Here is a 144,179-nt window from a genome sequence, read left to right on the forward strand (position 1 = left end):
TGTCAAACAGAAGCGCGACGCACTCATGTCAAGCGCATATGCCAAAAGAGCTATTGTAAGGTACAGTCGATTCAGATCAAGCCACTGTCTTGTTACTACAGTGGGATGGTGTGACAGGGAGTGGTCTGCAGGGAAGGACAAAGACATTTGAATAATCTTATGGGAGAAGAATAATTGACAGGTAATCGTTCGTCTGCAGTTTGGATTTGCATGACAGAGAGATTGGAAGCTAGAGGAGGAGAGAGGCAGTGAGACATACATTCAGAGCCTACCTCAAAATAAATGTATAACAACTGCAGTTAAAGCCAATGCAGGTCCTCAAGAAGGAACCTCAGAACCAGCTGATCATATTTGTTATCCAGAGAACGATTTTGAATGATATTCTGCAATCCCTGAGCCTTTTCCAGCAGAATCTAGTAAAACTAACATTTATGTAAAATGTAATGAGCCTTTTCATGGTCCACTGAAGATGAATACAATAAATACCAGCTTTCTACTTCAAATACATCACTAATCTGGCTACATGGTAATTCTGTTTTAATAAGATGTCATGTTTTATTATTGGAGAATGGTGGTAGGTAAAATGCATGTGTTAGGGCTGAGAGGTATTATTTCAATGAAAACTGCTATGAATCGTCCAAAGGTGAAAAAAATCTTTGTAACTTTGCAATTTTCTTTATCAACGTTAACTTAATTTGCATTGACGATTGCCTTAAACACGCTCTCTGCTTTTGAGTATCACATTGGCGTTTTAATTAATGTTTAATTGTTAATGTCACTATTAAGTACATTGTTTGTTCTTTTCACCAATTTTCCACCAGTTGTGAGGCATGTTGAATACTTTTAGACCTCCTTTGAGGCCTAAAAACATTTAACCACATCCCCCTGTTTCAGCATCCTTGCTCTGGCTGCTCAGTAATTTTAGGATTGATTTGAAAACTCCTTGAATCCCATTCTGATCCAGGCATGGGCTGGCCCCTCCCTACATCCCAGACCATGTATCTTCCTACAAGCCAGGAGACAGAGCTTTTGGAACAATCTGCCAGAAGAGATTAGACTCTCAGAAAATTTGGTTTTCTATTTAATCTCACTTCTTAAGACACGTCTTTATACAAAAACTTCTCATATGATGTCCATTGCTTTTATTATCTGTATCTTTACTATTAATATTATCTTTACTCTGATTGTTTGTGAGTTTCATATTGTTTGTTGCAAAGCACCTTCTTATTCATATTGAAAAGTGTTATACAAATAGGGTGTTACTGTTATTATAATCATTATTATGACACCTTTTTTTTTGCTGCAACACACAACCATCCTTAATGTCTATGTATTGTTCTTTCAACAACAAATTGTTGCCACATTTTCTGTACACTCCGACAGTCTTATCTCACAGGACAGATAAGCCAAATTGATGTAGTCGTCAAGCTTCCCCTATTTAATTTCCATTGGTAATGAGATTTCATACCCAAACGATTTGTTGTGCAATTACAAATGGAAAAGGTCATGGGACCACAATCAAGGTGTTGAAAGGAAATGATACCAACGATTTTTCTTTATAATCAAAGGAGCAGACTATTCCATTTCCTTCAAGGCTGAGTGAATTATGTAGCTTGAGATACCTCTCAGAGAAGCACTGGTGTATAAAAGAGGCTGTGTGCATATTTGTGTTGATGATGCACTTTAGCTCTCTGGTTGCTCTCATCAAACCGCTGACACTGCCGAATGGCCTTTTTCTAAACTGCTGAAATGTGTCTGTCTGCCACCACTCATTCAATAATGAACTTACCCAATGAGTGTTGACTAAGGATTAAACATCTTTTCTGAGGAAGCATGAGGAATGAATGCCGATGGAGGGGAAACAGTGACAGTTAGGACAGAGAGAGATGGACAGGGATCCAGACAGATTAATGGCCCACGAAAGGCCCGACACAGAACACTGTCAGCATGAGGAACCCAAACACCTGTGACTGACTGTGTCTGACATCATTTGACAGCCCAACAGGGGACATTGTGACAGTAACAACACAAATGAACGATCAGCTATTCCATAGAGATGGGAGACTAATTCAAGCGTGTGCACACACACACACACACACACACACACACACACACACACACACACACACACACACACACACACACACACACACACACACACACAAACAGTGTGCAAAGCCTGGACATGGCAGTGTTATAATTGGCAATGATGCCTCAGTAATGTGACTATAATAATACTAATGCTGCCTCACTACCCACAAACACACAGAAGAGTGCAGAAGATATTAAACCGACGTGACACTTGCTAACTGTAGTTAGTCTGCTAAAGTTGCCAACAAGAGCTTATGTGTTTGTGTGTTTGTGTGTGTGTGAGTGTGTGTGTGTGTGTCTTTGTAAACATGACTGCCTGCATGTGTATCTTGGTGTGTGTGTGTGTGTGTGTGTGTGTGTGATGTGTAGGACAGTGTCTGAGCAATCGATGCCTCCTAGTTCACAAAACCAAGACTGTAAAAGTTGCCAGGAGGAAGGAAAACAAGATGTATAAAAGTTATTATACTTCAATTGGGCGTCCCTACTCCTCCATTCCTCCACCCCTCCCTCCTCTTATCTTTTGTTTTTTAGCCGTTAGATTATTCTCTCCATCTCCTCCCCCTCCATCTCCCCACTTCAGAAAATAAATGTGAGAAAACAAGCACATTTTGGACTGGCTTTTAGTGGTTCTCTCAAGTTGGAGCAATTCTATGGGCTACACACACACACACGCGCACACACACACACATAGATACCCACTTAAGCACATACATTTTCATACATACACAACCCCTTCATACACATCCACACAATCTGCAACTTGGACGGCGCTATACACACATTGATAAAACCATTTATATAATAAGCCGTGTTTATCAAAATGTCATCCCTGGGCCCTGAAGCCATTATCACTGCTTCAACATTTATAGAGGCAGTTTAAATAAACGGCCACAGCCTTCATAGCCTACAGTGATACTGAACGCCCACATACACACAGAGACACACATTCCATCTTCCCATTGCATCTGTGACCATTAAACTGAGACTCACGTCCGTGAAGATTCTCAGTCATCCCGGTCATTGTGTTTCTAAGTGCTATTTGAAGGCAACTGGACCCGCCTGAGGATTTTCTAAGACCCCTCATCCGAAAATGCTGGCTTCATTTCTAAATGACTTGTGGGGAGTCCAGGAATGGTTTCTAACACCCTGAGGGCTGCTGAGGTCCGACATGAGTCATTGATACTCATGACTGAGCTATATATCGAGATGGACCACATGGCAGCTGCCCAAAAATAAAGCCAAGGCGTCTTGATTGCCACCAGGTGGCTGGCTGCAGTACAGATCATGAATTGGGACTTGGACCAAACTAAAAAGTCAAATTACACGTCATGATTGTTCCTCTCAAAGATAGTCCCTATCATCATCAGGTAGTACTTATCACAGGTATGGATGTCCGGGTGTCTTAATAAGTTATTTGATTATACAAAACTGGGTTGAAATGTCTTGATCGATGATTGGTCAGTTGTACTAGAGGGACCTTGTTACTGCTGCTCCATCTATCACTACTGCCCTGACACTGCTCCAAATGAGAAAATGGCAGCCTTTGTATCCTTTGGCTAGCTACATTTCTGGATGGGGGAGAGAAGTGGAGACATGTTGTCCCTCTCTATGTAGAGTCTATGGTCATGAGTGTAATATGGGGGATCTTAAGACTGATATGTAGGAGGCTAATGGGAGGTGTTGTAGTTTAATGTAGATTGCGTCTATTTTACTCTCCATCTTTTCAACGCCCTTGATTGCTAGGTGGGAGAATGACTCACATGTGTGCTCAATGATTCTCAAGGTTCTAACACCCCCACAAGAGGTTAAATACCTGGGACTCCTCAGCAGATAGAACTGGAGAAGCCTTTCACTTAAGAAGAAACATCTTTCAGAACCGGGTCGGGTTGTCTTTACTTCTTCTCTGATCAGTCAATAATTGTGTCGACATCAGATCAAATGAATGTGTTATGAAAAAGGTGCTCATAGAGACCAACCAACAACGCTGTGTAAGTCAGTTCTAAGGAGCTTTTCAATGTTTTTCAGCTCATCGTTGTGGTGTTGTGATGCACAACATCACGTCATGACTTAATAGGCAACTGTTTGCTAACAGGTTCACCATATCTACTTTACAATGTGTATTCACAGCTTGGCTAGCCAAATATATTGAGGAAAATCTAAAAAATTTGAGAAATTGAAATCCACAAAAAATCAATCAGTGCCTTTTATATTTGTCATTTCAACTTTCATCTCTCAATATGGCATGAAGAAGGAAGTTGTCCCTGAGAAGACTGAGGTTAAAAGCTATGAAGGCAAAAATCTTAGCCGCCCAAGTATCCTATGTATAGTGCACCTCGCAGGAACAAGTTAGTTCACTAAGCCATCATCAAGTTCCCCTTGACGACACAGTCCACCATGAGAAACATTGAAGAGAAGAAAACACACTTGTATTCATAATGGACTTCGCACCAGATTACGCAGAATCGGAATGTTGCAAACAAGATTGGCATCATCTTAACCTGGGTTGACAAGACCCCTTTTGTACATACAAAACAAAAAATACACTTTCACTTACAGAGAGCCAAGTGTATGCTTCGCTCCAGTTCAGGAGAAGGTGGTAAAAGTCTCTTTGAGAACTACCAAAAACACAACCTGTAGGCCTAAACGTAAGCTGCGTAACCTGGCAACACCACGGCTTGATAATGTAGGGTACTGAAATAACAGCTCCTATAATTACTTCAACGTCAATCCACCCACACACGTGCAGTATCATCACAGCCACATATTGACAACACGAGTCATAATTGATTGTAGCTGTCAATTCGTAATTGAAAATACCGTGCAACCTGATCCACAAATGTCTTGCATAAATGTTCACATTTTGTACTGTGTCTGTAAAGATATGTAGTGTGTGTCTACACATGTCTACACAGTGTGTGTAGAGACCTTCCTGTTCAGAGCAGAGCATAACCACTGGAAGGAATCGTTCATCTTGTTTGAGGTCATTGGTCTTCATTCCACATGCAGACATAAACCAAGACAGCAAAAAACAGAAGTGGATAATGGATCAGCTTTATTGTTGAATAAACTCTGTCAAGTGCTAGCAACCATGAATTGCATTTACTGTAAATAGACCACTTTATTGCAATCAATGTTCCAGGGATTTAGAGTAATTAGCCTAAATCTCAGGCTCGGTATATGAAAACGAAAATGTACATGTAAACACGTTTTCTTGCAGTGTGTGCACGAATTGTGTGCACGACAGTTTAATTACTGGCCCTACTTTGCAACTTTTGTGTCATTATCGGGAGCTCTCAGTAAAAAATGAGATATTTTCAAAGGGCTGCCCTGAGGTCAAACCTGACGGGGTCCTCGGGATATTGACAAAGACAGACCGTGACCAGAGAGGCCACGGGGCTGGACGAGAGGTGAGGGAGTCCAAACAGAAGAGGGAAAAAAAATACTTTAGAAGAATAAGTGAGAGGAATAAAAACACTTAGAAATAGGAAGTCCATTATTACCAGAGTTCAGAGGTGGTGGCAGAGCAGGTTTGGCGGTGGTGTCGAATTGAATTCAGTGAAATGAAAATATGAAAAAAGAGAGATAGTAGCTAGAATGAAAACAGTGAATATTAATATTTATAAGAATATTTATGAAATTGATGAATGTTCACGGTTATCTAAAGTTAACTTGATAGCAGCTTCTAGCCATTTTAAAACCACTTTGAGCCAAAAGTCACTCGAGAGATGAAAAGTCGTGCCCACATAGATAATACTGTTTGTGTTTATTGGCAGAGCAGTTGAGTTAATTAGCAAAAGGATCGCAGAAAGCTAGAAATAATGTTTTTGCAGAAAAGGCTCTGAGAATGTTAATTTGTTATTTTTTATCAATAAATACATATTGACTGATTAGCTACATAAAATAATACGACAAAAAGTGATATATCATTTATTGCCTTAAGCATAAACAAGGTTACTATGCACTCATGGAAAACCCACAGATACAGTTGTAACTCCCTTCCTTAGGTGGAATAGTGAAATAAAACTCAGTGCACTCAGTAGAGCACATACCTCCGCCAAGGCCCAACAGTCGACTGAAATTCAATCAAGCTGCACCAAATTTCACAGTCATAGAAAGCAGTCTTCTTAATGTGCCATATCCCCCCCCCCCCCCCCCCCCCCCCCCCACACACACACACATCAAGATCCATGAGTTATTCTCTGGGGAAATGAAAGAAAGTGATAAAAACTTCCTGGATCCGCCCCCTGACCTGGATCACCATTTCATGGATTCTTCCCTGACACAAAACACGTCATTCCGCCAAGTTTCACTGTGATCTGTTTATTCTTCAAGTAATCTCCCGACAGGTGTGACTTCCATCATACAGTTTAAATACTGAACTGTACATGAGAGTTTCAGTCAAATCACAGACTCTTACAGCAGCGCGACAACCCGCCCAACCTGATTAAGACAGAAAATCCCATTACTCCTTTAAATACCAGACACCGTTGCCTGCTTCAGGCCTCTGAAGAGAAATTCAAAGAAATTCATCACAGCTTTAGAGGTTATTACAGGCCACAGATGAAAACTAAACAAAATGACACATTTCATTTAGGAAAACTTGGAACAGTGGCAATGACTTTTGGATAACATGGTTTGCAACCAAGTAAAATATTTTCAAATAACCCCAACGAGAAACCTTTTTTACATTACTTCTGTATACAACTGTAAACGGATACTGAATCTATGCTTATCTGACTCTCATGTATGATGGAAAATAGATAGATAGATGATAAATAGACAGACAGACAGACAGATGGATAGATAGATGATAAATGGACAGACAGACAGATAGATAGATAGATAGATACTGTGGTTAAGAGAAGGTATTTTTGGTCGGGCAGTTCGACCAAAAATGTTGTGGGCGGGGCTAAATTCGTCTGGCATCCAGGCTAAAGAGAAGGTGCAGAAATGAGTCGGTAGCTGAAAGAATGAATAATTGTAAAAAAAATGAATGACGAATAAATAGACAGACACAGACTAAATAACTCTAAAGTGTGACATTAAATACATAATTTAATTGAATAGATCTAAAATATGATTAATACCATGCATATTTTTACATGCTGCTGATTTGATCAGTTCCATGCACACAGCAATAGAACAGGCCAGCGACACGTTCCTTTAAGAACATGTCTGACTCCAGTCGTTGAATCACCTTTTGGGGCAGTCATCTCCCACTCCTCTTGAGGCCCCTTCACCCTTTACTTTCTATCCTCACTCCCACCTCCCTCTCATCTGACATTCACCTCCTTGCTCGCTCCTCCATTACCATTCTGTTCACTGAGCTGATATTTGAACTAATGAGGACGATATAGTCAGAAGATAAAGTCAGAAGATGAGGCCGTATTCACTCTGTAATGAGTTGGCATGAATGTATGCCAGTGTGTGTGTCTGTGTGTGTGTGTGTGTGTGTGTGTGTGCAAAGCTACAGAATGTTTTTTTTTATTACATTTTTAGCTGTTTTAGTGTGATGTTGTCAAACAGTATTTATTTTGTGTATGTGTTGGTGTGTAGTTGAACACTAAAATACAACCTTAATACTGAGACTTGAATGTGGTTTGTGGTCGTATATTGTGGTCGTTTGTGGTCGTACATTCATATAGCTTCAGTCTGTAGTAATTTACTTAGGTGAGATTGATAAGATATTAGGTCAGGCTGCATACGCAATCTGTTTTAAACGAGCAGACAACACACACACACACCACACACACACACACACACACACACACACACACACACACAAGCATCATTAGGGCAAGACTCGAACTGGAATCAGAAGACTCACAGTAAATACTGAATAACAAAACACTGTATAAAAAAAAGAATGCTGAATTCAAAGCTTTCTTTCCCCTCACACAACCCCACTTATATCAAACCTCCACCAGCTCATTCTTGCCTCAGTCCGACCACAACCTGACACGCTCCCCTTTAGCCAATTACTTGTAGCATGTCGCCCTCATTTCAGCACAGAAGGGACTTTGTGACCCACCTCCACCCTTTAAAACACCTCGACTCTGGCTGCCTGGCCTTTTCTAATCAAACCCTCTGATCAGATGACGACCTCTCGTGAAGTCATAACAACCTCGAGCATCAATTCTCACCACCACAAGCAGTGTCTGGCCTTTGAGGGAAGTTACAAGTTCACATTTAAGGCACCTTATTCAACGGATCTGTTGTTCTTAGTGATCTACTTCCTGTTGGGGCACAAGAGCCAAAGTCTATTTGTCCCGTTATCAATAAATCACTTGGAGCCATGAAGACAGTTTCCCTCTCGGTGTCAAAAACAAATGAGGTGATAAGCAAATAACAAATATGTAAATTATGCCTGGCGCTTCTGTAACGACTGTAACCCAGACAACTTTGTTTTTGAAGCACTGGTCACCAAGCAGCTTTAGTTTCTTTCTGTCCCAGTTTAGATGAAAGCATGACCACTAAGTCTGTGAATGCAGCCTTTTGTTATACATAAATAGCCCATGTTTCATCGAAATAGATTTGGAAAAATGATGGATTACAACACACCATAAGTGCTACCTTGCCCTTTCTCATGTAGTTTGGTGTATTCCAGCCCAGCATCTCTCCGTAGGTGCATGGCGACATCCAGTCCCTGCTCTGTCGCTGTAACCAGTCGATTACCATGGCCTCAAAGGGTTGTTAAGAAAGCATCTCTACGGAAATGGAAGCAGGGAGTTGGGAAAGAGTGAGAGCGGGGTCCTCGAGAGTTCAGAGATGTTTTCTAAAAGTGAATCAGATGAGGAGAAAAGCTCCGGTAGACACTACAGAGGCAGAGGTGAGACATTGTTTGGTATTCGTTATAAATATTTACATAGAAATGGGAAAAAAAATACATAAAGTACATGTGGAAATATGTGAAAATGTTTACATCAGTCAATAAATGTTAAAACGGAACAAGCGGAGCTTCTTGCTCCTGCTTTGTGCCATAAAGGAAATGGCACACGGGCTGTAAATCAAGTCAACAAATCAAATAGTTAATCAGTAAGTTTATCTTCTTGAGTGTGGCCATGTTTGTTAATGGTTGTTCTGAAATTAATTCTGGGAACATAACGGTGGCATTCATCATCTATATGTTCATTTAACTAACCACATGTTTACACTGTTTTATATTCTAAGGATGAATGAAATATAATAAAAATACACATCGTCTACTTTATATTCAGGAGAGTCTAGCTTCAGCCTTTCTCTGACATTGTGTGTCAATAGTCTTTTTCCACTCAACCATATAGGCCACCTGATTAAATTGTTATTATTGGTTCAAGATTGCATCAAATAGAGTTTAAAATTTGCAGAACAGAGTTTCACAGTTTTTTTGTCATAAGATCTTCTAAAATACATGTTTAAGTTTCATACATTTTTGGGGTAAAACTATATATTGCTATATGTGACACTGCTGCAGTGAGCATGACACATGCTGTCAGGTTCAGGGAGCAAACTGGAGAAACTCAGCCACCTACAGTCACCTCACCGAGCACATCCTCACCTCCTTCACATAAGGATTGTGTAAATTAGCAAAGTTTGGAAATAAAGCCAACGACAGCTCTTGGACAATCCAAAAGCTCACTTTCTATATTAAAAAAACTTGTTTTCTTGATCTCCTCCTTGACTGTTTTCATGATTCATCAAAAATAACCATCGTTCAGCAGGAGGATACCCGCTGCCTTGCACTGACCATTTATGGTTGAATGTGGAGGTGAGCAGGCAGGATATGAGGCTGAGCCATGTGCCTGTCCTTATAAGCGAGGCCCCTGTTACGTGAACAAGACCCTGAGATACTTAAATGATTGTGTGGATGGAGTGGAGAGATGGATAGGCAGCTCAGTGTGGTGTCAGCAGTGACGCAGGCCTTGTACCAGGCCATCTTAGTGAAGAGGGCACTGAGCCGGACAGCAAAGATTTCGATTTACCAATCAATTTGACTTCCTGTTCATGAGCTTTCAGTAGTGGCTGATAACATTTGACAGATTCAAGCAATCTAATGTGGTTTACATTGGGTGGCTGGGCTAAGCCTTGCCTATAGTGGAACCACTGCTCTTTTTGCGTCTAGAGGAGCTAGTGGAAGTTTGCAAGGCATCCCGAGTTGGGAGAAGGACCTGGGGTAGACCCAGAACATGCTGGTGGGATTATATATTACATCTACCCTCAAAACATCTTGGGATAAGGAAGACCTGGAAAGCTTTGCTGGAGAGCTGGACTTCTGGAACAGAACAGTTCTCAAAGAGGAGAAGAAAAAATGGATGGATGGATGGCTCCATGCTTGTTGTCAATGGGAAAACCCTGTGTGTTTGTCCCTAAGAAGACACTCCTAAAAGACAAATATTCAATATGGTATTTTTGGTACAATGACTGCAGAACAGCAGTTATTGCACAGGGTTGGTTCTGAACAAGAGCGCCTGAGACTCATGTGTGTCTGTTGATATATTTAACTAAGTGTCACTATATTATTTCCACCTTGTTAGTGAATCTGGCAGGTGTTGGAGAAGTCGGTGGTGGCGGCTGACAAGAGTTGTTGAGTGTTGATATAATTAAAAAACTAATTTTGAGGGTTATTACTTTTTCACCTGATTTCATCAAAAGTAAGCAGGTTGTAGCTCGGTGATAGACAGGAAAATATATATATAGAGAGAGAGAGAGAGAGAAAAAGAGAGGGAGTGAAAGAGAGAGATGACAACAGAGACCTAGAATCTCCTTGTAATAATTAAAACCGTCTTTGAAGGCTCCCCTTTGAAGGGTTCTTTTCTCAACACCCAACCGCTGCACAGCCCCCAAAATAACACATAACAAGTTCCTTCAAAGTTGCAACGTTGATCGTGATATCAGCCCCTCCGGTCGTCATTTGAATCGTGTGTTTTGACAGTTTGTTTGTGAGGAAAATTAGCTCGCTGCTCCCTCGCAGGAAGGCCACTGACTTATCTAATTCCTGCCTTTGAAGTCATGCAGGGAGGCGTTTGTCTTTGTGTCGGAATGGGATGTGAGGTTTCACCACTGACAGCCCTCTGCGAGACAAAGGGTTTGGTCTGCTTGGTCCCTGCCAACGCTCCTTAATAGATTTATCAATTAGGCAAATGTTTATCATTAATTGTGAGCTGATTTGATGAGTTGGGATTGATGTCTTTCTGCACACGAGAAGATTGAAAGATAAAGGGGAGAGAGACTGAGAGGCCGTGATGATACAGTGGGAAACGGAAAGTGAAGAGGAGTAAAGTGACAATTACTGCTTATTACATGTTGCTGTACAACAAGTGCACTTCAGAAAGAATAAATTGGATCTGTCAAGAGCCACCAGTTTGAAACTTTCCTGCACCAGCTGGAATCCCTGAGCCTGTGTGTGTGTGTGACTGTATTTCTCGGCGATAAAGTGAACCTGCTTGAGGTATCGAAGCAAAAGGCAGCATGACAGGTCAGGGACATCACGGTAACAGCATATAATTAGAGTCTGAATGGTGCAGCGTACATGTGAAAATAACTGTGTAGGTGCCTGTATGTGTGCGTATGTGTGTTACAAATTACAGCTCTACTGACAGAGAACGAAATCTTGCCTGACCGTCTGCAGTCCAACAGCTTCTTAGCTTATAAAAAATGTAAAAGAGAAAAAGAAAAAGAAAAAACGTGAAGACAAACCCTCCTGTAATGCAACATAATTAAAAGTTGTCAAATAAACGGCCATGAGAAGAAAATGCAAATCGTGTTTTGGTCGGGCAGCTTGTGTAGCTACTTTGTTTTTCCTCTCACTTTCTCTCTATGTCTCTCACTTAATAAAAACACAGAGATACTCTCTTACCATGATGTAAGTGCACTTCATATAGGTCTGAGGGCACTGGTTGCCATGGAGACAGTGTTGCGGTGTTGTAGGATAGAGGATCTCGTTGGACCGTGTTGTTAGATCTCTGCGAGAGGAAACTTCAGACTTGTTGAGGAAGTTGACTGCTGTCTCTGGGCAGACTCAGGGTGGTGCCTTAATAGAGAATTAAGGCAGACTGGCTAAAGGCTGTGGCACAAATAGGGGTTTGAATGAGGAATTACTGACAATTTGCACTATTAACAATATTAAGGCAAATACAAACAGTTAAAAATAAGCCGCACAATTAGAGTGAGTCTTAAAAAGAGATTTAAAGAGGATTCTGAGGTCTCCAGGGAAGTTTTGTAAGTCTGCAGCAGACAGGAGAGACCTGGTCTTCTTTAACCGTCTCAGTTGGACGAAGCAGGACTGCACCACTTTGGTCAGCTGAGCATCAAAAGACAAACATAACACCTAGATTTCAGGCGTCTTTCTGGAAATTCGAGTTTAGTTGTTTGCGGTGCCCTGCAGTCACTTCTGAAATTCACCTTTATTCATGCCTTGTGCCTCATATTTGTTTGTTTGAGATGTTTGCATTTTGTTGATTCATATAGTTCTCATGGTGTTTGGAGTTAGGTTTCATGGCATTATAGCACAAAGGCTATAAGCAAAATGTACAAGAGAGACGAGACACTCCCGTGACATCCGTTTGTTTTTAAGGAACAGACCTGCATCTGTCCTGTTGCCATGCCTGCAATTCTTAGATTTTCTTTAATTAAAGATGAGGAATTAACACCAGAACAATATGTAAATACATGTACATTGTTCAAAGTTTTCTTTGTTGGTGTTTGGTGAAGAAAAACAGAGAAGGGCTGGTTTCAGACCAGCATAATATGGACGAGCTCGGGCCCAATGCATTTCTTCTGTGCTCTACTTTGTCTTTGACCTGTATGTATCACATATATATTAGGAACAGGAAAGGTATTGTTATAGTGCAAATTGACAGTAATTCCTCATTCAAACCCCTATTTGTGCCACAGACTTTAGCCAGTCTGCCTTAATTCTCTATTAGGCAGTAAAAACAAGAATGTAATTCTTTACAGCAACAGTGAGTGTTGCCAGCTTACTGACTCATGTTTTTACCCTCTTTTTGTTTTCCTTTTTTTGGAATCTCTAATGAATGAATGTTTCTCTGTTAAACTGAACTCTGGCAGACTGAATTATAATCTCACATTTAAAATGGTCCCTAGCAAATACACAATGTGCTCCTGTTTGAGTGGTGTTTGAATCACATCCAACATTCAAGAAAAGTAGTTTCAAAATAAAACAGGAAGTCAAGAGTTGCCAATGGTTTCAAAGTGAAAGATGCACTTGCAGAAACATGAACACAGGTAAGGACCTGGGGCCTCATTTATGAAACAGAGCGTAGGATTCAGACTGTAGTGTCCCTGCTTTAGAGACGACACAGGACTTCCTCTCCTTATTTACAGCTTTATTCAAGAACAGGTTACTGTCAGCCGTAACCAACGCCAAACTCTGTCCATATGTATCACTCCGACACTCATCATATTAAACACTCAACCCCTCACACTCTACTTCCTCCTTCACCCCTGACCTACCAACCAACCTCTCTCCCAGCCAATTAGAGCCTGCCATCACACACAAACCCACAGCCATTGGTCTAGAAACTGCCATGTGCCCCACCCTGACCTGTTAACTGACACTCAGGACATTTCATTACTTCATTAACAGACATTGTAACTCAGCCGAACATAAATCATAAACCACAACCATATAGCAGTCGACCAGAACATGAACTACCAGGCCGTTGCAATACTTGAAAGTGTACATGCACACAAAAAAACTGAAAATGGCTAAAGCCCCAAAAGAGTCAGATTCATATAACCATCGATATGCACACCTGAAGGCAATGTTCCCTTTATAAATTACAGTCCACCTGGAATAATGCGCACCTGAATCTGCCTCACATCCCGCCCTCGACACGCCCACATTCAACAATAAATGGTCAATGAAAAGCTCCTCATGAACATTTAATTCTCCTGCCGACCAATGGGTTTCTATGGTGAATCAGCATCAAGTGATGAGAGGAAGAAGAGAAACTCTCTGACAGCGACATCGAGGAGTTGGTTAGTGGGGGGAGTTGAGGAAAGACAGATTGTTTGGTGGCCACAGCAGTGATTTCATTAATAAAGAAAATATGCTGAAACACTCATGCTGCTGCTGCTGTGGATAAAACAGTGAGTGCGAGTGAGTTCAACAGAAAGAACTGTGCCAGAAATAATACAAAATCTAATTCAAAGGTGGCAAAACAACAATCGCTTCACACTTTCAGAATGTGGGGGAACTTGTTGTATCACCTATATGTATTTCATCATCCAAAATGGCAGGATTATTAAATTCAGAGACACCTCAATCTATAAGATTTCACAGAATTATATTTTACAATGATTAAAAGAGGCTCTACATAGAAAGGTCAGAATTGTACAGTGCTAATCATACCACACACATACGTGTCGGCTAAACTACCAGAGTGGTGAGGACTTGTGTTTGTGTTGGGATGGTTCGGTTCCATCGGGTCGATCTGTGTAATACTGGACTCAATTCAGCACAAAGATCTGAGATCACAGATCTATAGAATCTATATCAGGTGATTAGCCATCATCATGGGACCAAAAATCTTTATGATCGCTGAACCTTTGTTTCCTCCTCATCCTTCCATTTGAGGACTACCAGGGCCAGTGCATCCATCACGCAGCATCACGCACGAGTGTCACCACAGTGTTTATATAATTAGAGCAATCGGACCGATTACTTCACACATCAGTGGATCCTTGAAATTTATACGTTTTTCTATATTTCCTGTGAGTACTTGATGATACGCACACAGTGTTAGAAGATATTATTAAAAACTATAAATGACTCGGCCCTTTAACTTCGCTGTCTAATGGAATCTGAACGTAATTTGTAGTTTGTTTTAATGTAAATCTTTTCATCTGAAAGTTCTTATGGAACACTTGTGTTGCGTGAGAACAACTAACGCTGTTGGTTTTAATGTTAATGATGAAGTTCATCTTCATTTTCTCATTTCCAAAATATTCATATGCATGTGTCAGAGTAAATGACAACGTTTGCGTGAGAAGTGGCAAACGCACGTTTCAGGCCCTGCTTTGTGAGTACGCAACGGTTATAAGGGTAAGATTGAATTAGAGCACATCGAGGGAGTTTGACCTCATAACTTTTAAAGATACAATTCTTTAGAAGGAGTGAAAGGGTTCAGAAGAAACACAGAGGAGGTTAGAGTTGAGATTATTCCACTTAGAGGCAGATATTGACGAAGACATTGTAGATTATACATAAGAGGTGAAAGATACAAATAAATACATGTAACTGTTGCCCGATAAACGTGAGTTGTACAAGAACTTTTTCAGAAGTTGTTTGTTTTGGTAAGTTTCAATGCAAAGAGATGTTTTGTATAGAAAGATAACAGCTTTCACAAACTAGATAACATGACATCTCTTCCTACACAGACACACACACACACACATACACACACACGTACTGTGCACTTGCAGATTCTTTCTTACTGTTTGTGATAATCTGTTTTTCATCAGAAAATAGATCAGAGGTGAAATCTCTCCTCAAAATGAGTTCCCCTGCAGAGGAGCTAATATCATATGTGGTGTTTGGTCCTTCTGAATCTTGCACCTCAGACGCTGTCACATCACAGTATCACAGTGTTATCAGTAGACCTTATCTAAACTTCATCTTATTTATGCTTTTTCTTTGCTCCCTCAACAGACTTTCTCTCTATCTCTCTCGTTCTTTCTCTTAGATAATGCTGCTGTAATTGCTGTGAATCCCTGTGATTATGTTTCGGCGCAGATCCGGGCTTATCTCTGGGCAGGATCTGGTGGGAACAGTCATGGCGGCGGCGTGGGGAGCCAGCGGTGGGTATAGATTTGGGGGCGGAATGGAGGCAGCATTTTGCTGAATTATCTCCCCTGCAATGAGTTTCTTGAAGTGTCTTTTCTCATCAGAGGAGCGATTACTGCAGGAAGTGGTGGAGGGTGTTCGAAGGCCCTCGAAGATGTTGCAAAGATTGAGTCAAATGAAAACAAATGACTTTTCCCACACGTGGGGGGATTAATGTCATACATGATGCATGACGATGTGAGTTTGTGCCAAGCCTCACGCTGGAAACAAATGCAGATCTTCATTTGTTAAAGGCTAATAAAGAATTTAATGTGACATATTATTGGGAAAAAAATATTTATGGAGGCAATGTGACGACACTTTTGGAGATTTCTTTGACTTGTGCTTGTGAAGATCCTTGAGCTTTATTCATAAAACGCAAACAACACAAACCAACTCACCCCTCTTGTGTGCAGGTTAATAAAATGGCCTTCAAGAACGGTTGAGTTGAGACAGAGAAGAAGATATATATAAAAAAATCCTGAGAAATAATTTCCACTTTAACAAGATATTTCATATATTTTTTATTTTAAGGAACATACCAGTTTATTTGTTTTCAATACAGTCCCATTTGTTGTTTTCTCTCTCATTCTGTCTTAAAACAACATGCAGGGTGATTTTCCGAAAACCTCCTGAAAGTGTACTTGGAAATATTTGTTAGAAATAGATGAGACACAGATATTCAGCCATGATAATTTTCCTAGAATCCTCCGACTTGTTCCTTATCACACACACCAGCTTACACAACCAATTCAAAAACAACATGACCACACACACATTCACACACATGTACAGTACACACACAAACACAGATCCTGATGCAACAAAACAGCAATAACTGTAGCCCAGCTCTGATGATAATTACAGTGGCTGTGGTGCGGGCGCCTGGAGAAAGTGTTTGTGGACTGCAGATGAGAGGGGAGCTCGGTCCGCAGCAAGGTGGCATCATCCCCTGAACCAACGAGCAGCATTAAAGTTTCTTCAAAGTTTGCTGGGGAGCAGAGGTCGGACGAGGCCGGTGCAGGACAGACGAGTGAGAGGAATCAGACGGCAGGTTTCAGCACGGCCGCCGATAGTCAACAAACACACACACACACACACACACACGGTGGCTTGTGCCTTTATTTAGACCTAATCGTCATATATTTTAAGATGGAGAAGCTGAATGGAAATGGAAGAGTTGAACAAAATTGCAGAAGACGTCTCCAGACAATGAAAGAAAGAAAGAAAGAAATGTTGTGCAAGGTTCGGATGAGTGACTACAACTCAGGTGGTGAATGGTAGAACTGGAGAGCAAGTGATGCTTGGTGGCGCTCGTCAAGGTTGCAAAATGCTGAGTGCACACACACTGATATATGCTGCTTAGGGCTACAATGAAGAGGTGGAGAATAGATGCTGGGGAAGAGCCTCTGCAGGAGGAACTGCCAAAAGTAAAAACTGACATGAAAGTGAGAGTATATTAAACTGAACTAATAATAGTAACTTTATTTATATAGCGCCTTTCGATAAAACCGAATCATAATGTCAATTTTAAACATAACAAGTAAGATAAGATCTTTTAAAATCAATGGCAAATACCAACAGTTAAAAATAAGCCGCACAATTGAAGTGAGTCTTAAAAAGAGATTTAAAGAGGATACTGAGATCTCCAGGGAAGTTGTGTAAGTCTGCAGCAGACAGGAGAGACCTGATCTTCTTTAACTGTCTCTATTTTATTAAGATGTTTGCACTTTGTTGATTCATATAGTTCTCATGGTGTTTGGAGTTAGGTTTCATGTCATTATAGCACAAAGGCTATAAGCAAAATGTACAAGAGAGACGAGACACTCCCGAGACATCCGTTTGTTTTTAAGGAACAGACCTGCATCTGTCCTGTTGCTACGCCTGCAATTCTTAGATTTTCTTTAATTAAAGAAGAGGAATTAACACCAGAACAATATGTAAATACATGTACATTTTAAAAAGTTTTCTTTGGTTATTCAGAAAACCAATTTATCCCGAGGACATGTCATTGTCTTTAAATCATACAGCACATTTACATAAAATTGAAGTACCATCTTTAGCAGCGGCGGCAGACGCCAATCCCAGCATGCACTGGGCCGAATGCACACTGAGTGGGCTGCGAGAAGAACACAGTGAATGAGACAGGCAATCATGCCTACTCACACCTACTGACAAACCCACCAGCCGACATGCTGTTTCAACATTTAAATTCTGGAAACTGCTCCAGCAATCATTCCTTCTCTCTTATTTCAATAATGTTCTTATATTGTAGCATTTTCCTTGATAGCATGTGGTTAACCCTCTAGCTCAGCCCTAACCTCAGCCTTTGGTCTTTTATGCAATGACAAATGTATACAGAGTTGATTTTGAACTGATGTTGCCATCCACACGTCTGCTATCGTTGACGACACTTTTGTTTGGCGTATCCAGCTGTAAAACACGCAGTGCATACATGCCCCTTATGAAACTACATTCAAATTCACTAGATCCAGATTTTTATTTGGATCTGATCTAAAATACAACACACTCATAAATATCAGTCCCCTAAACATGTCTGACTTCTATCATCAAGAGCCCACCCGTCCTTTCGTGGAAATCAGATGAGTAGTTTCCGTGTAATCCTGCTAACTGTCAAACAAATGAACACAGACGTAAACAGTATATTATCGTGGGTTTGCAAACCCTGTGATATGATTTGTAATATTTAGGGAGAGCCAAACCTCCACACCTGAGATGAGTCTGTTTTGGGTTTATGTTATATAACTTGTTTTACAGTTTACTTATAATCTATGTTTATTGAGAAGCTTAATCATGGAATTTCTCTGGGGTCAAACTGACGTCCGCCATCAGCATTTTTGTTTCAAAAGGAGAAGATTTCAAGAGTCAAACTCAAAATGTGTTTTTACTCCAGGCCTGTGAGACATAAGTACCAGGTTTGTTTGATTGCACAGGTTCAACCCTCTGTCACACCCACTTCACTTTCTACAATACTTCCCTTTGTGCAACTTCTCAATAACAGAACGATAAACAAGCCACATAGTTTTACTTTTAAATTTATATTCATTACAAAATTAAGCCACATTCATGTAAGAATTTATATCTTAATTCACAGATTAGTGGGGGAATATATTTTAAATCTGAGTACAATCACATTATGCATATTAGATACCCAGCAAACAAAGAATTTCTCAGACTGTTAATGTGGGTGTGATTATTTCTATAACTGCACCCTATGGGGTTTAGCCTCAGTTTGTCAGATCACACAGAGTTTGACTGAACAGGAAACCATTTGTACATTAGCAGTGGAAAAGACTTTAATTTAGATCTTCAGTAATACAAGATAATTGTAAAAGATTTATGGCTAATTTTAGCGATTGTTCAGTATGTAATTATATCACTTGCTCTACAACTGCCCTCTGTCTAATACCCACATTGATTTCGCTCCATTGGCCAGTATTAACACCCCCCATGAAGGTGACATTTGCTCTGCTCAGTTCCTCCACAACGTAAAGGCCAGCAGTTGAGGAGAATTCAGAAAGAGACATTCTGTTCCCAGTGCTGACGACCAGCATCGTTCCACCGTTACATTTAAACGTCTCTCAGCACAAACCACACAACAATAATCTTATCTGCACAAAACCCTGGTTATTACTGTGCACATTCCACTCCTTCTATGTAAGTTATGTACTGAAAGTGAGATTGAGCATCAACCCACTGACTTATTGAGAGCTCACTCTGTCCTCCAGTGCTTGTGTGTGTGTGTTGGTTAGATCATCTTGCACATACACACAGAAAATGCTTTTTCCAACAGTGTCAGACAAAAATAGAAAAAGAATGGGGAAGTCTGAGAGGGAATATTTTTATTACATTTGTCCAAATGTGAAGCACCATTCCTGTGTCTGCCCCCCCCCCCCCACACACACACACACACACACACACACACACACACACACACACACACACACACACACACACACACACACACACACACACACACACACACACACACACACACACACACACACACACACACACACACAGAGGAGGTTACATAAATGGTTTCAACGCTCCGGCCCACTCACTGTGTCAGTGGGCAGCCCACAGGTGAAAAAATTAGAAATGTATATATTCTCTAAATGACCTCTGCTTCTCACACTCAGAAAGAAAACCTACACTACTTGCAACCAGGCAACTGTTATTAATATCTGTTTGTTTTGCACCAGTGATTTTAGTTTTATTCAGTATATATCCAGCTAAGAGGCAGTAGACTTTCTGCAGCACGGGGTTACAGGGATGGAGATACACAAAAACAACAAGGAAATCAATTGCAAGCAGAGGTTTAAACCTGCAGTCGGAGTAAAATCTGTCTCGGGGCACAAAGAGCTACAGATCTGGATTTGTGTAGCTCCGTGTGTGTGAAAAATCGTTTCTGAGCGCATACCTCCGACAGGTCTAACACCTACTTCTCCATGTTAAATAAAGAGGAATCCCGGTTTGCTTGTTTTCCCTGGAGCTGCTTTGAAATGTTCTGGGTTGTTCCTCAGGTCCTTCCTCTCCGCGGTGGACGTAATGAATGGATTTATGTCGTTGTCCAATTCATATTTTAGCAATACTGTAATAAAGGAAACTCCGCGAAACTTCAGTCAGGAACCTTCTGAATGTCTCATTCATTCACGACAGCCTCTTCTTACCAGCCAATCATCTCGAGAACCCAGGGTGGGCGTTTCCTATTCTATGCAACCACACCCACTTTAAGCCTTGATGACATCACAAGGGGGGTCAAAGTCCCAAATTCTCTTATTTCTATCGACTATCAGTGTCTTTTCATGATTATTGAACCATCAGAGACAGGGTTAGTTAAAGAAAATTAAGTAAGGTTACCAACTCATCATAAAACTTTACCTTCTCCTGCTGACAAAATGTCTTACTCACTGTTTCTTCCCGTCCTCATCACCTGGCTTCAGTTCTCTCCCTCTCCTTTCACCAGTTTTCATAAATATGATCCAGAGCATGGATTAAAAACAGCATCTCACTGCATCTACCCACACACAATATTCAACCATAAAGAAAGGACAAAGATATAGACACATGCCAAACACCTTTATTTTCCAGTGTCAGTGGGAATAATTTATTTTTTATTCAGTTTGCAGTCGACTTAAGAAAAAAAAACAACAACAACTCTAGACTCAATTAGAACGCTGCCTCCTCTTCTTCAAGTATCTTCTCGACTCCTCTTCTCCTGACATTCTGCCTCTTCATCACCCTCTGACCTCCTCTTCTGTCGTTTCCTCACTTAATAAGGAAGCTGGGAGACGGTGGACCATTTAAAGGTAGAGCGTAGAAGGACAAAAGAGAAAGAAAGTAGAGAGGAGGAGGAGAGGAAGGAACAGATATAAATAGGGTGTTTTTTGGGGGGGGGTTTGGGTTTTGTTACACAATAACACAACACATCTTAAGCAATAAAATAAATAAATAAAAAGCTGCGGACGTTTCTGATTAAGAAAGAGTTGGTAAACATATTCTTGCTGAAGATGCATCTGCTCTCAGGAAAGGAAAAATATATGTATGACTGTACATGTGTATATATAGGACTGAGAAAGTTAGGCTGCCTGAGTCGGAGTCCTTGTTTAAGTTGCTCAAAACTTACTACTACTGGAAAATATTTCTGAAATTATATCTGAGATGTGTCTATATTTTTCAAAGTGTAATCTCACTTATGGTAAAGCACTTTATAATATAAATAGTTACTATAAATATTAATGCTTATAATTACTTACTAATAAATAGGGAGTCGCAGTCAAATGTGAATAACATCAATTTAAAAATGGATATTCTGGAAAGTATTTAGTTATTTAATTTCTAAATTATTACATACTAAAAACATGAACTTGAGCTTAATATGTGACTAGAGATATGTACGGACTACATTTTAATACTTTATATGTATTTTAAAGGCTTATGTCTCATATAAAACGATAAGTAAGTGGAGTATATGCTGCACTTGTTTGTGGGAATTTAAAAATGCATTATTAAAAGGTCCTTCTCAAGCTGCAGCTTTATTTGAACAACTTTCCAGAAATTTCACTGCTTCAAAAATCAGATTTTAGTTCCATTTTGGTGTCAAATGTTCTTTAATGCATTGTTAAACTGAGGAATAGAGTCAATTCTGACAGAGCATTTCTACCTCAAACCTCAAGGTAACACTTTCCTTTTCGTAGAATTGGGTTTATTTTCCAACCTTTTCTTTCTTAAGTCCATCACAAGTTTCATGGATCCAACTCATCAGTTTTGTTGAGGTAATAGTGAGCACAGAAGTAGTTCAGTTTGCTCTTTACATTAAGTAAATTCTAGTAAATATAGATAATTCACAGCTAGTGAAACCTGGAGACTCTTTCAGAGCACAGCAGATTAACTGAATATGCAAAAAATCAGGGTCCTTCTTTTTATTAGAAAACTATTTGGCTACTACGAACATTTCAAATAAAATGTTTAAATAAACAAAAGCAACAATGTCCATCAATTTGAGTCTTGGCTTAAGGTCACAACTATAAATGACCTGCCCTGTTGCAGCGGCCTCACTTTTTGACACCCTGAATCCCCTCCAGCAGCGGAGGAGAGTGCACGCCGCTTGGTGTGGGTTCTGTTGTTGAGCTGTTATATCCTACAGGTGCTCCAGAGCTGGTGGACCCAGACTCTGGAGAGTTGCAGGGTATTTATGGTATGTGGTGGCGACCTTTAGCTCAAATCTGGCTCATTGAGCTACAGGGCTTGACTGGGTTTTAGTGTCAAAGCACGTCAAACTACTGTTTATGACGACCTACAGAAATCATCCATGATTTTAAAATATATTGAGTGTACAGCAAAAGCTTGAAGAAACGTGGTGAATCTTAAAAGTCGGTACAAATCTCTGTGGAAGTTTTAGCCGTGAAGCCCCTTTTCAATTTGTCAAAAAACCCACTGACATCTGGCTTTTGGATGCAATCTGTAAAATGACTCTGCAGTAGACACAGGTTTGTAATTGGCATCGGCACAGATGGAAACATGACACCCGGTTAAACATGCTAATTTCTTCCTCGTCTTTATTTTGGCAGTCTAGACACTGATGCTGCACCTTTACTGATCAACGTTATGACGTGCAATGAACTGCCGGGCATTAGTGCATAACTAACCATGAAGCTGTGTTTTTACATCTTGGCAATGATGTGCAACAGCCTTCATTTTTCCTGTCTTGCAAAATGCAGCACTGGCAAGACAGCGAGGTGAGGGAGGTTCTCTGTGACAGGTGCGTGTGTGTATGAGTTGTCACACACACACACACACACACACAAACACAAACATAACTTACCCGGGATTAAAAACAGAAAGGAAAACTCTCTTGACTGTCTTTTTAGCAGGTTAATCAGCATTTGAGAAACCTGAGTAGATCTGCTAACTTGGTGTAAAGAGATGTAACAAAATAACAAGGTGAGGAGGAACTTGGACGTTTTAAAGTTTTGAGTCGAAGAAATGTTTTTAAATCAAATAATAGAAACAGATGGATCCTGTTTTGGACTGGATTTTTGCACCAAGTTTGTAATAAGTTTGAATTCTTTTTTAAGAATCACTGTATTCTTGTATATTGTGTTTAAGTAACTGTGGAGGAAGCTGGTGAAACTCGTGTGGGCATCTGTACAGTGCTAACGGTTGCTATAGTTACCTGTAAGGGTATCCATGGTACTTGGACCTGAAGATGGAGAGCAGGAAGCTGAAGAAAAACACCACCAGGCCAAGGCCAACCAGGCAGATGACTGCAAAGGCACAGACACACACACCCGCACACACACACACACACACACACACGCACACACAAACACACACACACACAAACACACACAGATAAGAAACAGGTTTTGGTTAGAATGACAGTATCAGAATGGACCATCAAGTAAAAAAACAGGCAATAAATGAAACTTCACAATGATCTTTAAGTTTCTAAAATGTTACACTGATGTGTTAGAATTTACACACTTTGTCTTACTTTCTGCAGGTCCTGCAGACCTCCTGATATATGTATAGTAATTATAAGACATGGCCTGTGAGAATATTTGATTCCAGGCTAAAGGCATCAATTTAAATAATTTCACGCACATTATAACCGCTGATGCAACTCGCTGTTTGATCTCTGTTAAAAACTGAATGTGCTTGCAGGGTGTACACACAGTCTATACCCAAAACATCCTCTTCTCTCCCTGTCGGTGGCTCCAACACAAGTTTGCACTTACGCAGGCTCCCATACCAACTTGTGGAAGATACCATGGAAAGATATTCAAACATTTGCTGAAACACCAGGGAAGAGTTCTTCTAAAACACCAACTGGTGCTTATTCTCGTGCCAAAACCCTCTAACATTTCTGTTTATTTAGAGAATCCCTCCACATACGGTGTAAGCCTCTTTCTCTTTATCAAACTTGCGGTGTTGCAGAAACTTGTGTTTGCAGCTGTTATCATTTAATTTCCTCCGTGGCTATTCTAAAGTCAAGTATACATAAGCATGAGCGTGATCTTTAGTCTGCATGTGTTTGTATGTGTGGGCGTGTGAGCGTATGCACACACCCCTTATGTGGCAGCTAATCCTCGAGAAGCACCGTGTTAAATTAAACTGTCACCACCGTCTGATATTGTTAATCAGGGATTAGGATGAGGACCTCTCCTGGAGACTAAACAGTGAGATATGTGCTTGGATGTGTGTGTGTGGGGGGGGGTGTGTCTATACATGTGTGTGAAAAAGAGAGGGAGGTAAAGACAGAGGAGAGGAGACGTCAGAAAAGTCAAACGATTTGGCTGCGAAAATGTAAAACAGATCCTTCGCGTCAATTTGTGTGTATGTGCTGTCAGTCATCTTTAGGACTTCACCCTTTGTGTGTCTGCGTTGTGTCATCTGTAATGCATGCACTGTACGTTTAAAAGTGTTTGCTGCCATCGCTCACTGTCACCTCCTTAACTTCCCCCTTCCCATGGATATCTTCCATTTACAATTCAACATAAGAATCCTGGTACGCACACAAACACACACATCATGAGTTCAGGGAGTGTGTCTTGTGCTGTATTAGAGCTGTGGATCTGTGACAGCGATTGATATGACAGTCAGGCCCTCATCCATCTACCACAGGCACACACACTTAAATACGCAAACACACAGGAGACCACCAATCAGTGTCAGTGAGTGTTTTATCTTTTACTTCTGTTCTTGTCAACTGAAAAACACTCATAATATACTATTTTGAGGAGGTGAGAAGAGAGACCTGAGGTTAAATAAAGTTTATGAAAATAACTAATTAAATAAAATAAGTACTTTAACACAAACGTGTGTGTGTGTGTGTGTGTGTGTGTGTGTGTGTGTGAATGAATGACACTGACTGAGTGACTTGATTGAGACCAATGCATATTTGAGTGTGTCCTCAGGGAGAGCCTGTGTGTCCCTTTGTCCCCAGTGTTGCCACATCTCCATCTACGAATGTGAGGGTGAGTGTGAGTTTGAGTGTGTGTGTGTGTGTGTGTGTGTGAGATTGTGTGTCAGACAAAACGTCTGTGTGTCTTCATCAAGCATAGTGGGATGTATTTCCCATAGCTCATCAATTATGCCTGAGAGACGCATGCACACACGCACACGCACACACACACACACACACACACACACACACACACACACACACACACACACACAACACACTAAGCCTGCTAATATACTAAGAGATTTATGACCTTGGCGAAATGACAAGTTGTTTAAGCTGAATGATTTCCCTCAATGACAAAGGTGGTAATTCCTCTTTTGACTGCATGACTTGGCTCAATTCAAATCATGATATATTGGCATGGAGAAGAAAATGAATTCACATTTCCATAAGCAGCGGGAAGCCAATAAACACATTAAGTCAAACCTATTGTATCTCATTGGGAGACACGTGTGAATAGATAATTGATGCTAAACAGTTATTAACAATTAATCTTATGATTATTAACTTGATTAAGTAGTTCAACCTCTGGATGCAGCCGCCCACAATGCATTGTTTCTTCACCCAATCACAAGTGTCGATGTGGATGAATTGTGGATAAAGTCCACGTTCCCAGTTCTTTTCCATTTTAACAGTTAACTTTATAGCATCACACATGACGCATCACCAGCTGGAAGGCCGCTCTGAGAGTGCGAACCTCCAACAAGGCTACCGCCGTATTGGAGCTGTGTTATAGAAAGTGAAAAGAAAATCCTGGTTCGGCCTGTCTATCAGGATCCGCTGGAAAAACAAACAAACATGCAGCAATGAAAACATAACCTTGTTTGCCAAGGCAAATATAAGCCTGTTCAAAACCTCAATAACAGAGCAAAGCCAGAAATATGAATCATCTCCTCACCTTGTCTTTCTCTGGTAGCAAGTTCTTAACGTGAAAGTAGACCTGCTTCGGTCGGGTGTTTGCGTGGGTATGTTTGTAGAATTTGTGCATTTGTCACCACATTTTTGTTGTTTAAAAAACTATATGTAGGGGTTTTTGAAGTGAATCATGAACATATGCAATTCAGTTTCTTTTATTTTGTATTTTAATTTAATTTGTAATATGTCTACATTTATCCAAGTGAAGTATCTAACTGGGGTTTTGATTTTGTTTGTGTTTTTGCGGTAGAGTAGTTATTAAGGTTTTTTTTACACTTTGGTTTTTGGAAGTTCTATTTATTTCTGCCCTGTCACTCATTTATACCACCTTTATTCAATACTTTAAATTTTTTAACATCACAATCTGGTTTTACAATGCTAACCCCAAACAAACTCAATGCAAAGTTGCAAATACTCTTCAGCCGCTCATATACATTTTTGGAACTTCAGCAAAAGTCTTGCATGACACGATGTGGTGAAAACCAATCAGTGTTGATGATGAAACTCGACAGAGATGCGCCAACCCAAGCTAACAGGTTGTCAAACTGGCCGCTGGTCAGCCTCAGGTTGCCCTGGAAACAACAGCCATCCATATGAAAAGATGCTGAAAAATGGTTGAAGCTGTGTGCACCTCACTTCAACCAGGCCCAACTCTCATCTTTACTGTAAGAGAATGAGTGGGTCCTATCGATTCACGTTTTGCTTTGCAGGATTGCGATGTTAACACTTTTACACCACTGGGTCTTCAAGAGTCTGCATTATAACAATATAAGAAACAACAACAAATAAAACACCTTAAGTATTTAGTGTCGCATCACATTGCCAGTTAGATTTCAATTACACACTAATGAGTTTCCATTGTCTTGAGATGAGAACAGATGAGGTACCTCTACACTGCCTGCTGGCATCACAAAATACAGAGATTAGAACTTTTTGGGGTTGTGGTCATATTTTAAAGTTTTCTATTCTGCATTTTCTTCTGTAAATGACTCATCTCACCGTTTCCTGACTTTTCAATTACTCTTCCCCCTTCTCTTCTCCTCCCTCCTTGAAGTTTTACTCCCCTTTACATATCATCCCGCTTCACTTTCGCCTCCCCTCTGACTTATCTCATCCCACCCCCACACACCCACCCACCACCCACCCGCGCACAGATTTTGCATATGTAGTGATCTTGTAACTCAATTTACCCGTTCGGTAACTCCCTTACTAAGGAACAGTGCATGCGCTGTGATTTCTGGTGCAGATGGCCATGAAAGCAGCAGATAACTTCCTGTAGCTGCACACATCAGTGTATGGAAGCTATGTGCCGGGGATTTAACACCCACATCCAGTGATTACACTCCGATTCAAGCTTAATCCTCTCTCTATTACCGACAGACAACTATTCTGTACGCTGCTTTACAGTGCACTTGTTCAATTTGTGTGTCCCTGTGCGCGTGAGTATGTGACAATGTTGTATTTGACATATGATATTTATGTAAACACACACACACAGACTTATGTTAATTGTGTGCGTGTTATTTTTTAAGTGTGATATTGAAAATCGTTATCATTTTAATTGCCAAGCTCTCAAAGGAACAGTTGAACAAAAAGTTGATGATATCATCCTTAGATTTTTTTTCTTTTGCCCGTGTGTGTACCTGTGTGTATGCATGAGTGTTTGGCCTCAGAGGCAATCAAACGGTTTCTTGAGTTGCTTTTTCATCACACTGACTTTAATGAAATCCACTTGTGAAATACGGTATATATAGTGCTTGAGGTAATTACCAATACAGGGCATCTAACATCTACCTTCCCTCTGATAATCTAGAGATAATGGGAAAACTCCCGGAGAGCAAATCTGCCGAAGCCAACGACCTATCTTGCGATATTAGAGAAAGAGAAAAAAACATTCCTAAATTATCCACTTATCTCAGCTGCCCTGCCCCCCCCCCCCCCCCTTTTATTACATCATTGTGTGATTTTTTGTTTTTTGGAAAACAACTCATCTTCTCTGCTGCGTTTTTAGCACACCGGAGAGGATGATGAAAATGTCACAGAAACTCCACATGACAGCTTTGACATCAATTAATTATCCCTGTTTGCGACCTCTCTATTTGACATCTTATGCCACTTGCTGAGACTTGATATGGAATGTTGCCCGATTGTTTTGAGCAGGGAGAAACACACAAATACATGTTATCTTGAAAGCACAAAAACACCAAGAGCCACTATTTGGGAAATGCCCAGACATTTTGGTAATTTGAGTAACTCTGCTGTTGGATTAAATGGTCTTAATGTTCAAGAATCTTAGTATCACTTACTGTTTCACTAATAACAACATGCAATCATTGTTTATTCAGCTACATATTTTAAAAGTAGAATAAGGATGTACCATTTAAAAATGAGTAAAGAAAATGTAAGTGCAAACACCATGGAAATCCTGGTTACTAAACAGCTATAGCAAAAACCTCTACGATTCAGGGGCCTCATTAAAGTTGATTACTGCTGAAAACCCTGCATCTTTACCACCCTGCAAAATCGAAAATTGGTTGCTCTTTGCATATGGTTATTCAGAGACATCTGTCATCTGAGATTTACCTTCAGTGCAATCAGTGAAGTGCACCCCTTTGACTTACTCTTCCTGCTGTTGATTGTGCATTGTTTCACTTTGACCCAGGTTTACACGAGACTCGGTTGGCATCAACCATCCTCCGCCTCTCAGGGGCATGTGCATATTTACAGAGAGAACAACAGATCAACCTCTGCTCCATAGATCTCAGTAAAACAAACATATGGCGAGTAGAAGGAAGTAAATGGAGCAAAGTAATTCTTCTTATGAAGACAAAGAGCAGAAATGATAAATGAGCAGAATGTTTAATTATTTAATGACTAAGAAAAAGTAGGTGAGGAGACATGCGTCCATGAATATGAATAAGTTAATGGAGGTGCTGCTGCTCAATAGGGATTTTACGTGTTCAATGCAACATTTATAAATATGTATTTAGCTGCAGGTAATGTGGGAATCAAGGGAAATATCAGTCATATCTTCCACCTGCTTCAGTGTGTATGTCTGAACAGCTGATCAGTACTGCGGTGGTCCACTGTGAGTATTAATGAGTTATGATGTATTGTATATAGTGTATTATTGTATCGTTTGAGTAATAGATGTTAAAGTAATTATTTGTATTTCTTTGTCTGTATTAAACCAAACATTTGGTAAGGTCTTATGTGGTTAATGTATTTTTGTCCAGTTCTGATTTTCTCAGCTTGCTGGTCATCTTTGACCTGTGGAAGGTCTTTAATTAGTTGCTGCTGTTTATAAATTAGATGTTAATTTAAAGCAGATTGTGAGGGAAAACAATCTAGATTCAATTTTTTTGCCTTTAGCGTTGCGTTATTTTGGCCATTTATTGTGCATTGTTAAAACAAAAGCATAAACAGACCCAACTGGATTCCAACAGTAATTTCTGCGCACATGACATGTGTGGCTCCTTAAATGTGAAGGAAAAAGTAGAAGACCAATCAGGAACAGACAAGATTTTTTTTGTTAAGGTCAAATGGCTGCCTCTGCTCGAAAGTAATTTCCTTGTTAGGCCAAAATTAGGTCCATTTTGAAAAGTCTCATAATGTGTGTGCGTGTTAGCACATCCAGTTTTACCAATTTCAGACTTAATAATTATTTAACCCACAGAATTTCCGGTGGTTGTTTTATGAACAAATCATTTCCAAATAGTCTTATAGATCCGTATGAACATAAATATAAAAATATAAATGAACTCAGTTTGCTCTAGATTGGGATTGTAGGATGTTGCCGCAATTACAAGACAGAAAATTATCTCACATGATTTGAAAGAAAAAAAGTATATACATTTTTGTTCTTCCAAAAGCAGTTTTAGATACTTTGGGACAAATTGTGGACAAATGTATGTGAAACAAACAAAAATATTTGATATAAAAACCTTACAGATAGTGTTTGTCCAGTTTTCTGTTAGGACACATCTATTTCAGTGTAATGCAGTAAAATAAAAAGTGGTACTGAGGAGTTGTAGTCACTCTCCTCTCACACCCTGAACTGTGTAGTCCCTCTAAAACTTAAACGACCTTGGGATAACACTGGCGGTACATTCAGCCCATGGCTTAATGTTTCCGTCTAGGATCTGAGACAAGCTTGTAGGAGCTGAACACAAATCGCTGAAGGAAAAACTCACTCTCACACAGTTTGTTTAGAGCTTCACCAAAGCGCTGTAGTCAGCCAGGGCTTAATATTATTCAGAACTGACTATTAAAGATACTCTTGCATGGACCTAAAATATAATTTATCGTTATATTTATTTTTGCTTTACTTTTGCATTTTTAACCTATTCAGTTTCTCTTATATCAGATTTCTCTTGAATTGATTTTACAATCACACTTATTCCTTCTTCATTTATCTAAACACACACACTTAAAAAAATATATAATTGTAACTTACTTCTCCTCTTGCCGACGTCTCCCTTGGAGGTGGCCGCCTCATTCAGCAGCACCATCCCCATGGTGATTGCAGCATCTGGGACAAGGTTGTCAAGGAAACAACACACTAGCGTACAGGAGGGGGGAAGCAGGAAGCACACAACGCCCCGGGAAGAAATGCTATAAACACAGTTACAAAATACACACATATACTGTACATAAATCTGCACAGAAGTAGTAAAGCAGATTAGAAAGTACAGCAAATGCAATGCTATAGCGGAAAGTATATGGTGTGAACGTATATTGAAATCCAGTTAAACAGCCTAAGAATGAACACAGACTAATTTAAAGGTCATAACCCTCATGTATGTTGACATTTGGTCAAAGAGGAGTTGATCGAACTGATAATTTAAGAGCGTATTGCACTGCAGTGTTTGGGTAGCATTACACAGCCATTCACGTTAAACAACTTTGCTTTTAAACACAAAATAAAAATATGCATTCACACACTCTCACAGATGCTGTGGACTGAGAGGAAGACATTTCATTATTTCTGTTTATTTTCCGCTCCCACTTACAACTTAACACGTAGCTTACATGAGTGGGTCACTTCCTGATTGTGGCACAAACTAAGTGTGTTCATGAGGGGTTTTCTTAGAAGTACGAGTGTATGAAGGTCAGAATAAGATAATTGAGCTACAGACAGTGCAACGTTTTGAAGTGCATGATTTTTTTTAATGCTGTTGAAGTTCATTTAGTTAAGTGATTGTGTTTCTTTAGTAGAAGGTATTCTTCACTGATGCCTATTTGATGTCGACTACCTGGAGTATGAGACTGACTGTATTTTCTTAATGACTCCCTCCAAACAGATAAACATCTGAGAAACATTCTTTGAAACCATCTTACAAGTAGGAGGCTCAATTTGTTTATGAACATAAGAAGAGGTTTAAAAACTGGCTGCTGAATGCTGTCAACAAAATTTCTCTTCATCTACTTTAGTAAAGTGGTCAAATTTAGAGACATCACCAGAATACCAAATGGTCACAGAGCAGAAAAAGAAAAAAGATCTATACAAAGCTCATATGGAGCTCAGAGATGATTGAGAGTTTCTAATGACAGAGGTTGGCTCTCAGTTAGGTACTCCTAAATACAATAAAAAAGGACATAGACCAAGGGACACAAGTAGATGAAGATAGGAATCACAAATTTCCATAAGTAGAAACTGAAACATCCAAGATACAAGAGGCACAATTATTTCATAGAAATAATCAATTAAATCTAATGTTTCATTGCCATTTTCCTCATATCTATCCAAATTAAAGGTAATTGTGCTGCACTAAATCAGCACAGAGTTGCAGAAAGAGAAAGCAATTTAATCCTGATCGAGGATATTTTTTTATTCTTCTAAATGCTGTTCCCAATCTGTGACACAGATCCCGCTGACAACTTTACATTCTCTTTGCAAGGACGTATAATGTTTTAATGTTTTAAAATCATCAGCGAGTTTCCCTTGTCTTTATCAAGAGGTCCAATAAGAGGGGAACCACTGACGATGTAGGCCTGTAAAGCCACTTTTCTCTTTTATGACTTTTTTTTTTTTAACTGGCGGGACACACACTGGCACCATGTACTTGCAGCATTAAGTTATTGTGATATGTCTTTTGGAAATCAAAACATCTGATGATGAAATGTTCAGACAACAGTGAGCAGCCTCACGTTGCTAAGCACCCAATTACATATTCCTGTCAGCGTGCTCTGCATACAAATACACTTTACTGAAGAAAACCTGGTGGGGTGCACAAACAAAGGCTGCCACATTGAGAGACACAGAGCAGACACTGAAGCCTCCTCTTGATGATATGGTGAATGGCACGAGACACAAACAATAGAGATACCTCCACATACAGGGACGGAGCTGAAACATGGATCATCCTGTCTGGGTGGATGGAAGAAGCTTCGCCACAGTGTGATAATAAAGTCATGATAATAAATAGTTTTCCTTGGGGCTGCAGACGTCCCACACCTACACCTGTCTCCTGCAGGAGAACATCGGAAGGTGTGGAGCCCATTAGATTTAACAAACTGCTGTGAACTGCCACCACAGCTACTGTCCACTTATCATCCTACTGCCAGGTCTGCCATCCGCATTGATTGTATCCATCATCATAGTGCACCCTGATCAGCCTGGAAAATATTCACACTAGAGTGGCCTTCAAACCTAGGTTCTAATAGCTGTCATCAAATAGTCACTTCAGCCACTCAACTAAAATTGCTCAAGTTTAGAGATGTCAGCAGAATGCCAAACAGGAAGAAAGCAGAAAGAAAAACACCTGTTTTCATCACAAAACAGCTCAAACTTATGGATATCAGTCTCCTACATATCCCTGATGTTTCACCAAGATCCATTCATTCTCTGTCAAAATTTGTCAAAATGTAAAAAAACTGCCTTTGCAATGTTTATGAAAGGGAAGTTTTTCTTTGTGTATTCCATCAAAAAAGTGAGTGGGCTCTCTCTTGGCCTATGTTCCATCTTTCCGCAAGGTTTCATGAAAATTCATTCAGTGGGTTCTGCATAATCCCGCGGACACACCAACCAACAGACACAGGTGAAAACATAACCTCCTTGGGGGGCGTAACAGTGGATTATGTTAATAGTGATGGAACCGTTCGAGAAATGTTTCAAGAGATATTGCCCGAAATACCAGAAATTGGACGCTTGCAATGTTTGATGGGCAGATGTGTGCTGTTTAAATGTTCATGTATAGTGCATGTACAGACAGCGTTCATATCTGGCTCCTAACTTTGATGTGGAGTATCGAAAGTAGTTGGCTGCCAAAGTCAGCAGGTACACTGTAAAAAGGAAAAGGGGAACAGTGGAGAACTTGAAAATGACAAAATACGCTTGGTTGGCCCGAGGAACAAAAGTCACATGGATGAGCAGAAAATCTTAAAGAGCATGCAAGTCAAGCATGCATGCGATTTTTTTGTCAATGATGATGACATTAACCTAGGAGTATTTAGCACAAGATGAAAACTCTGGGTACACCTCAAAACAGACCGGTCAGTCTGCAGAGAAAAAAAAAAAAGGAAATGTAGAGATAGAAAAAAAGAACAGCTAGTGACCTAAAGCCACCACCTCATCTGTCAAACGAGGATGGGGATCTATTATCTAAATGGAACCGGCTCCCCCTGGCATTTATTGACGATTTCATTGCTGACAGAAACAACAGGATGAATGCTGAGGGTGAGATTTTCAGGTGGTATATCCTTCCACTGGCCCAGTAAATCAACAGATCTCAAGGTGATTGACCTTGAGCTCAATTCCACCCGCTGACGACCAGACTAATGGCAGAGAGACGAGTGTAGCTCTGGGAGGGCATCGCCAGGGAAGATGGAAAATGTGTGTTTATGTCTGCGATTCAAAATCTTAAGTCATTAGCTGAGAAATTCTCGCTATTCATGGGCCGCAACCTTAAGGTGGCTGCATGTGAAGACTGATTTTGTCACAGCAGCGCGACTAAGTAGTCTCATTTCAAGGGTCCTTCAATTCCTGAGCAGCTAAGGATCCAACACGTGGCTCCATTATGGCCAAAGTATCCCAGGATTCATATCGCCATGTATCCGTCCAAACTCCTAAAAATGTGGTCATCATATGTTGAAAGAGCAATATCTCCCACACATACCTTCTACATTGATAAGTTGAAACTCATCACTCACAAAAATAATAATAAAACATCCAAATGCGTACATCCGTGCTTTTGTCTCATCCTAAAATGATATGCAAATGCAATTTCTACTTGGATGTGTGTGTGGATGTGTGTACAAGGGGTTTCAAACAAGGTCAAATCCATGGGGATGTCTATGACGGTCATAAAATAAGTTAACACCACCTGCACAGACAAGAGAGTAGTTGTGTTAGCGTTTCAGCAGGTGTGACTGTGTGCATGTGTTCGTTTCATTTAGATGTAATCAGATGAGGAGAAAACAAACAAAAAAAAAGAGTGGGACCGTGGACAGACAAATATTGTTCTGAAGCAGGTGCAACCTTGGACCTGCTATTTCCCCCGAGGAGAAACACAACAGCGAGGAATGAACAGTATCATTACCTGCACACATACAAAGGCACTGGCGCAAGTACACCTGGGTACACAAGCCGACAGAGAAGAACACAAACACAAACATCTGTCCTGCCAAGCGAGTACACGGGAAAACACACATACACACAGACACAGTATATCATCAATTGGATCAAATCAGGCAAGGAGGTGAGTTAAAAGAGAACAAACTCTTGTCTTTGTATTGTGTGTTTGCTCAGTCCGGCAGGCAGACTCCCTAAGGAGCATGCACACAGAGGACAAAGGTTTCATGCTGGGAAAATGAAAGTGGCATGCAGCAAAGTAGTAATGCTGCTCCAGATATATAAAAGTGGATTCCTGGGTGTTGCATGTAAGCAAATGGGAAATTAGAGGAGTTTGTCGTCAATATGAGCTGTTAAACATTTCACAGATAGTCAAATTACTCAGCATGATTTTCATTTGAAGGCATCATGTTTCAATTTATGTCACCACATGACACGGGGACTCACAACACGCTGGCGTAAGGATACTCAGAAGAAGGATGATGTGAGACTCGGCCACAAACTGCGCCTGACTGCTGCCATGAATATAACTCTGTGGGAGAGAGAGAGAGAGAAAGAGAGAGTTGTTATTTTCACCTGGCAAAAGGTCACGCCAGGTATCAGCCTCAGTGAATCTTCCTAATTGAAGGAGTGCCAAAACATACAGTAGTGCAACGGAGAATTGAGTTAGGAACAGTGACGAACAGATGGTGCGAAATACACAGCAGAAAAGCTGTACACACTGAGCAAAGAAGGTATTAGAAAAACTACCAGTAAAGACAGCACAACCCTTTTTTATATTCACGCCTATTTATATTTTGGTGCAATCATTTTGTTTAATAATAAGCAAACCCTGATCTTGTCGTAGCCAAAAGTTGCGTTCATGGCTTAATCGCAGTTTTTGCATTATCATGATGGACATGAAAAGCACATACGGTTTTGTGAAAATTGTGAGGGACAATATGTGGAGCAACACTTCAGACAAGCATCAATCGATCTCTGGCTTTGTCTGTGTGTTCTGAGTCATGAGGAATTCACACATTCATAGGTGTATATAGGGGCTGCCATTTCACAAAGTGGGCACAGAGATCAATTTAAACCTTCAGCAGCACACAGGTGCATTAACTCGATGGCCTTCACTGTCCACCCTCTAAAAGCAGACTCCTACTGCTAAACTTGCCAGAACTGTAAAACCTTCTCTATATTCATCTATCATGTATTAAATACGGCTTCCAAATGTTTTAGAGAACTAAACAGATCACCAAATCAATCAAACGCTCAAACGCTTACAGAAAAACAGACAACACAGCATATCATTTAAACATATTTTGATTCTTTGGAAATACATGAGCTGTCGTTATTGGAATAAGTTATAGTGTAGTCATGGCTAAAGGAATACAGGTGAAATTAGATTATTTTTTGGATCCAATTTTCTAAACTCAGAATTTTCTCTTTGTTATTAATTGAATTCACATTTTGTCCAGGTTCATGTTCATCTTAACTTATCTTACCTTTTGTACACATTTGATCCCATCAAGGGCTTCTCTATTTTTGTAGTGTCCTCTAGGGGTCATACTATACGATTAAACTCATACTCTCTATTTCAATAGGTGTAAATGCTTCTTTTTGGTGAGGCGTCTGATGTCAGAGGGTAGTGATGGTGATGATGCTAGTCACCTGTATGATGAACTGACGCTGGTATGATGATGAGAATCATAAATTCCCCTTCAGAACAAGATTTAGCCTCTTTGCTATAAGCTCACTCAGGACGAAACCTGCATGCATAACACCGCCTCTTTCAGGAAGCCGCCTTGTGCAAGCTGTTCGTTGTGCACCCAAACGCCACAGTTTGGTTCCAAATCATTAGAGAGCAGTTAGTCCTTGCAACTCTTCTGTGTTTCCAGCTATAATGATGCTCATGTTTGGCCTTTGCCATCAGTGTAAGAATAATTGCACGTCCATTCCATAGAAAGCAAAACGCGACACACACACTTTTCTTGACAATATCCATGATGCTTGTCAACTCCTCAGCAAAGAAATTTATCTGCAAGTTTTCCTTCACCCTAATCTGAGGTGACACTGTGCATGGCTGTTAGGCACCTGACAGGTAAACAGCTGGAAGGGACCATCTTGACAGACTTGTTAGTCTACTGCTCTATTTTTATTGCAGAATAGTTGCTGTTGTGATATGTTTTATGTATTTTTGATTTGCTGTGTAGAATAGATACATTGCCTTTTGGCCAAATCATTTTGTCTCATGAGCATCACACAGCCCAGGCTCCAGGGTCACCCCAACCCTGCTTACACTTATCTTTCTTTACATCCGTCACAGTACAGCACTGCTCAGATGATGTGTCATGGACAGCTGCACACTTTGTATTACTAATAGTAGTATTTTGTATTTGTATTCGTCTTAGTAACAATATATACAAGCAAGGGTAAACGTTAATGTGTGGAGTGTAGTTCAAGTGTTTTCCCTAAGGGTTAATGACTGCAAAGTTTAAAGTGCTGTAATTTAAGACTTGTTTGAGGGTTGTTCAAGAAATAAAACGTTATCTTAGATTCTTTATTTGGTTGGTTAGGACGTTATTACATGTAAAAGTGATCTAGCAATTCATTTTTCTATAAAAGCTTTCTCCTAATCAGACCGATCAGTGTCAGTTGCACCAAGGCCACACAGCTCGTCCAGTTGAATGACAGTGTCTCCACTTCCATAGTTTCTCTGATAAGATGTCACAGGCCTAGTTCTACTTGCCTCGTTGTAAGTGACGTGGAGATGCAGAGAAAAAGACCAAAGAAGCCAAATAGAAAGAAAGAAAGAGGAGGGAAGTCTTTCAGTGGGTTTCACATTGTTGAATCCATGCAGATATTAGCATCTAGGTTTAAAGCACATCAAGGGCCTTTTTTTCCACTTGACTTCCCCAGTGTTCATTTCTTTCCCTATCAAACAAGCATAAGAATGGATGGATGAATAGAAGATGACAAAGGAGGAGGAGTAAGGGGTGGACAGCTTTTCTCTGCTTCAGTGGAGAGAAATGAGTCTTTTTGTCACTTGAAAGCAGACATAGAGACGACAAAGGCTCGAGGCTGAAACAGATCCTTTTGTCTTGAATATAATCATGGATTTCTGAATAGTTATCAAGATGCCTTCATTATTGACTGACAAACTAAAGCCCCAATTCAAAAGAAAGTTTGTTTTGGATGTGTTGCTCTTTATTTGGAAGTTTGTAAGACAACTTTCTGAACAACATTTGTCTATAAGACAAGCAAACAAACACAACTTATGATTTTTTTACTTGGGTGCTGATTGACTAGGAATGCTGTGAAGCTCAATGAAACTGTTAAATGAGTTGTAGTTAAGATTAACTTGCTGAACCAGAATGTTTCACACTATGGTTCAGCTTTAATTTGACCTGAGAGCCTTTCCTGAGTTACGAGTTTTACTAGCTACATAAAGGCTCACAGATTCCACCAAATAACAACAAAACAAGCCCTTACTTTATGGAGGGAGTGACAAAATCACAAAGATCTGTCTCCACATAAAGCAGCACTAGTCAGCACCACTCAATAACATTAATATGGGCATAAACACAAGTGCAGCCTTTTTGCCTTGTGACACGCTGTTTTCTATCAACACAATATTAATATGATACAGGTTATAAAGGTGTTCAGCTTACAGTACCATTGATGACCTTGTATACTAGCAGCACTTTTATATTGTGGTTTTATAAGACTGATATATGGCAGCACACGCTTGAAAATGGACAAACAATATATATATATATATATATTATATATACTGTTGCATGCAGAGAAATGTGAACAGTTCAACATCCGTGTCTGCCCTCAGCTTCTCCTCTTCTATCCTTCAACAAGAAAAAGCCATACAGATGTCAATCTGTCTTTGTTGATCACATTCTCTTTTTCGACAGTAATCCTTCCTCCAAATGCCAAGTTTCTTTGTTATCTGGAGCATCACAAACCTTTCTGGGACGCTTGCTAGGTATTTTGCCAAAGACTCAGCCAAAGCTCAGCTACTCAGCCATGCTTATACTGTAGCCTGCCCTGTTCCTATCACCATATGCATTGCTACTGGTGCGCAGCATGGGATATCCACAGACACCGGATGTAAAACAAACAGCTTTACCTGGCACTGATAGTGTTAGGACTTGGCTTCTTCCCCATCTTGCCCATGTTTGCATGCTGTCTGTCCCCCCACCTTGTGTTTGTCCTTGTTTCATAGTGTCGTTTGTGTTTGTCCTTGTTTCATAGTGTCGTTTGTGTGTGTGTGTGTGTGTGTGTGTGTGTGTGTGTGTGTGTGTGTGTGTGTGTGTGTGTGTGTGTGTGTGTGTGTGTGTGTGTGTGTGTTTTCTTTGTGCTGGCCTGGCGTTTGGTTGATCCCTCTCCTCTCGATCGTTCAGTCACTTCCACTGATGTAAACATTACAGCCACACTCTTTGTCCGTCTTTTTGAAATGACCTGTCCGTCAGCTACCTGTCTCCGTCTTGGTAATAGTCTGTCTACCTGTGCCTTAGGTCCATCACTCAGCTGCCTGCAATGTTAAGTCACATCCCTTCATCTGTAACCCTGCATTAGAACCCAGTCCGGATACCGCGCCTGCCTGCCTTGCTTCGTTATCAGGAAACCAGTCAAACCCAGAACCTCTGCTGGCCCCGGCCTAGTTTGGTATTACCACAATTCAGTACCATCAGTCTGTTTACTCAACTTCTATGATTTTTGCAAACTACAATAAACATCTTAAAACGTCTTTCTGTCTCTGCTCCTTTGTTATCACTTTTGCGTTAACTAGTTGGAAAGGACCAATATGTCATGGATCTTCATTGACAGATTGAATGATTAACAACTGGATTTTAGATTTTTTTCTTTCATTAGTAAAACTAAACAAACATTACTTCATTCAGACTTTAGCCAAGACTCTCTGCATCTTACCCCCTCAACATAAACAGCAAATGCAGGCTATAAGAGAGAGCAGTGGTTGGGGGAATGAAAAATTCCTCAATCCATGGCTGGGCACTTCCAATTAATCTGATGGATTAGAAAGAAGGAGTTCCATTCATTAGTGTGCAAGGCTGAGAGTGTACCTATGCATGTGTATACTGAAAACTACTAACCGAATGGTTGTTTGTGGACTCAACTGTTCGGGGGAACATTTCTCTAACTGAAACAAAGTGTGTGTTCATTAAAAGAACATACATCCAGGTTGACTGGAAGTAAAAGCAGCAACAGCCCATTGATCTAACATGGAGATGAATGGAGGAGCTAACGCAACGTTCACACACTAAAACGCACTCCCTCTAATTTAATCACACATACAGGTTACCTTCATACACATTCAGTCTTTGAAATATGGTTTGGTGCTGAATACAGCTAAACAATATACCAAAAAGGCCTGTTTTACATCTATTTAATTTAAAAACGGACAGACTGAGTCGTATATCTCCAACTATAGGACAGGAACCATTGCTTCTACTGCCAAGTTACTATGTGCTCGCTGAAAACACGGGGCAAGAGAACTTTACTTCGAAAGTTTACCTAAGAAGTCAAAAACACATCCTATGTTTTTGTTACTGTCAACGCGTTTTATAAAAAGAACAAAATCAGGAATATGTTTGTGGTGCTCTCAGTTCAGCCCAGTGAAGACCCAAATCTTCAAAAATGTGTTTAGGAATTGAAAAGACAAAGATTTCTTATTCTCAAAACAGCGATACAATGTAATATTATAGCTAATGTTACTTAACACTGTTAATACTGGAGACTACATTTATCCTCATTTGGTGCACTAATGAGTATTTATTGTAGATGGATTTTGTATTTAGAATCAACTTCAACAAAACACTATGTTCATCATCGTGAAGAAACCCAGAGCAACAATATAACTTACTGATCAATTAAGTGTTGGCTTTTCATGTGATTTGTTTCCTTTAATAAGAAAAAGGAAAAACATCGGTAGACTTACCCTTAATTGTCTGTCTTTTAGAAACCAAGCAAACATTATTCTATCTTGTTGTAAAAAAACCATTATATCCTATTACTGATTTCGATGGGACTTTACCATTCAACATGCCGACATATTCTTTTCTTTTTCCCATTTTAAACAGCCTAGTCATGGCTCACCTTCATGAATTTAGGCAGGTTCATGCTGTTGAGCTTTCTGGTGAAACATCAGACTACCACTGTTTCAATGAATGTGATGGATTACCTTTTTAAGATCCCAGTTTCTCTTAATGACTTGTAAACAACAAGTCTGTACGTTAATAACATGTAAATGATAAAGTGCAATTTTTGGAAAGAATTGGACGAAAGAAGTATTCAGTAATTGGATATGTATGGAAATAAAAGGTAGTTAATCATAGTTTACCAAACATTGTATTGATAAGTTTTATTTTACACTTTGTTTTTATGCTTTGAATTGATGAGACTAGATCTTTGCACAAAAAATAACATTACACTGCCTAAAATCTGTGAAGTTGATGAGTTATCTGAGAAAACTGTGAAATAAAATGTTCTCCATATTTTTATTTACCACATCCGTGGCTATAAAACACATTTGAAAAGCACTGAATATCTTGAGCAGAAAGAAAAATATATGCAAGATATAATTCCAGTTATGAGATTATTCCTTCAGAGGGTCTCAAGAATGTAAATGATAAAGGGTTCGCTCAATCAAGTATCAGCATTAGATTATTAAATATGTTGAGACTTTTACTAAACACACCCCCTGATGCTAATTTACTAGTGTGTTTTCTTAATAAATTCTCTTAGGATCAAGGTCTTGGTAATATATGTGTTCACACTCTTTCTAATACAAGAATAAAGATGCGAATAACCAAGTGGGTGTCTGTGTTCATGCACTCATTTGAATACATTGACATTAAGAAACCTTGTTATATAAGAACTGCATGATACAGCTCATTTGTTAGACTTCGAAGCAAATTAGGTGTCTACACCAATGCAGGCAAATAATATGCATTTACATTCACACGCATACACACAGAGGGAGGCCATATCTCACATGCATACGATTGTGTTAAAATGAGGTTGAGAACAGGCTCTGGCAAGTGGCTGTCAATTAGTCTCGTAATGTGTCACATCCGACTATGTCGCAAGTCAGAAAAAGCACATGGAAATGCTCATTAAACAGTCATAACTCAAAGTGTACAAGCAATGAACAGGCGTGGTCCCTCCTTGTTTTCACTTGACTACTCTCTTTTTAAAACCAGACCATTGTACCGTTAGCTGTTAATACCCGCGGACCAGATAACCTTTACAAATAGCTATATTCATCCTTTTTCCATCCCGTATCATGTATTTGTGTGCATAGCGTGTGTAAATGTGTGTTTGTGTGTGTTATGTTCACTAAAGGTCAGCAGGCGCTCAGACAGGAAGAGGGATAAATGAAAAGTCAACAAAGCAGAAAGAACAGGGGAGAAAGAGTAAGTAGGAGAGCGGAAGAGAGATGGAGTGGGAATACATGCATCATTTGTATAAACAATAGTTTGAGACTCTGTTTGTTCATTTCAGTGGTTGTAATGACAGACGATCTTAGAAGTGAAACCTTACAAGGTGCTCTTGGTAAAAGCCTCAGCCAAGGTTTTCCATACGATCAAAAATCTAATAATATATTTCTCTGGATCATTAGTGGTGGTAGTTCCAATCATAAACTCAGATAACCAAGTTTAATATATGAAGAATAAACTATTATTGATCTAGAGAAACTCTTGTGGATTATTACAAAAGATTCAAAGAAGATATAACTTATGAATACTATTTAATATCTAATATTTTCTTTCATATTTTGATCTTTTATGTGATTGCTTGTATTGTATGTTTTGTAAGGGTGTTGATGATGAATATATAAATTTAATTAAAAAAGATTTACTTTATATAATATAACATTTTCAACAAAAACAAATCCTAACTTAGCTAACATATATATATACATATGTTAAACACTTCAAGATACCTCAACTGATCAAATTTTTCCTATATAACAAAAAAAAAAGCTATTCCAAAATGAAGTAGAGAGCAGCTTTTGCAACTCTCCCTTACGTGGAGTTAACATGAGATTAGTAGTTTTGCCAGCGACTAAAGTTAAAACAGTCATACAACCCATCTATTTTACTAACCAACACCACCACTCTGGACCCAGGGAGCACAGTAAAACAGTGATCTCAGTTAAATAAGATGGCGTAAGAGCAAGATGGTGGAAGAAGAAAACAAGGCTGAGAGACTATTGTTTCCAGGAAGAAACATCGAGAAAGAATCAGACTTGTAACCTGATAGAGCCGCACAACATTCTGACACATGATGGAGCTCAAAAGAGAAAATGTTGAAAAAATAAGTGGAGACTAATTAAAGGGTGACAATTTAAATGAAGGAGGAAAATTTGGAATTTAAATAACTCTTGGTTTTACGGAGCAGAACTGAGAGTATACATAGATCATTTATCCAGAACAGCAGAGGGACTAAGGGAAGGTTCATTGAACTCTACGTCTGAAAATATATGGTAATTTGTTTTTAGGAATTCAGATGATGCTTTAAAATCTCATTATCTACTCACAGTTCAATGTTTACACACTCCATGGAGAGTCCAGAACCCCAGAGCCGATTAAAGCCATTTAAAACCTGTTTTCTTGTTTTTGAAAATATGTCAATCAGTAGAATATGGTGACTACTCATTTCCTCAAAAGAGTATGCATTATATGTGTTTTCTTTTTTAGGGATTTGGGGGATTTTATTTAGTAATAAGTAGTAAAAACACAGACATAGCTGGTTCGACCCACAGACAGTTTGAATAAATCTGGAAAGGGATGAAGGGACAAGGCAAACAAACAAACCAACAAATAAAAGCTTTCACCTCCCTTGTTTCCAATATTTATATGCCCTTGAGCAAGGCAGTTACCGCGACTTGCGGTGACCGCAGTCACCGCAAGTACTCCAATAAACCTTCTTAGTGGCCAACAGCTCAAGTTGGAAGTGTTTCCAACTTTTAATGTGTCAGACAGAAGGATCAACTGCTGCAGGCTTATTTCCAGTGAATTTAATTCATCTTAACTTGCGTTTAATCTAATGCAATGTATTTATTGAAATGCAATCAACACAATCAATGGATTCACTTCTAGGGAATTTTACCAACAGATTTGATCAATAACAAGCCGTCCTAACATTACTGACCTTTGAGGAAATGGACAGCCGTAGTCCAAAGTAGAGGAGGCTATTCTAGCTACGTAATTGGCTTTGTTGCACCATCCACTTTTATTTCACTTTCTCTGTCAGGGTGAAAATTGTTCCGCAGAGTGGAATGGTTTGCAGACACTTACGAGACAGGAGTCTGTGGTTGAAATACGCCTTGTCATTTCATCCAAGTACTGAATTAACTAGCTTACCCAAAAGAAAGTAAGCAAGCTACAGTCAGTCTTTATTAAAGGTGATGGTGTACAGACCGGGAGAGTAGAGATGCCAAGTAATGAGGGAACAGAAAGCATATAGTCACTTTATCACTGAGCTTCTACAGCCACATATTTCAAACAGATGAGATCTTAAATGTCCATTCATTAAAATATGAGAGCTGCGTGCTAAACAGAGCCCGAGTGACAGGTGCACAGAGAGTACGTGTGTCTGCATGTGTTAAACCAAGGTCTGCCTGCCTGCTGAGAATGCCCCTCGCAGGAATAGCACAGCTACAACCGAAACTATGATTAGGCTTCCCTCCCTGCCTGCCTGCCTGCCTTCCTGCCTGCTTCCCTGCCTGCCTGCCTGCCTGCCTGCCTGCCTGGACGGTAAAAAAGAATATGGATGTTTTGACGACCTACTGATGCATTGGGATTTGTCCATGGGGGTGGTGATGGAGGCGGAAAAGGGGGGCAGAGAGGAAGAGAGAAAGACAGAGTGGGGCACGGAGCACGGCACAGAGCTCTACATAGAAACCTTAAATGTTATCATGAGAGATGTTTTTTTTTATTTATTATGAAACTGTCTCAGTAATTGATGGGATACGCTGGTCACTTTTTATTTTTTTATTTTCTCCTCTACACCAAACCTTGTATCGCTCAGATCAACATTTGTACTATACGTTCTTAAATTTTTAATTTTTCTGCCAAAAACAATAGTTTCATCCACATTGTGAATGACCGCGAGTATGTGAGTGTGCGAGTGGTTGAGTTTAGCTGCAGAGAGGGATGGTCAGTGTCTACTGGTCTGAACAAATAGCTGGCCTAAAGTACAATTTATTTCACTGCTTCACTACACACTTCAATTCACTCTGTATCGGCTGAAAACACACAGATAAACACACAAGCATTCTCTCAATCAAATACACACCGATGTGTACAGGTACAGGCGCAAAAAGATAAAGCAGAACCCACTCTCACTTACACACACAACACACTTTAAAACTCTTAAAGTCCGAAGTCAACTAGCTGAAGAGAACAAATGAAAGTGACAGCAGTGTTCTTTTTTTGAAATGTGAAAGGTTACCAGTAATGTAGAGAGGGCTGCTGCCAAAAGCTGCCAAAAGCCATCAACCAATCATGTGAAATCAGCCGGAAATATGGAAATGTCATCAGTCAATAGAGTGGAAAAAAACTAAGTGGTTATTCGTAGTAAAATCCAAAGCTGAGGGACTCCCCGGTGCTGATGTTGAACTTCATATTATAGGTTTCTTGCCTGACATAGAGTCAAATACTTCAACATCAAACACAATTGATGAGAAAATGTTCAATACATTACTTTGTTCTCTTGTATTGTGTGCGTCAGACTATGGCTGTAGTATTTCATTTGTACAAATGTGTAGTGGGACCTATGTAAATGGATTTGGCTATGGTCATTGAGTTTCTATATGTATGTTAACGCAAAAATGTGTCTTTTTCCCATTTTGTGTTTATATGTGTGTCTGAGTAAAAATGAGCTTGCAGAAATTTCTTGGCTGCACATTGAGACGCTCAGTACAATTTCATCTGCTTGGCCGCGCCATTCGTCAGTTGACAAATCCTTTCAATATAGTCTACCTGGCCTTGCTCGCTCACCATTTTAAAGGAATTACACTGTCGGGGGGGGGGGGGGGGGAGAGAGAGAGAGAGAGAGAGAGAGAGAGAGAGAGAGTAGACAGGGAGGTGAGAGGAAGTAACATGAAAAGATGAGAGGGAAGGAGAACAGGAATGATAAGACGGGTATCTTTTCAATATCATCTGACAAGTTGAAGCCATTAACTGTCAGGAGGACAGAGATTTGAAGAGGTGTATATGAAGAGAGGATGAAGGTGGAAAGAGGGGTGAGAGGTGGGGGGGGGCAATAAGAAAGAGAGGAAGGCCATTTACACAGGATGTAACGCAGCTGTACCTGCTGCTATGTTGGTTGAGTGGCTGCAGCAAGATAATAAAGTGGTTGAGTTAAAGCATGTACGATATGTCAATGGATTTATTTTGCAAAGAGGAATAATTATGGTTCTGCAATGAGCCCTGGCTTAAACAGGAAGTTATAGCATAATAGAGACAGCCCTCGATACCTTCACTTGATTTCACATAATAGATTCACATACATCCTATGGTCCATTTATTTGGTACACCTGTACAATCAAATGCCGTCACATAAATCAGACTTGCTATGACAACTACCTTCATGAACAGTCTGGACCCCTTCACTTTATTCGTGTGTTTCAGAAGCTGCCTTTCTAGTTTGAAACAATCATGAAATTCTCCATTTTCTGGGTTGATCTTCCGGTTTGCCAACTTCAACAGCCCATGCTGTGGCCCTTCCCACAGCTCTTCAGCCTTGCCTAATTGGCATCATTTGTTTCTTGCATGCTCAGTAATAAATCTTTTATGACCTGCTCACCTTTGCCTTTGACTCAGACGCCTATGGCTACAGTTTGGGAATTAATTTCTGCCTTTATTTCCACACTTGAGTACGTCAAAGCTTAAATGCTGCCTTCATCACTCTGCTCAGTTCAGAGAAGGGCAGGCAGGAACGAGAGTGGACGAAAGGAGAGAAGCAGCAGGCAGATGGGGATGTTTCAAACTAGCTGACCGCACCTCTTTCTAATGAAGACTATAACATGGTATGAGGACAGACAGGGATATGAGAGAGTGATGGAGGCCGGAGGGTGGAGGGCACGGAGAAGCAAAGGAAGCAGCAAGAGGGGAAAGGGAAAGGGTAACTCATTACTAGTGCAGGAAGGTGTTCATGGGACAAAACAGCTGAGACAGAGAAGAAGCAAAATATGAGGCTTGAGTCCTCTGCAGCAGCCGCAGGTTCAACTCTGACCTGGCTTGTCTTCCACACTCTGTCGACCCCTTTTCACGCTTAAGTTCCAACACAAAAAGCAGCACTATAGTTGACTGGTGCTAATATCAACTATATTTTGATATCTCTCACAGAGGGAGCTTGCGTCATGATGCTGTTTTTAAACCTGTTTTCCTTTTTGTTTGACTTTGGCTTTGTGAAATCCTTTTTTAGGATCTCCTCAAGAAGTATAAAGCTCTGCACATTTGTATCTGTAAACCCCAGCATTACTCACAGAGGAAAGACCTGTGTGTGCACAAATATACACAAGGCTCGTATCGGACTACTACATTATCACCGAGTGTAAGGGAAGTTTCCTACTCTCTCTTTCTCAATATCGGCAAAGCCTTCTCTTTCTCCTCCTTCATTTTGTAGGACGTTTTATTTTTGATTTCACAATACAGTGAGCACACTTATATGAGGGCAAGCATAGCATAGCATGACAAAAAAAGGAAACTCGACATGTCCCTGGGGTGATATTAACACACAGGGACTGCTCCCAGCTGTCCAGTAACACACACTATACGGACATGCATACACACTGTGCTCGGATGTGTTAGCAGGTGGTAAAAGCAAACTTCGGTGAACTAGCACCATATTGTGTTTTACTTGGGGCCAGCAGACTCACAGCTGTTTATATCACTGATCTAATACTCACCACAATGTGCAACACATTGAACTTCCTCTCAAAATATATTTTATTTTTAGAAAAACACAAACCATTTGTAAAGGGAAAAGGGATTGGGGCAAGGAATTAAAGAAATTGAAGGTGGTGAATAGATTAAAGTTGGATGAAATAACCAAAGTGAAGGAACAAGAAAGAAGTACAAAGATGAATTTATGCATTTGGATATAAAGGAAGGAAAAAACTATGCGACTCATACCACTTGTCCGTTCTGGGGGTTCTTGTGGGCATAGGGAGGGCCACGGATATGATTCCACATCTGACCGGATGTCATTGCAAAAACGACACACTATCACAAACACAGAGAGAGGAACAGAGACAAGCAGGCGTTTAACATCATTAGCAGAGAAATAGTTGTCATCTCTTAACTGAGTAAATCTGAACAAATTAATCGATAAATGACGAATGTTTTATAAGAACATGCTAAAGTCTTTTCTAATGAGGTGAGGTCATTTCATTTACATTTTTTACCAGTACAATCTCACTTGACTTATGTCCCCAGAATGTGGAAGTGTATCTTTTTGACAGAGAAATTGTTGTGTGTGTGTGTGTCCTACCAGAGCAGCCATGGCCCATCCAGTCTTGTTGTATATGAATTCCAAGTTGTTCCTCCTCAGATACAGCAGACCTCCAACCAGAGAAACTAGCAGAGCCAAAGCAATGGTCCCTGAATAGTTAGGAGGACGGAAGACACGAATCTAGAGAGAGAAAGAGAGAGTGAGAGTGAGAGAGAGAGATGAATACCGTGCACTATTTCAAATGTATTGTTATAGTATTTAACTATCTTAATGTGATGAATACTGTGTATAAATATCATCCATTCTCCCTTTTCCAAGTTTGATGAAGGAAACAAAAAATGTTCGGCTTTTAGAAGATTTGTGAAAAATAATAATCAGTTTGTAGTTATGTCTAAAATGGGAATTAAAGGGTATGCTCCAAGTGATGTGGGTATCACACTGGAATTGACACACTGCTCAACCTGTATGTTAATTCCAAAGTGTTTCAATTCCAGGGTTAATTCCAGGGTGCATGGAAGGAGGCTGATATCTACTATCCAACCTCAGATTGAAAAGAGGACATGCAGATTCCATCCTGGCCTTTAAGCAGTGGAATAGTTCTTTACCCTCATGGGAGGGCTAAGGGGGTTGTAGTATGACCATCCAGTTTACATGTGTTTTGGAGACTTAGAAAAGGCATATGACCATGTCCCTTAAGGTACCCTGTGAGGATTATTGAAGGAGTATATTATATTGGGTACAGCAGCTGTTGCGTCAGGCAAGCCAGTCCTTTTAGAACAAAAACGAGGGCTGTGTCTTCTTCTGTGTTCATAAAGTGAAACAAGTTTCCAGTGGGTATTGGACTCAGCCAAGGTTGTCCATTGTCCTCAATCCTGTTAGTGACATTTATAGCCAGGGTTTCAAGGAGCAGCAGAGTCAGGAGAATTTTCAGTTTGAAAACCTCAGAGATGTGTCGCTGCCCTTTGCAGGTGATGTGTTACCCAGTACTGACAGGGGAGGAATTCCCCACATGCCTTTGAACTGGCTCAGGTCTTTCCTTTCCAACCAGAGTGTCTCCTGAAACATGCGGTATGGTGTCCCCAAGCGTTCAATCCTAGGTCCTATTCTATTGTCCATCTAAATGCTCCTCCTTGGCAACATCATCCGCAAATAAAATGTCCACTTTCACTGCTACAATGATGACTCACTGCTCTATATTACTATCTGTCCTAATGACCAATGAAACATTGCAACTCTCTACAATTGCCTTGCTTTAATAACACTACTAATGGCAAACAACTTTTACTAGCACCTTTACCAAGTCCAAGTGTATTGAAAAGTGCTATACAAATAAAGTTAATAATATTTGCATTATTATTATTATTGACTTCATCAGGCATTGACATTCAGCATGAACAGATGTGGTTTGCAGCTGAGTGCAAAGTGTTTGGGACGAGAGTCCGGACCTCAAAGTCTGAGATATGCCTCCTAGGTTCCTTACTTTGGAGGTTCTCTTGGCAGATCAAGCTGGTATAAAAGAATGTGGTGTCTCATGTAAAGTCCTTCTTATATTTTGGTATATTTTGGGTGTTATTGAGCAGAAATGTAATGGAGCAGCAAGAGCTATCAACATATTTCCCATTTGTCGTTCTTTCAATCTATAGGGGCAATAGATCGAAACACTGACTTCCATTACTCGGGTTCATTTGAGGTTATAAAGCATATTTGTCCTTCATTCTTTTCCTTTTTCTGTTCTCCTCTTTATTTGTGTAGTTAAGTAACATTGTACTTGTATAGTACATTGTATAGTCACAAGTAAAAGAAAGCTGAGCACTTAGTGTAAGTGCGCTCCTCTCCCACACACTGAAGGAATGTCTTTTGATTGCAGATCCATCAACAAGAAAACAGGGAGCTGCCTGGACTATTGTTGCCAGTACTTGGCTGACAGGATGTTCATCAAAGTCCAGAAGTTAAGGGTGCTGTCACGACGACCTGTTTGCTGCAGTAAAAAAATTACATTTGCCTATTTGGTCAATCAATTATAAGTGTTTATTTAAAGTCACACTGAACCATGACCCTCATTCCTTGGATTAAGACGCTCATAAAAAATAAGGTGTGTGAGATTAACTTGCATACAGCTGCTATTCCATGTGTCAGATACACAGGCTATTAAATCAAAATTGAAGTAATACTGCAGTGTTATTGAAAGCTTAGAGCATGGCTCAACAAACTTGATTAGATCAGAGCCGTATAGCTGACGTGGTAGAGCTGGCACCACATAACGAGGCTTCAAGCCTCTGCAGCGTCTCAAGTTCGATTCTGGCTTGCGGACCTTTGCGGCTGCCCTTTCACACTTAACCCTTAGTAATAGCAGCAACACTGAGATGTCGGTGTGTGCGTGGCGGGATACATCCACCTGCTTGGGCGGTGAGGATGGACGTTGATGGATGATGGCATCATGCAAATAAGTGAAGGTGAATATCTGTGTTCATAGTACCTGGACATCTGTGCGATCTGCAATCCACTTGGCCAGCTGCTCTGAAGCAAAGCCAATCCTTTGCAGGTCAAATGTATCAGCCCTCTTCGGCTTTCCCTTGGCCGGAAAATGCATGAAGGTTGGAGCGCTGTTCATGTTCAACTAGAGGGAAAGAGAGAAGATGAGGGAGAGGAAGTCATGTTAATGCTACTTATCAAAACATATTGATCAACATATCACCCATTGATAAAAAAAAAAAAAAAAAGTATCCCAATATACGGACTTACTACATCAACTGATACCGTGCATTAGCCCTTTACAAATTTAACTGTGACATCTGTGACAAGTGTACAAGCAACTAAATGATCTGATCTGAATTTCCCACGGGATTAATAAAGTATCCATCATCTACTCTGTAAGTTGACCAGCTTCGTCTGAGCTCTGTATTTTTGGGTTGTGTGAGTATGAAAGAAGTTTCATGTTTATTCTTCTTTTGAACATTTAACAGCTGGTTTATTCTACGAGCAAATCCTGCCTTTACTATGTTTCCCGTGGAATAATGTAATCGTCTTTTTGCACGGCGCAAGTACTGTCTTGAAATTTTCATAACATCTTGTAAAATTTAGCATCCAGCTAATGCTTTAAAATCATTCACCACTGTGACACAGTATGTATCCCTAAGGTGTGCCAGTAAGAACCTTTTTGTGAGTTTTGTGTGCAAGTGGCTCAGTGGTTCCCTAACATCTAAATCAGCAAGCAGATTCAATGAGGATATCTAGAGAACAAAGCTGAGCTGAAAACGCCCACTCTGCTTCCATATCGGAGGCATTTTACAGGTACACTATGTCTTTAATGTTTGAACTTTAATAATTAATATTTCGTTCCTACTTGAAATTAAGAGAGAAACACAATAAGACATTAGGAAAACCACTGTCATGTTAATATTGTATAATAGAAAGCTATTCCTAATTGAATTGACTATGCAGTTGTAGCTTGTAAAAAATATGATTAAAAAAAATCATGTGAGGACTCTATATTGGTCAAATGCAAAATACTAAAATATGGCACAGGAGCAATGACGATAAATAACCTTTAAAAAATGATATATAAGAAAGTATACCAGTGTATTCTATTTATATCATGCTATGCCTCTCTGTGTATGTATGCGTGTGTACTGATTTAAATACAAGACAGTGAGTGGGTGTGTGCTGGCTATCACAGCTAATAATTGCATAGAGAGGCTGATTACAATAATTCTATATTTAGGTAAATATGTATCTCTTCTATGCAAATGTTTTCCGTCTGTTGATTTTAATACATACAAACAACCAAACACAAGTATAAACGCTCACGTGCACACAAACACAGCTAAACAACAGTTGGTAATTAAGATCTTTGAAAAGAGGTTGATTATCTCTAAATCTGCACCCAACTTTCATCTCTCCCTCCTGTTTTCCACCTGCAATGTTTCACATCTATTTTACTAACAATAAAGACACCTATATAAAAATGGGGAGGAGAGAGCGCAGAGAAGCGGGATGCTATGTGGGCTATTTCTCAAACCACCCATTATGTGATAAATTACAATAATGGATTACAAGCATGTGCGCAGGCATGCATATGTATACCGATGCAACACTGTAAACATACATGTGGAATAAGTAGTAAACATATGTACAAAATTTACATTGGACATACAAACCAGCAAACAAACAGAAAAATTATGTGGATGTAATTTTCAAATGTTCAGTTTTTGGTTGCATGAGCGAGTGTGGATACAGTCGTACAAATCAAAACAATCAATAGGAACAGTATAAAATAAGTCACTTTAAAGCAAGAGAGCAAGATAGAAAAAGGAAAAGTAGCCAAACAAAGCACCATGACAAGTTGAAAAAAAGGATAAGATAAGAAATGGTAAAAACTATTAAATATGAAATACTAGTTTAATTAAACTTAAAATAGTTTTAACAGTTATAGGAGTATGAAGTGTTTAACAAGAAAACGTCCCTTTTTATTTTTTATGTTTTTAGTGCTGACAATGATTAATATATATTTTTTTAACCATACCCAGCATTTCTCAGCCCCACCAGAGAAAAAAGAGAGGATCAATTTTAAGATAATACCTAACACACAGTTAAAATGGTAGAATGCAACACAAATTCCTGAAATACACAGTGGCAAAGTGAAAACCACTGCCCCTCCCAGTCAAAAGCCACTGCAGACCATTAAATGCACAGCAGAGACTGTAATGTGTTTGCTTATCTTCCTATAGAGGCCAAAGTCACCAGATCAAGAGCAGATGGAAAATAAAACAGATTTATGAGATTTAACATTGTTTAAAGGAATAACCTTGTATTATAATAACCCAGGTTTTATATTAGTCACCTATCCTTTTTATTAAAAGTGGATCATATTTTTCTGCTCAACAACACTGTGACCCTTTTTTCTTTATATAAAAAGCTGGTGTTTAAATGTAAAGGTACATTTTTAAATACTAAATCAGAACAGAAAGAATTGTTTTTAACCATGTGTGAACATTGTTAAAACGAGAATAATTCCATTGGAGTAATCGGGAAATTTCAATCAAAATGAGTTGATTTTAACTGGCTTTCACTCCAACATAGTATATAAGCATTTTGTAGTATTGCGTATTCATTTGCCTAGCCTGACACAAAAGTCACAATAAACAATTATTTTGGCCATGATGGAGTTGAATACATACTTGATTGACTATACACTGAATGACTAGTTACCTGTTGGAAAACATCAGCTCCCTCATCGTAGTCCACCACGGTGAAGAACAGCTTGTTGGAAAATGCAGACGAGTAACGCCACGAGTTTGCCAGGACTTGGTATTCCTCGTTCGCCTGCCTATAAGATGACAATGAAACAAGAAAAGAAAATCAAGAAAAAAGCTTTTCACAAATTATGTTCTCCCATTATCTCCCTCACAAATAGTGTTAATTAAAACTATTCTGTTCAAGAGGATTTCTTCTACATCAAGTAAACCTGTTTAACAGCAGGTATCATTAAAATCAGGAGTAACTCAAGTTCCCGAAAACAGAATGAAACACAATTTCAGATCCATATAACCAAGTTGTCTAGAACAGGACTGAATCCGTCAACGATCCTAATTAGCACTAAAGTACGAGTGAAGTACATGTGTCTCTAACACTTCAAGTCCTACAAAGACTCCAGCCTTAGGATATATTTCACTACACCAGACTTAGCATCTTTGTACCAGAAAAATAAGCAGGGAAATTAAAGTTAGGAAAATATGTGGAAACTTCATTTCAAGAAAATTCCTTTCTTTTCCTTTGACACAAACATCTGTTTGTATCCTCCGTTGCACATCTGTAGGGAGCTGATGCAAGTGTAACCATCAGAATGTGAGCAATTCTGTGGCAGTCGGACTGGATCCAGGTGTACTGAAGATGTTTTTAAAAGTTGTAATTCCCCTTTGCAGTCTGTTTCCATTTACTGAGCTGCTCTTTGTCCTACAGGAGGTGTAACTTTGATTCCGAGAGGCCATTGGTACAAGCACTGCACAAAGGTTGAATTGAGGGCATTTATTCATGAAGAGGCAAATAGGATTGGGAAAAACGAGGAAGAAAATCCACAACTTAGTGACCTCAAAAACAGAAATGGTAGCTGGAGATATGGTAAAAAGGGAGGACATAAGCGTGTTGGGACACAGTAATACTGTGCAAGATTTAAAAAATGAGAAGAGTTGGAAAATGGGAGGAGAACGCGAGAAGATGAAGGGAGTGAGAAAAGCTAACTGCACATGAGCTCCTTGGTGACGTTTCTCTCTTCATCCCATAAGGTTCTTTTAAGGACATGAGAAGATACTGCATTTTCATTTCTCTCTGCCTCTCCTTTCTTTTTGAACCTCACTCATAACTTCTATTTTCTTCACAGTCTAATGTAAGTGGTCAGGCCCAGGTTGGACCAGCACATTACTCTCACCTCCTGCATGACAAAATGAAAAGTTCAATTTCACAAAGCCAATCTCTTCCTGATTCTGACTTTTTAAGACTTTCTCCTTCACTTTGACATTATGCCTTATGTCAACTGCCTCTTGTGTTGGCTTTAATTAGAGAGAAATCATCTGTCAGGATCTGTTATGTGCACTGATGCTAAGTTGTTATCTGCAAAGCTGATGTTAGGACAGTCCCTTTGAAGTGTCTAAAGTACAAAAAAAAAAAGAGATGATGCCGGTGAGTCAGATGTTGAAACTGAGGCCAGCAGACTGTCAGGGATTACAGTGGTGCTCATCTCTGTCTGGGAACCCCTCCTCTGCTGAAACCGTCTCTGTGTCACAGAGATATACACTTTAATGTGCAGACAGGCCGTGTCATCTATTCATGTGAGGTTTATTTAGCTTCCTGACAAATGACTTAATGATATAATAATATTTTACTGATGAGGTTTGGTGGGTTTGTTCATCACCTTCTAAAAATTAAAATTAAAACTAAAATTACAAAATAAATCAAAATAAAATATTGCAGTGAGAAAGAAATAAGTTAAACCATTTAAGCCTGAAAATCATCATAAGGCATTTAGTTTTATGTGTATTGTATGGTTCCATTTAACATTATCTGCCTGTTCATCATGTCAAACTGTAAACATAAAAACATCTCACTGACAAAAGCTTAATATAGATTGTTGCCGCATGCTTTACATGATGTCATGTTACAAGCACCTTTATTAATTAAAATGCATTTTATACAATGTTTTCCCTTGCTCATATTTAGTGTGTGTTCCACAAATCCAACTGGTCTCAACCACTGACATGGAACCTAAAATCTGACTGAGCATCAGGCTTGAGAGTAAGGACAAAATGAAATGCCCCCATCTTATCTATGGAAGCAATTTCATGCAAATGATATAATATAAATAGACCCCACTGAACTATGTAAAATGTACCTAGGAGTCAAAATAAGGAAAAATAGAGAGTAGTTATTATTCCAGTAAAGGAAAGCTTTATTGAGCTACGAACTTCTGTTCAGGGTTCAGCTGGAGTTGTCGCTCAACTGTTGCATCACTGTCTGCCTTTTTTTTTCATACACTTGATAATTTATAGGTGATGATACATTGTGTGAAAATACTCTCACCATACCATCAACACTAAGCTTGAAAATGAATATAACGTTGAGTCTGTCATCTTTGAGTAACCTGGAATTAATCCCATCTCTACTGTGAGTTTCTAATGTGAAAGGGCTACTTAGTATGGACCAGCGGACAAAGCTGAAGAGTGATGTGGGAGTGAGGACCCCAGTGATTAGCCATCTTTTTTACTGCCTGACGGTCCTCTGAACGCAGACACTCGGGTCACTATCTGACATCCATCTCTTACGATCTCTCTTTTGCTGTCTTTTACTAAGGACGTGATGCAATTGCTTGTGTTAATATGATAACACTGGCTGGGGAAATTGTAGGAAGTGGGACAAACAGACAAATAAAGAGAGAAAAACCAGACTGGTGAAAAGAAAAGGCAAGGTAAGGCAGGGAATATGGCTGAATGATTAGATGTTAATCGAACGAATCTGCCGATTAAATAGAGATAAGTGTGCTGATTCCTTGATAAGAAAGGGAGCAATTGCTTTTGAGATAAAAAGATAATGTTTTTGTGTGTGTGTGTGTGTGTGTGTGTGTGTGTGTGTGTGTGTCTTAGGGCCAGCCTACAGAGCAAACGTGTGTACATCTGCTTTTGGCAAGTCTGTACTTAATTATGGCCGTACCAAGCAAACAAAAACAAAATGCATTTGTCTCTAAATTATTAAAATACAGACTTCCCACTGAACAACAGGACATGGGTCAACTACCTGGTTTATGCAGCACATGCAAAACATAATTTATTCAACACAATCTAATGCAGTGAATGTCAATTAGGAAATATGACCTATAATTTATTAAAACATTTGCTTATTTTAACTTAGCTTTACCAAATTATTATTATTTTTAAGAGAGAGAGAGTGATTTGTGGGGGAAATCAGTCATTCTTAAACATCAGGCCAGCCAAAACCTATGTATTAATGCAAAAGGGAGAATCAAGCATGAAATATCAAACCACGTATTTATCTAACAGATAAAGATGAGCACTGACTGCAAATCAAACGACTCAGAGAAAAATACCATAGAAATAATAAAGTGCACTATTATTTTGGATGTATAGAATAAATCTGCAGATACAAATTGGTTACATAGCTACACATTAGTTGTACATAAAAACTCAAAAAAAAAGTTTATGCATCTAATTTTCACTGACAAAGTAGATTTCAGGACCATGGACAGCTACACAGTCATCACAAATGTACTGCTGTGTGCAGAGCTGTCCATGGTGCTGAACCATCGGGCTTGACAGGGAGTTAGAATAGTTTGATTCAGATGGGAATTCATTTAAATTCTAAGGTAAAAGTTAAAATCAAGTCAGTGTAATGCTTGACCTTGCCATGTCGCACTTGCTTCTGCGGCATACATGATGCAAGTCTGGTTTTGTTAATAATAAAAAAATCCAATTTCAAGCTCGCTATTGGGGTTTTGAAAAATCTCCTGAATGTATTAAAAGCCCAGAGTATGCAAGAGGGTAAGTAGGTCTTGTTGGTCTTTTTATTCATTCTCCTTTGGTTGTATGGCTGGCTGGAGTCTCTTTGATCTAAATGTCAATTTGACCCACATGTTCTTGTTATATAAAGCTGTTTTCTGTGTTTCCCAAGAAGTGCATGTCTGTGTGTGTGTGTGTGTGTGTGTTCGTGTGTGTGTGTGTGTGTGTGTGCGTGTGTGAGAGGAAGAAGTAAATGTATAATTTTAGATGAGTTCGAGAACACTGGTTGGCATGCATGTGCATGTATGTGTGTTCCCCTGAAGGTGAACTTTAGTGCACTGAGTAAACTTTCGTGAGGACAATAGAGTTATCTCAGACAATACAGAGGCAACAAAGGAAGGGGTGGAGTAAAAGCTGCTATGCCAGGTTGTGGCCTACAGAAGGTGCTTTGGCATTTTGTGTGTGTGTGCGTGCGCATGTGTGTGTGTGCATACCGGCAGACGGAACACTGTCTTTGAGGCTGCAGGGCGGTGAACATCACGATGACAGAGTAGTTCCTGGGTGGGGCCTTGACAAAGCGACGGAACTTGTCACCGTTCATCCTCACGACCGAACGGCGAGAGGACCACTCCATCATCTGGTCCACCTTCTCCGACAGCACATTCTGAACACACGGACAAGAGAAAGTGCAGAGAGGACAATGTTAACTGTTGGGAATTTCAGATTGAATCAGAATCATGATTTGAACAATGCTAGGTAACAGCAGATAAAAAAATAAAAGCAATGGTAAACTCTTCAGATATCACTAGGAATCCCTACGGTATATATCAAAATCCTTGACTTGTGTTGCCTAAATTAAAAGCAGTGACTGTAAAATTATATAAAGTTCTGACTATTCCATGGCCAGGAGAAGCTTTGCTGTACAGTTTATACTTGCAGCGTTTAAAAGAACACAGCTGAAATAGAGCAAGGTGTTGCCGGATCCAAGTTACTAAATCTAAATTTTAATAGGTTTGACTTATGACCTGTACTGACTAATGGTATGCAAAGAATCTGGAATGCAACAAACCTGACCATTACTTACAGAAAAGGAACCATGACCTGGCAGTCTAGGTGTGTGTGTGTGCACAGAAAAAAATTTCAGCTTTATGTTTGTGTATAATTTGTAGTCCGCTGTTGATTATATCTGGCCCAGCTTAGCTAAAAGGTCACTACAGAGTCAGCAAGAACACAACACTAAAGGTAAATAACACACAGGAGACATGTGTACACACATCATCTAGGTCCTTTGCAAGGAATCTAAAGCTGAAATGCTAATTATGGCAAAGTCACATAAAGGGGCACGGTAATGACTCAGTGTTGCTAGTTGTGTATTCGTGCTGATACGCAAAGTGTCCTTGTGCTGTGTGAATCCCTGCCTGTGTGTCTGCATGATTTTGTTTGATTTCTCAGCAGGACACTGCTTAATTCCCACCAGCATCAGCTTTGCCAAAACTTTAGCTCCGAACCGACGGCTTATGAAATATTGAAAACTGCTGATGACATTTTTTCCCCAAACTCTGCTGATGAAACTGTACAGAAGGAAAAAAAATATATCCGACAAGCTTATATAAAATTACAGTATTAAACTTTTGAGTCAAATTTGAGTCTACTTCCCTCTTTATAGGTCTGGGCGATAAAACAAAAGCGATAATTATCAAATATGTTGATATAACATCGATAGAACCCATTCCATCCATGTTGTGACAGACAACACAAACAGCCAAAGATAATGAGAATAGCGCCGCAAAAATCATGTGGCTGGAATAGAGTTACAGCAAATTCAATGTTAGGTTGACAGGCACCGCACAGAGTTTAGGAGCAGCAGCACACGTGCACACATTTGGGCTGCTTCATAAAGGTGGACGACTCTGCATCGATTCAGAAACAGACATGTTTTCAACTAGGGGCACTGTTTTAAAGGGTTTACACCGCTGAATAATTATAACCAGCGCCGCTTCAGGATCAGGACAGACGCACAAAAACGGTCCAGTCGTCCTGTGTGTGTCACAGTCTCTGTCGGAGTCTGCTTCCTCCTCACTCCTCCACTGACCTGCGCTCATGTTACACTTTACCAATAAACACTATCAGTGATCAGATCAGGACACGTACAGGACTGATGTTTACTATGAAAAAACATCACAGAAGCAGAGTCAGCAGAGTTGTGGACCTGCACAGAATAATGTGCCTCAGTTTAGTGGAGCTGATTTGAAATATATCGCAAAATATACATGGACTGATATCATAAGAATTATCATGATAAGATTTGTTTCCATATCACCCAGCCCTACCTCTTAGGAGTAGCATCTTTAGTACATTCAATTCTAAAAGCATCTTTACCACATAAAGATGCTACTGATGAATTTCAATTTCTTCTCCTTTCTTAAGTCTTGTGGGGAATTTGCAATTTAAGTACATTTTTATTGTATTTTATGCATTGATAAAAATCATTCAACTCATAGTCTACTACAAGTGGTAAAAGGGGCTCTTGCATTTTTTTTATTTTTTTTTTAGTATTTTTAAGATGTATGTTGATATATTTTAGAACTTTATACAAGATCAGCTTCAAGTGGTAGTTCACCAAAAAATGGAATCTACTCACCACTATGCCAATAGGGGGGGGGGGTGAAGTGCTTGAGTCCACTAAACACTTCTGGAGTCTCAAAAATTAAAAATCTAAAGGCAGCTTGATGCTGAATTTGCTCTTTTTTTATCAGGACACATAACCAACAAAGCTGTGTCCATTGTTTATTTTAAAATGGATTACTATAAAGTCTTTCCCACCCGGGCAAGCGGAGTGTGTTGACCTCTTGACAAGGTTACAGCAGTCTCCGTGCTTCTCACCCTCTGCTGACAACCAGCATATGCATGCCAGTCTCACATGGCAGCAGAGAGATATTGTGGGCTTTGTTGTAGCAGTACTCTTTCAAAAATTCCTTTTCCAATCTACAAGCAATTTATTCCACGACAGTATGAGCATCTCAAGCTACTTTGTGTACAGTGTCTTTCCATTTCTTCCTCCCCTTCCATCTTTATACCCAGTAGTTCACTAGTATGGGATCAAGTAGACAGTAGCTAAATTATTTAGCCCTGCACCTCACTCCTGCTGCTAATCGAGCAAGAAATATATCTCTCTCTCATAAGCATGCACAGCACACACATACACATACACAGACACAGATACACACATACTCACACACGCAGAAAAAGCAGCAAAGAGAGACAGTAAGACACGTGTTAATCCAGTGTTAGTTGTTCACTTCAGACAACACACTGCAGCACCAATGAGCCATGTAAAGTACGATGAGGAAAGTTCACCAAGAAACTGACTAAGTACGAGTACAACACAGCACAACAACCACACACAAATGGGACTGCACGATCGCACAAGGTATATTGTTCTTCCTGTGCACCTTTGTCTTTAATTTATCTCCAAAGTTTTTGCTCGTGTGCATTCAGCCAGAAAAGGAGAGCTGTCAGTCCTGGATGCCAATCATGCTGGCAGTAATGATGCACCGCCTTACCCACATTCTGCAAGAGCACGCGCACACACACGCATGCACACACGCACACACGCAGGCACACACACACACAAACACACACAAACAACTGAGCTGTAAATATACCAAAATATACTGGCGAGGGAAGTGTAAGCGATGATAAAGGTGCTGAAAAACAGTGGAGAGGATGGCAGCTGACGAGGAGAAGCTGTAATATACTGTAGCGCATGTTTTTAGGCATAAGTTGTTGTTTGGAAAGACTAGATATAACCACTATGGTTGGGCCATCGTCCTTATGGCTGATGGCCGGTCGTTCGTACGCCCGCCCATTTCAGGGCTAAACAATTCTGTGTGCATTTATTCAAGCTGATATTGGTTTTGAATGGAGCGGGTACCAGTGTAACTGAGGTGTAACTACAGTTAATCGTCCCTAAAAGTGATTGGTTCGTCCACGTTAACCTGGAGGAGTCTCTGAACCCTGAAAGTAAATAAATCCATGACGCGCGAGCCTTGAAGTGTGGAGTTTTTAAATGAAGGAGAGCAATTCTGTCAAACAGCCCAGAATGACATCGGTCACGGATGGTGAGCTCCTGCAAAATATTAAGTGTCAGCAAATAATTACACGAGAGGGATGAGAATGAGTTATCCAGTCATTTGACAACACTGGCCTCAAGGAATGTGAGCTGTCTACACACGTGACTGTACAAACGCCAAATGCTGGTTCATTGTATAAAAAAAAACTAAGGGAGAATGGAAAAAGGATTGAGTTCAAATCTATACACTGTAAGATTTGTTTAAGCCCTTCAGAAACGTAAAAACACTTTTTACATCCATGTATCGACTTTATTACAACAGGTAAACATGGTAAAAGTGTTGATCTAGTATAACAAACATATTAACACGGAAGAGGAAAAGAAGCTCATTAAAAACAAAATGCCTGCCACTAACCATGATGGATTCAAATAAAATGCCTGGTTCAGCTGAGGTACTTAACTATCTTAGAGTTCTATCTATTTCCTGTATTAAGACGGAATGATGCCTGTAATCTGCAAAGTAGTTAAAACTCCCATAAAGAGCACTTTCTGCACGGAGCTCTTTGAATATCTTATGTTAGACTCCCTCACATCAGTGTTATGGCTCCCTGCTTGATCTGATCCACATACACAAACATGTACAATACATAAGCTCTCCAAATAGCCTAGGACCATTAAAGGATTTATTTTCTACACCAGTGAGCACAGAGGGCACTAAAATGAATCATATCTACACTGAGTGAGTAAAGCCATTTTCAGACATGACCTCCGGGTAACATCCGGAGAACTGAGTTCATCCGTAGTCTCCCTTTCACACATGCACAACATTTTTGCGTCTGTCCCGTGTTAAAAGCGTCATCAAGACGCCAACTCGCTCGTGGTGAATCTAGCGGAGGATCCCCTGCTGTGTTCTCAAATGGACTCCTCCTGGATTTCTACAGACCTTATAGTAGAACGTCAGGTGGAGAAAGTCGCACATGCACCTCCACCACGAAAAATACGGAGGATGTGCAGAGTCCAGTGCATGTCTCAATGCAGCTTCAGATGCACACTTGGTCTGCAGATATTCTGCTTTATGAGTCTAGGAATGTCCTGACCTCTCGTTCTAACACACACACACAGTATAGTTCATAGAGTAGGCAGCAGGCTGTATCAGTAGCTCAGAACTTTGGTGTAATTGTCTCTCTTGTTTCTTCTTTTCCTCATTATATTAATGTTTCTACTATCCATTAAAAGTATGTTTTTCTTTTCCAATTATCTGCTTTTCAGCTGCTCCCTGTTATTTCCACATTTCTTGCAACACAAAGTATGTGTAGTGAGCTGAGACCCCGATTATGCAGCTAAATAAAGAATAAGTAAACAGTAAATTTTACTTTAAAAAAACAAAAAAATAGCAGCAGTGTCGAAAGGGAATATGATGAGATGCACAGACGGAAAATAGGAAACATAAAAAGGAAGACACATGGAGAGTAGGGCAGGAATGACTCAAGTGCTGATGACCTCACAGTTAGAGGCTACAGGGGACATCGGAGAAGTTCGCCAGCCAAACAGTTAGTCAGGCATAGAGTCACTACACCCGATGGCCAGTCAGCCCGAGAGCTGTCACACAAAAGGTCAGTCGCCCGGCCAGATGTGTAACCAATAAGCCACATAATTATTTATCCAGTGAGCGAATCAGCTCAGCAGCATGTCAATGAGTTGACGTCAGTCACTCAAAGATTCAGTCAGTGCATTAAGGAGGCAGTCAGGTGGTGGATCAGCTAAGTTTTTCTGTCAAATAACGAGTGAGCCGAGTATTTTAAAAGCTGACCTACACTCAACATGCCAGAGAGGACAGACACGTCCCTTCCTGACACATTCCACCCTCTCTCTTTAATTCATTCATTTTCAAATTTCTGTTCCTTCTGAGAATTACAGTTTACTCAGCTGAAAATAAATAATCCTTGCAACATGCAAAACTATTACTAATCTGAAGCGTATTGGGTTAATAAACCAACCCCAAATCAGTAAAACTAAATATTGTGCGGAAGATGGAGAGGACCTCTTAAAATAGTGAGATTTGTCCTGGAGACACAACATTGATGGGATTTATTTCATGGCCACTACATATTATGACTGAACTGCTCAAATTTCCATCAAATTCAAGCTGTTATGAGTAGGAGTGCTTGACCTCTCAGTTTAAATTGTATGGTCTGCACATTAGAGAAAGCCCCACTGTTGTAAACCTATATTGTTGCAACATTTAAATGATGTACATGAGTTTGATTTTCATACCTGTATAAAAGAAAATAGCACTCTCGTCAAGAACAACCTGCAAAAACATAGACAGAGGAAGTGCTGAGGATCTGGTTTTTATGACTAGGTAGTTATCAATATGAGGGCATTACATTCACCATTATAGTAGCACAGTGGAGCACTTTTAAGTGTCTTATAGTTACTGGGGACGGTCTAGATTTACCCAGCCAGCGAAGGGTTTGATCTGTGAACCCTCATCTTGTCAAGCTAGTATTTGTTCAACCCCAAATCCCTTGCTCCGAGCAGCCTAAACAGAGGTCTATTGTAAGGGAATGGGTCTCGGCTTTGGCCATCAGGCTCCTTTACAGTTTCCTCTGATTCAACCATTGAAAGGGGGATTACTGGAAATTGGCTTTGTGTAACAAGGAACAAAGAGTCATCCACTATCATCCTCTCTCTCTCTCTCTCTCACACACACACACACACACAAAGAGAGAGAAGTACTGCCCTTTGTAAAAACCAACAAAAACTTGCGGCAGGTCTATTTCTGGTGTCCTTATGCTGACTTAGGGGCTTTCTGTGTTGAGCTAAACTGAAAATAATTAAAACACAGAGACACACACACATGCAAAAAGAAAGTATATGAGCGTTTAGAGCAAATGATAGGGTAAGCGAAAAAGCAATATTACTCAGAAATGTTATGTTTTTTTTAATTGTATTCCTGTGTTTAAATTAAATAACAAATGTAGGAGCAGAAGGTGACTGAGGGGTTTATGACATTGAGGATGAGAGGATTTGATTAAGCAGACAGCAGAGACAAGAGATGCACTGAAAGCAGTATGTGAAATCCTGTGAGTAAAGGGACAAAGGGAAGAGTTATTACAGTGAGATATAAAAACATATACCATCACAAATTTTGACAGTGTTTCTGTGTGAGTCAGTTTGTCTGTCAGCGTTATTGTTTCCTTCTCTCACCTCTATTGAATCAATCCAACATGCTTTCATTGTGTCAGTTCGACGTTTGTCAGCCCATAATCTGCGATTCCCAGAAACACCAAGACTTGTCAGTGGAAGGGGGGTAAGCAGGATTTGTCAGCTTATCGGCCTAATAACAATTATTCGAAATATATGCATTTTCCCCTGCCTTTGTCCATGCATCTTCCTGTCTGTCACCCTTCAGTGATTTCATTTGTATATCTTTCCCCGGTTAGTACCAGCCTCTGTGTCTGTATCCATGATGCTTACAGAACATCTTAAGATTGTTTTTTATTTTTTCGCTTATAGATTACAGCTTCAATCCACACCTCCCAGACACACGGTGTGACATTTTAAAACTTCTGTCATCTCCTTTCCGTGAGGAGCTTGTCAAAGATCTTTGTGGTTTAGGGTATATATGAGTTTCAACATCAACTTTTAAACTTTAAAATACCACTTATAGGGGGAGATATGTCTTTAAAAAGTGAATATGAAAGAATAGTAAAAAGCATTTGTGTGGATGACTGGGCTGAAATTTCATGGGGAGGAAACCACATTACAATACAACACAATTAAGACAACAAATTTAGAAATTACAATTATGTTATGTGTTCACCCCTTTAAAACATTGGTTTCTTTTGGGATTTTTTTCAGCAGGATAACAAAACTTATTGGACATAGTCCAAAAAAGGACCTAATAAAATGTATCTGTACATCTTGAGTAAGATATTTGTGATAGTGGGAGGATAGGTGAGAAAATTGTTTATCGCCAAATTCAAAAACACATAGAAGAATACAGTATAGTATGAACAATGCATTGTGTTGTGTGGCCACGCAGACAACAAGCGAACCAGTAGGCTTCGTCGTTTGAAACGTCCACAAAAGTGTGAGTGTGATTTATTTACTTGCAATTAATCTGTCAAAACATAGGAGCAGAATGCTGAGGCTAATTGTTTAGTCGCTCTGCTTGACCTGGACTCACCTCTTCTTCCCCCTTTATTTGTCTTTTCTATGTGTTTGCAGATATAATTTCTCTGGGGAAAGCACAGAGCTCGGATTGGGTTTATGGGGCATCAGTGCAGTTTGATTTAGTTATAAAGGCATCCCAATAAAAACTGGGGACGGACACCAAGGGCAAGAGGACAATTCTACTGTAAAAACAATAGGGGCTTAACGCAAGCACTCAGGGACCATATGGTCACTATACTGTTTCCCGCAACAATGCCAAAAAGGAGGAGAGGAAAATAAATGAAAATATGTGGGGGAACCGGGATGAGTAGGGCAGAAGAAAGGAGGAAAGTCACCGGAGCAAGTTAAAACTTAGCAAGACAGAGTAAGAGAACTCAATTAAGAAAGTGAAAAGAAGAGAAATCTGCAGTTACAATAAGAATAAAGCCAAATTAGTACAGACACTAATTAAAACAGCAGAATATGGAGATGCATCCCTAACATGCGGGTAATGTTTTATTTCTTCAGGTTAGAGAATTTTAAGAATACTTAGCAATATTTTATGCTGGTAATACTGAACACAACTCATCATGACAAGAGCTGCAAATTGGAAAACAATCATGTCAAAAATGAGTTATGATGTGAAAGATTTAGCAAGCAGCTGCTGGGCAAAGTTGATATTAGTGTGCAGCAGTTACGGATTTCAAATTTAATACCCTTTAAGCTCCTAATCAGTCCTTAACACCAGGCACCAGCGAAGCAAAGGTAAGAAAGTTGGCAAGCCATGCTAAAAACTTCACATGGCAGAATGGATATGGATATTTATCAGATAACTGACTTGAAATCCAATTTCCAAATCGCTCCTGTATGTGATAAATCAGCCGACTATAGGTAAAAGAAAAATCAATAGAGTTCAGGACTCAGACGTGAATCTCACTTGAGTTCAGATTTTAAGTGATGCCCCACATTGTTTTCTTTTTCATGCGTGTTATCATCCATTTATACCTGTGTTTCTCTCTTTGTTTAAGTTTCTCTTCTTCACACTGGCTGTAAAACGAGGTCTTCAGTGCGTCACACACTAATATTTCCCACAATCTGAAAACTGCACCAACAGCGAAAATTCCAGTTCAAAAGTTTTTTTAATAATTTCTTGAGGGTAAATAATGTACCTCTGTATTGAGGAATTTGTACATAAAAAGAACTGATATAATAAATCATAACTTTTTGTATCAGTTCTACAGACTTACTTTAACCTCGGTTGCGCTGGAGCACCGTGCACCCAAACATTTTCACTGTGCCATTTGGCGCCGCAGTACAACACCTATTATACCTTATCTGACAGTTCCCATATGGATTGGTAATTTCTTTAGGGCTTGGTTCGACTCCATTGGATTTGTTCGAATATCTCTTTAGTTAAATATATTTCAATTTACAATAATTTTGACTGAATATGAAAGAAATTTACGAAGGGTGTAAAATTGTCAAATTTTACGGAAGTCCCTTCACAATAATCAATGTTGTGATTGTGTGTCTGCTCATCAATTTTTCTAATGGGGTTGAATAAGTGTCTTATAAACTCTCCAGTGAATCAAACAATGTATTAAGGTGTTGGCGTTTATAGTTAAAGTGTATAATGAGCGCAGGTGTATATCGTTTCACACCATTGGTCCGTAGTGGAAACTCTGTATTCACACTTCCTGTTTCCACTGTTCGAATATACATCACCTCGTTCACCTCCTCCTCTCCCGCTCCTCTGCTTCACATGTGACTGTGTGGAGTGAGTGGGGGGCGGGGCCAGCCAGGAGCCTGTGAGTGTAAACTCCGCAGTGGAGATGAGAAGAGGAAGCGGAACGACTCGATCAAATACAGGGACACACAAGCTAAATGTTTGGCAAACCGATGAGACAAGAGAACATTTTAGGCCTGTAGTAGTACAGTAGTTTTGCAATAATAATATTGAACATTTCTTACAAAATCCCACAGTACACCTGGACTTGACTGGCACGCCATTTGGGAACCACTGACTTAGACTCCGACTTAGTCAAGGGGACTCAACTTAGACTCTTCTTTGTTTACAGGCACTAAGACTAGGACTCGAACAGAGGACTCAAGACTCAACTCTGGCTTGAGGTTAAGTAAGTGTTACTCCAACTTTAATTGAGGTCATAAAAAACCATCACACTGTCGAAACCATCCAGAGCAGCCCTCTGTTTCTGCCCAAACTAAGGAAGACACTTCAGGGTAAAAACAGACAAAAATAATAATTTATTAGGACCTAACTTTAATGCTGAGAATCTTTAAAAAAGAGAACCCATAAATTGAGTCCTGGAGGTGTGGCAGTTGCAGCAAAGTCATTTCATTCACATTGTCAAGTAGCTGATTCGTCACAATGTAGGGGGCATTATACCATTAAGTCTTACACTGCCTTTTATCTCTAATTCAGCTCCCTCTCACTGTGAAGTGGGCTGAAAGGAAACGATTAATAACACAGATTCCAGATTCTACATGTTTGGGGTCGTACTCACACTGGGGCTGTATGCGTGTGCTTGTGTACTTGTGCACATAGTGCTGTTTGTCTGCCTGCATTACGAGCTTGGCTTCAATTATTTATGTGTGTTTCTGATGAAGTGATTCAGGCAGAAAGATTAAAATGTTGCATTCCACTCGCTTAGCAATTTCAGCAGCATGGGGAGGCTGTGGGTGGTCTTAAGGTTTAATTAAGCACCGACCAGAAAGCCGAAAATGAGGCAAAGCTTGCTTTGAATCCTTCAAAAACAAATCTTACATAAAATTAGAATGAGAAGTTCCCAAAAGATTTCAATCAAAGGATCTCAAAAACTATGAGTACATTTTCAGGGAAGAGATGAGAAGGAAAGTTACAGACAAATTCAAAGTTCGCACTGAGCCAAGTTCAACGCTACAGTATAAAAAACAAATTGATGGATGCAAGAAGAAACAGACGTGAAATCAGTCATTTTCCCCTTTTTTAAATTAGTATTTATTTATAAATCAATTATATAAAAAAATATATTGTCTCCTCAATATACAAAAAGAACAAGCAGAAGTTTTGACAGAAATATGCTGTACTGCCCACTTTTTTTATTAATTACATGCCACTCGATAAAGAGACTTGACACTTGAGAGCTGAAACTTCTGGAAAGAGAAGTGACAAATGTTGCCTGTGACATATAATGAAATATGAGTTTTGAAGGGCGACCACTAACTCAACACTGTAATATTTTTGACTGAGGGCTGAGCCTATAAGAGCACTAATCTTTTTTTCCCTTAAGTAATGACCAAGCAGCCACTGCTCTCCATCAATCAGGCAGCAAAGTCAGTTATTGGTTTTAGCTTAACTTGGGTTTTGTCAAAGGAGACATGTTCTGCTCATATTCAGGTTCATAATTTAAATTTGGGTGATTACTCCAAAAGGTTTACATGCTCTAATGTTCAGAAAACGCATCATGTTCCTCATACTGTCAAACTGCAGCACCTTGACACTTGATTTTAGCTCCTGTCTCTTTAAGCCTCACTACGGGAAAAGCCCAGTCTGCTCTGATTGGCCAGGTGATCAACTCGATTGTGATTGGTCAACTACTTCCAGCGCATGTAGGAACTGACAGCATCTGCTCTTGCTTTACCTGACTTTGTTAGGTGGGCCTGCTACACTAGCTGCTAGGCATGCTCATGCAAATGCAAGGCATCATGATGTCATGTGGCATCACAATGGTGCTTGTGAGTATTGGCCAGACTGCTGATAAGCCGTGTCAGGAGCTTCAGCTTTACTGCAGACATATTAGAGGACAGAGAAAAACTCACAAAGCACATGTATACTCCTTTAATACTTAAGTATTCAACTCTAGGTCAGCGTTTCACAGTTAACATTTTATTATGTACAATACAATAAAGTGTTGCATTGGTCACAAAAAATTGTAAGATTTTATTTTGGAGGAATAATAGCTTACCAGCTAATGCCTTAGTACAAGTAGGCCTAAGATAAGCACACTTTTTTCTGTGCTTTTTTTGACAGCAGATGCTGCAAGAGATAGAAAACAAAACTAAAACAAGATTTTTTTTCACTGCTTTAAATTAAAAAGGGGAATTCAGGATGTCCAATGTCCAATTCACAGACTCTGATCAGTTTGTAAATGAAGGACATTACGTTATAAAGTCAATTTTGTTAGAAATAATGAATTAACCTTACCTAACCGCTGGGGAGCTCAGTCAAGTCAAACACAAAAACGACTGTCACACCCTTGTTTCCAGGTACAAAGGAATGACTGACCTGAATTTGATTATATCGCCTGCAGCACTGTCCCAACAACAATTGGTATTAGGTAAGGACGTTCAAGAAGACAGAGAGACATAAAGGTGGTAACTGCTGGGTTATATACAAACTGTCAAAGACAGAGAACACATTGAAGTGAGGGGTTTAGATTCAGTCAAGGTCATAAAGTTGTGATTCACTCTACCTACCAGGTCAGCCGCAATTCTCTTTTGACTTCCCCGTTGTACTGTGTTTCACCACTGTGTAGCCTTACGCCTTTCTCTCCCTGTCTCTTCACTTAATGCACCTGTCCAGAATGCAGACTGTGCCAATCTGCCTACTATGATCTTTTTGAATGGTCAAAGTCAGGGCCAAGCTCATGATTGGCATACAGGCAATACAAGTGCAATTGGCCTAGTATGCTTTCCCCAGGTAAATACACTGCTAACAGCTATAAGGAGATAACCTATTTGTTATACAAATTATGCCACATTAGTTGTAAAGGGGAAGAATTAGGACAGCTGCTCCAAAAAATATGAAACTATATGATAAAATCGGAGTTCATGGCAAGTCTGAGATGTATCAACTTTGTAGTTTATTTGTCCACGGTTTATATATTGTCTGAACTACTAACTCTTTACTAACTAAGCTTTTTCACACATAAAATGTACTTGCATATCTGGTATTACTTATTTTCTTTCCCTGCAAACTGTTAGTTGCAAAGGCTCAGTGAATCAAATTCAGTATGCATAGATAATAATTTTTACTAATATAGTTGACAGGCCGCCAAATACAATGAGTGGTGTACATTTCTATTTTTCAGCTTTCATGCGTCTTCATGCATAGACCACTGTATGGGGTCTATGTGAGCAGTGAAACCGAAACAGAAAGACTTAAAAACGGTATCCTTATTCAACAACGTTATCTCATATCGCATATTGTCCTAATATCATGCAGTCCTACACTAGACCCTTGCAATGACATTTAACTCCAACCTTTTTCTGACAAAGCAGTTAGATCTGACTACACAGACGCACTGACTAAAGATCTCCTTTCAGAATGAGCCACCAATGTGACCACTAGAGAGAAGCTTCTGTCCAGAGCCTCACTTGCTTTATTGCCTAGGGAAAAAATGCAATGCATTAACCCGCTGTCCAAGTGCGCTGAATGTGGACTTACAGTAACTTATTCTAGCCCAGCATGCCACAGCAGTCTTACACCAACTGCAAAGCAGTGTCAGTCTCACGGGGGAGAAGCTGAGCTAGTTGCACTAATCATGTTGTGCTCTGAGCTTGGCTGTTGAGACTAATTGGCTGGTCAATAATCTGAACAGCTGGACGGGCGAGTGACCACCAGTACCTCAGTTGAAACAAGGGGTACAACAATCATGACAAATTAAGCTCCTCATTAAAGACATGATCTGTCGGCCATACATTTGAAAAAGGATCAGCTTGCTCTTCTTGTTTATTTCAGTGACAATAACAGTTAGGGGGAGCTTTTACTGTATTCCAGCTGGGCATTTGTCAACTCTGCAAAAACTGTTTTCCGACCAGACTTCAAGCATCCAAATGTTGTCCTGTTTCCTGCTATATCTTTTTTCCTGCTCTAACTTTTTTACAGCTTAGAACATGCCTCCATTAACAAAAGAATATGCATCAATTATGTCCGATAGTCACTCGAATTATGTCAAAAACATAATTCAACTCAAAGAATAGAAAGAGGTGAGTGAGGGGAATGAAGTGATTTGGTTAGTTTAAGTCTGGATTTTCAACTGCATATTTCAAAATTGAGAAGCATGATCACAGTTCACATTGTTGATTTGTTCAGGAAGATTGCCCACACTGACCCAACAAGGACTCTTTCTGGCAAAAAGAGCTCTGTCCTCAGGTCAAATGAGACCAGTAAAACCTCAGAGAAGAAGAAATCTGCCGCTCCAACTTCTCCTATATTTAGCTCTGAGTCTCTGTGTTTTTTAAATCAGTCTTAAATGACAGCATGTCTACCATACAACACACAAAAGAACACATAGTGTATTTAGCCCTGTGAGTGTTAAGAGTGTTAACAGGCTCTCTGCCAGTGAAGCAGAACGACTAAGAGTTTAATAAGAGAGAATCATCAGATATCTTTGACAGGCATCATGTACACACACGTACACACACACACACACACACACACACACACACACACACACACACACACACACACACACACACACACACACACACACACACACACACACACACACACACACACACACACACACACACACACACACACACACTTTCAGTCAAGACGGTGTCTCTGTAAGTGCATATGTATTATGTGTGAGTGTGTGTGGTCTGTGAACCATCATGGTGACACAGGTCTGTCTGGGAGGATAACAGTGTGACGTCTTATCAGCCAGAAGCCAGACAGACATTCTCATACACACACATACAAACAGTGGGATAACGTGTCACCTCATATCAGCTATACAGGCCTGTCACTGTGAGGGTTGGTGGGAGGGGGGAAGCATATGGGAGCAAAGGAGGAGCAGAGCAGAGAAATGGAGGATGAAGGGGGAAAGATGCGGGGTAAAAAAAGAAGAGGAAACTGGGATGAGAAGAGAAGTGACAGAGAAAAGAAAGACACAGAGAGATGGGGCAAAGGAGAGTACTGTTATAACATCCTTTCCATCTGGAGATAAGGCGTGATTAAGACAGGGAGGGATGAATGATCAGAGAAGAGGTGTGTTAGACATTAGCAGTTAGAGAGTAACGAAAAACGTCCCCCTGTCTATCATCGCATTAGTTTGCCTGATGCAACAGCCAGACACAATGAGATTTGAGTGTGCTTGAGTTCAGCAGTGAAAGAAAGGTCAATCAGCAGGTCAGTAGCTGACGGAAAGAATACTGCTATGCTCACACCATGAGAAAGCTGTATTACTGGTCATGTGTGGTTTAAAAATACTGTGTATTAAAAACAAAACACTACACATACTAAATATGGTGACTTGAATGACCAGGTAAGTCTTCAGAAGACTTCTGGTAGCCAAATATATATACTTAATGTTTAGGTCAATGCTTTTTACATGTCAAATGGGAACCATGTATCCTGGTTGTCGAAGCACATCAAACTCCAGATTAGGCACTGGCTTCAAACTGCCCCTGGAACTGCCATGGTGGAAAAGGGGTATAAGTGAGTCAGTATCAAGTTTATGATGGCAGGTGACAAGATGATCAAACGGCAAAAACCAATGAATGTTCAGTTTCAATACTTAATGAGAGTTGTAAACTAGAATCCCTAAGAAACTAATATATAGACTAAGTGACAGAAATCATGGTCGAATAAATGACCTGACTCAAGGGTTCATCTAGCAAAGGCAAAAGAGACAAAGTAATTTCAAAGGGAGTTGAGAAATGAATTTGTCAAAACAACAAGGACACACCCTGCACTCCACTCAGATTTAAGTTGGCTGGCCCAGAAAGTAGCCTGAGAAATGTCAGGGAAATGGCAATAAGAGTTATGAGAGAGGGATAAGGGTATGTGTTATACCCATGAAAATGGGGATAAAGAATCACAAGAATGATATGTTATTATGCTGAATGTTTTTTTTCACCGATTTAACATACTGGACGAGGATTTTACTATTTTCTTTCAACTTATAAAAGTGTATATTTTCAACTTGTAACATATGGAGGAGAAAGGAAAATAAGACCACTGGACAACATGACAGAATAGTCAGTGGGGAAAAAGGAACAGAGAAATAATTGGACGACACCACATAATCACAGATATGTTAAGGTTCAAAGAAAGGTGGTTGAGGGAAAAAAAATCCAGAATAGGGGACATGGGGAGGAAAGTCTTAGATAAGGAGACTGAGGGTGGTAGATATAGATCCTTTAGCTTCTCACAAAATTACTTATAGAAGTGTTGGAAAGGGAAGGGAAAAGGGAGGGGGAGAGGGAGGAATAACAGGGGAGGAAAATGACTTGGGAACACAGGCCATCAGTCACTGGGAAAGCAGGCCTGACACCACTGCATCAATAATTCAGATGACTACGGCTAATGAGCGAGATCCAAACAAATCACCCCTGAATTCACTGGGAGAACATTGAAACATTTCACAGAGCAAAATATGGCACCATTATGGCGGCTTTTTAGCTGCAGTTTGGGCATTACTGGCAGCACATGAGGGAAAAAGGGGTTGGATACAATATTCATCTCTCTTGAACCCTTGAAACAGTCACATTTATTTTCCTAAAAGAAAAATGGGACAGAGAGAATCAACTGAGACTGAGCCTTGGAGTTCAGGCATAAAAAGAGGGAAACCAGAGGAAAAGGCCCATTTGAGAAAAGAAAGAATAAAGGCAGAAATTTAGAAAGACTAACAAAGTCGATGGAATGGAGGTAAACAAGGAAAAGAAGGGTAAATTAAGCTTATATCAAACCCAGCTTTTTCTGGCATTGGAAAGATGTAGTTAACACATTTTTTAAATATACAGGCGCCCACATAGGAAACACCTTCGTTGATCATTACCAAAATGGCATGAGATAATATTGAAACTATAATCCACTTTCCTTTCACAGACAAAAAGCACAAATCTTTAGATGTGACATTTTCTTGTTAGGCAGTTGCTTTTATCCCAAAGTGGCTACCAACTGCAGGACCAAAATAGCTTAAGTTATAAAGAAGACCTTGAAGAAAATAGTTTGATATAAATATATATTTATATCTATATTTTTTTTTTTAACCAGAGAGTGTAGGAGATCAGGTATGAGGTGCACAGTAGTGGAATAGTAAGGTGAGAAGAGGTGCTCTTGAAAGAGAGGACTATTCAAGAGGTTATTAAAGATATAGAGGCTCTGCTCCGCTCACTTGGTGACTTGTATAACCACCGAGGAACCAGAAATGAGAAGAGTCTTGGCCGTGATTGCCTTATGTGCAGTAACAACAATGCCAGACAACTTTCCGTGAAGTAGCGTCAGCCCTTATAATTGGACTTGAGTTCAACTAGATGGAAGCAAACACAGATGTGGCTTTGGAAGTAAGAGTTAATGGGTAGCCAGTGGTGGTCAAAGAGCAATGGAGTGACATTGGCCCTTTTCGGCTGATTGAAGACCAGATGCATCAATGCATTCTGGGCCATCTATAAGGGTTTACTTAAAGGAAGGTCCATTACAAGGACAACACAGCCGAGGGATAACCACAGCCTGTATCAAGAGCTACTTAGTACAGTAAGTAATTGTTCTCATGTTGAAAAAAACAGTACAACCGTCAGACAGATGCGTACAATAGAGAGGTCAGAGCTGTATGGCTAAACTCCACTGGCCAACAGTCAATCATTTCAATGTGTTGTGTGGAAGAGGAGAGTGAGAGTAGAGTTGAGGTTGGGAGTGGCTGAAAGTCAAATCAATGATTTGATTTGTACACAGCTTTACAAAGAAATAAGAGTTTTATCCGTTTGGAGAAAAGAAAAAGAAAATCAATATGTGGGAGTCAGTGTTAATGATGTGGAGGTGGCCACAAATTAATCAATAAATCAAGTGTAAAAATATATTTGGTTCATGATGAGACTGCAGCAGGCTGAAGTACTTCAGCTGAGTAGGGGGTCCTTCATATGTGGCCCAGGATTGATTTGTAATTACACTGGTAAAAGAATGTGGCCGCATGAGCTGTAAACTCTCAGAAACAGTTTCATATGCAGAATACAGAAAGTTTTCCCTATAAGAACACAGATGGTTGAACAAAATGACGCTTGCAAACTATATGCTCTGTAAAACTCATTGCAAGTAGCTCAGATATGAGGACAGAGGGAAAACTAAGAGTCAATAGTGCTTGCATAGCATTTAGCTTCATAAGCCCTAGTCTAAAGTCAGCAAGTGTCCTGGGTTATGCCCTGAAGGGCCTACCCAGTAGTTTATTGGGCCTCTTTGTGCAGGGGAGCAGGCTCTTATTATTCGGATCCACTTATTAGACTGGTCCCAGGGTGTGGTAGCAAGCCTACGACTTTGCAATCTCTATCTCTCTGTAGATATATAACTCTCTGGGTAAATAATTCTCCTTGCCTCAGACTCACTGCCCTGGACTTTTTTTCTCTCTTTACCTCCCCCGACTCCATGTGCCGAGGTATAGGAAGTGCTTACATTGGTCCTTTCATTGTGCTGTGGTCAGCCTTAAGACAGAAACATAACACAACCTAGATATAATATCTAGCAGAGCTGGGGTGATGAACGATGGAGTATTGAAGGGATATAAATATTATTTCTCGCTCCATGACTATTTTTTCCATTCCCCGAGGGCCACATTGGAGGATTTTAAAAAGGCAGGGGTCCAGCACTGCTGCCCTATCCTATTTTTTTCATTTCTTCTCATTTCTTTTTATCTTCCTCTATTGACATCTGTCTGTCTCGATACTTAACTTCATCATAAACTTCTCCTTGCTCCCTCTGAGACTCAATTTTCATACTTATCACCAGTACATAAATTCTGAATAACTCTGAAAACAATGAAAAGTTGGGAAAAAAGCAAACATTTCCTGTGTTTACTTACACATTAAACTTTCTAGGGCATAAATAACACAGGCCAAAACTGTCAGTATCATTGCTCAGGGGCCTGGCTCTGACAGTAATGCCATTTTCCATCAGCACGATGCAGCACACTATTGCTGGAGGTTTTGTACTGTACAGTGCTAATCTGAAATTCCACTGCAAACCCATGAAGCAACATTGCGCAGCCAACATGCTCTTCCCCAGTGGAGCCAGTGAGCGACAGTGCCCACCCCTAACGGAATTGTCAGTCAACTAATGCTGAAGGTGTGTTTGTCTGTTCTTTTATGTAATAGACTTGCTGCATAGTGGTGCTTCCTTACCTCATACCTTTGTTACATTTCCTAACCTTCCATTGGATTGTTCAGTGAATAACAGTGAAATTGTGAAGAGATACATTGGAGAGAATTTATATTTCACATTCAAAATAATTATATAAAAACAACAGTAACCCTTTTATTCATGGGTTGTTTTTTTTACCGCCAAGGGCAAACTCGTTGTTTGATAGAAGTCGGTCTCAAATTCAGCTCCACAAAAGTTTGACAAATAGGAAAAGATATTTAAACACAGTTAGGCTTCTATCTGTTGGATGAGCAGTAAAACTATAAAAGAAGTCAACAGATGTAAATTGCTACAACTGCTACATTACATCAAAACCCAATCAAAAGCCTGGCACCAATGTTTTAAAGTCAAAAGTCACAGTGATTCTCTTTCAGACCTTTGCATTTATTGTGTCACTGAATTAAAAACATAGTTTACTCTGTCACCCAGCTGTCATATCACACATATTTATTGTACTAGATATATAATTATTAACGAAAAGGCAAACCAATGAGAGAAAATGGGACACCAAAAACAGATAATTGAGTGTTAACTTGTTTTAAAAAGTGATTTAACTGTTAAAGGAGCCCTGGACCGTCTTTAAAATAACTTTTAGCCAATGTCTCCCAGCCCTACAGCTTAGCAATGGACAGGGCAGGATGAAGGGCAATGAGAGAGAGCTGAAGTTGGTGAGATGAATACAAAGTGCTGCTTCCATATTTTGTCCCTTTTCAGCTAAATAAGATCTTCCGTTGCCTCTTCCACCTCCTCTGCCATGGCCTCAGGCAGGCAACTGGGAAAATACATTTCTCACATAATAACTCCTCAATATCTCTTCTGTGGCTCATTGAGAGTATGTCTCTGAGTGTGTGTGTGTGTGTGTGTGTGTGTGTGTGTGTGTGTTCTTCTGTAAGTATGTGTGGCTAACTCCTATCTAACACTTGGGACACATTCATAGGTTTTCGGACCAAATGTGTAGGATTTAGCGGTTTCTAATGGTGAGCTCCCAGTTTGCAACAAACTGACCTTGTCTCCCGATCTAATTGTGTAGGAGAACCAACAGTGGCCTTTTGGTTAAGAAACCAAATGAAGAAAAATATTTGGTTTATTCATTTTGGGCTACTGTAGAAACATAGCAATGCAAAATGGCCAACTCAGTGCAAGAGGACCCCTGATGTCAATATAAAGAGCTCACTCTAGTGCATCAAAAACACAACAACTCTTCCTTTCTGGTGATACACAAACAAAAGCATAATTAGGAATGAAAGAGACAACATTGTGAGTTAGGTCAAAAGTGAAAAAAACAAATCTAACAAACTGGTCTATTAAATCAAAGGTTTATATGGTAGTTATCCAAATGTCAGAACAACGTAACAAATAATTAATAAAGTGTCGCTGTGTAAGTGATAACCCTAACCCTTCACTTTTGTTGGGTATTTCACATTAAGAAAATGTATGTATCTTAATATACTGGCCATTCCTTGAACTATCCTAGGATCTTTGTGTGTTACTTTCCAAGACACAAAATGTACAAATATTCAGGAATTAAATAATTAAATTACCTTTTGATTTTACATGCTCAATCTAAATGAAAATGTCCCGTGTCTACACTTCTACGCTTCCTAATTTATATAAGAAATAATACATTTGGCAAAGAATAGTACTCTTTTACTTGAGAAATGTTTGAAGTACAAGCGAGATTGTGACACATTAATTATATTTATACCATGCAGCGCCATCAAAATAAGTGATAAATAAAATTAAGTGTTTACAGGAAACTGTGGTGCAAATATGGCAATCTAAATTATTCTTGCTTTCCCTTCAATCGCTCAAATGCTTTTCCATCATTGGCTAATCGGTCCATCTATTCATCACCTTTGTCTTCAGCTCAGCCTCATTCATTTGTTGATACATGAAATCATTTATGCATTCCTTTTCTCCCATTTGTCCTATACTATATTTACTCAAGCATTTCTTAATTTATTCATTCCATCATTTGTTGACGTCAAATTTCTATTCATATGCAAAATTGGCTGACAAGAAAGTGGCTGATGAGGCATTGCATATTTGAGAGGCAGGCTGGGTGTTAACCATAGACTGTATATAAAAGGTGGACAACATGACAGCTCCCCAAAAGTGAAGCCAACGTCTCGCACCCGCCCCCTGGTGGCTAGTACAGGTTATAAACCGTGCCTTATCCATGTTAGTAAGGCAACGGACCCCACTGCTAAGGAAACGTCAAACAATCTGTTTCTCCAATATGGTTTCTGTCAGTTTAGGTACTTCTTATCACACTGCAGGGGTAACTTTGGTTTCAATTAGTTATTTAATGCCATAATAACAGGGCACTGTCTCCTGGTCGCCTCTGGCTCTAAAATGTGAAAATTTGCAGCATTCGTATCTGTGATATTTTGGATACAATTCTGGATAGTGGGAGGAAGTTGAGAAGCGTCGTCCATCTTTATATACAGTCAATGGTGTTAGAGGGTGAGGCATCTGACTTCTACTTTTGCTCTGTTACTGTAGGATTACAGCATAGTTGGCTCCAGAGATGTACAAATGTAGGAATGTGTCAAATAAAAACCTAGTTATAAAAAAAAGGATGGGATGATAGGGCATGGCAGTGCAGTTTCATATTCACAGCTATGACACTAAACCCAAACACTGGCACCACTTCAGGATTTTTCACTGCAAGCAAATACACTTGCATTTGCGACAAAAACATAGATGTGTGAGAACTGTAAAGCGTGTAAATAAAAGCACATTTAAATTCAATCTAAGAAAGCTGCATTTTTCAATAAAAAGTTGGAAAACGTAAAAATGACAATGACTCTCGATTAACCAATGGGGAAATCGCATGAATCGCTCTTCAGTGCTGTCCTGCTGTGACCTGTCGGCGAATCTAAAAGAGGAACAGACAGCCTCTTAACAAAAGCTGCATCCTGCTGAAAGAGCCAGTAAAAACTAGTGTGAGAAATTATAATAGTAATTGGGCACAGCATTGAGCGACTCTTACTTCAGACACTGAGGTTAGAAAGATGCAAAGACTCTCTTGGCTCTGATGCTGAAGATCATAAGCAACTCAGTGTGGAAGAACATTCAGCTGCTGCTTCTCATTTTTTGCTGGTGCCAAGTTTTGCTTTAAGTGGTTAAGAAGAAAAACATTGTGGGTGTTATGTCATATTAACTTGAAGTCAGACCTAAATTAAACTTGGCATGTTGGCTGTGAGTTGTTGTCAAAGACCGTTTGTGAGGGAGGAACCTTTACTCTGCAACACCATTATAAAACCGAAAAATGAAATGAGCGTTTCTTCAGATCCAACGAATTCTACAGAGGTGTCTTGTTTCTACTGGATTGCGTCATGTCACTGTCAGGGTTGGTATCTCCCAACTGAACTTTCATTCATATCATATCAATAATTTAAGGTTATACTCTTTATATATTGGAATATTTATTCATGTTTGGATCAAGAACTTCGTACAAATACAAGGTGTTTCAAACAAGCTGGTGTACTGCTGTTACTTCTTTGTGGCACATACACGAGTGATGTTATCATCACAGAAATCCTTTTCCTCCTAAATTTCTCCTTGTATCCCTTTATTGCGTAAATCAACAACATGTGGTTAATTATTATTGTGCTTCTAAAAGGTTTCTCCTTAGAAGCAGTGTAGAAAATTAGGTATCAGGCTAATGTGCCGTCCCAAGGCATGGGAAGTGGTGCCCCATAGTGTGCTACAACAATGATGAGGAAGCACAAATGTGTGAAAAGCTGATGCTTTTGAAAAACAAAAATGATCGTGTTAGATGACAGCAAAAGTGCAAAACCATGACTCCCAGGTAAGATGTGGTACTGTACATGTAAGCTGTTTAGTGAGACAACTCCTCAGCCATTGTGCATTAAAGTATTATCATAAGCTGTTTCCAGACATGACCTCAACAATCTGGAGAATTTTCTATGGACTATGGTTTAGTTTAGTTACCCTTTAACACATGCAAAACACAGCGGGAGGTTATCGGCATTGTCACGTTCACAACAGCAACAAATCCTCCACATTATTCAGGCCAGAGGTGGAGCAGCCGGGTGGAGCAGACAGCGTCATCAAACTCCCCCAGACTCGCTCGCTGTAAGTTCAGCAGGGGATCATGTCTGAAAGCAGCTCCGGAGAGACCATTATTAATAATAAAAGTTTCATGAACTGAATAACATAAATATGCATGAAGTAGAACCTGTATGAAAGATATAGTGTCTACAACTGTTTATGACACATCAATATATCAGTGTAATAATCACAAAGACTGCCCCCTGTCTTATAATCACAACTTGCATATTCACCTCCAGTCTGAGGAACATATTTCATTCTCTTTCTGGGCCTCCCATACAAAATAGTACTCATCCATGTTGCTGAAATAATGCAAGAAGCACACTTATCACAAACAATAGCATCTATTACACCTCTGTTCGTCCTGGGAGAGGGATCCCTCACATGTCTCTCTTTTTGAGGTTATTACATTCCCCCTCCCCCGTGTCAGATCCAGGAAGTAAAGCTCGACGGCTTCCTCCTCGCTCTCCGTGAGGCTTAAACAAACCTGTTAGCTCCGCAATGAAAACACCACAGCACAGCGGATTGTCCTATAACACCTGTATTGAACCCGTTAGGGAGATGTGCAGCAGCCTTGATGCATATAGCAGACAAGCTAGCTCCAGTGGTTATTGCGAGCATCTCGCTAGCATCGGCTGATGTTTCTGTCAAGCCACCAAGGAGTGAAGCACAGCACTTCCTGCTCTGATCACTTCCAAGATAAGAGTCTTGAGGGTGATAATGCTGAAAATACCGTTGTATATAATGAATCTGGTGTCAAAGCAAAGGAGGGATGAAGGTGTATACATGTTACACATGTTAGTGCTGCTTCCACACACATTAGACTTTTGATATGATAGTTTACAACAACAGTACGTTAGCAACTCTAGAGTAGCTGGTAAAGCTAGTAATACCTTAAACCGGCATCTGTAAACAGCGAGCTTATATTCACATTAAATATATTCATATTAAATAATAGATTGTATTTTAAAAAGATCAGTTGCGTGTCGTCTCTTTCATTCACGTTCAAAGCAATTGTTCCTGAAACAAGGCAAGCAGAGCTGAGCCCGGATTCACTTCCTGTTCATTCTCACTAGCTTGGCGCACACCGGAAGACTCAACCTGTCCACATCTTGCATGGACAAAAACACAATATTCGCTTAGAGAATGAATTCAAACAGTTGAAGCGTTACCTCCTTCTTCTTCTGTCCTCCCCCGGGCGGCAGACACAGCACCAGCAGGAAGACAACAGACAGCGCCGTCAGCTTAGAGACGGTTCTAGCCCAAACAGTCGCCATGACGGAAAGATGCTCTGAATGAGAGACGTGTCTCTGCCGGAGGATTGGACCCTGAGCCGACCAATCAGCGTCAAGAGATTTAAAACGTGGTGGCTTCTGGGTTTTGTAGTTTTATTTTTTATTTTGAGCCAGAGAGCTGATTCCAAACCTTCCAACAGACTTTACGGGTGTACATCAAACTTAGATTTGTGTTATTATTAACGCACTATAAACATGGAATATTATTAATAACAGAACAGTGTTTACAAATGAATAATATTAAAACACTGTTTATGTGACACTCTGTTATTCAAGGTGTCTTCACAGTTCATGTGTCAGTGATGACTGACTTGATTTAGTTGACTTTCTAAATAATTGAATACATAATCTGCGGCTGGATTCTAAAACCAGAAACCACCACGTTAAGCTGTTTCTTAACCAGACTTTTAGGGATTTCTGAATAACATCATCTGACAGAATTATCTTTTATTCAACACGCTGACATTTTTGGATGAATTCATTTAGCTATTTTCTTCAATTATGACTGCATTCCAGCCTCAGAACAAGTAACTTGCTGAATATCTCTCTCTAATTAAGTTCCTGGTCTGCAGCTCGGCCTGCCGTTTATCAAAAGTTTAAATGAATGTGACATGTGAACAAAGGACTGCAGAGTTTGTCTCTCTGTTACACTCGCTCATATGTTCTGGGAAGGCCGAGTTTGTCACAGACACTTGATAGAGTTAATTGAGGGGGACAAATGATTTATGTGAAACCACTGGGGTGACTTGTCTCGCGGTCTCTCCATGAAATTACACCTAAGCAATTTGTGACTAATGTTATGCAGTACATTAACTTGGCAGTAAATTTCACCTGCATAAAGATTTTCACAGTCAGGGCAGTGGGGACTATGGCTTATTATTTAATTCATAAGTAGCTGAGATACAGAGACGTTCAAAATCTAGTTTATTTTGTTACATTCACTTTCTGTTGTGCAGAAAAGCTTCCTTTCTGTCTAAGAATGTATGCCTACTGACTCAGTTTTTCTCTGAGCTAAAAATAAAAACTTCTTTCACAATCATAGCTAGCGCTGAAGATGCGTTGATTGTGAAATAAATATTTCAACACCTGTTTGAGGCCTTAAGTTTAAATATAGAATACAGACAAAGAACATTCAATTATTGCATTTCTGTAGGTAAATAGGCATGTTAACCTGGACGCCAATATTCTGATATTATTAAACTGAGTAGGACAATAGTGTTGTCTGAATAAGACAATATCATGTAAGCAGCATTTTCTCATTACCTTAAACAATATATGGTCATTCTCAGAATAAGAAATAATCAATAATACTCGTTTTATCTGGACATTGGAGTCTAAACGTTTGAATGATATTTATACTCAGATCAGGTTCAGTCATGTTGGCTGCATCAGAGAAAACCTAAAGCTCTGTTGGGTTCGTACTGAAAACCGAGGCCTGATCTGCACTCTATTAGAAATGTATACATCTAAATCACATTATAACACCCTAATGGAGTTTACACAGCACTTTGGGCCATTGACATACTGCAGAGTCTCAGCAAGATGGGAACAGAATAAAGAGTTAAAGCATTTGCAAAATAAGAAAAAAAAAACTCCAAGGTCTATCATAGCATCGTCTATTGAACTATTGCACAATGGGGTTTTGGAATTCAGGCGGGAGTGACGAATGTATGACATTGTGGACATACTGTTGATATGGTATGTTGAACATGATTAGAATAAGCTGTTTGCAACTCCTATAACCATCAAATTCAAAGAAATGTCTTGTTCACAATAATGTCAATATATTATTGGTGTCCATGTAAACATTCTTCTTTGTCACTGAATCATTTCCTAACACAACTACGCATTCTGCAGGTGTGTGCTGGTTTATGACCTCAGAAGCAGTGTATTAGATACTCAATGTAACTTGACACTGAGGTAGATGTAATGGTACATGGCAGTCTGTGTGCTTATACATTACAGCAAAGCAGGCCTTGCGAATGGATCCCTGCAGCAATGAAGTGGAGTGGGAGAGTGTTAATGCCCTAGTAATAGATGTGTAAATGGCTTGAGCAGGGTCTAATGACCTGCTGTAAGAAATGAAAATAAACCTGCGATACTGGACCGATGCTTTACAATCTGCTGTCAACGAGCTGCGAGGGCAACTCAAGCTAAATAATAATTAGACAAGCACGCAAATGAACACAAATGAGGAGTGAGGGGTGAAGGAAGTGATTAAACAACAGACCCACTGTCATACACAAACCCTGTCTTCCTCTTTCACTCTCACACACACACACACGTACACACACACACATGCACCGCAGAATGAAAAGCATGTTGGAATATTAAAGCCAATGCACCGTGAAACAATCAGTACGTGTTGCATTCTTGTTAAACCACAGTTCACTCGCTCTCGAGCAGCTCAATCATGGAAACGTTCCCAGACTTACTGGAGCTTCATTACAAAATATGTCAAATGATTCTTATATTCTTATTTCATAACAGCTCTTAAAGTCCTTAATTTTTTGAATTAAATGGTCACGTAAAATTCACTATTCAGTCTCCAACTAATGATTATTTTCATTATTGATTCATTATGAATGATCAATTAATCTGGGGACGTTTTCTCTGTTAAATTATTAAATGTTCTGTCTATGTAAGAAAATGGTTTAAAAAATGCCAAGCACTATTTCTATAAAAATTACACACTATACTAACCCTTTTTGTCAATCATTGGTTAGTCATTCAGTCCTCTTATTCCAATTTAGGGTTCACAAAGTTGTATCTTTCCTCCCAAATAGAGATAAAGGTAGAGGTCATTCTAATTTATGCTTAATAACTTGAGGTTGGTGATATTTAAAACGTTTTATTGATCAATAATAATAAAAAAAAAAATTCTGTTGTTATCCTACTCCTTGTTACTGCTGCAGTAACTGCAGCTATCGCAAATTCTCGCTGATCTGTCTGCAACACTGTTAACTCCGGAGTCTCCAAAAGTGTCTTGTGGACTCAAACACTTCACTCACCCCTCCATCGGCATAGTGGTGAGTAGATAATGAGTGAATTTTCATTTTTCGGTAGAACTATCCCTTTAAGCAATAAGCGAAAACCAACTTTCTCATCTCTATTCTCATGTGCATCCAATTTGTTATCTCCCAGTAGCCAGCTAATGCTAATCACTAACTTGCAAGTTCCTGTCACTTTGTGCTGCATGACCAGGAGAATATTGCGGCCGTCCAATGAACATTTGCCCTCTCCCTGCAGCTAGCAAAGCAAACAGCTGCACTTTGCATCAGAGCAGAAGAATAACTCTCTTATCTGTTCACAGCCGAGGGGAGCATTGAAAGCAGGCCATGGGATAGAGAGAGGGAGACGGAGAAGTCTGCTAAAGGCAGTTACTGCCGCTGCACAGCTGCATCGGGGTTCCTCAGACTCGTGGGGCAGGTAAAATAACACACGAGGACAGAAACTACAGTGTTCATAGAAAAATAAGGGGCTGTTGTGAAAACCACATCTGCCAATTTGACAACCATCCCAGGGGAAGTGTTGCTCCGTGTGATCATTTTCATGAGCTTTCTTTTGTGCAGCAACGTAAAATTCAGTATAACGCTCAGCTGCCTTTCCATGAGCAGTTGTGGCAATAAAGTCCCTGGAATAAGTGAGGGGGATTCTGTTTATGTATTTGCATATCTGGGCAAGCAGCAGAGATATAAAACCAAGTGAATGAGAGACAGTATGGATGCCGAGAAAAACGGTTTATGGTTTTTCAAAATGCAAGGCGAAAGGCAGAGGGGATATGTTAGACAGAGAGAGAAAGAGAGAGTGTGGGGGGAGAAGGGAAGGATAGACAGGTGATGTCATTTCCAGCTGGCACAGGACTTGGTGCCCATATCTGAGGTCAGACGCTCCCTTATAAAAAAGAACGAGTCCTCGGAAAGATGATTAATTGCCCGGCAGCACAAAGTTTATAGAAAAGAGAGAGAGAGAGAGAGAGAGAGAGAGAGAGATGGTGGAGGTGCTGGGGCTGGCCCCTCTGATACTGAGGAGAAGGAAGTAGCGTAAGAGCGCGAGTAAGAGAGGGGCTGAGAGAGTGCAACATCAAAAGGGAAACAGAGAAAAGAGAGAGAGAGAGATATGTGGCGTAGAGAGGGATTGGAAACCAATAGAGGGAGGGATGGAGAGAGGCGTGTATTGAGAGAGCTGAGAAAGGAAAGAGGAGAGTGAGACAAACAGAGGAGGGAGCAGAGAGAATGAGTGAGGCATTAATATGATGTTCGTTATCTCTGACTGACTCCCTCAACAAATGTTCCTCCGTGGTCTCTTGTGTGCAATTCAATAGAACTGTAGCTGTGTGTGTGGGGGGGGGGGGTCACCTATGTGCTCATGGAGTATGTCTCACTGTGTACACACCAACTCTCAAAGGCAACCAATTCCATTTAACTCAAGCCCATTTTACACAAAGCCTATAGGATATCACAATAGCGTAAAGCAGAGAGGACTTGAAATGGTTCTTGATGCGGAGGCTTTGATGGTGCAGGACAAATCTTTGAAGGCAAGTATGATGACGCCTCGGAGGAGTCGTAGATCAATAAAGCAGTGCTGAAAACACACATAGTCTCTTCGATAATGTAAATTTGGTGAACGCCTGACGTTTGGCCTTTGCAGATTCACCGAATACATAATGAATTATGAAAGCATAATGAATCACGTGGGTTTCAATCCTCTGTGGAATATGATTGGACGAGGGCGATAATCACATCCCCCCTTGTTACAGCGCGGCTCTGCGTTTTCCGCTTGGTTGGCAGAGGATGGTCCGAGTCTGTGGGAGAACGTTATTCAGCATATCCCACCTGTCTCTGCTCAACATGGTCTCATGAAGTCTTCATATCTGATAGGTCAGGGGGACAGAAGTGGACATTTCTGTGAGCAAACTGCAACTGGTGAAGATGGTCTGCACCACAACAAAAGTGAAAGTAATTAAATCTCTTGTCCCGTCGTCTGTTGTATTGAATGATTTCGGGAAATTAAAAATAAATCTCTCCAACACTTGGCACGTGTTCCCATGGTAATTCAGCTTATTGTCATTTTTTCACACCGTCTTTATTTATTGACAGGTTATCATGATACGTCTCATCGTCCTAGATGAAGAAAATCTGGCTTAAACTGAGATGATAATATCAGTGGGAGATCCAGGGGTGGGGCCAGGGGGGCACTGGCCCTAGCTGAAATCTGATGGTCCCTAAAGTGCCCGTGTCCTATCAGCAGTCCCTTTTTTTATATGAACTAGTCACTTACTAACAAAAGAAACAATTTTGAACAATAAATATGACATTTTGTCTCTTTAAACTTGAACAAGGACCACTTTCCAACATGTATTTAATGATGTTTCTAGGGTATTCCTGCTTCTTTATCTTTTATTTTCAGTGTTTATTCTGTAACAGATTATCAGGAAAATTTGTGATATGTCTCATTGTCCTTGATAAAAACAATCTGGATTAAACTGAGATGGTAACAGGGGCGGGACCAGGAGGGCACTGGTCACAGCTGGAATCTGATTGGCCCCACTACTGTTCCTGTGCTGTCAGTCGTGTCTTTTTTGAAAAAAAATAAACTAGTCACTTCCCAACAATGCTTACAATACATTTGCTCAAAACTATTGAGGTAATAGTCAACAGGTAAAAGATGTAAATATCACCTTACTGAATCTGGATGTTGGACATAAAAACAGCCCCTCTCTGTAAATTGGGGCCCTCTATGGCCCCTGCCTTAGGAAAATCCTAGATCCACCACTGGATGATTGATTTTGGTCGAACTTGAGAATAACTCATGGAGTTCTCTCCATGTCTCCTCCCCTCACATCCTCTCTCCTGTTTCTCTTATCTTTTTCTCTTGTAATCGGCTCATTCTTTCCCTCTTTTTTCCTCCTCTTGTCCCCTTTCTTGATTTGCTTTTCTTCCCATCCCATCGCCTGCCTCTTCTGTCACCGCACCATCTTCGCTCCGTCCCACTCCTCAGCCATCCTTTTCTTCTCTCCCCTCTTCAATCCTCTTTGCTCATCTTTTCATCCTCTCCTCTGCCCCCTTGTCCTATCCTCCTTTTGTCGCCACACTTCCCCTCCTCCTCTATCCCCTCCACGCTCTACTCTCTCTGCTCTTCACCCATATTCTCTCCTTCATCTGTTTCCTTTTCCTCTGCTAATTCTATCTTTCCCACCCCTCTTTCTCCACCACTCCTCCTTACTCAATGGATGTGTGTGTGTGTTTGTTACAGATAATACAAAGCCCTGGTGGTCAGCAGGCGGCGACACCTTATTATACAGGCAAGAGAAGAATGTGTCACAATTCATAAAATAACAAAAGAAAAAAAAATAGACAGAAAGAAAGAAAGAAAGTTTTGTCATCCGGCTATAATAAATATGCATGATTTATTTATCTGTTATATCTCTCCACAGTCTCAATGTGATTATATTTGTGTTCTATTCAAATGACTGTATCAGCTTATCAGTTTGGTACAGATACACTCTTTCTATGTACCTCTCTCTGTCTCACACACGCTCGCGCGCACGCACACACACACACACACACACACACACACACACACCAGCAGCAGACTCTCTGCAACAGCCTGTGCATTTAAATCTTTCTTGTCGTCAGTGGCAAAGCAGCATTTTCATTCATCTACTTGATTAGACCCCCCCTCTCTCCTCCCTCCCACTCTGTCTCTGTCACACACACACACACACGCACACAAACACACACACACACACGCACACACACACGCACACACACACACACACACACACACACACACACACACACACACACACACACACACACACACACATACCGGTCAGTCACTTGAGCCACATACAGCATAAAGCGTCCTTCCTCCTCTCCTCTCTTCTCAACTCTGGCAGCTCTCTCCTTATCCTCCTCTCTTCAGTGTTTCTCCCTCCCTCTTTCTCTCGCTCTCCTTCTCTCTCTCTATCTCTCTCTCTCTCTCTCTCTCCCCTCTCTCTCTCTCTCTCTCTCTCTCTCTCTCTCTCTCTCTCTCTCTCTCTCTCTCCCCCCCTCTCTCTCTCTCTCTCTCTTCTTTCGGGGAGAGCTGGTGTCTCTGGCGATTTGCCGCATGGAAGTCGCCCAGGCAAGGCAAAGGAATATCAGCTGTCTGATCCGGACTCCTCTCTCCAGTTGGCCGAGCACTGCACGAACAGCAGACTCCAGCAACAACAGACCGGGGATTTCATATAATCAGCATCTATCCATCTGCGCACACAGACCAGCAGGAGACAAGTGTGCGCAAAAGCCACAGCTTGAAACACCAGGGTTGCGCACGGCTGTAATTATCTCGTATTATCCTCTATTCCCTCCACTGCGCGGACAAACCGGGGACCGGAGGTGCTCGCTGTGGTGGTGGGGGGTGACACTTCCACGGGATGGAGTCCTGATTCTCCCACCGGGGAGGAATGAAACTGAGAAAGCCCGTCGCCGCCGTGCTGGAATATTAATAACCCGATCCTGACAATAATCCAGGGGACTTGAGTTCGAGACTCTGAGCATCCCAACTTTTTTTTTGGTCTCAGTTTTCCCTCTCATCCCTGTTTCGTCCACCCGTGGGGACTTGTATTTCCGGGACTGATTTGCAGAATTACTTCACTCTCTAGTCATGGACCGGTCCACGTCTTTGGATATAGAAGCGCTCAAGGTAAGGAAGGCGCTCGCATGCAGCCCGGCGGCGCGCACATGTGCCCCGGGAGAGAGTTGCGATCCCCCCGCTGGGTGGATGGGTGGATTGATTCATGCACGGATGGATGAAAAGCCAATAAATGTCTAGGTGACCTGTTGGGTTACTGGTGATGATTGGTGGCACGATTGTTCCCAGTGGGTGGCTGGTTGTACTAATCCGCAGCATGTGACGGGTATAATGGGTAAAGCTGCTGGGTGACTGATGCGTGGATGAGTACCCAGGTTCCCGTTTGGACTCGCTGACCCAGGGGCTTCAGGATGCTGCATGGGGACCACGGCTGAGACGCATTACACGGAGAGGTTGGAGCAGGAGTGTCTAGCTCTCCATCTCTCCTCCTCTGTCTCTTCCTCCATCTCTCCCACACAGCACGATCTGCAGAAACCCACACTCTTTCTATGCTCGAATAAAGGGAGGGAAAGAGCAGGGAAGCGCCTGTTGTCAGTATTCGGTGCGTGGGGTGAATTTCAATATGCTTTGCTTGCACGGTTGTTGCAGGGAGCTGCTGTGGGCGTCGGTGGGACATGCACTTTGCAGAGGGTCTGTGCAGAGTGAAGGGAGAGAGAGATTTCAAGCCTGTCCTGCAATCCCTCTCTTCATCACTCTCTCACAAATTAGTTTTAAGTGCAGTTCAGTGTGTAAGAAGTGAGATCTTCACCCAAAGCAATCCAAATCCTGGAGAGAGTGAAGGTTTGAGTGACATACTGAAAACGGTTTGCCATGGCAGAAGTATGGGTCTGTGCAGAATCTCCATATTTAGAATAGACACCAGCAATAGTAGAAGTGTGTGAATAATAGTCAATAATATTCCAGAAAGCTCATTATCACTCCATGCCCCATGCATTATGTAATCCTATACTGACTTTTTAAAATGTATTGTCAGGAATCATGGGTGTAAAAAACATCCGTGTCCTAGACCCTGTGCTGCTGCAGTTGCCGATAACCAGCGATTTGATAAATCAGCAAATCAATGAGGTCGCCCAGCGGTTTGACATTTCAAGTAACATTTTATGGGATCAAATTTCTGAGAAAGGCATCCTCGGTGCTGGGCTGATGCACTGCTCCAAATTGACTCTGACTCAGCCGGCTGGTTGTGGAGCCCAAAGATGGAAATCTGCAATTTGATTTTGAAAAATGACAGCGACCGCTCAACAGTGAGCTCGATGTGCAGGAGTGTGAGAGTGTTGATGTGTTTTCCGTCAACTGGATGGACTGTCTGCTCATTTCTGAGGTAACGCAAATTCTACTGCGTCAGAGAATCCAACTTAAACTTATCTAAATCTCTAAAAGTATACTATATTCTTTAGTTTTTTGCTGATCAAAGCTGAGGTAGTCCTCAATTTATCATCTTTGAAAGCTGTTTATGTTGCTGTTGATAAGTTAAACATTCAATACTATAATATATCTGGATAGACATGTTTCCACAGAATTGGTGGTGAAAAAGCGGATCTGTCTTTTCGGTTTGAATGTCCCAAACAGTTAACACAGGGCTCTCATACACACAGCTGCTGGTAGCAAATTTCCGTGAGTAGGGTTTCTAATAGCAGAGATTTTTTGCATATGAGTAGAGATTCATTCCTCTGCAGTGGCATTAAAGGCACTGGCCCACAGATAACTGTACCGTATTCAGGGCTTAACAAGAAATGAAGAGAGGAACAGGAGACGTTAACTGTGATAAACAGCAGACGATGCCGATGTACTGACTCTCCACGTCACACACTTGGCCACACCTCCAACAGTCTCCACTCTTTCGCTGCTCTCTTTGTTGTCTTCTGAAAGGCTGGAGGAGAGGTTTTCTTGAGGATAATTTAAGGGGGGGGGGGGGGGTACTGTATATCTTAACACTGCACTCCTCAAGAAAACTCCAAGATCATGAAAACTGTGTGGTAAATGGAAATTCTGTTACTTTTCAAACTGTATTCCTGTTGTCATTATTTGTCCGTCATTCAGCTCTCAGTATTACATTGAATTGCGTATGGCTGTACACACACAACTGGGGTTTGAGTTTCGCTCAAGCCAACTCCAGTTGCCCGTACAACCCCTGGTGTTCTCATATCTGTGGCCGCACTGACCACAAGTAAACCTTGCACCTGCTATCTCAGGTGCAGACGTACAGGAAACACAATGCTAAGCAGCACATGCTTCCTTAAGCCTTCCGAATACAATTAGCTTTACATATAAATTGTAATGCTTGTCTCTGTAATGCAAAACTAATGCAAAACTGAACACACAAACAAACCCCTGGGTTAGCTATTGTAGCAAGAACAATTTAAACCATTAACTCTGGATGACCTGAGTCTCTGTAACACAGGTGGTGATGCCCCAGAGTCAGAGCAGCCAAAGTTATGAGAATAACACACAAGTCAACAATGCTACAATCTTCTTTCACTATTCAATGAAAGCCTCTTGCAGTTTTGAGAAGTGGCTGCATATTAAGTGTTGGTGTCCCCAGGGTCAAATAATATTACCATCTTCCTCTTTGTAAATAAGTGATTAACATGATGATCCAAAACTCCCTGCTGATGTTGGACCGAAGAAACAATTTTACACTAACTGTAATTTAAAAAGTAAAATAGTGTCATCTCAAGCATAAAATACTGTGTGTTTTTGTTTGTCTTTTTGTGCATGATTCTGGCCAGCTGGCTTTTCAAACTGGAGACAGACAGACACACTAAAACACACACACTGCACTGACTGGAAACAAATCTGGCTTTTCATTAGATTGGATCGCTATGTTTGTATGTGTGTGTGAGTGTGTGTGTCCGCACGCGCCTCAAATGCAAAGAGCAATCATAGGAAATGAACAATGAACAAGGACAACATTGGGACATTGGTAAGAAACTGCATTATATAAAATACACAAGTAGTGTGTGTGTGTGTGTGTCAGTGTGTGTGTGTGTGTGTCCGTGCGTGCGTGTGTGGGCATGTGTGCATGCGTATTTGACCAAAGACCTATCTGCTTGTAAATCAGTGCAGGTTTCAATATCAATGGAGCAGTTTAAGTGCTATTGATCTTTAGTAATAGCTGCACCATAAATTATATGCAGTATAATAAAGGCAGTCAGACTGAATTTGACCCTCTAGATCAGAAGCTTTCAACTTGTAACAGGGACATGTTGGAAAAGCATACAGTGGTTTTACTTTGGTCCCACTCGGTTGAAATCAGAAGTTAACCCTGCTGTAACCAGGTACCCTCAGTTCAGACCTTTATCATACCAGAAAACAATATTTTGCAATATAAAAATGTTAAAATGTTAAAATAGCCTTGACAAACCAATTGGTATTTGTGAATGGGTCTGGACCCCTCGGTTCACTGTTGATATGCAGTGAGCATTATCGACGGACATTCAAACAGTCAGAGCAATGACATGTGACGTAGATCAAGGTTAGAATTTAAGCAGACTACTAAATAGCAGATACTCCTCTTTTCGAGAAAATATACAATCCAGGTGGTTTTCTTTGCTCTATTGTGGATTCATCAGACGACTCCACAACAGTGGCAGCCATCATGAAAATGCTTCAGCAGCGCTCCTCTGTCAGTTATCTTATCGAATCCCGCCCCCATTTTAATGAAATGGTTGTGATTGGCTTCACCAGTTTCAGGACAAATAGTCTGAAAGGGAAGGAGGGCCAGACCGATTCTACAAGCGTGAATAAACATGAGCTTGCTAACTTGGTTACCAGACTCCAAAAGCATTTAACATTTTAAAAACCCAGCAAGATAATTACAGCCATTAAAACGGTTGCTTTAATGCAGAAAACTCAGGTCTGGTTGTAACACAAGGACAAATTTAATGTTTTTTTTTTTTTATCCAAGTAAATTCTATCACATTATGAATCGTACATTAGATAGAGCTTACTGGACATGGAATAAATCAAAACTTGAACCAGTCGCACCTATCAGATTTGCCCCTAGATGTCTGGAAACTGAGGGCAAAAACAGTGAGAACAAATCCATATTAACCACCATTATATCATGGTAGGGCGTGAACATTTGTTTCCACTGGTCACTGTGACTGGCAAAAATCTCAAAACCTCTAAAGCCCTTTTTCCATTGGTCCAAAAATTTAAACGACCACCCAACAACATCTTACTTTTACCTGCTATGAAAACGTTTCAATCTTCTCCAGGTTCAGTGACCGAAACACACGGCTAGATGTGTCAATTTTGGCAGACAGCCAGGTGAGAGAGCACCTCAGTAGTCACTCGTGACGTTGAACATGACGCAGTGGGGGAAAAGAACAGAATGGCTATGGTAAAGGAGTCAATTGGGTTTTTAGCGGGTTTACCCATATTTTAAAGCCCAGAGTATACCCACTTATTCAGGTAAAAAAGAGGTATGAGGCAATTTATCCAGCTGGAATCAAAGACCCGATATTAGAGTACCGTGGAAATAATGTGCGTTGGCTCCAGCTGACAATGGCTGCCAGTTTGTCTTCATCAAATACTTGCACCGCTTCACAGACCACCTAGTTTTTCACGACAGAGCGCAACCTGCAAGGGATGGTTAGTTACCTGCCAAAGTGGCTGGCAAAGCGCAGCAGCTTACGGTACGAGCCTCAGCCAAAATGAACCAGCGTTTCGGATGGTGGCTGCTCTCCCACCCTGGGTTGCACTTTTCACATAACCCCATTTGGTAAGTACCCATTTTTTTTTTGCATTTTTGGCCCCTGAACAGCTTAACTGGAGCTGTTGAGGGTTCAGTGCCTTTTCCAAGGGCGCTCCAACAGTAGCTGCCGAGGGATGGGAGAACATTACTCATTCATTTGAGCAAGCCAGCCCCACGTCTGCCTCTCTAACCTTCAGGCAAGCACAATCCCTCATCTGTGTATCAGCAGGCACCGGTTCAGTCTAACCATGTTACAAGCACAAGCTTACCACTCATGCACTGATGATTTAATGTGCTGCAGTGTAAAATACATTATATCCCGGTGACAGTCATGTTTGTTGAGGCTGCCAGTGTGACAGCTGCACAATTTGAAAAGTGGGCACCTCACTCGGAGCCAAACAGACTTCATTCCTGTAATAGCCAAGCTTTCCCGAACATCTGTATGGACGCTTACTCCATTTTTAAAACCATGGCAGACAGGCCGCGATGTATTAGGATGACTGAGGGTGGCGCCGCATTAATAACAAAGCCTCCTCCGGGTGCCAAATGGTTCACAGCTTTGTATCGATAGGCAGCCACATGTGGCCTTAACTACCAGGCAATTTCTCAACCTTTACGAAGGGAGCCCACATGCACCAGCACTATTTAATTAAACAAAAATGAATGAATTAAGTAAGTCGGAACTTATCATCATTCATAATTCAATCAAAGGTCCCTCTGTGCTGCTGCAAACAGAAGGGTAATGAGAAATTTTTTCGAATGGTAACTTTATGATTAAATATACCTGGCACTGGTCATGGTACTAGGAGAAATTATAGTCGAGAAGCAATGGTAAAATCAATATATGAGTATTTTTTAAATGTAAAAAAATTATTTATGTACTTGAATCGGTTTGCAAGTATGAATGAAGTCGAACTATGAGCAAGCTACTGAAAAAACTAGCTTAATCACATAAAGTGGTTTTGGCCCTTTGTCGTTCTGACAGGTATTCTAGCTCCCTGCCACCTGCAAACCAACAAGCTACTGAACTTGACTTTGAACAAGTTGAAAATCTGTCTGTGTCAACATAATTCTGTACAGTAAAGACAAGGATGTCTGGGAACCCTCCAATTTACTGCGGGCTTCCTCTGCTCTTCATATTGTAACCATTTGATTCACTCCATGTACACACACATTGCCTGTAGCGTTAGCAAACCCTATTCAAGGTAAACTGCCAGGTCTAGTCAGTCTCCTTTTTGTCCACATCAGATTTATCGTTTATTAGCTGATCTCACAGAGAGGCCGCTCTCATCAAACAGTTGTGTAAGTGTCTGAGTGTGCCGCATTAATATATTCACGTGTATGAGAGTAATTTCATTATATCTGCTGCACAACAGAGTGAAGTAATTCTCACTGTGGAATCCTGTGTGCGTTTGTGCCTGTGTGTGAGCTCCACACCACTCCACATAATAAAGTGGCTGAAGCTAAACTTGACCAGCTGGTCTGAGCAGCATTTATGGAACATGCACCAAGATTTCTGCAGAGCTGTCCAAAAAGCGCCCGGCTGCCGGCCAAAAATCGGATATGGTCCAGTCTAGACGGCTACTGTGATGCCACAACGCCTTTATTTCTAATTCCCTATGTTTGGAAAGTGTAATTGTTCATATTGTGATGCAAAGCCACAGATGGGCCAACATGTTTTGTAGGGAACCGAATAGCCTGCGCTTGTGACATAGCTCACTGGGCACACAGCAAATTGCTAATCTGGCTCCTGATGGTTTAGGCTTCATAACACTAAGACAGCATGTATCACTGATCGCAGTCAAACTTTTTGCTAGTAAAGTGACAGGCACTGCAGTACTGGGTGGACTTGGTACACTGGATTATAGACCAGACGGGTGCTGTGAAACTCTCATGGGAGCTGTGCAGCTGGTGCATAGAGCAACAGCTGTAAGCAGGTTGTTGTAGATGTTTAAAACACAGGCCTGTGCAGACCACTGAGCTATACGCCATCTATTATCACTATAAGTAAAACCTCCAATAGACTTAAGGGGTCACACCAAAGGTGAATAAGCTGTGGACTAAATGTGGCAAATGTAATTATTCTTAAGGAAGACTGGCACTGCCAAGGCAATATTTTACAGAAACCCGTGATTGGTGCCAGTTACATTGTGTGTTCTGCATGTAAATTAAATTACACACAGAACAATGGCGACGTTCAAGCAGAATTTACTGAGGATGTTGGAGCGACACTGGCAGCGTCCTCTGAGAAACAATTACTGATTTAGAGGTCTTTTCAAACCCACAGGGAAAAAATTATAGACAGGAAAGTCGTGTGTGGGGATTCGCCGAACCACAGTCGAGGCAGAATGGACTGCAAAGGTGTTTTGTAAGCGGAGAGAAAACATGATGGTGTTGAACTTGGCCCCGGGGAGGCTCCAGGGTCCAGATCGGTGTACGTGGTTATAATTACACTCACGCACACACACACACACACACACACACACACACACACACACACACACACACACACACACACACAAAGCCCTATAGTCCAACGCACACTGCGAATAGGCTTAAGAGGAAAATGTGTGACTGTACAACCCTCCACATTCACATAAAAAGGCAGATATGAGCATAAACACATGTTTGCCTCAGGCGTATTATTGTAAACCTGTGCCCTGACCGCCACTCATGGCATTACAAACACACACATACCAACACGCACAGACACACACACACTTGTTGTTCTATTTTAGTGAAGGCATTCATCGGCATAATGGATTCCATCGCCCCTTAACCTTACCTTAACCATCAAAACTAAATACCTAACCCTAACCACACCTAATTCTAATCCTAACCCTAAAACCAGTCCACCAACTTTGGAGCTGCCTCACTTTGTAAGGTATATGTTTTCAATGTTCCTCACAATTATATAGTATGTGTGATGTGTGTGTGTGTTGTGTGTGTGTGTACACAGCCTAAAACTCCCAAATGAGCAGTCAATCCTAACAGGGACTGAAGCTGCACCCTCACTACCTGCCTACTCAAGCCCAACCATTCCTCTGCAAGCCTCGGGGTGAGTGTGTGTTTGTGTGTGGGTGTGTGTGTGTGTGTATGCGTGTATGTGTGTGTGTGTGTGTGTGACAATGTGCGTATGTGCCTCTGTATGACTTTCTTCCCCCATCTTAGCAAAACCCTGGCATGAGGTCATAACTTCTGCATATTATTGCAGCTACACAGTCCCTCTCTCACTGCAGTCATTCTGATGACGGATGAGAGCTCGAGTGCAAACGAATGTGTGCGTTCACAGAGCTTCTGTAGGAGTATGTTTCAGTGGTGCACAGCAATATATGTTCTCTGGAGAAAAGTTGAGCCTGTATGTTGGATGCAGTCTAAGACCCTGTTCCTTCCATATTTCTATTTTTTGTCATTCCACTTTTTTGCACCACAGTCCTGTTTTCACTGTTCTCACTCTTTATTCAATTTTTTCAGTGTAGTAGTAGTCTTAGCACTAGCTCTTTAAGTGACATCTCCTTGCTCTCTGTTGAAGCCAAGGCAAAATTACCACAACAATATTAAAACCGTTTACTCACTTGGAGAGGATAAGTCTCCCTCCATGGCCGACGCAAAATTTCAACCTGAGGTGTCTTTGGTTCATGGTTCCAGCTGCAGTAGGCACATTTCTTATTTAACACTTACGGCCATCTTACCATCTAAAGTCACAATGTGGCACTGCAGTAGATAAGTTCAGAGAAAAGCCGAATGAATAAAACCTGTTAAATACAAAAATCTAAAGTGTAAAATACAAGCTGTCCCTGTGCTCGCGGGAGTCAGCCAGCGCTCCAAACAGCTGAGCACCACCAGCTCTGTGACTGTAATTATGCTGCAGTTTACTGAAATCCTATAGTACTCCAGGGTAGTCTCACATAGTCAGACAGGCCTCACCGCCATTTAGAAGACACAATAATGAGTTTAAATTAAAAAAATTGAGATATATTACACACAGGAGCATTATTCCTACTCAGCATTTTACTCATGCCAAAGGCAAATCTCTGTATTGAATTCAAATTGTTTTTGAAACTTGTCAAAACCACAAATGTGAACCTTCAGATGGGGCTAGAGTCAAGGTCAGGGGATCACCACCATGAATGTCCACATAAACAGTTGGGCCAGTCCTTCCAGTGGATTCTAAGATATTTGACTGGTTAAACATATAATGTGTAACATTTCTTAATTACAATTTCTTTAAAGGACTTAACCTAAGTTATATATTGTATTGACTTTTTTAATTATGTTAATCAAAAAAGTTTCCAACAATCGTCAAACCGCGGAGAAATCCCCAGTTGGACTCAACTTCAATTTTTGAATGTGTCACATCTACTTTACCTGGGGCTTTCCTCTTCTCTGCCATGACGTCCTGGGCAAATGACAAATGAGGAAGAGAAATCATATTGATCACCAGGTAACCAGTTATCGAGTCAGCTGGTTTTAAATTCCACTGTTTTTATTGGTCACATCTTGTTCTGTCCTGTGACCAACACGCTCCTGTTAAAGCACAAACGCACAGAGGAACCAAGCAGCCCAAGAAGATTATAGGACACACAATGGCAATGAAAAACCACGACCCCATGAATACGTCAAACTAGGTCTTTTGTAATTGTTTTGCTAGGGAGACTCCTATTGGCCGAAGTTACATATTGTACTTTTGAGTTGAAACGTTGTCTTTCCGGTGGCACCAATGAGGGTCTGGACAAACTTCCATGGACTTGCATCCAGTAGTTGTATCTCATAGAAAAATTGGATCAAAGTGAACTGACCAACCAACACTGAAACCCCAACAGCCACAAGGCTAGAATGGCTAAAACAAACCTTCACTTCATCTTGAATTAAAGAAGATGGTGTGGTATTGGGGTGTCTGTCCAGAGGAACACTTTCAAATGCCCATTTTCTGGCCAGTTATAGGTTCATGTAGGTTTACATGTAGTGATGTTCAAAATACACATTATTTCTCTAATACTGTCGTTTCACCCTCTGTCGGAAACACTAAACCATCAACCTCTGCTTTGCTTTGGAAATGTTATGCCCCATACCCAGAGAATTCCTTCACAGCTGTAGGCATTGTTAGAGCTGTGGTGATGATGGCGTTGGTTCTGCAATACCAATTGGCCAGTTCACAATCTAGCTGGTAGGATGGCATTATACGCGAATCTCATAGCATAGGCACTTTGCAGCAGAAAGGGAATGCAAATGAGTCATTTCAGGCTCTTCAGAAATGTTTTATGTTTTGCAGCGTCAACGTGACAGGCATGTTGTCTGGATTCAACGGTGCCGATTTAAATTCATGCAGTAAAACAGGAAAACACCAAGGGGATGAATACTCTCGAAGCTTTAACAGCAACAGATTTCCCCCGAAAAAAAATATATCCTCTTCGCTCATTAATGGACGTGGTATATTTTTATAATAAAACTTTTCTTACACTCTCCTATATAGTTTATGGAGGAGCAGTATTTATGTGCTGATTCAGGCAGTGCTCAGTAGAATGCCTTGTCGGAAAAGAGATTTCAATACAGCGATCAAGGCTCAATGGCAACAGTCATCCTTGATACGTCAAATTGGTTGAATGCACGGCCCTGATTTACCTATCGCTCTGATTCTGGCAGGGACACGAAAATGCTTACTGTACATCAACTGGCCGGCCAGTGACACACTGCATAAATCATTGATGATATTACAATTTCAAGCGATTTTTACATTACTGTGCTTTTTTTGTTGTTGCACCTTTTCATCCTTAAGTTAAGTCAAGGTAAAGACTTTCGTCCCTGTCCATATATGATTGCTCCATTTCGTCAGCAGCCTCAAGCCCCGCTCCTGCCACGAGCCCGTTCACTCCATAGAGAGTACAAGACTTTATCAGGAGGTGTATCCCACCATGAAGGGACATTCGGATCATTTGTCATTATGTGTGCTGCGGCGGGCTCTGTCCCCCTGACCAGCAATGACAAGTTAATAGACTGCTCCTCACCGTGAGGCTAAACCGCGGGTCTCGCATCCATTATTAATCTCAGTCATTTTAATCCCCCCCCCCCAGCCCCAAATTGCCTTGATCATTTGGAGATTATTGTAAAACGACACAATTTGTCAACAACGTTATAATGTAGAATTAAATTATGCAACAGTGACAAGGTAATCATAATCTGCTAATTATTACTTGCTCCTGCGATGACAGGCTAATGATCACCTGTGTTTTTGTCTGTTACACAAATCAATGCCTCTTTATTATGGCATCGGTGCAAACCATGGGGCTGATTTAGAAGATTTTTAATGTTGATCATAAATGGAAGTGAACGCTTTTAGCTTCATGGGCATATTTGCCCTAGTGTTCATTAATGTTCATCGTCTCTAAACTAGACAAGGCTGAACTTAAATGAAATGATAACCTTACATACCATGATGCTGATGATACACAGTATTTCACTCATTTCTAACCAAAGGCTGACAATGCTCAAGATGCTCCTTCATTCGACTTTAAAGACTACATTTACCATACTGTGCTTTTCATCTGAATGACCACTCAAAGCACTTTGAACTGAACGCCACATTCATCCATTCAAACACTCGATCACACATCACTCACACAGCCGTCAGAGGCCATTGAGAGTTTAGTGTGTTGCCCAAGGACACGTAGGCATGCGGGCCTGGAATCCAATCACAGCCCTTCTCATTAGCCGACGATCCACCCTGTACCACCCGAGCTGCAGCCAATCAAAATCTACATAGCCCTCTGTAGATAAAGGCCTTACTGCACCATTCTTTCCCTGCCGTCTCCTCAACCTTCAACTCACACATGGGGCGTAACCTTTACTCTGCAATAACATTTGGTTTGTCATTTCCCCGCAGCGAGCCGGCTATCATGTGCCCCAGCGTAGCTATCATTTACTGAGGCCGTGGAAGTGACAGTGGAATGAGAGGATAATATTCATCTTGTCCTGTCTGTCAGCCACCAAACCACAGCTGCTGTTGACACTCTACTTGCATGAGCTCAGCATGAGATGTCAGTCGAGGGAAATACAAGCGTGGGTTGATTTTTTGGCCCGGGTGATAATTGGTTTCCCAAAGGAGGTTACGTTGTCATTCCTGTTTGTCTGACTGTTATCAGGATTACGCAAAAACTGCTTAACCAATGTTATTGAAACTTGGTGGTGAATGGTTGGGTATGGACCAAGGAAAAAAGAACGTACCAGAGACAGGATCTGAATAATTGTCCCTGAATGCGAAAAAAAACTTTAAACAAATAAATATTATTGTACAATCAGTTCTAACTAGTAGGTTTTAAAGTCAACTTGTCAAATGTAAAATGTAGTAGAGGTAGATTCTAGGTTTAGTTTCATTAAAGAAACACCTTGTTTTCAAGATACTTCAGCTTTATTTGACTTTGTGCAGCCAAGCACTCCACCACATGATCTGCTGGTTGGAGAGTACTGCACGTCAGAGATATCAGTGTGACATGATGGGAATCAGGTCTCAAAACCAACGTGCACTGCAGCATTAAGCCATGTGTCCTCGCTCCCTCTGCATCAGTGGCCCTACAAGCTCTCTGTGTCCCAGCAGTATAGCGCAGCAACTGTACATTATCCTAGCAGCAGCACAGTGCATTTATCTGCTGGCTGTATCTGCCTTCCTGTCCCTCACTCCCCTGACAAGTAAATCATTTCCCCTCCTGCTGTGACAGCACAATCCCGATGTCTGTCACTGCTACAGGTCAGGCCACACACACACAGAGCACACTCACACATAGAGCCCACTCCGTCAAGCAGAAACAAGCAATCACATTACAAACACTGGCATCCACGCGCATACGCACACAGACACTTTTGTCGGAGGGGATTCTCGCCCACTCAAGGGCAGTGCGGTGTCACCTCATCATGAGCCAAATGAAGCAAGAGTGGCAAGCAGATGAGAAGGAAAAGAGAGGAGACGGAGGGATGGATGGAGCGAGACGAGGGAACAGTGTGGAGCGGGATGAGTGGAGTTATGTACCAGCGAGGCGGCCGACACCAGTCGCCAGATTTCAGGGGCATGAAATAGGCTCGGGGAAAAAGTGGAGGGACTCAGACGGAGGGAGACAGGAACCAGTTATCTAGTCAGCTGAGGAGGACGCTTAAAGAAGTAAGGAATGAAAAGAGAAACTTGTTTAAAAGAAGGATACTAAGTTTTACAAAACTGTACATAGCACTTTCAGCTGTCAGTTGGATGTATGTGAGGTTTTCAGTGCTGTTACGAACTTCAGCATCAACATCTGTCTGTAACACAGGTGTCCATGCTCAGTAACAGTATAACAGGGGCTTATTGTGTGCATCCAGTGAACTGTAATGGATGACACAATCCTTTTTTGCCATTTCTGTCATTACTGTGATACTGTTGATGTAATTCTCCGATTTAATCACTGTTTGTTGCTTGTTGTTGCCTGTACCGATTTAGCTCCAGCTGCAATTTGAGGGAACATATTTGATACTGCAGAACGGAAATATAATTCTCTATTTTAATTGAGAGATGGGGTGAAACAGACAATAGGAGATGTAATCATTTTGTGTGTTTGTGTGTGTGTATGTGTGTGTGTGGCAGACAAACAGTTCGTGAGATACAGAGCTACCTTTTTCTCCACCTCAAATTAACATGCATCACACTACATCATACTGCTTCTTTATTTCACTTAGATTACATTCTCACCTGATATTGAAAATAAGCTGTGTACACATACAAATTAGATTAATCTGTCATTTGCTAAAATCACTTTTATAATATTCCCATCCTGCTAAATTGTCTACAAAGAACTTTTCCTTTGTGTCCAAGTATCAGTTTCCTTGTGCTATCGGGTCTGGACTATTGTATGTACACAATGATTGATATTCACAGTGCATGCACACTGCACAGATAGGTCATGCATTATAATAATGCATGGTTTTTAATATGACCAACTGCACTTGTGATTAACTCCAGATGTTCTTTGGCTTGTTGAATCTAATTTTGAATCATTTAAATCTACATATATTGTAATTACACTTTGAGCTCCCACAGCTCATGTTAATGTTAAAATCCAGGCGCATGGAGGTGAAAATAGTGAAAATGTAAGATGCTCAAATTAAAAGCAGGAGAGTGGATGTGTCGGAGAAATGAATCAGAATGGGGAAGGTCCTTGTCGCCGCCTGTCCCCGTCATTTAGGAGTGAGGGAGAGAAGGATAGTGAGAGAGAGAGAGAGACGGTGTGATGGAGAGGAGGACAGAGGGCCGTGTTTCGCCTCAGAGAGCCACAGATGGTGAGTAATGATAATGCAGCGACAGACAGAGGGCAGGGAGAGGAGTGAGGAGAGGAAAGAGGGAAAGAGGTAAGCGAGGGGCACAGAGAGGTTTAGACGATGCGGATAGAGAGGCTGAAGTGGACAGACCAAAAAGTGGAGGCCACGATGAGTGGAAGAGATCAGAAATCCAAAGTGGTGGAAACAGAAAATGGATAATGTTCTCTTGAGCCTGTAAAATTGACACCGGAATGGCATCATCATCCCCCAAATGCAAACCCTGGAGATTTGTGAAAAGATCGCTGGGCTGCGTGCCAAACTCGAGCCAGATATTATCAGGCAAATTGACTGAGACGACTTAAACTGACAGCCAACATAAGCATGTCTCTTGTATCCAGTTTGATGCCCTCTTTATGACTGTTAGGGAAATGCATCTGGTTCCACATATGGTGTTTGGTTAATGATCAATCTTATCATTGCCTTTGCGTTTGCAGCTGGTATTTATTTGTCTGTGTACTGTTTTTCACTTTGTGTTATGAAGGCACTGGGTTGAACGGAGGCGCAGGGAGCTTGAATAAATGTGGCAGGTGCTTGTTATAGAGATGTGAGACTGGCGCCTTGATTAAATCTTCATTTAAAACGGGCAGTCATCGTTTTTGAAGGAGGCTTCACATAAGATGAACACGGTTACACTTTCCTGAGGGGGGAGGAGCGACGGCTGGTGGGAACAGACCAGGCAGGAGTTTTACAGTCGCTGGCCAACTTCAGAGTGAGGCCTTGGCCAGAAGGCGCGACTCTCTCTCACAAGTGAGAACACATATCCAGTGCACACACACACACACACACACACACACACACACACACACACACACACACACACTCCTGGCTGAGATATGACCCCCCACTGAGGTGGTCTGGCATCAGATCCCTCCGCATGTTGTATCGACTGAGCCGTGTGTGTGTTAACATCTCACGCTGCATAGTTTTTCCTTTTTGTCAAAAAGAATAAAATCAGAATATACAACAGTATGTTTGTTACTATTGATGAAATAAAGTGGCACATGACGGGAATATGCATCACGCTGAAATCATGTTTTATTCACCTCCTCTCTTCTTTCTCCCAAAGCAGACAACTATATACAAACATGAGATTGAAAAAGAAAATACATGAATGAGCAATCAGGATTCAAGTCTCTTTTTTAATTTTTCTTTATTTATCGTCCCTTGCATCATGTTGTTTAATTTAAGTTATAAAATAAGTCTGCAAATAATTGTTAAAATGTGACATATGTAGTTTGGAGCTGGCTGCTTTTTTTATTCTGCAACATGAGCAACACAGATTGGACGTCACCCGAGACTCAGCCATATAGCATATGATTATAGATATTTTATATAAGCCACATATTTTGCTTGTTCCTTTATCATAACCTGATCTCACTATTTGGTCTATTTCAGTCCACCACACTGGTCCTGACTGATATACTTTACTGTTTGTCAACAATTAATGGACGAATCATATGATTCACAGCCTGAAGCTCCTGACCTGGATGATCCCCTGACTTCTGCTCTTACACCTGTGTGAGTTTTTTCCCCCAGGAGACTGTACATTAAAAACAATACTGTAATTATGCCAGAGATAGCCAAGAGGACGAATAAAACTAATATATAATAATTTGAATAAATAAATAAAAAACAACCATGCTTCCATTCCCAAAGACAACGTGGTTAAGACGTTAACTGGTAAACTAGATTGTGTTAATGTTGTCATTGTGATTATGTTAGAATGCCGAGATTACCATTTTGTGTTACGGTAACTGCACAGGGAAAGACTCTTGGGGCTCTACTCTAACGATATTAACATGGTGTAAAACACCTGGTGCGTGAGCATTTAGAGTTTAGTGTCCAAATAGAAATGGCTTGCCGATTGTTCAGAGGTATCGTCTGTTAATAGATCATTAGTGGGTTTTGGGTGTAAGATGTAATAAACCAATCAGACTTCCGCTGATTTCAGACCAGGTTTTCGTTGGTCAAAACCACAATTGCTTTTATTGCCTGAAGAAAAAACAATGCTCCAACAATGCACTTGGCCAACTAGGACCGCCCACATGCCCAGTGTGCTTTTCCTAGAATGCCGGGTGCTCTGATGGGTGCGAGTGCATTTGCAATTCAAACGACATCAGCGCTGGAAAGGCAAATGACCACCGTGTCTGTATCTGGAACTATAGCAAAGGTGCTGCTTTGAACCAGATGTCATATAGGGCCCTTGGTCTTGTTATATCCTACATTACATGAACACAATTCACGCCAGCGTATGAGTAATGAGCGGAGATGTGGCGGTCACACGTAAAAGCTCCCATGTTTGACCTTTTGTTAACCCTTTAGAAGCAGTGTCATGATTGCTCTTGAAATTCTCCATTTGCATTCATGTGTGCTATATGTATGTTTGTGTGTGTGTGTGTGTGTGTGTGTGTGTGAGATAGATCGTGTGTAAAGGAGTGCAGAAATTAATCTTCTATTCAGAAATCGATAGAATGTGACATAGAAAGAGTTAAACAAAGCAGTAACACACATGCCGGAGCATGGGTGTGCAGTGAGATGTTAGGAAAGCACACAGAGCTTGATCCATGTGCTGTGGCTCGAGTGGCTTATTCCTTCTGAACTTGTTTGCTCTGAAATAACTTCACATTGTGTTGGAGCCACAGAAGAAAAATTGGAATTTGTGAAAGCGCATTGTGATAAAATAACATTTCCTTTTATGAAAAGAATCTAACTGTGTTACTGTGCTGTGTTGTGGAGCTTCTCTTGATCTTGTCCTTGTACCTGCTTTTGATGTGTGGTGTTCATTCGTCTATGCAGCGTGTGTGTGTGTGTGTGTGTGTGTGTGTGTGTGTGTGTGTGTGTTTGTGTGTGTGTGTGTGTTTGTGCATCTGTGGGCATGTTCTTGCATTTGAATGGTTTGATGTCAGCTGCTTGTTCTGTTTCTACGGGATGAGCTTTTTCCATCTTTCTTTTCTCAGCATGCAGGAAACAAATTTGAACTTGTATGGTGTACAGGCCTTCTCAATTCCAAATCTCCACCATCTCTTTTTCAGTGTGTTCTGCATTAGAGTCGACTGCTTTGTCCGAAATTTACCCCGACTCCACCACGCAGGAAAATACCCGAGCACGATGGAACAGCAGCAACTTGCAATAACAAGCTTTTATCAAGATTTGCATTTGAATAACACATTCTGTTGCAAGGTGACTGTGTATAAAGATGGATTAAATCCCAGCTCCCCGAACAAAAAGAGTTGGTAAGAAGCAGAGGAAAGGAGCTGAAAGGAACCACCTACGTTATGAACGACCAGTGTCCACGGGAGACTCAGGATGGAAGGTCGCACTGTTCGTCCATCAATCACGACTACAGCCCGACTGATTTCTGATTCCTGCAGAGCCCACATTCAGCCAGCCTTGACACGTAATTCACGTCAGCAGGTGCTTATCATTCATGTGTGACTCTTCCCTCAGAGATAAACCCTGCCTCCTCCATGTTACCGAATGGGACATCGACCAAACTAATAAGTAAAAGTACATGTAAAATAAATGTAAAACTTTTATGTTGTTCTTATCACACGGATGTATCTTGTGGTTCCTTTTTTCTGTAAGTTTGGTTTTAATTAGTTATTTGATGCTAAACAAATGGAGACGAAACATCATGATTGGCAGCTGAGACTCACTCGCAATTGGTCCAACGCTTGTGTCGGCAGGACCTCGATACCACAGCTCTGTCTTCAGATCGATCATGGCAAATATTTTGGCCTCGTTTCTAGATAGTGAGGGAGGAGAAATGTGTCTTGCTCTGAAAAAGCTGGTAAACTCAAGAAGCTCAAGTGTGCTTATTAAGACTGATTTGCACAGGATCACCCTTGAAGAAATGTTGTATATACTGAGACAAGTATTCCCCGCATATTATCTTCCAATTACTAACCACATGCATACAGAACGGAGCTAACAGATTTCATACACAAGCCAAAAGCCAAATTCCTCACACAGTTCCATCCTCATTACCACGATTCCACATCTTGCTAGTGATGATAATGATGGCCATTTCCCACCAGGCTGGACTGATGCAAAGCAGTCAGCAGGAAGTGTGGATTGTCTATACAGAACACAGAAGTAAATGTGAGCTCAGTCGCCAGGGTCTGTTTCTTTTGAAAGCTAACAAGGCGACCAGTGAGAGTAAAAGAATCCAGACAAACTTCCATCTTTTCTTCAATTAAATCCTTAATCTATAATTCAGCAAAATTGAATCTACACCAAAAGTGTATTTTAGGTTTTAACTGTGGCTGTGTGTTCCTTTGTTTGTGTTCGTGCCTTCACAGTTACCAAGCAAATCTGTTTTATGTCCGTGTTAGTCTTAACACAGCGAAGAAAGAATTCATCCGAGTTGTGAGTGCACCACCCTGTGACGCTTTCGGTTCCCGCCATGACTCTCCGCCACATTTCCCCGTCTTTTCATTCCGTTCATTGCTAGTTTCAAACCTATTCTCTTTATTAGAAGCAAGCAGAGCAAGGAGGCGAGAGAAATAGCTTTGATGTTGAAAAGATACTCCGCAATTCCTTGTGTGATGCCCGGCTGCAAAAAAAATTGTGTCCCCCCCCCCCCCCCCCCAGTATTCATTTCGTTCCTACTTCCTTTCTTTCTTTCTCACTCACCTCTTGCATACTTTTTGTCTGTATTGATTTTCCCTCCGACATGAAAGAGGCTGCATATCGCGTTTGTATTTGATGTGTCTGTGCCTTCGAAGTCTGTGCTCGTGTTGCGTCTTGCATCTCCTCTCTTCCACCAGATTCCTTTCCAGGGCATCACGCATTCAACCTTTGTAAATTGACCAAGAAGACGCTGTCTTTTGCGCCTTCCCTCCATTTGAGACCCATGCCACAAGAAAGGAAGTGGCTTCTTTGAAAAGGCCTGCAGAGGTTTCTCTTGTTATTTTTTCACCTTTGCAGTCATGAAGGGGGCATTGATTGCAGCAGCCTGCTTTAACTGACTCTCAGAAGCTGAGGTCTGGAAACAAAATAGTGCTGATGACTTTAGGTGATTCTTGAAGGATAGCGGAGAGAGGAGGGCGGGCTCTCCAAACGACAATAAAAGCCGAACGCTGGACCTCTCCGCCCTGCTTGTGTTTGTTGAAGGGAACTTGTGACTTCTGCTGTGTCTATCGATCTGTCTTTGTAACAGGGAGAAAGGGCACAGAATACTAACAGATACACACACACACAGGCTACATGAGGATAAGATAAGAAAGTAAACACGCAACAGTGTAAATAGAATATAGACCAAAATATTACTCTGAAATCCCCTGGATGTCTTTTACACTCTTCTTATAGTCTGCTAACTTTCTAACTTACAAGTGCATTAGAGCGACACAATGCAGAACTCGCTCTCAGCCGTACTCAGGCTCCCCCTACATGTAATTTACTGTCATAAATTTGGATCGCAGCTCTAGCCCGTCTATCCAATGTTTAACAAATCAGATCGAGGTGTTTGACTAACTTGGAGCTATGACTTACATGTCCAAATAACAGCAACACCAGGTCGGCCTCTGTCCTGCATCCTTTGGTCTCTGAAATATCCTCCGATATTCAATCATGTCCAGTTTCTTACTCGCTCACTTTGTCTTTCCCTCGTCTTCATTTACTTCGACAGTGTCCTCTTCGGTTTCTCTGCTGACTCCGCCATGATGTCCGCACTGAGAACGGCGAGCTACTTGTCTCTTGTAGCTAGCTGCTAGCCCCGGCTCCAGTTGTTGGTGTTTGATTTATTTCGTAAAGCAGGTTGTAATATTGCGGCACGGTAATTCCAGAGTTACATAGTGCAGTTCTAGTTGTTCAGGCAGCACCCTGGCAAGGAAAGACATGAAATTCTCCCTTTTATATTCTTGTGTACTACAAAATGATTTGGTTTTAAAGTACTAAAACAACCTAGTGTTGTTTTAAAACCTCAAACCACACAGCATGCAACTAGAAACTCAAATTCACATAAGACAACCTCATATACGTGTTTGGAGTACTAGATTGCCTGCTGATGCCGTGAGGCTCACATATTATACATACAGTACATGCATACTTTATTTAGAATATATGGCATTAAGAACATCATGTATACAGGCACATAATCCAAGCTTCTGGCAGTGGCAGGCCTGCTCATAATGATAATGATATGAAAGAAAGGGAATTAAAAGAGAGAAGGAAGAAGCTGGAATGAGGAGACAGAGGTGGAGATGGAGGTGTGGATTAAGAAGAAAGACGCTTTAGCTGCCCTCACATTCACACATGTTTTTAAAAAATTCAAATTAAATTTCCAGTTGAAGCTTTCTGTTCAAGTGGGATGTGATATTTCCCGTGGTCTGGTGTTTACATGTGCCAACACATTAAATCAGAACAGTTATGTCACATACTCAAGGCCTTCATCTTCCTCAGTGGCTACCTGATCTCTTCATCTTCATCCGTTCTTTTCAGTTTCTTTTTAAAACTCTTGTTTGACTTTTAGACAAGCAGAGAAACATGTATTAACATTATTTACTTTTATCTGATTGAATTGTTCACATGGTTCCATTTTTCCTTCTGATTTGTTATGAAAAAATAAAATATCTGCTCCTCCACAACTGCTTGAAATTTTAATCCGTTCGGGCCTATTCATTGTGACTGAGGTTTTTGTGTGGCATATCTTTTGTTCTGTTTAGGCTTTAAAACCTGTTATAAACCTAACGTTACACTTCATTTAAACCCAGTGAAAAAAATAATAATGGAAATAATGTGGGGGTGCTCAAGCCTGAACTAAGAAAACAAGTAGGATTGACTGAAGAGAATGAAACAGTGAGTAATTTCTTTGGGATAAACATGAAGAATATGTGTGTGTCTGTGTGTGTGTAGGTGGTCAGGCAGTCAGGAACAGTGTTATCCTGTTGCTATGAGACAGCTGGTCTCACCAAAGGGGGGGAGAGAGAGAAAACGAGAGACACAGAGAAGGGGAGCGAGGCCTGGCTGGTGGTGTAGGTTTGGCAGAACCAGCTCGACACTTTTGAAGCCCCTGGCACAATTTTCCAGGGAGGCCAACTGGGGTTGGAACGTACCAAGTACCAATCAGTAAACATGGTGTTTTGTTTACTGTAAACGTGAACCTGGTTCAGTGAAGAAAATACATTTTTATGTGACACCATGGCACAAATGTAATTTTTCCTCTGTCACCAGTCGCTTATATTTTATTCCAATACCATTTATGCCAGTCTATCTCATTTACTGGACGCTGTATGTTTTATAACCTAATAGAATGAAGCAATCAACAGGTTTCCTTATCATCAGTGAATTCAAAACGACAATTATTTCTCACAGCCACTTTATATTTCACATTTCAGTTACATTCCATGTTATATGTTCTGTTGAATATATATTAAATGCCTGATGAATACGTTCTATTTAAAGGTTAATAAGGGTTAAAAAATCCACTTTGATATAGGAAGGAGACAGAAGAGAAGGAGATGGTGAGACATTAACAGACAGAAAGTGAAAAATTAATTCAAAGGAATTAAAGACACAGAATAAAAAAAACTAGAAAAACTAGGATGGCACTCAGTAGAACCCCCACAGAGGCCAGACAGTCTCCTTCCATTCAATAAAGCTGCAGCAAATTTCACACTCTCATAGATATCAGTCCCTTAATTTAACGGGTTCTTTTCATCAGCATCCATTAATTTTGCATGTACAAATTGTGAAAATGTAGAAGAATGTCTTGCGGTGCTAAAAATCCTGAATATCCCCCCTGGTCCGGATCGGCACAAAAAATGGAATGGGTTTCCCCTGACACCCATGTAAAGTATCCAGCAAGTCTCATGGAAATCCATTCTATTGTTTTTGTGAAATCTTGTTCACAAACAAAGATACAAATCAGCAAATAACACAACAACATCAAAACAGAACATGTTTGGTGGAGCAAGCTGCAGGTGAAGAGGAAAACAAAATGAGTAGTAAGAACAAAATAAAACAGGAAACAAAAGTCCAAGAGGGCAGATGGTGGCGATAAGCTGGGTGCAAATAGCCAACTGTGATGAAATTGTTTGTCTGGAGAGAACATCAGAGCAGCGGTGTTTCCTGGTTTATCGCCATGTGTGCATCTGCTGAGACAGTGCAGGTGTGTGTGCTCCAGCAGGCGTTCATTCTCTCTTCCTCGTACTGGTGCCAAATTTTCACAGGGGTTGTATTTTACACTTTATTTTATAAAAAGCCACCCAGTAAAGTAGAAAACTGGCAGGAAAGTAACACAAAAAACATGTATTTCAAAAGGGTTAATTTTCAAACTATACTAATATTTCAAAAACTAAATCAGGAATCATGGCTGAATGGATTATCACATGATCATTTTCATCAATAGCAACATAACAAAAGTTTCATATGTGTATGATATTCTACTGAGTGAAGAGTTTACACCACAGCCTTCACTTTTTTTCAAAGTTTTATCTTGATTTGATGTTTAAACATATCGCCCAGCCCCAGAGGACAATAATGGCAAAACAGACGTATGACACAAGAGGGAAAAATAAGAGTCATTAATACAGTTTGTAGCACACAAGTGAGCGTGTTAAGAAATTATTCTTTCATGATTCGATTTCCAGCTAAAATTAAACTCACGGTTGTCACTGCATCGCCTCTTTAATTCCTTAAAGGTTCAGTTTGTAGAATTAAGTGAAATCTAGTGGTGAAGTTGAATGTTGCCGCTGAACACCCCTCACCTCACCTTCCCCTTCCAAACATGAAAGAGAACCTGTGGTAGCCTCCAGTTCTCATTTAAACTCAAAAGGTGTTTAGTTTGTCCAGTCTGGGCTACTGTAAAAAACATGGCGGCCTCCATAGAGAAGAAACGCTCCCGATGTAAATATAAAGTATTTCAATATAAAGGGCCCATTCTAGTGTAAAGAAAACAAAAATTCACACATTTTTGATAATTACACACTAGTGAAAACAAAACTAGGATTATTTAATATTCAATTTCTGCCAATAGATCCCTTTCACCTAAATCTCACACACTAAAAATCGATCATGAATGATATGGGGACATTTCCCTTCTTGCTGTCCCCTCCTCAAATGTCTCGCTCCTGCTTCTGTCGAACCTCACCATCACCAGCTGCTGCTGTTGTACTTCTTTGCAAATGTTTTTGTGAACGGGTTCAATGTGAGTTCAAATTCTTGAAGAGGTTGAAAAAAAAAGTTCTGATTTAAATTGGGTGATAAAAAGAAGCGAAAGTGGGAGGGGGGGACACAAATATCAAAGCAGAGGAAAGATGATAGGGGAGAGGAGAGGAGGCGATGGAGGGATAGACAGCAAGTATATGGGAAGTGAATTGGAGGATTTAAAGAAGAGACAGAGCGAGTGTGTGTGTGTGTGTGTGTGTGTGTGTGTGTGTGTGTGTGTGTGTGTGTGTGTGTGTGTGTGTGAGGGGGACATAGAGAGCGAGGGACAAGCTGTTGTGCTCATATCTCTCTCTCTCCATCTTGAGCTGAAGGCAATAATATGATGATTGGGATATGATCTATATGGGTTTGGCCTTGAGCGAGGATTGCTGTCTGGTTAGACCCCACAAAACAACACACACACACACACACACATACACACATACACACGTATACACCCACAACAACACACACACACGCACAGAAGGTCCTGCATTAATCTAGCATGCATTTAGACCATACAGACGATTTGGTCTTGTCCTGTAAATATGTCAACGACCCTCTCTCTCTCTCCTTTTTATCATTTAATTTTCTCTCCATTCTACCTCTTCCTCTCACTCCCTCTATCCTTCCAGGGTTTTGCTCCCTCCCTCTCTCCCCTCGTCTAGTTCGCCTTTGTGTCTGCTGCGCACTACCGCCAGCGTCACCTTCGTTCCTTCTCTTCCACCCGTCCTTCTTTTTCCATTTAATCTCTTCTTCCCCCCTTCCGCCGCTGCCACCTTTCCCCCTCCCAGCTGTCCATTCATCTTCCTGTACCCCCACCACGCACACACTCACACACACACTCACACACAAATTCACACGCAGATGTGACAAGAAGGCCAAGTGTGTGTATGTGTGGTGTGAGTGTGTGTGTAGGTAGCAGTGTGAGTGAGCCAAGATTGTGTCACAGCTTGAGTGGTCTGACTTTTCTTGCTCTGGATCAATGAACACAAAGAATGGCATCCCACACTGCCCCTGGGTATCTCTCTTTCTCCCTGTGTGTAGGCGTGTGTACGTGTATGTGTGTGTGTGTGTGTGTGTGTGTGTGTGTGTGTGTGTGTGTGTTGTACACTGTTTGGATTGAACTTCCCATATAAGTATACTGTACACTGAAATTGTGTCTGTGTGTGTTTGATTTTTCTTGCTGTGTTCCCATATATGCCTGTGTGCCTATAGGTGCCTGTGTGTGTGTGTGTGTGTGTGTGTGAGAGAGACGTGACCAGTGACCAGTGACCTATGTGGTTCGAGGCCTGTACCAGTAATCCATGCTGTGGGCTGGAGAACAGAGAAGGAGGGTGGTCACTACGTGGATCGATATGTCAGCAGTGCACGCTCGTCCTCCGTCTCTCTTCCTCCTCCTGTCATCGGCGCCTCATCCCACCTTTTCTCTCTCCATTAACACATCTTCCCTCTCCTCCTCCCTCCTACTCCCTCATTTGAATTCTCTCTTTCTCATTCCACGTTCTGTCTTTCTGCTCTCCTTTCATTTTTCAAATCCTGCTCTCCGTCTGTAAATCATTCCCCTCCCCTCCTGTCTCGTTTTTTTTTTCTTTTCTTCCTTAACTTATCTTTCTCCGGTGCCAGCTTTTCTCCCCCACATTCCTCTCCCATGGCTGCCTGCCATTCTGCAAATCTATTTTCCTCACTCTAAATCACTGTCTTCATCACCACTCATCATCCTCCATCTCTCCCTCTCTTTCGAGGGAGATAGCGGACGCCCTCATTCCTCTTCACCTTCCTCTGTGTCTGTCTCTTTTACTTTAGTTTTATAACTTCATTGCAAAGACTGTTACGTCTTTATTTAGTAAAAAATGAATAGAAAAAAACAATGGTGTTCCCCTTAAGATCCATCCATCCATTTCTGCAGCGCTTGTACTTTGAGGGTTGTGGGACGGGGTACACCCTCGACACCATACAGGGTCCCCAGAGAACATCCTGTTGTCATATGCGTACTGATCACATACTTGGATTTTCGTATCCCTGAATTGTATCGCGAGTCAAACTCTTTGATCGGTCTTCTGAGGTCACGACACGGCTCTCTTTCAGAAAGACAGAGACATAGACAGATGCAGAGTGACGATCCTGTGCTGCCCTATAAACACCTTACTGGTGAAGGTCAGGCTGGCTGAAAAGGTAAACAGTAAAACCACTGCTCCCCTGCCAGCTGCTGTTTCTGTTTGATACATGAAGATCAGATCAGAAGGCTGATATCAGGAGTTCATGTATGAATAACTCAGTAGGAGATTCTGCACAAATGCGTTCACAACAACGTGGAAATCTCTGAAGCGATAAGGTGAGGGATTCCCCAGCATGCAGGAGGCAGCACCTAACATTTAAACTCCTCTGCAAAAATAACATGTTTTCAATTACAGCACATTGACACTGGTTTTGTTCTTATCGCCAAAACCTCTCTCCCATGTGTATGGCACCTATTTTCTACTAGATGTTTGTATTCTTTTAGATTTTTCAGTTTTGTGTCTGTCACATGTGAGGAACATCCTTACTTCACGCACTGGGTCGCTTGAATCCTTCAGATAATCTCCGGCTGCTCATTCAGGCTCATTCGGACAGTGTTTTCACACAGAGCCCCTCCGAAGTGTGTCAGGAGACTATCAGGAGGTCAGGGCTTGTCTTAAATCAGCTTATGTGTGGTGTATAATGTATTTCAATTTTCTTTTATAATTTAGTATAGAAAACCTTTAAAAAAACACTTTCTGTCCTTGTCCCATCGCATTCCCTCTCTCCATCCTACCTCACACTCCTCCCCTCTATGGCGTCCTGCATTTAACATGCTTGTGTGGAAAAGGGGAAGAAGAAAAGCTGTTTGATCAAAGGAAATATTTGGATAGGACATGACAACCCGAATCACTGATGACTGGCTGGTGCGCGCTCACATGAATAAGTAAAACACACTTACACACTTTTACATCTCATGTTCTCTCTCTTTTTTCTCTCTTTTCTTTTTTTTGCGGTAGAGGGAGATTCGATGATAGCCGGAGGCGCTCTCTTTCTTTCAGCACCCCCGCTGCCTCCCTCTGCTCCTGCCACCCCCTCTAGATTTCTTCCCCACTCTCGTTCCGTCTCTCTCGATGACATCATGATAGGCGAATTAACTCAGCGCACAGACAATCAGACACATAGTTTGTGATGCACACAAGCATGTCAACATACCTGCATGTGTGTGTCTGTGTGTGTTTGTGTGTGCTTGTGTGTCACATTGACCCTGATCATCCAGTTGCAATTCTGGCATCTCCAGGGCCTGACTCATCCATTTTGTCTTTCATCTCCGTGCTTCTCTTTTTCTTCTCTCTCTCTTCTCTCTCTCTTCTTCGGAGACAAAAGCTTTCACCTCTCATTTGTTTAATTATGTGCTTTAATTACAATAAGCCCCAAGCATGTCTTCTGGATTTATTAGTCTTCTTCCAACATGTAACATGCAGAAAACTGTTGCATCAAGCCACACGTTGCTCGAGACAGTTAGTTTTTTATTTATTCTCGATATTTTTTATTTGTATTGTTTCTTTGTCTCATATTGAAGAGCAGCACTCATCGATTTGATGTTGAGATTTGGAAATGCTTTCACTAAAAACCCTGTGCTCAAACTTAGATATGACTTGCTTGTGCTTAGATTTTCTCTGCTTGTGCTTGGACAGTTTTCCCGCGATCACTCTTCCCCTGGCTGCTCTTGGATTAACGTGAGCACACAGTTGGAGCACAAACAGAGTAAATCGTGAATAAAGGTTGGAAGCAAAACCAAATCAATCACCCACTGAACTTAGCCCCTGCAAAAAGCATGTTTGACTTCTCATATATATTATGACCTCTTAAACAATCACCCACGGATGTTGTGAACCTCATTTTGCTTCTAGGTTATAAAGTGTTTCTACGGAGATTCCAGCCAAAACACTGAAGTAATGAATCCAGGACTATCCGTCATCCCGGTCTCGTCTTCAATCCCCCCGGTCTGATTAATATTCTGCTCACTTCAGCTTAAAAAAACACACCCAGTAACCTCCACTCACAGGACGGACACTGCAAATACCAACCAGAGCAGCTAGCTGGCTGCACACATAAAACACAACTAAGGAACTGAATGAAAGACAAGGCAAAGCCCATTTCAGGGTATCTGTGTGTTTTCTGAAGGATTCATTCTTTTTGGAGGGGGGGGGTGGGGGGGGGGGGAGTACGACATGCATGTCATTGTGGTTATGTGGCATGGGTTGTAACCATGGAGCCCTGCCATTGCGATTTTTAATGGCTTTTTCTTCCTCCTGGAAACAGAACAGGGCAGAGTTTCAGGTTAATTTTGGCTTACTGCAGAGAACACGGCAGCTGTAGCTTCTCTGCGTCACAGACAGGAAGGAAAAAATTGTTATGAAATGCACACAGGCAGCTGGTTTTAAAAAACAAAAGTTCCCCCGGTGGCGCAGGTAGACGTGATTGGACCTTTTCTAGATCAACACTCGCATCACACTGAGAATCTGTGTCTCATTGCTAATTCTGAAGTAGGACGTGCACGTTAGGAATAACTGCTCAGGAGGATATTATTCATTTCCTGTGCTGAACTACTTTAGATCTGGCACCAGAATGTGGTCCAACTTGACATTCATTAGGGAGCGTTAAGTTGACGCCGCTGATGCTGCATCCTCTCTGGCCTTCGCCGGATTAAGACAGCTGAGTCTGTGGTGTATAAAGGGACACGGGGGAACAGTGTAGCTCGGCTGCTGACTCAGATCTTTGGGTGTAAGGGGCCGTTGGTGGAGACGCATTAATTCCGACTCCTTCGGCGGTAGTTCATGAGGAGGTAAGTACATTTATCATGAAATGCTTTCTTTATAATTAGCCGTACGAAGCGCGTGTCAGCATGTTGTTGTTTCCTCGTGCTGTTTGGTCACGGGGACTGTAAGCCAGGCAATGTCTCCACCACTTCTTTCCAAACTAATATCAGGGGTTTGATGGCAACAGGATCAATTTGTTTGTAAAAATAGGCTCAACTGTGTCAGCTGGGTGCTATTGCAGAGGTAATGAAGAAGGATCTGTGAATCCGCCGCTCATGAAAACAGCTTCTCACTTCACCGGGAGGAAGTATTCCCTTTACAGCTGGAACGCTTCAGAGAAGTTAGGGGATCAGGTAAAGCGTCCAATAAAACGAAATTAAAATCAATCACCAAAGACAGACTGCTGTTTTCTCCAACTCGTAAATGCTCCGTGCATCCCTCCATTAAAATCTGCATCGTCTATCTCTCCGTCCTTCCCCCTGTCAGGGCTGGTTTGAAAAAACACACACACACGCACAAATGTACACACTCACACACACACACACACACATGGTTCCTCTGGACAGAGCGGGGAGGAAGGGGAAAGGAAGAGAGAGATGAAAAGGTAGACAGGGGAAATAAGAAGAGACAGAGCAGGAGTTTGTGTCACCTGTCAATCAAATCATGTTTTTTTGTGCTGTGATATCTATATATCGTGATTTTCTCTCCTATAATATTGCCAGGTCAAAGAGACTTCAAAAATAAAATAATAAAAGTAAAATCAGGGTAAACCTGGATAAAAGAAGGATCAAACTGCCGAACAGAGGAGCAGGTTAAAGGTCAGGAGGACGTCTGATAAACTGATTCCCTCTAAAGACGTGCACAGATGTATGCACTTTGTTTCACATGGAGCATTACCTTAGAGGTTTCCTCTAATGTAGATTCATGATTTTAACCAATTGGGATAAAGGAAAGCTGCCTGTCTGTTTCCGTGTCTGACAGAAACACTAGGAAGGACAAGCGAGTCAGAAAACCACAAGGACAAACTTGAAACTAGGTGAATCAAAAGTGTCTCTCTATCCGCTGCCAGTCTCTTTCCCGGGTGTTTCCTTTTTTGTCCGGGCCGATGAAAGTCGTGGAAGCCGAGCAGTGATCCGCTCTGTAGGGGGACAACAGACGTCCTCCACATCTTTACCCCTTCATGTGTGGGACTATGTGTGTGTGTGTGTGTGTGTGTGTGTGTGTGTGTGTGTGCATGTGAACCACATTGTGTGTGTGTTGAGGTTTCTGTTTCTTTCTTCAGGTTTGCCGTTACGTCCTGATGTGTATGTGTGTGGATGTCAACAGCTGTTCTCTGTTGGTGCCAAATATAATGTGAACTCCACATGAGTGTGAGCTCGCATTAAATGACTCAATGTGTTTAGTGCATTTTATTTGTACGTGTGTCTGTGTGGTGTGTTTCTTGGTTATGATACTGTGTGTGAAATTGTGTTTGTACTGTATCAATGTGTGTGTGTTTGTGTGGCAGATTATAGTCTTTCACCCATCACTGAGCACACAGCACCCGTGGGCTCAGTTATTTATCCTGGTTCTTTTCACAGTTTAGCTGCTAGCAACACGCCGCGGCAGAGTGTGCGCTGGTTGCCTTATCTTAAGGTAGCAAAAGCCGCCACAAACACACAGTTTACTTTCATGTCTCATATATTAATATTGTTGCACAGCATGTATTTATACTCCATTACAGCTCTATACTTCAGGAATGTGTCCTCATCCTGCAGCGAGTCAATCCCCAGTTTTAAATCGAGCAGCAAGCCGACAGCTGGAGACACAACTGTGCTGATAATGTGTTGTTATGCTCCCGAGGTGAGTTTGTGCTGTTCAGGGTTCTAGAGAGACGCCATTTGTCGTACAATCAAAATGTGAATGCTAACTAAAGTACTGCCCGATCTCCACAGTTCAGAAAAGGATTTGACAATTTTTTATGGTTTGTTTATACAATGCATAACAATAAACAACAGATCTAATATGCAAGCATGCATGTTTTCTGATGGTTTTAAAGGTTTAATTCGTTTAGCATCTATTATGTTAGTTGATAGAGACTTGATCAGTGAGTCGTCCACTAACCATTGGGTCAGTGTATCCCAGTCTCCTCCAAACCATGTGCCGAAGTGCAGGGCTATTTACAAATATCATCAGTTCCTGGTTGCACTCAACCTGATGTTCTATTTCTTACCTAATTTAATTGACCCTGGACCAGGTGGAGCCGAGAGCCTGACTTGATTTAAGAGGAGTCCAAATAGGAATTAATCAATTTGTATCTCAGTCAGACCACATCCTGCTGTATGCTGACTCCAGGAACTTCTCCTTTCAACTTATCTCTTTCCCTTCCCCTTGTCTGCCTGCCAGACTGGAAGAAAGAGCAGTGGACTGGGCAAATGCCTCTGCCGCTACTGGGCATTCAGACATACAGTGTCAATCTACACACACACACAAAACCGAGTTTTTGTTCGGAAATGTTTTCATCTTCAGCCTGTTATTTACAGTACTGGTGACACCTTGCTCCACAGATTTGGAGTGTGTGTGTGAATGTATGATGCAGCATTTAGCACCTTGACTCTGAGCATTGATGTACGCCAGTGGTCGGCAACTGGCAGCCTGCAGGTCAAAACTGGCCCATCAGCAATAAAATGTGGCCAGACCATTTTGTGATCAAATGTAATCATATCAACCTGATACAGACATTCCCAGGTTTCAGAGGTGCTGTTCTCTTTCATGGCAACAACATTCATGGGAACAGTGTTTGTTTTGTCGCTGTAATCCAGCATGTCAAGCTTAATTGCAGGGCTTTTATTTTGAAAGGTTTTTTTACTTGGGTCCGAGGATTGTGACGATGGCTAAACTCTGAAGTGTCCAACATGCCAATCATAAAGAAATAACACCAGTTAACACCTGGTTACTTCTGCATCTCCAACACATGTGAATAAAAGACACAAGCCAGATTGTGTGTCACTGCAACTGTAGACAGCCGCACAAAACCCAAGAAACCATCAGACACAAGTGGCTCTGTTTGTTTCTGACACCACAATCACAATCAATGACACTTCACTAAGTACTCTGCTACAAACTCAGGGTGCATCTTTTAATAGGTTTCTTGGTTTAGTCTCAGATTGCGTTCGGGCCCTCCATCTACTGGCTAAACTTGTGCGGGTGTACACTTTTTTTATTTCTTTTGGAAAATGAGCTCTTGGTTCAAATTCTCCCTCACCCACTTTCAGAGCTGCGAATATGTGTCTCTGCTCTCACCGCCTGTTAACGCCTCGGCAGCACATGAAGGTGGATTATTACCTAGATCAATAGTTCAATCCTTGAGGTATGCCCCTTAAAAACAACAATGTTTATTCATTATATTTTTTTGTATCCAAAGCTTCTACACTGACAGAGATGATGAAAGCACTGCAGAAAAGACGGGTGTACAGCGAGAGGCCGGTTTCAAGCACAGCCCCCTGATCGAGCTGCACCAAAAAGGCGGGAGATTTATGGCCCTTAGCTGCACATTTCCTTCAAGTGTATTTTGTATATTGATTTCTGCAATTGAGGAGCGCTAATAAATATTTCCATTTTGTCAAGCAATGTGCTTCCAACATTCTCCATGTGGATGTGTGTCCTGCGGGCCTATTTGAAGCCCCTGTTTTCCCCACTGTGTGCTGCGCTCAAGATGAAGCAGAATGTACACGTATTACACCACTGACAATAGCAGCTCCACTGGGAGATGATCTAAAGCATTGCAGCAGTCATTAACCGAGGACGGACCAGCTCATGTTCCTTTTGAGCCGAATTGAATTTCTGCAGCAGTGTGGGGATTTGAAACAAGCCATCTCTTCCATCTTAAATGTGGTGGAAGCGATTATCAAATGCAGTACATATGACCTGGGACAGGCTGTAAGCCGCATTAACATGGGAGAGGCCTTTCACTGTCGGATGCTGCAGGTTCTGGCAAAGAGAGTCCGGCCGGTAAAAAATAGTTTTTGTCAGGTACCCGAGCTCGATAGCTGAAAGGCATGGAGACTAGAGGAAAGCGTGGTCTGTTGTTGCCAATGGGTCCGTATTGTTACTTGTTAGTTAACAAGCATATATATCATATCTGTATGTCCAGTAATGTTAAATTATTTATCCACAGACATTTAGCTTAATTTCTAGTATGCCAATATCAGCTGTTGGAGTAATGTTACCTGTAGTAGAAGAAGAGTTGAGCTGGCTCATGTCATTTCTGCAAGTTATAAGTAAGTACACTCATTTCCATGTTCTATGAGAGGCTTGGGATTCTCCGATTCATCGTTAACTTTGCAATGAGAATTCAGGAGCTTTAGGTCAAAGCTTTTTTAGGAGCCCTGAAGGGAGGGATGCATTCGTTTTGCTGTTTGAGTGCAAATATCAACAGTCTTTCTACAGAATCCTATACTTTCTGTGCAGCTATTGTCTTGTCCGACTGACGTCTTTATGTTTTAGTGCCTTTACTTCATTCTCTTACCTCTTTTACACCAAAATAAACTGCTGGACTATTTTTTTTAATGGGTAAACCTGCTGAAAAGGTGATGACTCCATTCCCAAATTGTCTTTTTTTGGATCACTCGGTGGGTGATGTTCAACTTCACGAACCCATAAGCAACTGAGGCACTCTCATCTCGCTGTCTTGGCAAATTAGGTGCTTTCACTCAGATGTCACATTTCCGTCACTGCCGATTGGAGCCGGAACAGATAAATACCTTTGTCTACTGCAGAGTCATTTGACCAGGTAGTGAATGCCTATTGGAACAATTCCCACTGCAGACAAAAGCTAGATGCTAGTGGGTGGTAATGGGTTTTTTGACCAGTGGAAAAGGGAAGCTCCATTTACTGCATTCATACTTAATCTAACATCAGCCTCAGCATGTTGCCTTTTTAACTGATCTCAATGTGCAGTGGCCAGGGTAGACAGCTACTGTAACAAGGGTCCTTCACATAAACAGCATCAGATCATAATGTATGAAGTGAACAATCCAACTCACTTCCTTTCTGGAACTAATTCAGCTACTTCATTAAGTATTGACCAGATAAACAATTGAATTACCCACATTGCCTGTACAATTGTTTACCACGATGCCCCAGAGAAAAGATATCTCATTGACCACATCAGAAAAAAGCGAATAAATAAAAATGATTCAGATTCAAATATCAATTTGAAGTGCCCCCTAGCTTGTGCAGCGGGGCCTGCGAGGACAGAGGCTATAATATAAATAGTGGCAATATCAATCTGCTTAATTAGGACTATATAACATTTCTATCCATTTGATTTCTATCAGTTGCTTAATGTTACTGGACTCTTGCCGTCATCTTTCTAAACCATCTCCATTAGTCCAGTGCCACAGACAGATAATGAGCACACTAAATTAGCCTCATCCGCCTAGTGCAGGCAATTATAAACTTTTGTGCCGGCCTTCATGCAGTAACGTTGTGAGTCAATAGTGAATATAAATATAACTCAGAGCGGAGCAGGCAATTAGTAATATTCAAACTGTTTTTCTTAAAAATAACAAGTGGAGGCTGTGCCAAAGACGACGTGAAGATTGTGGAGAGCGTCCTGTTCCTTTTCACTCTGTCTCCTTCTCTCCAAGTGATCATTGTTTCTATTGATGAGTGCAGTGAGTCTCAGTACGTCAATAAGATCTCCAGTAAGAACTGTTCTATTGATTAAACAGCCTGGATGAGAGGGCTGCTGAAAAAGAGCAACAATGGAGGGACACGGGAGACACTGAGAGAAGGGTGAGAGGATGGTCTGAGGCTGGCAGAGCTCGACGCTCGCCGAACAGACGAGAGGGAGCGAGTTATAACTCCTCCTTTTCCTCCCTTCCATTTATACACCAAAGGACATCCAGTATTCTGGCCTTTTTCACTGTCCTATTAAAGTAAATGAGGGGGGAGGAGAATAAGTGATGAAAGGACACAAAGAAGGGAATGGGAGGAGAAGAAGAGAGGGAAGGAATGACGGGGAGAACGGAGAGAAATGGAAGAGGCGGAGAGTTTGAAAGATGGAGGAGAGGAGACCGTCGGCCTTTAACTGGTCTTTTATAGCTCATAAGTATCAATTGCATCAAAGAACACATATGAGCCCAACCTTCCAACATACAGAGACAAAAAACAAATGAACAAATAGTCATTGCACGAATCAAACTTTTATGCAAACTTTTCGTGAGTCATGACCACACCCCTAAACATAAGTGTAACATCTGTGGACCCTGTTTCGAGCCAGATGCTCATTTGAACTGGCCCCTTCAGAAAACTAACCGATGCATGTGTGCATTGTGCTGCTTTGTACCAGGGACCAGAAACTCACAGGTAACCTTTACAACCACTCCTAAACTTCTGAGCAGCTGCTGCAGCAGAGAGACAGGAGGACCGAGGTGTTTCCACCTGGTTGTAGAAAAAGCAGTGACTCCCGATGTTGGGTTGATCCCAAGAACTGGACCAAAATGCTAAACTCAGACTCGGAGGCAGAGTGAAAGTTTAACAAACATTTAATGATGATTAGAATGTGCAACAGATGGATCCAGTTCTGACAGTGTGTAGGCGACTCGCACAGGGAGCAGCTGAAGCAGATGGAGGGTTTTGAAGGAGTAAGGATAAGGGGCAATGTGTAACGGACCATTTGACCAACATTGGGTGCGAAGAGGCGGCTTGAGTATGGTGGCATCACATGATATTGATTAAAAGGATGATATGCTACAGGTGAGGAGGGAGAGGGATGGGGCAGACATGTAAGCCACGCCCTGTCGCAGCAAATGCAAACAATGACAGACAGGGGGCGAATCAGGCCGCACACAGTGGGGCGAAGGAAAACCAAGAAACGACAAGAAAAGGAGGGGAAACTGCAGCTTCTGGCTTAGAATCCTAGATAGATGCGGATACAACTTGCAAAACGATCATCAAAACAATCTCTGCATTTTGGCATCTCGTGGACAGTCAAAACAAAGTTTTACCAAAACGGCAATTCCTTTTTCTGTGTGTTTGTGTGTACAGTTACTTTGCTGCTTTGCGTAATGAGCATGTGCCGGAAGACAACAACATCAATTGTGGCTATTAACCGGTCAGCTGGTTAGCAGTGCTTGGTCTAATTACAAGTTTTCAGATACATTTACGCCCCAATAGTAAACATTCTTCCCTGGTATTTTATGGATCAATGATTTATCGCCACCTACATACTTGTCATTTTGGGTTCTTGTGTGGATGGAGAATTTTTCCAAAAATGGAGGGAAAGATAGCCACTAAAAACAGTGCAGTGTAGACAAGGCCTTAATCGAAGCAAGAAGAATTTGTTGTTGTTTATTTCGTGAATCTGCCTTCTCCTGTCTGAATGTGAGAATATTCAGCGGGTTCACTTGAATATTTGCTTTCTTGTTGATGCTTTTCAAGTGCTTACACGTGTCCTGATTAAATCATCAAGATTAGCAAAATTATCTAGAACAGAAAGTTAATTTGACTAAAAATATCCTGGAGTCAGATTGATTAATCCGGATGCGAAAGTCCCGCTTCTGAGCATGTCGTTAATTGCAGGGAGAGGTGAGGGGGGAAGGAGAGAGGCGAGATGAAAGCAGATTAGATGAGACAAACCGGGAGAGAGAGGTGAGGAGAGGGGAAGAATCGAAGAGAGGTGACCAGAGGGGAGGAGAGGAAAAGGACGAGAGGAGAGGAGACGGGGAGGGCAGCGAGAGACACTGCAGCAGCAATGTTAATTGAGATGAGATGCAGAGAGGGAGAGGGGGGAGGGAGAGAGAGAGAGCACAGTGAGTGATGTGAAAGACTGAAGGAGAGAATGAGCATCCTTTTACTTTTACTCCCGTGTCTCTCCTCTCCACTCATCTCCCGTCACTTCTTAAACAGGCAATTATCCATTAGAAATAAATAGCTCTGTGTGTGGCCTCACTGATCTGCTGAAGTGACATATAGTATAATGCAGTGTGTGCATGTGTGAGTGTGTTTGCATCCCAGCTTCTTTGTGTTCATGGCTCTTTGAGGAGTGTGAGGAGTGAGCAGGCACACCATGAGAATAAAGTTTCAACATTGTGATTTGTTATCCCGAAAAATAGTTTTAAAGTTCTTTAGGAAACGAGGTAAAATTTCAGTTTTCATTTGGCACATATCCATGAAGGCTAATGGACCTGGACATTCTAGAGATCCCATAAATCAAAGGGATTAATAATTTGACTGTGTTAATTAAAGCTATTAACTATAACGTTTTAAAAACCCTGAATCACAGATAATGATTTTATAAATGGTATAAGGATTTTCTGCTGCTGCTGTCCTGCTGTGTAATGGCGAACATACAGGACTCTATGGACGTTTGCTTGACATTATCAATAGAAAGTAAAATATTAATAACTGTGTTCTAATTAGATGAGCTGTGAATTTAAGGGTTGAGCCAAACTAAAGTTTTCCAATGGCAGACAATATTTGTGAACTGTGATGAACAAATCAATACAACCTTATCCATCAGTATTCAACACTACCTAGCTAAATGTAAGAAGAGGGTTGCAAATGTTGGTGAACTGGTGTAAATGAGAAAAAAGAGACTCACATATGCACCACACAAGCTGTGACTCAATTCAAGGGCTGCATCCTTCAGAGGATGTGTCCTACCCGGCCCATGAAGGAGGCTAGAAGGCCGAATCGAAAAAGAGACAGTCTGGTCTACAGAGGATTTAACCAGCTCGCCCTCCTTCTTTCTTCTTTGAACAACAGTGCGTAACCAAAGCGCAAAGAGTCCTGGGACTGGTTGGGCTGAGACTGATCCAACTGTTGGAGCCTTTGTTTCTCTGGGATGAACACACGCTGCTGTGACTCGGAAGGAGGCAGCTCCTGAATTGAGACACAACTGTGGCCTCTGATGGGTTTTGTCATGTCTCCTAAACACTGGGAATTATGACAACTGTGCAATCTTGTATTTGTACATTTTCACAATGGAAACGGCAGCTGAGGCTAAACTGAAAAAACAACAAAGAATGAGGTTGAAAAATATGCGGAAACTATTCAAAAGCAACTTCAGAAACAAGTGTAGCTATATCTTTTCATATATTCACCCATCATATGGGGTGAATCTTTATTGTCATTTTTTCCATCTTGTTTTAACGAGAACAAGATAAAATCTTAATCTTAAAAACACCCCCCCTCCATATCCCCATGATGAGATTTGCTTCTTCTCATCTTGTCCATTTGTGCCTCAAGCGCAGATCTGCATATCTGAGTAATTACATTTAATATATTTTAGACATTTAGCTTGCGCTCTTATCCACAGTGACTTACTGTATGTAGAAACCAGAAGCTTCAGTGAATATCTCACTCATTAGAATGGGATATTTTCCAGTCAGGTTTTTCAACTCTCATGTTCAATCTTTTTTTGAAGTTCATTATATATATATTTTTAAATGTGGCTTCTTTTCTCTCTGAGGTCTCTGCATTTCAGTGGTAAGCTGCATGAAGACTAATAAATGGACCAATATATTCACTTATAACTTGTTTTATGTAGATACAAGTGTGTACGTGTGTCTATACTTGTGTGTGTGAGGAGTGCAGTTGACGCAGTATGCATTCATTATTTACTTGCCCCCACTCACTGGCCTTTATACGGTATTATGAGCGTGCAGTCAGGAAACAATGGACAGGGCATATTCATTATGCTGCTGCTGGAGAGCCGTGGTTGTTTTCCTGCAGGTATCACTTCCCTCTCGGTTTATTTAGTAAATTTGTAATTTATTGCGTGTAATGCACGGCTGACATCATCTCCCATGTCTGCAGAAAGCTTCACCACCCCAGGAGACCGGGGCGAATTATCGCTAATGCATCGCGGATGCCAGCGATGTATCACTACGGGGAACATTAACCCGATTTTCTAAGCATTTCTGAACATCACATTGTCTAATTAACTGTAATACCTCGCTGTAATTACTCCAAACAAATAAGACCATGGTGAAGATGGTTGGTAGCTTCCTACGAAGCCTTAACATCAACTGCAGCAGAGTCAGTTAATGTGTTCCTACATATTCTTTTGATTTGACGCAAATTAAACAGCACATTTCACCAGTCATGGCCAAGACAGACTTGAAAACACCTCAAGGTTATTTTTAATAGCAATGAAGCTACACAATGAAGGTTTCCTCTCAGCACATTGAAAAATCAATGTTATGGTCAAACCTTTCTCCATTTTCACACAGCTTTGTTTCCTGGATGAACCCTGGGGTCGACCTGCAGGCTCATCGCTCTTACCCCTGGTGAAATGTCTTAGTTCAGTCAGATCTTAGACAAAGTTTGATATTTTGATATTTTGATTTTTGATACATTTATTGATCCCAAACACATGCACAGTCACACTACATGCAGATGAGGGAAATTTTTCCTCTGCTTTTGACCCATCTGGTGAACATCGCAGGACACACAGAGCAGTGGGCAGCCATGGACGGCACCCGGGGAGCAGATGTTGGGGGAGTAAGGTACCTTGCTCAGGGGTACTTAGACAGTGGGGGTAGGGTGAGTGCTCTTTGGACTTTGGAACAGATCCAGGTGTTGTCCATCCAGGTATGTTTTATTGTCACTGCGAGGAGTCCGATGTCCGTAGCTTTCTGCCCATAGTCCAATTTTTCTGCCACTAGTCCACCGTCTCTCCAATTGTTGTTTTCCTTGAAATATGAAAACAAGAGTAAGCGACAAACCCATTTTGTGATCTAATTTGAAGGCAGATTATATATGAGAAATGAAACGTCTGGAGTTAAAACATCAGAAGGTCGACTCACTGCCAACAGAACCACATTAAGGTGATCAGCAGGACTTTGCGTTTTTCCTTCTACAGTTTCAAAGATCTAAAGGATTAAAAAAAATGGAGGAACAATCAAATCTGCAACAAACAATTCCAACAAATTCGAAGACACAATGTGTCACTCGAGAACCCGTGTAGAAGCACTTCTTCATCTGACGTAACCTGTGGATCATTTCTTTTTTTCATATTTAATAGGTTGAAAAATGTTAGTTTGGTTATGGATTTCAGTTTATACTAAAGAAAAGAGGAAACTCAAGGAAACAGAAACAACTCGATTTGGAGCCACAGCTGCAACAGCAGGAGGATAAAGTTAAATAACTGACTCTCTCCTTTGCTGCATTTCTGCTTAGTTGTGCTTTACTGTTCATTGAGCATGATAGCAATCTTGCTTTGTGTGACTAATAGACATTTGAAACACCAGTTAATACATCAGCTCAAGAAAATGATGATGTATAAGAAAGAAGGCTGATTGCTTTTCATTTTTGCTTAATTGAACACTCTTGTTCAAGAACCTTGGAAGCATTTTTGTTGATTGAATGCTTTTTTTTTCATATATGCAAATGAAGACATTGAGCAAAGCCATCAAATTTGTATGGTTCCTGTCATCGGAATAAAAGAGCAGTATTTTTTTTAAATCTCACATTAATGCTTCTTGATAGTTCACAGAGCCTGGCGATGCATTAACTTAAAGACAAACAGACAAACGCACGACTCGCGAGAGGCTGTCAAGTCCCGCTGCTGCGACACCGACATGAGGAAGATGTTTTGTTTAATTTGGTTTCTGCTTAATTGCTTTAGCCATTTATTTCCCCATGATGTCTGATGGGGTCCCAGCTGATCTAATAAGACTTGCATGACACATCAATAAACACATCCGTCAATTCCAGTGTGATAATAAGGAGCTGATTCCATTTAGTTTCATGTGATTACTTATTGCTCAATGGTTCTCAAAGCTTAAATACACATGTTGGTTGTTTGGTTTAATTAAAGTAAGGCCTCATCAGAGGTTTTCATGGAGTACATAACTGTTTGTTTTTCTTCATATATGTGGATTAGAATTTCAGTCATATTGAAATGTGATTACATGTCTTTTTTACCTGATGAATGACAAAGTTTGTAGAAAATACAAAGTGTCACCCAAACCGCTCAACAACGTCTCTTCCTCTTCTTTTCATTCTCATTCTTGCTGATCCTCCGACTGTTTGCTCCATGGTTCGATGCAACATCCATCTTGATTACTGTGTCATTATTGGACATCTGTCAGCAACACAGGAGCTAATGCTTCCCGAAACATTTTAATTATTAATGCAGCTCTATGACATTCATGCATTCTTGATATTGACTATTAGGGATGGCTTAGCTGCTGACAGGTGCTTTGGTTGCACTGCACCAAACCACAACAGCAGCACAGGTTTTATTGGCAGAAAGTCTGCAGGGTCAGATTCTCGCAGGGCCTCTTGTGACATTAAATACAGTCATTAAATGCAAGGTACTACTATGAGTTGATATCGGAACACTAAGAGGTTTTAAAGCAACACAATGAAAGTTTTTTTTTAAATTAGTCTGAAGGTGCACTGACTTGAAATAGAAAGAATGCTTCTGCTTTCAGTGCGATCCCCTCCGAGAAGAGTCTGACTGACTGTTGCAGCCAACCAGAGTTTATCTGCAGTATTCAGCAAGTGAACTTTTAAGACATCAAGAATTCTGAACAGGGTTTGGTGTAGACTTGTTACAGCGGCAGCTCTTCTGGTTCAGGAAGCCGGGGATCATGGGTAAAATCCAATGTTCAGTTCAGAGTTTCAGCTCAATGAGTGGAACTACACATTGAGAGCTCCAGTCAACAAATTCATTGCCATTTTTTCTCTAGTTGTAAACCACGTACTTGCTCGAACACGGAGCGCAACAGAATGAATAATACGTGTGCCTACAGAGGGCGCTGTCTCTAAGTTATAGTAACATTGACGCTTTAAGTTAAGTGTTCGAGCTCAAATCCTCAGGAGTCAGGAATGAGACGTAAAATAAATTGCTCCGAAACACATATCTTGCTTCCAGATTATAACTAACAGAGGGAGATTCAATTTGTTTTTCACAGAAGCCCCGGACAGATTTTCCTTCTTTTTGCTTTATTTTGTGTTGTGAATCACGTCGCAGCACAGAGAGAGTGAAGATGGAGAGAAAGTGTTGCCTTTTCAAAAGGCTGCACGGGCACATATACAGTGTAACATGTCAATTCAAATTAAACTGTGGGAGAACGGTTCTCTCTAAGAGCTGGGAGGAACAAAGGTGAGAGGTGAAGAGGTGAAAAAGAAGAAAACATGTAAATGTTCTCTAAAATGTTTGTGTAGAGGAGGAAAATCAGAGACATGGCTTCTGACGTGCACTGAGAGCACTTATAAAGGGTGATACCAGTAAAACCACAAAGCCAACAAATAAAAAACCATTAGATCAGGGTACGTGTCCTTCAGGCTGCACTGTAACAACAACAATTGCTTTTAGGAATGGGGTACAATGGAAGCTCCTGAAAGTCAAAGCACTGCATCAAAATACTAATAAAGTGGCATTCATTCTGGCAACCATTTTTGGGTTCATTTGTCTAAAATGCTGGGAGTTTTGGGATATATCCAGTTTCATCCACTTTACTTTTACAATTTATTAGGATGCTCTCAGCAGGGGAAGTTATAACCAAAAAACCTCTGTCCTCACAGCAGTGATAAACACAAACAGGGTTCACCTTCAACAGTTTTAGCTTTAAAAAAAGACCACATTAATGTAAGACATATATAAAATTATTTATAAGCTTTCCAGGGAAAAAAAGAACTGAAAACTCTACTGGATCTGTCTTTATTTTGCTGGTGCATGTTTGCCTGAGGATTTCACATCATTTTGTTATTCAGTCAGATGTGGCTTCACAGAGTTTGTCAAATTTAATTCCTGATGCGAATTAAGAGCAACTGCAGTGAATGTTAGTTTTCACCCCAGCACGGAGAGCAGCATCTTTGAAGTACGCCTGGACGCTCATTTGGAATTTTAGAGGGAAGACATGTATCACACACACACACACACACACACAGAGACTTACCCTGACTCTCAGAATAGTGAGTCCTAGAGGGTGTGGAGCGATGACAGTCAGAGGATGAATGACCCAGCAGAATATCACTGAGCTGACACTCTGATAATTACATGCCAATCTCACACACTCTCATTTCCGCCATCAACACACACACACACACACACTCTCTCTCTTTAGGCTGGGTTCACACAGATCATAGACAGCCACAACTGCTTGTGCTTGGAAGTATGTAACAAACAAAGTGTGTTTCAGTGCGACTGTGGCAGCACCACATTTTGAGAGCACGGCAGACACACACACATACACCGACACAAGGACGCAAATTTGATGTATTTTCCGCATTGCGTCTCTCTCCAAATTTCCTAACTGTGTTCATTTACTAGCGGAGGTCTCATCAAACTTTAACCAGGCAGCATAAACAGCTTCAAATGAAATAGAACACCAGAGGCACTTACACTGGGACTACAGACACGGAAACACAAGGACTACGTGCACGCACATTACACAAACAGACACACACACATACTGTATGTGCATGTGGTGTACAGTGGTGTGCACACGGAAATACACAATAAGCGCACATCTGAACTCAATGGTTCCTCTTCATCATCACATTGGGAAAGTGTGTAAATGTATAAACAGAGGGAGAGAGAGAGAGAGAGAGAGAGAGAGGGAGTTGCACAGTAAGTGATGAGAAGGAATACAGATGTTGATATGGAGAGTAGTCAGACTCATACAAGCAGTCAGTACTGCACTGTGTGTGCGTGTGTCTGAGTGTGTAACTGAGACAATGTGAAGCAGTGTATCATCTGCTTGTGTGTATTTGGACTGTTTCCAGTCTTACTCCTTATTGCATGTTTCTTGCTTTCTTTCTGTTTGGAACTTTAAGTGCTGTCGTCTCTGCACCACACGCTTCTTACCGGGGAAGGGGGGACAAGACAGAGTAACAACAATCCCACACAGTGATTGGTGATTTACTCTCCGATGCTCAACCAATAGAGTCATTGTGCCATTAAGAGGTCACCCCATTAATCAGCTCTAAACTCATTCACCCATTCAGCCCCACCTCATGGCTTTATCGATGCCTGGCTCTTCGGGAGACCCATTCGGCCCCCACTTTGAGACTCAGGGGAGAGCATATGATTGTTTGTCCCAGAGGTGAAGGTGGACATCCATTGGCTGTCATGATCAATGCAGTCGGAAGACAGAAAACAAGTGATGGCCCTCACCTGTCAGCTAGCTGGATTTTTTTCAAGGGAACTGGTTGAAATGTGACATGCCATTATGCATCCCAGCTATCACTCTGAAGCCGATCTTTATTTTGACCGAATGTCTGACTTCTATTTTATATGTAATGATGCTCTAAGTATTGGAAGTACTGATTAGATATACTTTGGTGGATGTAAATAGAAAGTAAAATGTTTCCATGCATTTGGTGAGTTATGCTGCTTCGACCCGAGCAGCAATTTTCAGGTCTACATAAACTTCCACACAATTGAAAGCGATGCTGAATTTTCTATTTGCATGGATGTACAGACAACTGTAACTGCCTTGCTTTGATATTGAAGAAAACTAAAAACGATGGTCAATTCTTGAGGTCAAGGATCATCCTTTTTCTGTTTTCACTTTATTCATGAAGGCTTAGAGATAAAGATATCTTAAGATAGCTGCACGGAAGTCAAGAATATGTTTTTAAGAATTCAGAGTTATTACTCTGAGGAATAATTTTGACACAAATGAAAGCACTTGGGCAGAAAGTGTTTTGAAGTATTTTAACTGCCTCAAGAGCCGTGTGTCACAGACACAGCTGCCGACTGTGTTGGTGAACAGATTAATTCAGGCCAAAGGACAACAACTAACCTTCCATTAATGGTAAAACACCAGCATGCACCTTCACCCCATGCAACACATCATGTCTCTTACTCCCACGCATACTTCACAGTCTGGAAGCTTCTGGTGCAACAATCCCCCAATATCTGTTCATTTGCTTCTCTTTTTCTTGTGCAAAAAAGCCCATTCACTTGAAACTAGAGATTGTAAATCAAGATGGACGACATGACAGCTCCCTAAAGTGAAGCCTAAGCATCGCGATCGCCCCCTGGAGGCAGTATAGGTCATAAACTCTGCCTCTCCCATGTTAGTGGACGGGACATTAACCACTCTAAAAATACTTTTCTTAAAGATAGTTTTTTTGAGTCATTTTAGATAGTTATTATCACACAGGGTGAAACCTTATGATCAACAGCCGTAACTAACTCGTGCTTGATTGAGAACGTGTATCGATAGGACAGGATCGCTGCAATTATACCGCACATAGGAAAACATTATGGAGGCCGTGGTTCAAAACCTTTAAGGAACTACTGCTCTAGTGTGTGTTTGCTGACACAGTGCATCGACAGACAACGATTATTAAATTCATTTTATGCTCAGTGAGCTGGTTTATTAACTGATTGCGAGGACATTCTTATTTTAAGCTGACAAAATGTATTTTTTACAAAATCATCTTTTTGAATGATTACTCTACATTGGCTAATGACCGCACCAGCTGCTGCCAGCTCCACTTCAGTTTAGCATATTGTCTTTAATGTTATATTAATACATCTGCTTCCCTTCTTATCATTTATCATGTTTAACAGAGGCCTCATATTGTCGGTTTATTGGGCTGGATTACTGCCATTGCTACAGTCAGGCCAGTCGTCCAAAAAAAGGGATAAGTGCACTTTCTCTTTTTGGATTGAACGTCCAGCAGTGTGACACGGCAAGTGAAGGTTACTGGAAAAATGTGCACGAAAAGATAGAAGAGAAGATGAGTAAGAGCTGAGTGTTTTGATCTGCTGAGGGATTTAAGGTAGGTCAGGTGTAAGAGAAAGGAAATCAGGTTTCATTGTGGAACCACGCCAAGGAATATTAGTAAAGGACGTTGAAAAGTCACCAGACCACTTAAGCGGCCACATGAAGTCACTAGAGAGATTATGGATTTAAAAATAGGGTGAGGACAAACGGTTTCTTATATAATTTGTGCTGTTAAGTGACCAAGTGAGTCCATTCAATGCTTTAAGCTGATTCTGGTTTGTCTTTGACGCCCATTGCATCACATGGCACATGGATATGGGATGCTTCTTATCCCATATTTTCTGCCATTATGCACGCACTGTGGAATTATGTAGCATTTAGCTAAAACCGTCAGTGCTGCGTTGGATGCTTAAAATCGTCTTTCCTACTGTACGCGTTTACAACGTAGCTAAATGGTGCCTTTTCAATCCATTCATTTCCTAGGATTAAATGACTCTTTGTATGATTCAGTTTATCTTTTGGCAGCATCGCACACTATGAAGTCAGTATTTGTTTTCAGTCCAGCTGGCTCACTGGTTTGGCTGGTTTGTCTGATGTAACTCATCGCAACCACTGACTTCACTGTGCTGCCATATGGTACTCAGGTGTGTACATATGTGTGTGTATGTCTGTATGTGTGATGTAATGAAATGTTACCCTTTGCCAAAACCAAATGTGTATGGATGACTCATAACTCATTCAGGCTCCAAATTTAGATTTTGGTTATTGATAACCTGCTCTAACGTTCACAAAACACTCTTCTCATAATGTCCATTGCTGAAGCTCCTCTTTTCAGCCTCTGTCTGAAAAATGTGATTTTAGCCCTTGTCTCTTTAAGGTCCCCCTTCCCGATGAAGCCCAGTCTGCTGGTTTACTTTGTTGTGATTGGTCAACCACTTCCTGCACATGTTAATGTTGGTATTGGCACTGGTACCTGGTTCTGTTGGAGGGGGGGATCAGACTATTTGGTGCATTGTAACGTCACATGATATGATGATGGTGCAGAATTATCCGTCAGTAATTTCTGTGCAGGAGACAAACTCCCTTTACTACACACTTTTCAACGTTGCAAACCTATATCACACAATTAAACAATGGAAGAAAGTAAAAGAGCAAAATATGTCTATTTTAATTTAGGATAATCTAACTAAGTAGCATTCCTATCTCCATGTCTTCAGCAGCCTCCTGTAAATATCACGCTTGTTTAAAACAACGCTCAGTGTAACTTCTAGAGAATAGTCGCAGGAGAGTGTTTGTTGTGTGAAGAAATGTGTTAAAGCTGACATGACTCCGCTCCCTTCACTGTATCATTTTGGCGTGTGAGGTAAAGAGGCACCCGTCCCCCTCGGAGGGAAGGTAAGCTGTGGTGTTTTGTCAAGCAGCAAATTTGTTGAGATCTCAGGGTTAGTGCTGTGTGACTCAGCTGGGCCCAGAGGAGGAAAGTATGAGGGCCAGTGCACCCATGCAGATTTTATCCTCCGTCTCCAGCAGCGTGAAAGGAAAACTATTCCGAAACAAAGTATGTACTATTTCCGTGGTCTCGGCTTGTGCCACAGCAGACGTTCGTGTAGGTTGTTGCATTAATGAGGGTGACTTAAGGTGAGACTGAATCTACTCTGATGTTATTTTAGATCATTCCCCGCTGACCGTTTACTGATGTAGCTCTGCACAACCTCAGTGTTGTCCCCCCCCCTGGAAAAATGATTTACCCATGAAAGATTTCAGCCCAGGCTCACAGGTTCTGGGTGTATGCAGACCAACAAACACTCTGTCCATTAGCTGGAAACCTCACACGTCTGAGCACATCCCAACTGTAGAAAGTGGACGAATTTACTTCTCTCACCAACTTATTTTCTTTCTTCTTCTTCTTCTTTTCGAAACATCCAGAAATAGATGCTTATCTATTAAAAATCTGGATTGTGTGACAGAGAGATATTCCTCCATAGAGGCGGCACAAAAATAACTGTTTCCATTTATTGCTCACCCTAAGCACAAATGTCACATTTGTAGATGTGCAAACACTCCTGCCTGAAGTTTGTGCTGTGGTTTGCTTGCTGTTTGCCTACTGGTGTCCCCCCCCCTCCCTCCTGTATCAAATGTCACAACCGGCTGTTTAAATGTCTCTGACTTCACTTAACACAGACACAGTGCTAGGTCCCACTTCGACCTGAATACAATTGTCACAGTGTGTGGGGAGAGAAAGCACACACACACACACACGCACACACACACACTCACAGTGAAATGTATCGACGCACATGACACAAGACAGTGACGGCCTAATTTTCTCATTTTCTTCTATTCTCTTTTGTTCTGAACATCTAGGCGACACACACACACACACACACACACACACGCTCACACAGCGGTTTGGCATGTCTCCCTCCGTTAATGCTTTGTCTGACGTGAGTCTTTCTCTGCAGCTTCTCAGGTCTCCATCAAAATCAATACAGAAAATTGGTCTCCTGAATCCTCAGGGTAACTTACAATATGGGAGTATGTTGAGGTGTGTGTGTTTGTGTGTGTGTGTGTGCATGCGTGTCCGTGCATGTGTGTGTGTCAGGGGACGTAGTATTGAGTCCAGGAGGCAGGAGTGAAGAGAGTAAGCTCATTGGATGCCATAATGGGTTCCTGTTCACACTCCTCCTCTCTCTCTCTCTCCATCTCTCTCTCTTCCTGTCTCCCCTCAACCTGCAACTCTTGAGATGACCTCGCCTCCTCAGACTCCAGTCTTAAGACCTTAAGCTGTCTAATCTCCTCCTCTCCTCACTCTCATCTCCTCCTCCTCTCCTACGGTCCCGCTCCTCCTCCTTGCTCTATTTAACGTACTTCCTCCCCTCATCTCATCCCGCTCGCCTTGGTTGACCTGCAGATGTCAAATGCAAAGTACAGCAGAAGACTTTATCTTGCGTTGAAAGAGGAATGTCCTCCTTAGAGGCCCCTTTTGTGTCTGGACAGGCAATTCAAGTGGATCACAAGTGGTTCATTTGTTAAGGAGTAGCATAGGTGTTCCCAGGACAAAGAGTGAAGTATCCCATTATAGGCCACTTTTAACGAAATAACAGGCCTGTAATTTATCATTCCATATGGTCCCCTTTAGGTTCTCTGCACACTGAGTGTCCCTGCTGGGACTAACACTGATCAGATGGTGCTCAGACGCTTCACTTGGAAACGTATGTTACTGCAGCAACAGCAAAAATCGAAGAAAAGATCACATGAAGACTATTAAAGTCTGTGCTCGGGGAAGTTAAGTTAGAGCCGTAAAGCAGGAGAGTTTGAACCATTCCCTTTGAAACCTTTACTGGTTAAGGACCTCACAACGGGTTATTCTCATCATCATTGTTTTACATTGAATGATGAGGGCACTACTGTTTTTCTGTCAAAGTTTTCAGTAAATTGTGTGTTTTTTTTTTGGGGGGGGGGGCTCATATCTTTGGTTTGAAATAGTTGGAAATATACCCATAGGAACAACAAAGCAGGAGGTTCTATGCTCAGACATGTTCATTACAACACTGAAATCTCGGGAGTGTTCAGGTGAGAGGTGCTGCAGCAGACTGAGGTAGAACTTTACGTTTAAATTCGAGTGTTCAGATCATACATTTTTGGTTACAGCACGGCTCGTATCGCCTGTATCACCTCATACTCTTGACTATCAGCGTCTTCTTCGTGTATGGTACCTCTTTTTCCCCCTGAGATATTTGTAATCTTTTAGTTTGTTTTAGATTCTTTCAGTTTTGCATCTGTGACATGTTAGAAACATCATCAACTCGCCCGCTCGCTTGGAGGATCCTCCTGAAGATCTCCGGTGAATATCAGGAGCAACGGACTAGGACATTTGCATTCTCACTAACAGCCCCTCTAGATAATTGATGGACATTATCAGGAGTTCAGTGCATGTCTGAAAGCAGTTTAAGCAACAAACAATTCAAGTTTTTTTTCCTTCGTCATCAGTTTAATAATTGTTGATTATTCTTGTCAAAGTTTAAGCACTGATACAACATTGGTTGATATATCTGTCTGTCAGAACCATGTCTTGAAATGATCAACCTGGTGACTGTTGCTGCTTAAATTCAACCCGTTTCTATGGAGAATAATTGAATTCATGTTTAAAAGTCAAAATGATATTTGAAGGTGTAAGATGGACCTGGAGAAGTGTTCACTGTTTACCGAGGTTTGTTTTCTCTGAGCTCCTTCTCATTTCACACTAATTAAATGCACTGCATGAGGAAGAGCATCTGTGTCAACCATCGGGAAATTAAACCTGGCAACATTCGAGCTCAGAAGCCTCCATCGGACACGGTGTAGCGGGTAGGGCAACAGCTTTTTAAGGATTTCACAGAGAGCATCTCCTCAGTGGCTGCGGGGGACTTTGGGGGTGATTCTCTGGGCGTCCTCCACGTTTGACTTCCAGAAAGTGCTCGTATTGGTTTCTGGAGCTGAAAATAAAAATCAATGCATCAAGGCTTACGGGAAGAGAGCTTGAGCTATAGCTTCCTGAAGCGAGTTGGAACGTCTTAATGTGGCGCCTGAAGTTTATGTGGCCAGTTGTAATTGGTGGATGGGCCATTTGTGGGCAGTAAATGTACAGTTAGACTCCGCGGTAGGTGTTGTAAATTTGTCATTATCATCATTATCCTCCTCATCCGCTGCTCGTTCTCTCTCCTGCTCTTCTATCTGTCTTTCTGTCACTTCAAAAAACACATCCAAAGAGAACCATCAGCCCATTTAAAAGGTCTGAGCACCAATTAGCTTCACTCAGTTCAAGTGATGTTCCGATGAAAATACTAATGAGCATTCTCGACATGCCAGACCTCTGGCTTCCACCTTATGTTCTGCTCCTGAGTATCTGTGGGCGGGCAGGTGGTGAAAGAAGAGGGGGCCATCGTTTCTGTGGTCGTCCTCAGAACTTTACACCGGCTCTGTCCTAAACACCACGACGCAGGTCAAACACACTCTTCCTTCTGAGGTCTGCCACCGAGGCCACTGCCCCAACAATTCTGACCCATACTGCCGTGTTGTCCCGGCGACCTGGCTCCAGATGTCTCTCTCTGCTGGACTCCATAGTAACCAGCCTCAGTAGCTGGCCTCAAACATGGCCAGCACTAATCACCGACAACATGGAAGCCGTGGGGTAGATGGGCTGACAGCGGGGAAGGCTGGAAGGTCTATGAACTGTAACACTGTGTCTACATCTGCAGACACAACTTGTTGGATAACGTGGGGGGGGGGAGCCATGTTGGAGCTCTGGCATCATTTAAGAATGGGGCCTAAAATGTTTTAGCACAAGGGCGTTGGTGTCAAGAGGCACTTTTTAGCTCAGCACAGTTTTCTATCATCTGCCACTGTTCCACTAACACGATGTAGTGTCATAGATTCCTATGAAATAGCTGACAGAAATGTCTTGAGCATCAGTTAACTTGTCCATAGAGTCAATATTACAGCTTATTGTTGTTGAATTCATTCCTTGTGCATGTGATGCACCTATAGTATGTAGTTAAGCTTAGTTAGGTTTAAACAACTTAACACAAAGTACATGAATGGAATATTAAGGTAAGTGTGAGATGTAGAAACCAGTAAGGCCTTAAACATACACAAAAGTTATACAAGTCAAAAATCAACAAAATCTTCAATACAGGTTATACAATAGCACAACATATATTAGTCATGTATTCAACATTTTGCGTTTTTTCTAATCGTCTGATTATGTATGTGTGTGTTTATTTTTCAAAATAGATACAGAGCTTTCAGAAAGATACTTCACACTGTTGCGGCCACTCTTCACACTGCTCTGATAGCCTTCTCTCTGATTCTGAAATAATGTGTGGTTACAACAGAAAGCAGCAGGAAAGTGAATGTACTGCTGTTGTCAAACAACCTTGATGTGGCTCTTCACCACGGTGTCACTTTCCTTTGAAAATTGTACATCATGTGTTTCAACCTTCTGTTCCACGTGGAAAGGTTTAAAGGAGGACATAAAAAATTAAATACAACTCTTCAGATGCTGCCTAAATCTATTGCGTTTACTGCTGTGTGCAGTGGGTGCAGTAAAAAAGTTGAACCTATTAAATGGCAACACCTGTGCACAGACACGATGGCATGTGTAGGCTATATTTGATTGTTGCTGAGTTCGCTAATGGGATTGTAAAGGTTTCCAGCTTTGGTTTGCCCCGCACTGCCACCATTCCATGATTAATGTGATTCTTTGTTAAACCCCAAAGACAAATTATGAAACACTTTCTGTTTTCTCTTCCTTACCTCAGGGTGGATGTTTGCCAAAACAAGAGTTTAAACCTTCATCCACGCAAAGCTATTTTTCACTGAAGAGTTTCTCAGTGGGGTTGAAGCTAAAATAGCACTTTGTCCACATGGTGCCAGAAAAAGTTAACCATGAAGCATTTTGTAAGGTCTGCGTGGTGGCAGGAGCCCGTGTGAGGGTCGTCCAGCCCCAACATTCAGTTAAAGTGCAATTACTGTCTAATACGCACAAAGGGCACGGAGCACACTGCGATGAGCGCAGATGTAGTCGCATTGAAAACAGTTAAAGCATCACTAAGCAGCAAACACACATTCACATGCTATGAGGCAGCTTGAGGCCTTTCTGTGGTTTTGACATGGGCGCTTGTGATGTGTAACAGTATGCCAGCTAGCTGGGTGGGAGGATGGAGATGTGTTCTTATACGCCTCAGTAAGGTTGTAATCCATGATTCATACTGTGTGTGAGTGTGTGTGTGTGGCGTGTCATGCGATAAACAGTCGCGCAGCAGCTTGTTTTAAGGTGAACTTATCTCAAACCAGAGTCTAGGTGGGCGTGTGCATGTGCCTAAATGTTCATTGGAGGGTAGCAAAGCGTGGTGCAATGGAAACAATGATGAGTCAGTGGCCCTGCTTTTCAAGAACATCTGATTTGACAGTTTCGTGATGTCATGTCGTTTGCAAAACACTCACGTCTCCAAATATTCGCCTTCCTTCCTCATTAAGGTCACATGCCACCGGGCAGACACCTTAGATATTTCTGCTTCATATTCCCATGAGCACATTTTCCTCATCAGCTGATTGTACAAGTCGCAGTGTGTTTTTGTTGGACTAAATATGTCAGTGAAACCTAATGAGATAACGGTGAAAATATATAATTCCCAAACTGTGGGTGCCTCATTTGTTAAAAAATATTCCGGCGTTTTTTAAAAAGAGCTGTCTCATATTCACACAACTTAACATTCACTTACGTTAAAGCACCTCAGTACAACAGCGATCTTCTCCTTTAATTGAAGGTTGTCTTTTTAGGTGAGGTGCAAGTTTCAAATTCTTATTTTACAAATTCCAGAAATCTCTGTTTGTCTTAAGCGCATATCTTGAGAAGCGTTCATCTAATCGGCCTCACATCGGACATATGCATTGTTAAGGGCCCGAGGAAGTGCAATGTTGAATCTGATGCGATTTAGACAAACATTTGGTGACCAGTGCTCTGTGGCAGCAGTGGCTGCTGTTGATGTAGACGACAACTGATCCTCCAGTTCAGGTTGTACATACTGTGTCCAGCTTCACTGAACTTGGAATAGACAGGCAAGCAGCTCTTTGTGCATCAGGAGCTGAAGGATTCTGTGGACTGAGTCCGGCAGTCTGTCTTTACTTGGCACGGCTCAATTACCACAGGTCACTTTTACAGATTCATAAAGAAAAACTGCAACCAGCAAACCACAGGATATAGGCAGGACGGACACTGCACTAGTCACCATAAATAAGCAGCAAGTTTTCTTGCTAATTTCATTTTACTTGTGAATTGATACAAGAAAATCAAGCACAGTTGTGTACTTTGAATACAACACAATATGTGGGCAGCTGAATGTTGTCATCGAGCAGGTCTGACGGGTTGGAAATAAACTGCTGTTTATATCTCACCAGCAAAAGAAAATAAACTTTGTGAACAAAGAGTCTTGACCTCCACCCCTTTATAAACAGAAAACAAGAAGAGAGGAGGAGACAAAGAGATGATGAAGTAAGAGAATCAAGTGGAATGAGGAAAGGAAATGATAGTGGGGGAAACATAATGGTTCATTGCAGCAATACATTACCGCTTGACATCTTTCCTTAGTAAAATGCAAAGACAAATATCGAAAGGGAGCGCCGAGATGCAGGGAGACAAAGGGGAATGACACATAGACTCAAATGGACGAGTGCGTGATGGAGTGGATCGCATGAAAGTACATTGATGTCTGATCCTCATCACAAATGAAAAGAGGAAGAAATGAGATGAGTAAAAAGGGATGTTTGGATAAAGGTGTATAATGAAAAAACAAAACATTTAAAGAGACACTGCTCGCTTAAATTTGTATCTTGAGCTGTAAACTAACTGTTTTTTGATTGTAGTTGATTAAAAGAGAAGATTTTAGGGGTCATTTCCGTAATTGTTTTATCCTTATTAAGGGAGAAAATACTACTTTTGTGGGTCTCTCTTCCAGCTTGCCGGTGCTTCGCAAGGCATTCTGGGTACTCCTAGGTTTTAAGTGTTGGTCAGAAAAATCTCTGTTTGAAGGGGTATAGAGCCCTACGCCTTAGCCACACCCCTCCATCCCAACAGGTATTGGGACAGCCTGCCCCTGCACATGAACCTGCAAAACGAAGGGGAAGGGCTAAGGAGTGAAATGGGACTGGACCTCAGTGTAACATTTGTTATTACAGCTTTCCAGCTTATTCAAACATTTGCTAACATAAGCCTTCTGACTAAACCAATGTTACCACTCAGAGACGATCCCCCCCCCACCCTCTCAAGCATTGCCATAGTCCTGAACTCATTACAATGATGGCCTTCCAAAACAACACTAGTCACACACAGTGTTGAACCATTGCCTCCTGCTCACTTCTAATCTGTGCGAGCAAAGAGGCGAATAAAAACATTGCTTTCACTGCGGAGTGCTTGCGATTTTCATAAGTGTGACCATGCCCTCATGCCCCCCAGGAACTCTGGAGGGGAAAAGCTGTTTTTTTAACGGATGCCGTGGGTGGAGGAGAGCTCTGTGCTGGAGGTGATTTTATATTTAAAGTTAATACTTTCATAAAACATATGGATGCTTAAACCTGAGCCTTGTGAATGTTTTTTCTTTGTCAAAAGGGGAAAGACTAAACATCGGTTGATCAATATTGTTTGGATTTGCTGAAGAAAACTTATATTTTATACTCTAGGCTTATAAAAGTTTGTTTTATCCCTGCTGCCTGGTGATCTTTGCAAGAACGGACATCACTGCATCAACACTGGAAATGTCAAACACTGATGAAGGATGAGTGATGGTGTTGAGACTGTGACCTATAGGAAATAAAACGGAGAGAACGTAAGATAGATAGAGGGGGGGGGGATGTAGTGGCCAGGAATTGCTGCAGAAAACATCAGAGACATGCAGAAGCTACTGCGTGTGACATGAATAGTAATAATCCCAGAGACAAACAGCAGAGCGGAGGAACCGAGGCATGTGGGTAGTTTGACTCCGGCCCTTAGTAACAACAGTCGGCAAGCAAAGAACGAAAGGGAGAAGGCGTCGTGGAAGAAATCCATTAATAGAAACATCATCATAATGAGTAGGCTCCCTGTTCCTGCGTGTTATGAGTTGCACTGCCACATAATGAGCTGCTGAATCTACATCCTGCGAGTAACTGCGCCTCTCCGACAGTATCTCAGCGTCACTTCAGTGTGTTAATCAGACACAG

The 144,179-nt window shown here is 41.0% G+C and overlaps 1 protein-coding gene across 1 annotated transcript; it reads right to left on the bottom strand.

The window, feature by feature from the left end:
• Window positions 1-23,611: 23,611 nt before the first annotated feature.
• tusc3 (tumor suppressor candidate 3) lies at window positions 23,612-82,156 on the bottom strand. Its single transcript, XM_053419137.1, has 9 exons — window positions 82,000-82,156; window positions 57,875-58,044; window positions 53,587-53,704; window positions 50,855-50,995; window positions 48,418-48,558; window positions 48,060-48,149; window positions 35,365-35,428; window positions 30,781-30,855; window positions 23,612-23,706 (listed from the first exon to the last, which is right to left on the bottom strand). Exons 1-9 carry the CDS (start codon window positions 82,102-82,104, stop codon window positions 23,612-23,614), a joined length of 999 nt encoding a protein of 332 aa, XP_053275112.1. The 5' UTR covers window positions 82,105-82,156.
• Window positions 82,157-144,179: the final 62,023 nt, after the last annotated feature.

Source organism: Pleuronectes platessa, chromosome 3 (assembly GCF_947347685.1).
Source record: "Pleuronectes platessa chromosome 3, fPlePla1.1, whole genome shotgun sequence".
Classification (NCBI taxonomy): Eukaryota; Metazoa; Chordata; class Actinopteri; order Pleuronectiformes; family Pleuronectidae; genus Pleuronectes; species Pleuronectes platessa.

Coding starts and splice junctions, on each gene's coding strand:
- tusc3 (XM_053419137.1), bottom strand. CDS start 82,104: ATGGCGACTGTTTGGGCTAGAACCGTCTCTAAGCTGACGGCGCTGTCT. Junction 58,045..81,999: donor GAGGACAGAAGAAGAAGGAG/GTAACGCTTCAA, acceptor CCGTGTGTTCAG/AATGTGCTGTCGGAGAAGGT. Junction 48,150..48,417: donor GATGGGCCATGGCTGCTCTG/GTAGGACACACA, acceptor TGTTTGTGATAG/TGTGTCGTTTTTGCAATGAC.